The following is a 144,179-nucleotide window of genomic DNA, read 5'->3' as shown; positions in this document are numbered from 1 at the left end:
CCTCTTCCCTCCATATAATGCCCAATGCAGGATTTCACCTCTACCCCCAATATAAAGGACCATGCAAGATGTCCCCCCCATATAATGCCACATACAGGATGTCACCTCTTCTTCCCATATAATTCCCCATGCAGGATGTCACCACTCCCCCCATAAAATGAACCATGCACGATGTCATCACCACCTCCATATAATGCCCCATGCCGGATGTCATCACACCCCATATATTGCCCCATGCAGGATGTCACCTCTTCCCCCAATATAATGCCACATGCAGGATCTCACCTCTCCAACCCATATAATGCCCCATGCAGGATGTCATCACCCCCCATATAATACCCCATGTAGAATATCACCTCTCCCCCCTTATAATGCCCCATGCAGTATGTCACCTCTCTGCCGCATATAATGCCCCATGCAGGATGTCACCTCTCCCCCCATATAATGTCCCATGCAGGATGTCATCACCTCTCCCATATAAAGGCCCATGCAGGATGTTATCACCCCCCCATATAATGCCCCATGCAGGATGTCACCTCTCCCCCTATATAATGCCCCATGCAGCATGTCAACTCTCCCCCATATAATGCCCCATGCAGATTGTCACCTCTCCCCCCTATAAATGCCCCATCCAGGATGTCACCTCTCCCCCCAAATAATCCCCATGTAGGATGTCACCTCTTCCCGTCATACAATGCCCAATGCAGGATATCATCACCCCCCATATAATGCCCCATGCAGTATGCCATCACGCCCCCATATAATGCTCCTTGCAGGATGTCACCTCCTCCCCATATAATACCTCATGCAGGGTGTCATCATAACACCCCATATAATGCCCCATGCAGGATTTCATCTCTCCCCCCATAAAATGCCCCATGCAGCAGGTCACCTCTCCCCCCCATATAATGCCCCATGCCGGATGTCACCTCTCCCCCCATATAATGCCCCATGCAGGATGTCACCTCTTCCCCCCATATAATGCCCATGCAGGATGTCACCTCTCCCCCCCATATAATGCCCCAGGCAGGATGTCCCTGTCTCCCCCATATAATTCCCCATGCAGGATGGCTCCACTCCATATAATACCACATGCAGGAGGATGTCATCACCCCCCCATATAATGCCCCATGCAGGATGTCATCACCCCATATAATACCCCATGCAGGATGTCATCACCCCCCATATAATGCTCCATGCAGGATGTCACCCACCCATATAATGCCCCATGGAGGATGTCACCTCTCACCCCCATATAATGCCCCATGCAGGATGTCACCTCTCCCCCTATATAATACCCCTTGCAGCTTGTCATCACCCCCCCATATAATGCCCCATGCAGGATGTCATCACCCCCCATATAATGCCTCATGCAGGATGTCACCTCTCCCCCCCGTATAATGCCCCATGTAAGATGTCACCTCTCCCCATATAATGCCCCATGCAGTATGTCATCACCACCATATAATGCCCCATGCAGGATGTCATCACCCCCCATATAATGCCCCATGCAGGATGTCATCACTCCCTCCATATAATGCCCCTTGCAGGATGTCATCACACCCCCATATAATGCCCTTTGCCGGATGTCATCACCCCCCATATAATGCCCCATGCCGGATGTCATCACACCCCATATATTGCCCCATGCAGGATGTCACCTCTTCCCCCAATATAATGCCACATGCAGGATCTCACCTCTCCAACCCATATAATGCCCCATGCAGGATGTCATCACCCCCCATATAATACCCCATGTAGAATATCACCTCTCCCCCCTTATAATGCCCCATGCAGTATGTCACCTCTCTGCCGCATATAATGCCCCATGCAGGATGTCACCTCTCCCCCCATATAATGTCCCATGCAGGATGTCATCACCTCTCCCATATAAAGGCCCATGCAGGATGTTATCACCCCCCCATATAATGCCCCATGCAGGATGTCACCTCTCCCCCTATATAATGCCCCATGCAGCATGTCAACTCTCCCCCATATAATGCCCCATGCAGATTGTCACCTCTCCCCCCTATAAATGCCCCATCCAGGATGTCACCTCTCCCCCCAAATAATCCCCATGTAGGATGTCACCTCTTCCCGTCATACAATGCCCAATGCAGGATATCATCACCCCCCATATAATGCCCCATGCAGTATGCCATCACGCCCCCATATAATGCTCCTTGCAGGATGTCACCTCCTCCCCATATAATACCTCATGCAGGGTGTCATCATAACACCCCATATAATGCCCCATGCAGGATTTCATCTCTCCCCCCATATAATGCCCCATGCAGCAGGTCACCTCTCCCCCCCATATAATGCCCCATGCCGGATGTCACCTCTCCCCCCATATAATGCCCCATGCAGGATGTCAACTCTTCCCCCCATATAATGCCCATGCAGGATGTCACCTCTCCCCCCCATATAATGCCCCAGGCAGGATGTCCCTGTCTCCCCCATATAATTCCCCATGCAGGATGGCTCCACTCCATATAATACCACATGCAGGAGGATGTCATCACCCCCCCATATAATGCCCCATGCAGGATGTCATCACCCCATATAATACCCCATGCAGGATGTCATCACCCCCCATATAATGCTCCATGCAGGATGTCACCCACCCATATAATGCCCCATGGAGGATGTCACCTCTCACCCCCATATAATGCCCCATGCAGGATGTCACTTCTCCCCCTATATAATACCCCTTGCAGCTTGTCATCACCCCCCATATAATGCCCCATGCAGGATGTCATCACCCCCCATATAATGCCTCATGCAGGATGTCACCTCTCCCCCCCGTATAATGCCCCATGTAAGATGTCACCTCTCCCCATATAATGCCCCATGCAGTATGTCATCACCACCATATAATGCCCCATGCAGGATGTCATCACTCCCTCCATATAATGCCCCTTGCAGGATGTCATCACACCCCCATATAATGCCCTTTGCCGGATGTCATCACCCCCCATATAATGCCCCATTCAAGATGTCCCCCCATATAATGCTCCATGCAGGATGTCACCTCTTCTCCTCATATAATACCCCATGCACTATGTCACCTCCCCCCATATAATGCAGGATGTCACCTCTCCCCCCCATATAATGCCCCAGGCAGGATGTCCCTCTCTCCCCCATATAATTCCCCATGCAGGATGGCTCCACTCCATATAATACCACATGCAGGAGGATGTCATCACCCCCCCATATAATGCCCCATGCAGGATGTCATCACCCCCCATATAATGCTCCATGCAGGATGTCACCCACCCATATAATGCCCCATGGAGGATGTCACCTCTCACCCCCATATAATGCCCCATGCAGGATGTCATCCCTCCCGCCATATAATACCCCTTGCAGCTTGTCATCACCCCCCCATATAATGCCCCATGCAGGATGTCATCACCCCCCATATAATGCCTCATGCAGGATGTCACCTCTCCCCCCCGTATAATGCCCCATGCAGGATGTCACCTCTCCTCCATATAATGCCCCATGTAGGATTTCACCTTTCCCCCACATATAATTCCCTATGCAGGATGTCACCTCTCCCTCCCATATAAAGCCCCATGCAAGATGTCATCAACCCCCCCATGTAATACCCCATGCAGAATGTCATCACCTCCCATATAATGCCCCATGCAGGATGTCACCTCCCCCCCATATAATGCCCCATGTAAGATGTCACCTCTCCCCATATAATGCCCCATGCAGGATGTCATCACCACCATATAATGCCCCATGCAGGATGTCATCACCCCCCATATAATGCCCCATGCAGGAAGTCATCACTCCCCATATAATGCCCCATGCAGGATGTCACCTCCGCCCCATATAATTCCCAATGCAGGATTTCATCCCTCCCTCCATATAATGCCCCTTGCAGGATGTCATCACACCCCCATATAATGCCCTTTGCCGGATGTCATCACCCCCCATATAATGCCCCATGCAAGATGTCCCCCCCCAATATAATGCCCCATGCAGGATGTCACCTCTTCTCCCCATATAATGCCCCATGAAGGATGTCACTCCCCCCATAGATTGCCCCATGCAGGAAGTGACCTCTCCCCTTATATAATGCCCCATGCAGGATGTCACCTTTCCCCCACATATAATGCCCCATGCATGATATCACCTCTCCCCCCTATATAATGCCCCATGCAGGATGTCACCTCTCCCCCCCATATAATTCCCCATACAGGATGTCTAACCCCATATAATACCCCATGCAGGATGTCATCACCCCCCATATAATGTCCCATGCAGCATGTCATCGCCTCCCCCATATAATGCCCCATGCAGGATGTCATCACCCTCCCATATAATGCCCCATGCAGGATGTCACCACTTTCCTTCATATAATGCCCCATGAAAGATTTCACCTCTCCCCCCATATAATGCCCCATGCAGGATGTCACCTATCCTCCCATATAATGTCCCATGATGGATGTCACCTCTCCCCCCTATATAATGCCCCACGCAGGATGTCACCTCTCCGCCACATATAATTCCCCATGCAGGTTTTCATCACCCCCCATATAATACCCCATGTAGAATGTCACCTCTCCTCCACATATAATGCCCCGTGCAGGATGTCACCTTTCCCCCCCATATTATGCCCCATGTAGGATGTCACCTCTCCTCCCCATATAATGCCCCATGCAGGATGTCATCACCCCCCCATATAATGCCCCATGCAGGACGTCACCTCTCCTCCCCATATAATGACCCAAGCAGGATGCCATCACCCCCCCATTAAATGCCCCATTCAAGATGTCCCCCATATAATGCTCCATGCAGGATGTCACCTCTTCTCCTCATATAATACCCCATGCAGGATGTCACCTCCCCCCATATAATGCCCCATGCAGGATGTCACCTCTCCCCCCATATAATGCCCCATGCAGCATGTCATCACCTCCCACATATAATGCCCCATGCAGGATGTCATCACACCCCCAATATAATGCCCCATGCAGGATGTCACCTTTTCCCTCCATATAATGCCCCATGCAGGATTTCACCTCTCCCCCCATATAATACCCCATGCAGGATGTCACCTCTCCCCTTATATAATGACCCATGTAGAATGTCACCTCTCCCCCCCATATTATGCCCCATGCAGGATGTCACCTCTCCTCCCCATATAATGCCCAATGCAGGATGTCATCACCCCCCCATATGATGCCCCATGCAGGATGTCATCACCTACCCGTATAATACCCCACGTACAATGGTACCTCTCCCCCCATATAATGCCCCATGCAGGATGTCACCACTCCCCAGCATATATTACCTCATGCAGGATGTCACCTTTCCCCCCCATATAATGCCCCATGCAGGATGTCACCTCTCCTCCCCATATATTGCCCCATGCAGGATGTCACTCCCCCCACATATAATGCCCCATGCAGGACGTCACCTCTCCTCCCAATATAATGCCCCATGCAGGATGTCACCTCTTCCCTCCATATAATGCCCAATGCAGGATTTCACCTCTACCCCCAATATAATGGACCATGCAAGATGTCCCCCCCATATAATGCCACATACAGGATTTCACTCTTCTCCCCATAAAATGGCCCATGCAGGATGTCACCACTCCCCCCATTATAATGAACCATGCACGATGTCATCACCACCTCCATATAATGCCCCATGCCGGATGTCATCACAACCCATATAATGCCCCATGCAGGATGTCACCTCTCCCCCCATTTAATGCCCCATGCAGGATGTCACCACTCCTCCCCATATAATGCCCCATGCAAGATGACACCTCTCCCCCCATATAATGCCCCATTCAGGATGTCACCTCCCCCCAAATAATGCCCCATGCAGGATGTCACTTACACCGATATAATGCCCCATGCAGGATATCACCTCTCTCCCCATAAATTGCCCAATGTAGGATGTCACCTCTCCCCGTCATATAATGCCCAATGCAGGATGTAATCACCCCCCTATATAATGCCCCATGTAGGATGCCATCACTACCCCATATAATGCTGCATGCAGGATGTCATCACACTCCATATAATGCCCCTTGCTGGATATGACCTCCCCCCTATATAATGCCCCATGCAGGATGTCATCAACCCCCCCATATAATGCCCCATGCACGATGTCATTTCCCCCATATAATGCCCCATGCAGGATATCACCTCCCCCCATATAATGCCCCATGCAGGATGTCACCTCTCCACCCATATAATGCCCCATGCAGAATGTCACCTCTCCTTCATCATTTAATGCCCAATGCAGGATATCATAAACCCCATATGTAATGCCCCATACAGGATGGCATCACCCCCCCATATAATGCCCCATGCAGGATTTCACCCCCCCCCATATAATGCCCCATGCAGGATGTCACCTCCCCCCCATATAATGCCCCATGCAGGATGTCATCCCTCCCCCCAATATAATGCCCCATGCAGGATGTCATCCCTCCCTCCATATAATGCCCCATGTAGGATGTCATCACCCCCCCATATAATGCCCCATGCAGGATGTCATTACCCCCCCATATAATGCCCCATGCAGGATGTCATAACCCCCCCATATAATGCCCCATGCAGGATGTCCTTACCCCCCATATAATTCCCATGCAGGATGTCATTACCCCCCCATATTATGCCCCATGCAGGATGTCACCTCTCCTCCCCATATAATGCCCCATGCAGGATGTCATCACCCCCCATATAATGCCCCATGCAGGATGTCATCACCCACCCGTATAATACCCCACGTACAATGGTACCTCTCCCCCTATATAATGCCCAATGCAGGATGTCACCACGCCCCCGCATATATTGCCCCATGCAGAATGTCACCTCTCCCCCCCATATAATGCCCCATGCAGGATGTCACCTCTCCTCCCCATATATTGCCCCATGTAGGATGTCACTCCCCCCCACATATAATGCCCCATGCAGGACGTCACCTCTCCTCCCAATATAATGCCCCATGCAGGATGTCACCTCTTCCCTCCATATAATGCCCAATGCAGGATTTCACCTCTACCCCCAATATAATGCCCCATGCAAGATGTCCCCCCCTATATAATGCCACATACAGGATGTCACCTCTTCTCCCCATATAATGCCCCATGCAGGATGTCACCACTCCCCCCATATAATGAACCATGCAGGATGTCATCACCACCTCCCTATAATACCCCATGCCGGATGTCATCACAACCCATATAATGCCCCATGCAGGATGTCACCTCTTCCCCCAATATAATGCCCCATGCAGGATCTCACCTCTCCCACCCATATAATGCCCCATGCAGGATGTCATCACTCCCCATATAATACCCCATGTAGAATATAACCTCTCCCCCCCATATAATGCCCCATGCAGGATGTCACCTCTCTGCCGCATATAATGCCCCATGCAGGATGACACCTCTCCCCCCATATAATGCCCCGTGCAGGATGTCATCACCCCCCCATATAATACCCCATGTAGAATGTCACCTCACCCACCCATAAAATGCCCCATACAGGATGTCACCACTCCCACGCAAATATTGCCCAAATACAGGATGTCACCTCTCCCCCCATATAATGCCCCATGCAGGATGTCACCTCTCCTCCCCATATAATGCCCCATTCAGGATGTCACTTCTCCCATATAATGCCCCATGCAGGGTGTCACCTCCCCCATATAAAGCCTCATGCAGTTTGTCACCTCTTCCCCCATATAATGCCCCATGCAGGATGTCACCTCTCCCCCATATAATGCCCCATGCAGAATTTCACCTCTCCCCCACATAAAATGCCCCATTCAGGATGTCACATCTCCCTCCCACATAATGCCCCATGCAGGATGTCATCAACCCCCCCATATAATACCCCATGCCGGATGTCTTCACCCCCCCATATAATCCACAATGCAGGATGTCATCACCCCCCATATAATGCCCCATGCAGGATGTCCTCTCCCCCATATAATTTCCCATGCAGGATGTCATCCCTCCACACATATAGTGCCCCATGCAGGATATCCCCTCCACCCACATAATGCCCCATGCAAGATGTCATCCCTCCACCCCCATATAATGCCCCATGCAGGATGTCATCCCTCCCTCCATATAATGCCCCATGCAGAATGTCACTCCCCCCCCCATATAATGACTCATGCAGGATGTCACCTCTTCTCCCCATATAATGCCCTATGCAGGATGTCTTTCCCCCCATATAATGCCCCATGTACGATGTCACCCCCCCCATATAATGACCCATGCAGGATGTTACCCCCCCCCTATATAATGCCCCATGCAGGATTTCTTTACCTCCTCCATATAATGCCTCATGCAGGATGTCATCACCCCCCATATAATGTCCCATGCAGGATGTCACCTCCCCCCCATATAATGCCCCATGCAGGATGCCACCTCTACCCCTATTTAATGCCCCATGCAGGATGTCACCTCTCCTCCTCATATAATGCCCCATGCAGGATGACACCTCTCCCCCCATATAATGCCCCATTCAGGATGTCACCTCCCCCCCATATAATGCCCCATGCAGGATGTCACTTACACTGATATAATGCCCCATGCAGGATATCACCTCTCTCCCCAAATATTGCCCAATGTAGAATGTCACCTCTCCCCGTCATATAATTCCCAATGCAGGATGTAATCACCCCCCTATATAATGCCCCATTCAGGATGTCATCACACTCCATATAATGCCCCATGCTGGATATGACCTCCCCCCCATATAATGCCCCATGCAGGATGTCATCAACCCCCCATATAATGCCCCATGCACGATGTCATTCCCCCCATATAATGCCCCATGCAGGATATCACCTCGCCCCATATAATGCCCCATGCAGTTTGTCACCTCTCCACCCATATAATGCCCCATGCAGGATGTCACCTCTCCTTCATCATTTAATGCCCAATGCAGGATGTCATAACTAGAGATGAGCGTTGTTCTACTCGAACTGTTCGCCAATCTCAAATTCGAGCTGTTTTGGGCGGTGTTCGAGCCGTTCGGCGAACACGAACAATTTGAGAAAAATTCGGCTGTTCGAGGTTATGTTCGATAACTGTTCGTGCACCAAAATCATAACTGGATTTTTTCTCAGTAATGATGAAAATTAATGTTAATACGCAGTTTGAGTGTACAGCGGGGTGGGGGGAGGGGCAGGGGATGGATCTCTGCAGGAACAATGAAGATCTCCATTTTTTTTTCTCTTTCCCGCATTTGCAGTGGGGAGGTGCAATCTGTCAGCCTATCAGAAGCGCACACACGGAGCGAAGTGCTTTTTTTCACACAAGCAAGGGCATGTGTCATTGGCAGTGTATGTCACATGTCCTTGCCCTATAAGACCAAGCCATTTTCCCCGTCGCCACCATTTTCTCACTGCTGCAGCTGCGTGTTAGACGGCACCGCTGTTGCTGTGTGCGCTATACCTTGTTAATTTCAAGCCAATTTTCGCACAAATATACAGATAGCTTGGGAGTAGGGAATAGTTGTGATTGCAGTCCTTTTAAGGACTAGGTTACAGCATTTCCTACGACTTTTATCAGGGAGGTCTGTGCTCTTAAATAGATAGGTTGTGGGAGTAAAGACTAATTGTAATTGGAGTCCTTTTCAGGACTAGGTTACATGAGTTCCTATCAGTTTTTTGCCAGGCAGGTCTGTGCCAGTGCTGTGCAAGTTTTTTTCACAGCATTTGGCTGAATCTAGCAAAGCTAATCCTTTTTGGCCTATTGCAGAGTGTGTTAGTCAGTGGAGTAGCCTATCTGTGTTGCAAGATATAACACCTGTGTATAGAATACCAATTTTTTTACTGCACCTAGTGAAGTAAAATCTTTTGGGCAAGGCATCATTCTATTAGTCCATCTATACTGACCTCCATCAGGTTGCAAACTGAATATAATTTTTTTCTGCATCTAGCTCTGAAAAAATAGTTGGGCTTCTAGCGGTGTGTGGGACTTGGTCTATTAGTCCATCTATACTGACCTCCATCAGGTTGCAAATTAAAAATAATTTTTTTATGCATCTAGCTCTGAAAAAATATTTGGCCTTCTAGCAGTGTGTGGGACTTGGTCTATTAGTCCATCTATACTGACCTCCATCAGGTTGCAAATTAAAAATAATTTTTTTCTGCATCTAGCTCTGAAAAAATATTTGGGCTTCTAGCAGTGTGTGGGACTTGGTCTATTAGTCCATCTATACTGACCTCCATCAGGTTGCAAATTAAAAATAATTTTTTTCTGCATCTAGCTCTGAAAAAATATTTGGGCTTCTAGCAGTGTGTGGGACTTGGTCTATTAGTCCATCTATACTGACCTCCATCAGGTTGCAAATTAAAAATAATTTTTTTCTTCATTTAGCTCTGAAAAAATATTTGGGCTTCTAGCAGTGTGTGGTACTTGTTCTATTAGTCCTTCTATACTGACCTCCAGCAGGTTGCAAATTGAATATAATTTTTTTCTGCATCTAGCTCTGAAAAAATATTTGGGCTTCTAGCGGTGTGTGGGACTTGGTCTATTAGTCCATCTATACTGACCTCCATCAGGTTGCAAATTAAAAATATTTTTTTTCTGCATCTAGCTCTGAAAAAATATTTGGGCTTCTAGCAGTGTGTGGGACTTGGTCTATTAGTCCATCTATACTGACCTCCATCAGGTTGCAAATTAAAAATAATTTTTTTCTTCATTTAGCTCTGAAAAAATATTTGGGCTTCTAGCAGTGTGTGGGACTTGTTCTATTAGTCCTTCTATACTGACCTCCAGCAGGTTGCAAATTGAATATAATTTTTTTCTGCATCTAGCTCTGAAAAAATAGTTGGGCTTCTAGCGGTGTGTGGGACTTGGTCTATTAGTCCATCTATACTGACCTCCATCAGGTTGCAAATTAAAAATAATTTTTTTCTGCATCTAGCTCTGAAAAAATATTTGGGCTTCTAGCAGTGTGTGGGACTTGATCTATTAGTCCATCTATACTGACCTCCATCAGGTTGCAAATTAAAAATAATTTTTATCTGCATCTACAGTACCTCTGAAAAAATATTTGGGCTTCTAGCAGTGTGTGGGACTATTTGTATTAGTCCATCTATACTGACCTCCATCAGGTTGCAAATTCAAAATAATTTTTTTCTGCATCTAACCCAGCCAATAGTTTTGGCCTAATACCACAGTTTGGCCACTCAGCTCTGCTCGGTTACCATCCATTGTTTTTTTGTGCAAACAACTCCAGAGTTGTGAATTAGTTAACCACCAAAATGAGTGGAAAAAGGCCTGCTGCTGGTGGAAAGGGGAATAGGCGTGTTGGGAAGGGGAAAAAAGGTTGTGTCCGTGGGGTAGGTGTTAAAGCAACAGTAACAACTGCAGAAGAAAGACCATCTTCCAGCCAAACTAAAATGTCTACTTCTTTTAGCGGACAATGTGATAAGATCCCTTTCTTACGGCCACGCCAATCGCTACAAATTCCAGATGAGGCACAAAAACAGCAGGTGCTTCAACGGATATCAAGTGCTCCTTTAAGTGGGCTCTCCTCCACATCAACTTCAACATCACAAATACTCCAGTCCTCAAAGGAGTCACCCAAATCGCACTTGCTTCCTCACAGCTCCCAAATCTCCAGCTGCCCGTCTGAGTATGAGGTAGAACAGATGGTTGAGTCTGCAGAGCTGTTTACTCATACTATAGCCTGGGAATCAGAGGTCGACTCCAGCGCTTCTGTGAATCCAGACGAGGAAATGATCTGCACTGATGCCCAGAATCTTTATGAGTCGGATCCAGGACCAGACGCAGAAGGTTCTGACCATAATGTAGACCCTCATTCCCAAACTGTAACTCCTGTTGGTGGAGACAATGAGGAAGACGATGATAAGACTCAAATACCTGATTGGAGCGACAACTTTAGTTTTTTGTCAGGGCAGGAACAGGTTGGCTCTGAGGACGACGGGTGTGATAACGCACAGGGTGATGATGATGAGGTCGGAGATCCCACTTACTGTCAACCCACAGTCAGCCAAGAGATGAGGTCAGCAGAGGAGGTGGAGGAAGATGCTAGTGACGACGAGGTCAGGTTGCGCCTTCCTGGACAGAGACGTAGTACTGGAAGCACGTCAACAACTGCATCCTCAAACACAACTCTGCCTCTCACCACAAGTCGTGGTGGCTCTTCAGGTCGCATGGGTGCTAAGCCTTGCATAGCCTGGGCATTTTTTCAGATCGATAAAGATGACCCAACTCGTGTTATCTGTAACATTTGTCAGCAAAAGCTAAGTAGAGGCCAAAAAATACATAGTTTGAGTACTTCATGCATGAACCGGCACATGGACATGAAGCATAAGTTGCAGTGGGAAGCTCAGTGTGCTACAATGCGGCCTAGGCGGCCGGGCCAATCACCGTCTGCCATATCTTGTGCATCCGCGGCCTCTTCATCCTCTGTGACTGGGGGGACAGCAGTCACACCTGTTTTGGGGCGCAGACCTGCCACCTCTTTACCCGCAACAGCCAGCGTGATTGGCAGGTCATCATTTTCTTTGGAGGTGGTAACACCAGCTGGTGTTGAGCGCTGTCCGACATCGATAGCACCACCTTTGGATCAAGGCAACCTAACATGTCCGCCTGCATCTTCCTCACAGACCGGCAGTTTGCCGGGGACACCCTTATCAACCCCGTCTAAGCACAATAGCCAGCCCTCGGTCCCTCAGATGTGGACAAGTAAAAGACCATTTCCTCCTAGCCATGAGAAAGCTAAGAGGTTGAATTTCACCATCTGCAAGCTCTTGGCTACAGAAATGCTGCCTTTCCGCCTGGTGGACACAGAGGATTTTCGAGACCTTATGTCCGTCGCAGTGCCCCAGTACCAGATGCCCAGTCGGCACTACTTCTCAAAGAAAGGTGTGCCTGCGCTCCACCAGCATGTCGCACACAACATCACCGCTTCTTTGAGAAACTCTGTGTGTGACAGGGTGCATTTCACCACAGACACTTGGACGAGTAGGCATGGACAGGGGCGTTACATGTCGCTGACTGGGCACTGGGTAACTATGGTGACAGCAGGACAAGGGGCTGCTGTCCAAGTCTTGCCGTCCCCACGAGTTGTGCGTCAATCCTCTTTATGTCATTTTTCCTCCACTGCTTCTGCCTCCTCAACCTCCTCTCGGTCTTCCACCTGCACCCAAAGCCTGTCTGGTCATGCCACAAGCTTTCTAACTGCGCAGAAGGGATCCTGCACACCTCCTTACTATGCTGGCAGTAGGGCTCAACGTCATCAGGCGGTTTTTACATTGAAATGTCTGGGAAATGTGAGTCACACAGCTGAGGAGTTGTGGTCAGCTCTGGAGAACCAATTTCATGAATGGTTGTCTCCACTGGACCTGAAACCAGGGAAGGCCGTGTGCGACAATGCTGCAAACCTGGGTGCGGCCCTTCGCAGGGGCAATGTCACACACGTGCCTTGTATGGCTCACGTGTTGAACCTGGTTGTCCAGCAATTTTTAGCCCACTATCCCAGACTAGATGGCCTTCTGCAGAGGGCACGGTCGCTGTGTGCTCACTTCCGCCGTTCGCATCCCGCAGCTCAGCGACTTACATCTCTACAGAAGTCGTTGGGCCTGCCACTTCACCGGCTAAAATGCGATGTGCCTACCCGGTGGAATTCAACTCTGCACATGTTGCAGCGACTGTGGCAGCACCGACAAGCCCTGGTGCAATACGTTCTGACGTATAGCCTGGGCCAACGAGATTCAGAGGTGGGGCAAATCACGCTGGAGGAGTGGTCTCAGATCAGGGACCTATGCACCCTTCTGCACAGTTTTGAAATGGCGACGAAGATGTTTAGTGCTGACGATGCCATTATCAGCATGACTATTCCGGTGATTTACATGCTGGAGCACATGTTAAACAGAATTCGGAGTCAGGTGGTGGCACAAGAGGAGGTGGAGGAAGTAGAGGAGGAGGAGTTGTATGCGGAAGGGCTAACATCTGCAAGGTCCAGACGGTCGGCAGCACCAAGGCGGCAGGCATGTGAGGGTGGGGGAGATGGTTTTACCAGGGCGCATGGTAGCAGCCAAACTAGTGAGGAAGGTGCAGGAGCCCAGGAAGAAGTGGAGGACGAACTGATGGAAGACTCATCAGATGAGGGAGACCTTGATCACATTTCTGTTGTGCGAGGTTGGGGGGAGAGGACAGAGGAAGGAAGCATGATTGTTACCTCGCCACCAACACAACAGGGACTTGGTGCTCCTGGATGCGCAACACACATGAGTGCCTTCTTGCTGCACTACCTGAAACATGACCCTCGAATTGTGAGAATTAGAAATAATCCTGACTACTGGGTTGCCACACTGTTAGATCCCCGGTACAAAAGTAAATTTGCAGAAATTATTCCTGCCATAGAAAGGGATGCACGCATGCAGGAGTATCAGCAGAGACTGTTGCAGAATCTTACATGTGCTTTTCCACAAAATACCAGTGGTGCACGTAGTGAATCTCACAGTTCCAACTTGCCAACCGTGGGACCGTCAAGTGTTCAGCACTCAAACCGTAACAGAACCACAGTATCTGCTGGTAACATCAATTTTGCGGAATCATTTCACCACTTTTTTAGCCCATCCTTTGCAAGGCCACAGGAGACAAGAAGTCTGACACATAGTCAACGCCTAGAGACGATGGTACAGGAGTATCTCCAAGTAAACATTGAAGCCACGACTGTGTCACTGGACCCTTGCTCTTTTTGGGCTTCCAATCTGGATAAATGGCCGGAGCTAGCCACTTACGCCTTGGAGATCTTGTCATGCCCCGCAGCCAGCGTTCTGTCTGAACGTGTGTTCAGCGCTGCTGGTGGTGTGCTGACAGATAAGCGCACGCGGCTCTCCACTGATAATGTAGACAGACTCACGTTCATAAAGATGAACAAATCATGGATCCGAAACGACTTTTCTACCCCTGTGTCATCCTGGGGAGAGTAAAAGCTTGATGATTGGTTAAAATCACCCTACCAACCGTTTTAAGCTTTCAAATTACTAATCATGTTTATCTGTATCTTGACTGGAAAATAATTTGGGCTTTGTAGCAGTGTGCAGCACTGATCCTATTAGGCCATCTATACTAAAGCTTCACCAGATTTAAAATTAAAAATAATTTTTAGCTGCATCTAGCCCGGAAAATAATTTTGGGGCTCCGAGATGCGCAAGGCACATAAGTGCCTTCTTGCTGCACTACCTGCAGCATGACCCTCATATTGTCAGAATTCGAAGTAATCATGACTACTGGGTTGCCACACTCTTAGATCCCCCAAACTTTTCGATCAACCTTTTCATTTTAATAAAGACCAAAAAAATGGTCATTTTTGAAATTATAAGCATTAGCAGGTTGTTAGAAACTGAAATCAAACAGTTTTCAACTCAAAACTTTATTCTAGGTGATGTTACATTTTCACATAGGACCCCTTGTTCGAAAGGAGCTTCTGAACTCTCTCGTCCATTGAATTTGTCAGGTTTTGGATGGTTTCTGCTTCAACTGTTTTGCATGAGGACAGAATACCCTCCCAGAGCTGTTGCTTAGATGTGAACTGCCTCCCGCCATCATAGACACTCCTTTTAATGATGCTCCAAAGGTTCTGAATGGGGTAGAGGTCAGGGGAGCATGGGGGTCACACCATAAGTTTGTCCCCTTTTATGCCCATATCAGCCAGAGATGCAGATGTTTTATGTGCAGCATGAGATGGTGCATTATCATGCAAATGATCTTGCTGTGAAATACACGGTTCTTCTTCTTGAACCATGGCAGGAAGTGCTGTTTGAGAAATTCCACATACATTATGGAGTTCATCTTTAGCGCCTTCAGGGATCCTAAAGGGGCCGACAATCTCTCTCCCCATGATTCCAGCCCAAAACATTACTCCACCTCCTCCTTGTTGGCGCTGTAGCCGTGTTTGCGTGGGGTGTCCATCAACCAGCCATCCTCCACTCCATCCATCTGGACCATCGAGCGCTGCACGGCACTCATCCGTGAACAAAACAGTTTTGAAATCAGTCTTCATGTAATGTTTGGCCCACTGGAGCCGTTTCTGCTTGTGTGAAGTGGATAGAGGAGGTCGACAGGATGGCGCATGCACAGCTGCAAACCTCTGAAGGACCCTGCATCTTGTTGTTCGGGGGACGTTGGAGGCACAAGCAGCTTCAAAAACTTGTCTGCTGCTATGACAAGGCTTTTTTGCCGCTGCTCTTTCAACCTGACGTAATTGCCTGTAGGAAAGAGTCCTCAATTTGCCCTTATCAGCACGCACACGTGTGTACTGTGAATCAGCTACATACTTCTTGATTGCCAAGACACTTCATCCTGATCATCGCACAATGTTGATTGTAGTCATGCCTTGACCTAAACACTCCACAATTTGTTGCTTCTCAGCAGCCGACACATCCTTTTTCTTTCCCATTTTGGCAGAAAATGTAGGCTGCTTAATAATGTGAGAGAGCCTTCTTAAGTAGTCTTGCCTTTCATTGGACACACCTGCCAAACTAATTAGCACAGGTGTCTGCAATTGCTTACAGTGATACAAAGAGCCCTGACACACATCACCATCAATGAGTTTAACGGACAAACAAACAAATTCTTCCCTTATCACTCCTAAACACTTTTTGTATAATAATTTGGAACGCAGTGTACATGTGCTTTTCCACAAAACACCAGTGGTTCACGTAGTGAATCTTACAGTTCTAACTTGCCAACCGTGGTCTGTATGGAGTTGTTCAATAAAGGGCCCAAAATTAAGATAACATAGATGGGAGAGGTCTCTATGAATAGGAATTCCTAAGTATTTGATACCCTGTGAGGGCCAGGCAAAGGGAAAGTTGGACTGGATGGAATCCTATATGGATTTGGGGAGGGAGACATCGAGGGCCTCAGACTTCGCTGCATTGATTTTAAAATTTTACCATGTAACAAAGTGATCTATTTCAGCCATAACAGCATGGATGGATATATGTGATTGAGTGATATATACTAGGACATCATCAGCAAATAGAGAGCACTTGTACTCGGTGCCTCCCACCTCAATCCACCTAATATTGGGGTTATGGCGAATTGATGAGAGCAGGTGCTCCGTCACTAGGATGTATAAGAGAGGGGACAGAGGACATCACTGCCTTGTCCCATTGGTGATTGTGAAAGGTGATGAAAATGTTCTGACGCACCCCCTGGGCCTTGGGACACCCGGAGCCGGACCCTTTTTGGTGGATGCTGGTGGTTGTAGTCTTCGTGGCGGCGACCCAGTTCCGTGGCTCAGGGCGGTCAAACCAGTGGCGGAACTATTTATGTGGTTTTCATGTTTAAATGTCCGACTACGCCACCCGTGGATTGCGGTCAGAGTGAACCGCCGCTACAGGGCAGACCACTGAGGCTGGTGTTGTGGGTGCAGCAGAGCGTAGCATAACTCCCCACGGGAGGAGTATAGCCTCAGGGCAGTGTATGCGGAGGATGGGGGTGATGGTGCAGGGCAGCAGCAGTAACGACACGGAGTCAGTGATGCAGTTCAGGGCCTTTACTCACAGTTCTTATTATCCAGACCACGTCTGCAGGTAACGGCTGCCCACGTCGTACTGTGCTCACCAGGTGAGGGGCTCAGACAACTCCCAGATAACTTTGGAGCACTTCACAGGACCCCCTTTGTGTGTCCTTTGTCTGGCCTTTCTTACCAACACTTCTGTCCGGCTGCCTCGGGCCTCCTCTTGGTAAACTTGGCGCCAGTTTCCCTGACCCTATGTGGTGCCTTCCTAGCGGGTGTAGCGAGGGGCTGCGCCACATAAAATGTCAGAGCCTCCGGTTTCTAGCTGAGGGTCGTTTCCTGCCTCCACTAGTTCGGGGACCGGTCTCCCCCTTTGGCCTGACCCCTCCACGCAGGTGGATTCGGGCGTGCGGTGGCGACTCGCCCGTCCGCACCCCTGGGATCCCTTCATTCCTCGTTCCTGGAGCCTTCTCCGCTCCTCTTCCTTCCTTCTCCCTCTTCCAGGCCTGGGCCTCTGTTACTAGGCCCGCCTCCGGAGCAGAGCTCATGCAGAGCCCCTGCTCCCTGCCACTTCTGCTCAGACTTCTCTGCACTGAACTAAGATGGTGCCCACCTTTTATACTCCCTTCTCAATGCACCCAGGAACTGCTTCCTCCCTGCTCCTGCACTACAGGGTTCCCCTTCCTCAGTGTTCCCTCCCCCCACTCCAGCCAGGGACAGGGACTGTCGTGCCCATCTCAGGGGCATATTGGTCGCCCTGCCCCACGGCAATGTGGTGTAATGCATGCAGGTGTCGGGTCCTGATCCACACTCCATCCTTACCTGAGAGTGAGATATCACACCTCTGGGTGAGGTGCAATACGTCTGTAGCAACCGAGCCCTCAGGGTGCTACAGTTCCATTTATCTTCAGCCTAGGTGACGTATTGCGATACAGGGCCGTGATTTTGGCTATAAAAGGGTCCCCTAGACCCCTACCCCAAGCTTTTTAAGAGAATCATATATGGCGTGCCAGGAGACTCTATGGAATGCTTTCTCAGCATCCAACGAGAGTATCTAATTACAAATTTTTAACTGCATCTAACCCAGGAAATACTTTGTGCCTAGTAGCAGTGTCTGCTAGTGAGCGGATTATCCCGGCTGTTAAGCAAGCTGCACCACCTGTAGTTTAGACACTTAATTTTTTCAAAGGAAATGCTTCGGGACCATGGGATACTTAGTGAAGAGCATCAGGAGGCACCCCAAGGCATAGGGGCTGGGACTGGCAGTAGGATGCCTTGCGGTGGACAGCCGAGCTCGATCCTTATAAAAGCTTTTTAACTGCAGCAGCTTTAGTGGACGCTACTGGAGCTGGAATTACCGCGGCTGCTGGCATGAGACTTGCCCTCCAATAGATCCTTGTAAATGGATTTAAAGTGTATTCATTCAAATTAGAGAGACAATTTAAATTAAAAAGCTTAGAGCTGCCTCCACCACAGGGGGGCTCGCTCGACCCACCAGCGGACAGGCACCAGTATTGGGAGAGGGGGGCTGGCCGTCAGGGTTCACCGCGGCTCTGGCACAAACCCGGCGACACGGAGGTGGCACGGGCAGGAGCGGACTGGCCGTGTCGGCTTCTCACTTTTTGGATTTTAGAAGGGCATGACATGCCTATATCTGTGTCTCCCCCTCCTTTTACTCCTCCACCTCTTTTATTTTCGCATGACTATATGTACTTGTCACTTTTCCATGTGTTAGTTATGTCTTCTGAGCAGTTTGTCAGCTTTTGGACACCTTTGAAGGTGTTTTCTATGTGTTTCTATGTGTTTTTGTTTGCCTGCCATTGGTTTTAACGGTGTTCGAAGGTGTTCGACGAACAGTTCGACGAACAGTTCGGCGAACACACGGGTGTTCGACGAACCGAACCGAACTCGAACACGACGGGGGTGGCTCAACACTAGTCATAACCCCCCATATAATGCCCTATACAGGATGGCATCACCCCCCCATATAATGCCGCATGCAGGATTTCACCACCCCCCATATAATGCCCCATGCAGGATGTCATGTCCCCCCCATATAATGCCCCATGCAGGATGTCATCCCTCCCCCCAATATAATGCCCCATGCAGGATGTTATCCCTCCCTCCATATAATGCCCCATGCAGGATGTCATCTCCCCCCATATAATGCCCCATGCAGGATGTCATTACCCCCCCATATAATGCCCCATGCAGGATGTCATCACCCCCCATATAATGCCCCATGCAAGATTTCCCCCCCATATAATAGCCCATGCAGGATGTCACCTCTTCTCCACATATAATGCCCCATGCAGGATGTTATCACCTCCCCCATATAATGCCCCATGCAGGATGTGATCACACCCCCATATAATGCCCTATGCAGGATGTCATCACCCCCCATATAATACCCCATGTAGAATGTCACCTCTTCTCCCCATATAATGCCCCATGCAGGATGTCATCAACCCCCCCCATATAATACCCCATGCCGGATGTTATCACCCCCCCATATAATCCTCAATGCAGGATGTCATCACCCCACATGTAATGCCCCATGCAGGATGTCCTCACCCCCTATATAATTTCCCATGCAGGATGTCATCCCTCCACCCCATATAATGCCCCATGCAAGATGTCATCCCTCCACCCCCATACAATGCACAATGCAGGATGTCATCCCTCCCTCCATATAATGCCCCATGCAGGATGCCACCTCTCACTCCATAAAATGCCCCATGCAGGATGCCATCACTCCCTCATATATCGCTCCATGCAGGATGTCATCACACCCCATATAATGCCCCATGCAGGATGTCACTTCCCCCCCATATAATGCCCCATGCAAGATGTCACCTCCCCCCATATAATGCCCCATGCAGGATGTCACCTCTCTACCCATATAATGCCCCATGCAGGATGTCACCTCTCCCCGTCATATAATGCCCAATGCAGGATTTCATAACCCCATATGTAATGCCACATATAGGATGTCATCAGCCCCCATATAATGCCCCATGCAGGATTTCATCACCCCCCATATAATGCCCCATGCAGGATGTCACCTCCCCCCCATATAATGCCCCATGCAGGATGTCATCCCTCCCCCCCAATATAATTCCCCATACAGGATGTCATCCCTCCCTCCATATAATGCCCCATGCAGGATGCCATCACCCCCCCATATAATGCCCCATGCAGGATGTCATCACCCCCAAAATATAATGCCCCATGCAAGATGTCCCCCCCCATAAAATGCCCAATGCTGATGTCACCTCTTCTCCACATATAATGCCCTATGCAGGATGTCACCAATCCCCCACATATAATGCCCCATGCACGATGTCATCACCTCCTGCTTATAATGCACCATGCAGGATGTCACCTCTTCCCCCCATATAATGCCCCATGCAGGATGTCACCTCTCACCCCAATATAATGCCCCATGCAGGATGTCATCACCCCACATGTAATGCCCCATGCAGGATGTCCTCACCCCCTATATAATTTCCCATGCAGGATGTCATCCCTCCACCCCATATAATGCCCCATGCAAGATGTCATCCCTCCACCCCCATACAATGCACAATGCAGGATGTCATCCCTCCCTCCATATAATGCCCCATGCAGGATGCCACCTCTCACTCCATAAAATGCCCCATGCAGGATGCCATCACTCCCTCATATATCGCTCCATGCAGGATGTCATCACACCCCATATAATGCCCCATGCAGGATGTCACTTCCCCCCCATATAATGCCCCATGCAAGATGTCACCTCCCCCCATATAATGCCCCATGCAGGATGTCACCTCTCTACCCATATAATGCCCCATGCAGGATGTCACCTCTCCCCGTCATATAATGCCCAATGCAGGATTTCATAACCCCATATGTAATGCCACATATAGGATGTCATCAGCCCCCATATAATGCCCCATGCAGGATTTCATCACCCCCCATATAATGCCCCATGCAGGATGTCACCTCCCCCCCATATAATGCCCCATGCAGGATGTCATCCCTCCCCCCCAATATAATTCCCCATGCAGGATGTCATCCCTCCCTCCATATAATGCCCCATGCAGGATGCCATCACCCCCCCATATAATGCCCCATGCAGGATGTCATCACCCCCAAAATATAATGCCCCATGCAAGATGTCCCCCCCCATAAAATGCCCAATGCTGATGTCACCTCTTCTCCACATATAATGCCCTATGCAGGATGTTACCAATCCCCCACATATAATGCCCCATGCACGATGTCATCACCTCCTGCTTATAATGCACCATGCAGGATGTCACCTCTTCCCCCCATATAATGCCCCATGCAGGATGTCACCTCTCACCCCAATATAATGCCCCATGCAGGATGTCATCACCCCCCATATAATACCCCATGCACGATGTCATTACCTCCCCCTTATAATGCCCCCTGCAGGATGTCACCTCTTCCCCCCATATAATGCCCCATGCAGGATGTCACCTCTCCTTCAAAATTTAATGCCCAATGCAGGATGTCACCCCCCCCATATAATGCCCCATGCAGGATGTCATCCCTCCCCCCAATATAATGCCCCATGCAGGATGTCATTCCTCCCTCCATATAATGCCCCATGCAGGATGTCATCACCATCCCATATAATGCCCCATGCAGGATGTCATCACCCCCCATATAATACCCCATGCAAGATGTCCCCCCCCATATAATGGCCCATGCAGGAAGTCACCTCTCCTCCCCATATAATGCCCCATGCAGGATGTCATCACACACCCATATAATGCCCCATGCAGGATGTCATCACCCCCCATATAATATGCCATGTAGAATGTCACCTCTACCCCCCATAAAATGCCCCATGCAGGATGTCATCACCCCCCATTTAATACCCCATGCACGATGTCAGTACCTCCCCCTTATAATGCCCCCTGCAGGATGTCACCTCTTCCCCCCATATAATGCCCCATGCAGGATGTCACCACTCACTCCCATAGAGTGCCCCATGCAGGATGTCATCACCCTCCATTTAATGCCCCATGCACGATGTCATTACCTCCCCCTTATAATGCCCCCTGCAGGATGTCACCTCTACCCCCATATAATGCCCCATGCAGTATGTCACCTCTCCTTCATCATTTAATGCCCAATGCAGGATGTCATAACCCCCCATATAATGCCCCATACAGGATGGCATCACCCCCCAATATAATGCCCCATGCAGGATTTCACCACCCCTCATATAATGCCCCATGCAGGATGTCACCTCCCCCCCATATAATGCCCCATGCAGGATGTCATCCCTCCCCCCAATATAATGCCCCATGCAGAATGTCATCCCTCCCTCCATATAATGCCCCATGCAGGATGTCATCACCCTCCCATATAATGCCCCATGCAGGATGTTATCACCCCCCCATATAATGCCCCATGCAAGATGCCCCCCCATATAATGGCCCATGCTGGATGTCACCTCTTCTCCCCATATAATGCCCCATGCTGGATGTCATCACCTCCCCCATATAATGCCTCATGCAGGATGTCATCACACCCCCATATAATGCCCCATGCAGGATGTCATCACCCCCATATAATATCCCATGTAGAATGTCACCTCTACCCCCCATAAAATGCCCCATGCAGGATGTCACCTCTCCCCCGCATATATTGCCCCATGCAGGATGTCACCTCTCCCCCCATATATTGCCCCATGCAGGATGTCACCTCTCCTCCCCATATAATGCCCCATGCAGGATGTCATCACCCGCCGTATAATACCCCATGTAGAATGTCACCTCTCCCCCCATATAATGCCCCATGCAGGATGTCATCACCCCCCATATAATGCCCCATGCAGGATGTCACCGCCCCATATAATGCCCCATGCAGGATGTTACCTGTCCCCCATATAATGCCGCATGCAGGATGTTTCCTCTCCTCCCCATGTCATGCCCCATGCAGGATGACACCTCTCCCTCCATATCATGCCCCATTCAGGATGACACCTCTCCCTCCATAAAATGCCCCATGCAGGATGCCATCACTCCCCCATATATCGCTCCATGCGGGATGTCATCATGCCCCATGTAATGCCCATGCAGGATGTCACTTCCCCCCCACATAATGCCCCATGCAAGATGTCACCTCCCCCCATGTAATGCCCCATGCAGGATGTCACCTCTCCACCCATATAATGTCCCATGCAGGATGTCACCTCTCCCCGTCATATAATGCCCAATGCCGGATTTCATGAAACCATATATAATGCCCCATATAGGATGTCATCAGCCCTCATATAATGCCCCATGCAGGATTTCATCACCCCCCATATAATGCCCCATGCAGGATGTCACCTCCCCCCCATATAATGCCCCATGCAGGATGTCATCCCTCCCCCCCAATATAATGCCCCATGCAGGATGTCATCCCTCCCTCCATATAATGCCCCATGCAGGATGTAATCACCCCCCCATATAATGCCCCATGCAGGATAGTAACATAGTAACATAGTTTGCAAAGCCGAATAAAGACTTGCGTCCATCAAGTTCGACCTGTTAGTTCTGTAATTGCTAAAGTTGATCCAGAGGAGGGCAAAAACCCCAAATGATTTAGCCAATCTTCACCTGAGGAAAAATTCCCTCCCGACTCTGAAACCAGCAGTCAGAATAAATCCCTGTATCAACCTACTATTTTATTTAATTTTTAAGTATATGCTGAAATCTGCCTGGTATCTAGAAATGCATCCAGTCCCCGCTTGAACTGGTGTAGTGAATCTGACATTACCGTCTCCTCACTCAGTGAATTCCATATTCTCACTGCTCTTACCGTAAAGAACCCCTTCCTATGCTGGTGCTGAAACCTTTTCTCTTCCAGTCTTAGTAAATGCCCTCTTGTTACCGTAATATCCCTCCTTTTGAACAAATCCCGGGCAAGATCTCTATACTGTCCCCTAACATATTTGTACACATTTATTATGTCCCCCCTCAACCTTCTCTTTTCCAGGCTGAATAGTGCTAGTTTTGCCAACCTCTCTGGGTATTGCAGTCCCTCCATTCCCTTTATTAATTTTGTTGCCCTCCTTTGTACCTTTTCAAGCTCATTAATATCCTTTCTATTTATTGGGGCCCATAACTGAGCACAGTATTCCAAGTGTGGTCTGACCAGTGCTTTGTACAGTGGAAGAACAATGTTCTCATCCTTTGCAGCTATACCTCTTCTGATACATCCCATTACCCTGTTTGCCCTTACAGCAGCGGCCTGACTTTGGGCACTCCAATTTAGTTTGCTATCAATCAAGATGCCCAAGTCCTTCTCCATCTCTGAATTCCCCAATGATTTCCCATTCAGTGAGTACTGGTGACTTCCATTTTTCCTTCCCATATGTATGACCTTACATTTCTCCTCGTTAAACCTCATTTGCCATTTAATGCTCCACCTACCCAGTTTATCCAAATCCCTCTGTAGGTCTGCACTGTCCTCTTTTGTATTAATTGTTTTACATAACTTTGTGTCATCTGCAAATATTGATATTTTACTATTTATCCCGTTGACTATGTCGTTAATAAAGATATTAAATAACATTGGGCCTAGTACAGACCCCTGTGGTACCCCACTAGTGACGCTTACCCAATCTGAGAATATTCCATTTATAACCACCCTCTGCCTTCTATCCTTTAGCCAGTTAGCTACCCACTTGCAGACATTTTCCCCCAGCCCCATCATTCTCATTTTGTATACCAACCTATTATGTGGCACGCTATCGAACGCTTTTGAGAAGTCGAGATGCACGACATCCACTGGTTCCCCCTGATCTAATCGAGCGCTAACCTCCTCGTAGAAGTCAATCAGGTTTGTTTGGCAGGAGCGATTCCTCATGAATCCATGTTGGTTCGGGATTAAAAGATTATTAGCATCAAGATGCTCCGTAATTGCCTCTTTAATGAAGCTTTCAAAAATTTTGCCCACAACGGACGTCAGACTCACCGGCCGATAGTTTCCGGCGTCACTTTTCGCTCCCTTTTTGAATATTGGCACTACATTCGCCTGTCGCCAATCAAGTGGTACAGACCCAGTCTCAACAGAGTCCTTAAATATAAGATATAACGGTCTGTCTATCACATTACTTAGTTCCCTTAGTACCCGTGGGTGTATGCCATCAGGTCCTGGTGATTTGTTTATTTTAATGTTACTGAGGCGTTTCTGTACCTCAACTTGGGTTAGATTAGTCATACTTAGTGGAGGATTAAGCTTGTCACTTCTCATTTCTCCTGTTAGTTCTATTTCCTTTGTGAAAGTTGTCGAAAAAAAATTATTTAATAGATTAGCTTTATCCTCATGTTTCTCTATGATTTTGCCTTCCTCACTTTTTATTGGTCCAATATTATCCGATTTAATCCTTTTACTATTTATATACGTAAAGAACAGTTTGGGATTTGATCTACTTTCCCTAGCAATACGTTTCTCTGTTTCTTCCTTCGCTATTTTTATTTGTTTTTTGCAGGTTCTCGTTTTTTCCTTGTAACATATTAGTGCCTCCTTACTGTTTTCCTGTTTTAATCTCTTGAATGCCTCTTTTTTGCTATTTAACGCCCCTTTTACGTTCTTGTTCAACCATATTGGTTTCCTCTTATTTCTGGCCCTTTCATTCCCATACGGTATATACCTCTCGCACTGAGTATTCAGAATTCTTTTGAAGGTTTCCCATTTACTATTCGTATTCCATTGATTAAGTACTTTGTCCCAGTCAATAAGTTGAAGGTTTTCTATCAGCTGATCAAACTTCGCCCTCCTAAAGTTTAATGTTTTTGTTGTTCCCTTATTGATAACCCTACTGAAGGGCATTTTGAAGTCGATAATATTATGATTGCTATTACCTAGGTGCCCCCCTATCTGTACCTCAGTTATTCTATCAGGCCTATTAGTCAATATTAAGTCCAACACGGCCTTCCCTCTCGTTGGTTCCTGCACTAGTTGGGAGAGATAATTATCCTTAATATTTGTCAAGAACCTTTTTCCTTTCTGAGATCTACAGGTTTCTGTTTCCCAGTCAATAGGTTTCTGTTTCCCAGTCAATGTCATCACCCCCCAATATACTACCCCATGCAAGATGTCCCCCCCCATAAAATGCCCAATGCTGATGTCACCTCTTCTCCCCATATAATGCCCCTTGTAGGATGTCACTTATCCCCCCCATATAATGCCCCATGCACGATGTCATCACCTCCCCCTTATAATGCCCCATGAAGGATGTCACCTCTTCCCCCCATATAATGCCCCATGCAGGATGTCACCTCTCATCCCCATATAATGCCCCACGCAGGATGTCATCACCCCCCATATAATACCCCATGTAGAATGTCACCTCTCCCCCCCATTTAATTCCCCATGCAGGATGTCACCTCTCCCCCCTATATAATGCCCCGTGCAGGATATCACCTCTTCTTCCCATATAATGCCCCATGCAGGATGTCAGTCCCCCCCATATAATGCCCCATGCAGGATGTCATCACCCCCTCATATAATGCCCCATGCAGAATGTCATCACCCCCCCATATAATACCCCATGTAGAATGTCACCTCTACCCCCCATAAAATGCCCCATGCAGGATGTCACCTCTCCACCGCATATATTGCCCCATGCAGGATGTCACCTCTCCCCCCATATTATGACCCATGCAGGATGTCACCTTTCCTCCCCATATAATGCCCCATGCAGGATGTCACTTCCCCCCATATAATGCCACATGCAGGAAGTCACTCCCCCCCATATAATGCCCCATGCAGGATGTCACCTCCTCCCATATAATTCCCCATGCAGGATGTCACCTCTCCCCCCCATATAATGCCTCATGCAGGATGTCACCTCTCCCCCCCATATAATGCCCCATGCAGGATGTCACTCCCCCCCATATAATGCCCCATGCAGGATGTCACCTCCTCCCATATAATGCCCCATGCAGGATATCACCTCTTCCCCCCATACAATGCCCCATGCAGGATGTCAACTCTCCCCCCCATATAATGCCCCATTCAGGATGTCACTTGTTTCCCCCCCATATAATGCCCCATGCAGGATGTCACCCCACCCCCATATAATGCCCCATGCCTCCATACATATAAAAAAATAATCATATACTTACCTCATTTCTCACCTGCTGCCGCTGCTCTGGGCTCCAGCATTGCCGGCGTCTTCCCGCTCTGCGCTGCCTGTAACGGCTCAGGAGAGCCGTAAAGACGTCACCACACCCTCTGACCTGAGACGTCACAGTGCAGCAGCCGCGGAAGAGACCGGAGCTGCTTCCGAGGCACTGGGAGAGGTAAGTATTGTGCGGCCGGCTGCCGGGTCCCTGAGCAAGCAGTGGTGGTGGTAGCAAGCGATGTCACTGGCCCTGCGCCGCTCACGGGTCCCATAGCACGCTTGGGAGTCCAACGGTGAGTGGGCCCCCCTGCCTTCTCAGGGCCCCTGCACTTGACGCCGGCCATGTCTTGGAGTCCTTCATGTGTTTTTGAGACAACTCTATGAGGGCTTTCATATGTCTTGCACTGAGGAGAGGCTTCCGTCGGGCCACTCTGCCATAAAGGCCCGACTGGTGGAGGGCTGCAGTGATAGTTGACTTTGTGGAACTTTCTCTCATCTCCCTACTGTATCTCTTTAGCTCAACCACAGTAATCTTGGGGTTCTTCTTTTCCTCTCTCACAAAGGCTCTTCTCCCACGATTGCTCAGTTTGGCTGGACAGCCAGGTCTAGGAAGACTTCTGGTGGTACCAAACTTCTCCATTTAAGGATTATGGAACACTGAGTAATGCAGAAATTCTTTTGTAACCTTGGCCAGATCTGTGCCTTGCCACAATTCTGTCTCTGAGCACCTTGGGCAGTTCCTTTGAGCTCATAATTCTCATTTGGTCTGACATGCACTATGAGCTGTGAGGTTTTATATAGACAGGTGTGTGTGTTTCCAAATCAAGTCCTATCAGCTTAATTAAACACAGCTGGACTCCAATGAAGGAGTAGAACTATCTCAAGGAGTATCACAAGGAAATGGACAGCATGTGACTTAAATATGAGTGTCTGAGCAAATGGTCTGAATACTTATGACCATGTGATTTTTCAGTTTTTGTTTTTTAATAAATTTGCAAAAATTTCTACATTTCTGTTTTTTTTTCAGTCAAGATGGGGTGCAGAGTGTACTGTACGTTAATGAGAAAAAAATGAACTTTTTAGAATTTACCAAATGGCTGCAATGAAACAAAGAGTGAAAAATTTAAAGGGGTCTGAATACTTTCCGTACCACTGTATGTGCCCTCTTCCCCCAATCCTTTTATTTATACCCCAATCCCGGTATGCATGGCCTCCCTCATCCCCCAATCCTGGTATGCGTGGCCCCCTCATCCCCCAATCCTGGTATGTGAGGCCCCCTCATCCCCCAATCCTGGTATGTGTGGCCCCCTCATCCTCCAATCCTGGTATGTGTGGCCCCCTCATCCCCCAATCCTGGTATGTGTGGCCCCCTCATCCCCCAATCCTGGTATGTATCTGGTATGTATGGGCTCTCTTCCCCCAATCCTGGTATGTATGGCACCCTCATCTCCAATCCTGGTATGTATGGCCTCCTCATACCCCAATCCTGGTATGCATGGCACCCCTCATCCCCCAATCCTGGTATGTGTGGCCTCTTCATACCCCAATCCTGGTATGCCTGGCCCCATCACTGCACACACAAAAAAATAAACACTTATGCTCACCTTCCTTCCTCCCCTCTGCTCTGCTCCAGCTCTGAATCCTGTCTGCCAGCAGCTCATGTCGGCATCTGAGCAGCATGCGCTTTCAGACGCTGATGTGAGCTGCCGGCATATTCACTCCTCTCCACGCTGGGAATATGTGCGTGGAGAAGAGTGAATATGCATTCTCTTTAGTAGCAAGCACTGTCAGCAGGAGCCGTGGCTCAGTGCTCCTCTGTGCCCACTACTAAAGAGAATGAATATTAATTTTTCTCCACACCCATGGGAGTGGAGAAGAGGGAATATTCATTTCCCTTTAGCAGTGGGCACACATGGTAGCTGCAGCAGCTGGCTACTGGGTGTGCCCCACTCCGCTGCCGTCGCTGCTACCTCCCCCCCGGTAAATACAATACTCACCTATCTTCCTTGTTCCCCCGCTGCTTCGGGCCCCATAGCAGAGGCGTGGCCTGCCGCCATTGGCGGTACACCACTGTTTACAGGATCTGCAGTCTGCCTGCCAGCATGTGGAACATGCCACCTCCAGATACAGGTAGGGACAAGGGCAAAGGAAGAGTGGAGATGGTAGACAGCAGAGTATTAGACATGATAGACGCCAGTCACACAAGCAAGAGGTAGAGACCAGGATCATGACCATGTGACTCTATTTGAGACTGGCTCACAAAGACATTTCAGTTACACACAGTATGTTAGTAAAGCCACGGCCCCACTATCAGTATTTGGTCAGTATTCGGTCAATATTTTTTCTCAGGAGTGGGAGCCAAAACCAGGTGAGGAACAATCAGAATAAAGGTATAATAGAAACACGTCACTAATTCTGTATTTATCACCCACTCCTGGTTTTGACTTCAACCCCTGAGAAAAATTACTGACCGAATACTGATCGAATACTGATAGTGGGGCTTTGGCCTTAGTGATAAACCCTACTGCATTTAAAATATAAACATAATGTTTTAAGATTGCAAATTTAATGTAGTGGAATACAAGATTAACTATTGAAAACTTATGAATATAAGGCCCGATTCATCAAATCTGGCATTGTTCATGTTGATCTCGATGAGGGGAGTCAGACATTCCAATTCATGAAAAGGTGCACGTCTCTTCATGAACGACGAGTGTCTGATAAGTGGTGTGCGCCACACTGAAAACATCACAACAGTCAGGGACTGGAGTGACATCTCTAGCGTAGGGAATGGCACAGCTCATCATGAATTAGACGAGCTGTTGCAACCTGCTGCACTCCCATTCCACAGCAGCTCCACCCCTTTTTTGATAGAGCTTGGAGAAAGTCGCCAAATTTTGGTGCAATTCTGAGTTGAGACAAAATTTTGCAACTTTTTAAACCTTTTACGACAGAATTTTGGTATGAAAGCTTTGATAAATCAGGCCCATGTTTTTTTAAACAAAGACAAAAGAAAATAATGGAGATAGTGTAGTAAACAACTTTGTTCTTATGTAAATTGAAAGCAAGGTATAAATAATCTTCAATTATATAAAACTATAACTGTAGTATACATTTTGTTACAAAGAAAAACCCAGAAATAACTTTTTAGGAAGCTGAAGATGCATGTTAGGAAGTTGTACAGCTAGAACAAGGCTTTCCGTAAATGCATATTTTCACTATTCCTAATTGCAGAAGACCAGGCTTTTCCTAATATGCTGTAGGTACTTACCCACCTTTCTGACGCCCCCTCTTCTCTCTCACACATTGAGAGATGAATACTGTAGCTACATTCCCTCTATGTTCTCTATACGTTTTTAAACTAGATGAATTTATTGATAGCTGCAATCTATGAACATTTACAATGATTCTTAAGAATGGAAGGAGGGGAAGAAGTTATTTTTCTCTTAAAAGGAACCATGTTTATTTATTATATTAATTATTATTATTATTATATAATAAAATAAAAACAATAATATATATATATACAGTACAGACCAAAAGTTTGGACACACCTTCTCATTTAAAGATTTTTCTGTATTTTCATGACTATGAAAATTGTACATTCACACTGAAGGCATCAAAACTATGAATTAACACATGTGGAATTATATACTTAACAAAAAAGTGTGAAACAACTGAAAATATGTCTTATATTCTAGGTTCTTCAAAGTAGCCACCTTTTGCTTTGATGACTGCTTTTCACACTCTTGGCATTCTCTTGATGAGCTTCAAGAGGTAGTCACCGGAAATGGTTTTCACTTCACAGGTGTGCCCTATCAGGTTTAATAAGTGGGATTTCTTGCCTTATAAATGGGGTTGGGACCATCAGTTGTGTTGTGCAGAAGTCTGGTGGATACACAGCTGATAGTCCTACTGAATAGACTGTTAGCTGTTTTTTCTTGCCATAATAGAAATTCTAAGTAAAGAAAAATGAGTGGCCATCATTACTTTAAGAAATGAAGGTCAGTCAGTCCGAAAAATTGGGCTAACTTTGAAAGTGTCCCCAGGTGCAGTTGCAAAAACCATCAAGTGCTACAAAGAAACTGGCTCACATGAGGACCGCCCCAGGAAAGGAAGACCAAGAGTCACCTCTGCTTCTGAGGATAAGATTATCCGAGTCACCAGCCTCAGAAATCGCAGGTTAACAGCAGCTCAGATTAGAGACCAGGTCAATGCCACACAGAGTTCTAGCAGCAGACACATCTCTACAACAACTGTTAAGAGGAGACTTTGTGCAGCAGGCCTTCATGGTAAAGTAGCTGCTAGGAAACCACTGCTAAGGACAGGCAACAAGCAGAAGAGACTTGTTTGGGCTAAAGAACACAAGGAATGGACATTAGACCAGTGGAAATCTGTGCTTTGGTCTGATGAGTCCAAATTTGAGATCTTTGGTTCCAACCACCGTGTCTTTGTGCGACGCAGAAAAGGTGAACGGATGGACTCTACATGCCTGGTTCCCACCATGAAGCATGGAGGAGGAGGTGTGATGGTGTGGGGGTGCTTTGCTGGTGACACTGTTGGGGATTTATTCAAAATTGAAGGCATACTGAACCAGCATGGCTACCACAGCATCTTGCAGCGGCATGCTATTCCATCCAGGCTGCATTTAGTTGGACCATCATTTATTTTTCAACAGGACAATGACCCCAAACACACCTCCAAGCTGTGTAAGGGCTATTTGACCAAGAAGAAGAGTGATGGGATGCTACGCCAGATGACCTGGCCTCCACAGTCACCAGACCTGAACCCAATCGAGATGGTTTGGGGTGAGCTGGACCGCAGAGTGAAGGCAAAAGGGCCAACAAGTGCTAAGCATCTCTGGGAACTCCTTCAAGATTGTTGGAACACCATTTCTGGTGACTACCTCTTGAAGCTCATCAAGAGAATGCTAAGAGTGTGCAAAGCAAAAGGTGGCTACTTTGAAGAACCTAGAATATAAGACATATTTTCAGTTGTTTCACACTATTTTGTTAAGTATATAATTCCACATGTGTTAATTCATAGTTTTGATGCCTTCAGTGTGAATGTACAATTTTCATAGACATGAAAATACAGAAAAATCTTTAAATGAGAAGGTGTGTCCAAACTTTTGGTCTGTACTGTATATATATATATATATATATATATATATATATATTCATACATTATCATTCACATGTTCTACTAATTTGTGTAAAAAGTATCATAAAAATGCTAACATTAATTTGACATAGTATCTGTCTGTAAACAATCTGAAAGGCATTGGAATCTTGTATGCTCCCCGTCATACTTGATTGTTTGATTTTTATGTTGGGAAAATAGAAGTGTGATTTTTAATATGAAGAGTGCTGGAATGCATATTCACAACCACTACATTTTTGCTGTTACCTGCCTGACCAACAGGATCCTTTGCACTCTCTCCAAGGTGGTGAAGATGAAGGGGATATTTTAAACATTTCTCTTATCTCTGTAAATCTGACTTATCCTCGTTAATGTTTTTTTTAGTATGGGTTTTCTTTAAAATTCTTTTCATTAGGAGATTTTTACAGTATAGGGAACAAGGGGTCAGGAAAGGGATGAAGGGAAAGGAAAGGCAACCAAATACAGGAAAAGAGAAAATGGGGTAGGGAGGAAGAGTAGAGAAGAAGAGAAAGAAAAAAAAAAGGAAATGAAGAAGATCATCTTAACATAATTGTACCACAACGTTAACATACCAAGTGTTAAAACAACATAGAATGAAGTATAGATTAAAAGAATTCTGGCAAAGTAATAAAACATCATATAAAGAGGCTTCTCTTGCTTGGAGGAAAAACTGCGTTCCAAGAGGACCATTTGGAATTATATTTAGGTAGAGACTTATTCCTTAAAGCTAAGGAGATTTCAAAGGTGTTATGGGAGAACATAATATCAATTATGTTGGAAATAGAGGGAATATCCATCGATTTCCATTTTTACGCAATACAAGTTTTTATAACAGAAAAAATATGTAAAGAAACTTGTCTAATTTTTTGAGGGAGGTCATCTGCTTCCAGAAAAAGGAGAACCAATTTGGGAGAAATTTTTACAGGAGATTCATTGATTTTATTCAATAGTAAAGAGACATCTTTCCTAAGTATCGAAAGTTTTGGACATTCCCAGAATATGTGAAGAAGATTGCCTCTTTGACCACAATTTCTCCAGCACAAATCAGATTGATCAGGAAAAACGTTTTTAAGTCTAGCGGGAGTGTAGAACTACCTAGATAAAATTATAAAATAATTTTCATGTAGGTTTGCGCTAATAGAAGATTTGTACGCTAGTTCCACCGCTTTTTTCCATTTATCTAGGAGGAAATGATTATTTAGATCTTTTTCCCATCTCCGCATATAATTCAGTTTTTCAAATGAGACATCAGAATAAAAAAATTGAGTAGATATTCTTCATATTCCAAATTGAGTTATTCATAGGATTCTCTAAAAGAGTAACAAGTTCTCTTGAAAGGGTCAAAGGTAAAGAGAATTTATTTCTAATATACTTCCTTAAGTCTAGAAAATTATAGAATTCTTCATCAGGAAGATTGTATAAGGATTTTAATGACTGAAAGTTTATAATTAGTGTTGAGCCACCCCCGTAGTGTTCGAGTTCGGTTCGGTTCGTCGAACACCCGTGTGTTCGCCGAACTGTTCGTCGAACTGTTCGTCGAACACCTTCGAACACCGTTAAAACCAATGGCAGGCAAACAAAAACACATAGAAACACATAGAAAACACCTTCAAAGGTGTCCAAAAGCTGACAAACGGCTCAGAAGACACAACTAACACATGGAAAAGTGACAAGTACATATAGTCATGCGAAAAGAAAAGAGGTGGAGGAGTAAAAGGAGGGGGAGACACAGATATAGGCATGTCATGCCCTTCTAAAATCCAAAAAGTGAGAAGCCGAGACGGCCAGTCCGCTCCTGCCCGTGCCACCTCCGTGTCGCCGGGTTTGTGCCAGAGCCGCGGTGAACCCTGACGGCCAGCCCCCCTCTCCCAATACTGGTGCCTGTCCGCTGGTGGGTCGAGAGAGCCCCCCTGTGGTGGAGGCAGCTCTAAGCTTTTTAATTTAAATTGTCCCTCTAATTTGAATGAATACACTTTAAATCCATTTACAAGGATCTATTGGAGGGCAAGTCTCATGCCAGCAGCCGCGTAATTCCAGCTCCAGTAGCGTCCACTAAAGCTGCTGCAGTTAAAAAGCTTTCATAAGGATCGAGCTCGGCTGTCCACCGCAAGGCATCCTAGTGCCAGTCCCAGCCCCTATGCCTTGGGGTGCCTCCTGATGCTCTTCACTAAGTATCCCGTGGTCCCGAAGCATTTCCTTTGAAAAAATTAAGTGTCCAAACTACAGGTGGTGTAGCTTGCTTAACAGCCGGGATAATCCGCTGACTAGCAGACACTGCTACTAGGCACAAAGTATTTCCTGGGCTAGATGCAGTTAAAAATTTGTAAGTAGATACTCTCGTTGGATGCTGAGAAAGCATTCCATAGAGTCTCCTGGCACGCCATATATGATTCTCTTAAAAAGCTTGGGGTAGGGGTCTAGGGGACCCTTTTATAGCCAAAATCACGGCCCTGTATCACAATACGTCACCTAGGCTGAAGATAAATGGAACTGTAGCACCGAGGGCTCGGTTGCTACAGACGTATTGCACCTCACCCAGAGGTGTGATATCTCACTCTCAGATAAGGATGGAGTGTGGATCAGGACCCGACACCTGCATGCATTACACCACATTGCCGTGGGGCAGGGCGACCAATATGCCCCTGAGATGGGCACGACAGTCCCTGTCCCTGGCTGGAGTGGGGGGAGGGAACACTGAGGAAGGGGAACCCTGCAGTGCAGGAGCAGGGAGGAAGCAGTTCCTGGGTGCATTGAGAAGGGAGTATAAAAGGTGGGCACCATCTTAGTTCAGTGCAGAGAAGTCTGAGCAGAAGTGGCAGGGAGCAGGGGCTCTGCATGAGCTCTGCTCCGGAGGCGGGCCTAGTAACAGAGGCCCAGGCCTGCAAGAGGGAGAAGGAAGGAAGAGGAGCGGAGAAGGCTCCAGGAACGAGGAATGAAGGGATCCCAGGGGTGCGGACGGGCGAGTCGCCACCGCACGCCCGAATCCACCTGCGTGGAGGGGTCAGGCCAAAGGGGGAGACCGGTCCCCGAACTAGTGGAGGCAGGAAACGACCCTCAGCTAGAAACCGGAGGCTCTGCCATTTTATGTGGCGCAGCCCCTTGCTCCACCCGCTAGGAAGGCACCACATAGGGTCAGGGAAACTGGCGCCAAGTTTACCAAGAGGAGGCCCGAGGCAGCCGGACAGAAGTGTTGGTAAGAAAGGCCAGACAAAGGACACACAAAGGGGGTCCTGTGAAGCGCTCCAAAGTTATCTGGGAGTTGTCTGAGCCCCTCACCTGGTGAGCACAGTACGACGTGGGCAGCCGTTACCTGCAGACGTGGTCTGGATAATAAGAACTGTGAGTAAAGGCCCTGAACTGCATCACTGACTCCGTGTCGTTACTGCTGCTGCCCTGCACCATCACCCCCATCCTCCGCATACACTGCCCTGAGGCTATACTCCTCCCGTGGGGAGTTATGCTACGCTCTGCTGCACCCACAACACCAGCCTTAGCGGTCTGCCCTGTAGCGGCGGTTCACTCTGACCGCAATCCACGGGTGGCGTAGTCGGACATTTAAACATCAAAACCACATAAATAGTTCCGCCACTGGTTTGACCGCCCTGAGCCACGGAACCGGATCGCCGCCACGAAGACTACAACCACCAGCATCCACCAAAAAGGGTCCGGCTCCGGGTGTCCCAAGGCCCAGGGGGTGCGTCAGAACATTTTCATCACCTTTCACAATCACCAATGGGACAAGGCAGGGATGTCCTCTGTCCCCTCTCTTATACATCCTAGTGACGGAGCACCTGCTCTCATCAATTCGCCATAACCCCAATATTAGGTGGATTGAGGTGGGAGGCACCGAGTACAAGTGCTCTCTATTTGCTGATGATGTCCTAGTATATATCACTCAATCACATATATCCATCCCTGCTGTTATGGCTGAAATAGATCACTTTGTTACATGGTAAAATTTTAAAATCAATGCAGCGAAGTCTGAGGCCCTCGATGTCTCCCTCCCTAAATCCATATAGGATTCCATCCAGTCCAACTTTCCCTTTGCCTGGCCCTCACAGGGTATCAAATACTTAGGAATTCCTATTCATAGAGACCTCTCCCATCTATGTTATCTTAATTTTGGGCCCTTTATTGAACAATTCCATACAGACCACGGTTGGCAAGTTAGAACTGTAAGATTCACTACGTGAACCACTGGTGTTTTGTGGAAAAGCACATGTACACCGCGTTCCAAATTATTATGCAAAAAGTGTTTAGGAGTGATAAGGGAAGAATTTGTTTGTTTGTCAGTTAAACTCATTGATGGTGATGTGTGTCAGGGCTCTTTATATCACTGTAAGCAATTGCAGACACCTGTGCTAATTAGTTTGGCAGGTGTGTCCAATGAAAGGCAAGACTACTTAAGAAGGCTCTCTCACATTATTAAGCAGCCTACATTTTCTGCCAAAATGGGAAAGAAAAAGGATGTGTCGGCTGCTGAGAAGCAACAAATTGTGGAGTGTTTAGGTCAAGGCATGACTACAATCAACATTGTGCGATGATCAGGATGAAGTGTCTTGGCAATCAAGAAGTATGTAGCTGATTCACAGTACACACGTGTGCGTGCTGATAAGGGCAAATTGAGGACTCTTTCCTACAGGCAATTACGTCAGGTTGAAAGAGCGCGGCAAAAAAGCCTTGTCATAGCAGCAGACAAGTTTTTGAAGCTGCTTGTGCCTCCAACGTCCCCCGAACAACAAGATGCAGGGTCCTTCAGAGGTTTGCAGCTGTGCATACGCCATCCTGTCGACCTCCTCTATCCACTTTACACAAGCAGAAACGGCTCCAGTGGGCCAAACATTACATGAAGACTGATTTCAAAACTGTTTTGTTCACGGATGAGTGCCGTGCAGTGCTCGACGGTCCAGATGAATGGAGTGGAGGATGGCTGGTTGATGGACACCCCACGCAAACACGGCTACAGCGCCAACAAGGAGGAGGTGGAGTAATGTTTTGGGCTGGAATCATGGGGAGAGAGATTGTCGGCCCCTTTAGGATCCCTGAAGGCGCTAAAGATGAACTCCATAATGTATGTGGATTTTCTCAAACAGCACTTCCTGCCATGGTTCAAGAAGAAGAACCGTGTATTTCACAGCAAGATCATTTTTCTGCATGATAATGCACCATCTCATGCTGCACATAAAACATCTGCATCTCTGGCTGATATGGGCATAAAAGGGGACAAACTTATGGTGTGACCCCCATGCTCCCCTGACCTCTACCCCATTCAGAACCTTTGGAGCATCATTAAAAGGAGTGTCTATGATGGCGGGAGGCAGTTCACATCTAAGCAACAGCTCTGGGAGGGTATTCTGTCCTCATGCAAAACAATTGAAGCAGAAACCATCCAAAACCTGACAAATTCAATGGACGAGAGAGTTCAGAAGCTCCTTTCGAACAAGGGGTCCTATGTGAAAATGTAACATCACCTAGAATAAAGTTTTGAGTTGAAAACTGTTTGATTTCAGTTTCTAACAACCTGCTAATGCTTATAATTTCAAAAATGACCATTTTTTTGGTCTTTATTAAAATGAAAAGGTTGATCGAAAAGTTTGGGGGATCTAAGAGTGTGGCAACCCAGTAGTCATGATTACTTCGAATTCTGACAATATGAGGGTCATGCTGCAGGTAGTGCAGCAAGAAGGCACTTATGTGTCTTGCGCATCTCGGAGCCCCAAAATTATTTTCCGGGCTAGATGCAGCTAAAAATTATTTTTAATTTTAAATCTGGTGAAGCTTATTATAGATGGCCTAATAGGATCAGTGCTGCACACTGCTACAAAGCCCAAATTATTTTCCAGTCAAGATACAGATAAACATGATTAGTAATTTGAAAGCTTAAAACGGTTGGTAGGGTGATTTTAACCAATCATCAAGCTTTTACTCTCCCCAGGATGACACAGGGGTAGAAAAGTCGTTTCGGATCCATGATTTGTTCATCTTTATGAACGTGAGTCTGTCTACATTATCAGTGGAGAGCCGCGTGCGCTTATCTGTCAGCACACCACCAGCAGCGCTGAACACACGTTCAGACAGAACGCTGGCTGCGGGGCATGACAAGATCTCCAAGGCGTAAGTGGCTAGCTCCGGCCATTTATCCAGATTGGAAGCCCAAAAAGAGCAAGGGTCCAGTGACACAGTCGTGGCTTCAATGTTTACTTGGAGATACTCCTGTACCATCGTCTCTAGGCGTTGACTATGTGTCAGACTTCTTGTCTCCTGTGGCCTTGCAAAGGATGGGCTAAAAAAGTGGTGAAATGATTCCGCAAAATTGATGTTACCAGCAGATACTGTGGTTCTGTTACGGTTTGAGTGCTGAACACTTGACGGTCCCACGGTTGGCAAGTTGGAACTGTGAGATTCACTACATGCACCACTGGTATTTTGTGGAAAAGCACATGTAAGATTCTGCAACAGTCTCTGCTGATACTCCTGCATGCGTGCATCCCTTTCTATGGCAGGAATAATTTCTGCAAATTTACTTTTGTACCGGGGATCTAACAGTGTGGCAACCCAGTAGTCAGGATTATTTCTAATTCTCACAATTCGAGGGTCATGTTGCAGGTAGTGCAGCAAGAAGGCACTCATGTGTGTTGCGCATCCAGGAGCACCAAGTCCCTGTTGTGTTGGTGGCGAGGTAACAATCATGCTTCCTTCCTCTGTCCTCTCCCCCCAACCTCGCACAACAGAAATGTGATCAAGGTCTCCCTCATCTGATGAGTCTTCCATCAGTTCGTCCTCCACTTCTTCCTGGGCTCCTGCACCTTCCTCACTAGTTTGGCTGCTACCATGCGCCCTGGTAAAATCATCTCCCCCACCCTCACATGCCTGCCGCCCTGGTGCTGCCGACCGTCTGGACCTTGCAGATGTTAGCCCTTCCGCATACAACTCCTCCTCCTCTACTTCCTCCACCTCCTCTGCTGACCTCATCTCTTGGCTGACTGTGGGTTGACAGTAAGTGGGATCTCCGACCTCATCATCATCACCCTGTGCGTTATCACACCCGTCGTCCTCAGAGCCAACCTGTTCCTGCCCTGACAAAAAACTAAAGTTGTCGCTCCAATCAGGTATTTGAGTCTTATCATCGTCTTCCTCATTGTCTCCACCAACAGGAGTTACAGTTTGGGAATGAGGGTCTACATTATGGTCAGAACCTTCTGCGTCTGGTCCTGGATCCGACTCATAAAGATTCTGGGCATCAGTGCAGATCATTTCCTCGTCTGGATTCACAGAAGCGCTGGAGTCGACCTCTGATTCCCAGGCTATAGTATGAGTAAACAGCTCTGCAGACTCAACCATCTGTTCTACCTCATACTCAGACGGGCAGCTGGAGATTTGGGAGCTGTGAGGAAGCAAGTGCGATTTGGGTGACACCTTTGAGGACTGGAGTATTTGTGATGTTGAAGTTGATGTGGAGGAGAGCCCACTTAAAGGAGCACTTGATATCCGTTGAAGCACCTGCTGTTTTTGTGCCTCATCTGGAATTTGTAGCGATTGGCGTGGCCGTAAGAAAGGGATCTTATCACATTGTCCGCTAAAAGAAGTAGACATTTTAGTTTGGCTGGAAGATGGTCTTTCATCTGCACCTACCCCACGGACACAACCTTTTTTCCCCTTCCCAACACGCCTATTCCCCTTTCCACCAGCAGCAGGCCTTTTTCCACTCATTTTGGTGGTTAACTAATTCACAACTCTGGAGTTGTTTGCACAAAAAAACAATGGATGGTAACCGAGCAGAGCTGAGTGGCCAAACTGTGGTATTAGGCCAAAACTATTGGCTGGGTTAGATGCAGAAAAAAATTATTTTTAATTTGCAACCTGATGGAGGTCAGTATAGATGGACTAATAGACCAAGTCCCACACACCGCTAGAAGCCCAAATATTTTTTCAGAGCTAGATGCAGAAATTTTTTTTATTCAATTTGCAACCTGATGGAGGTCAGTATAGATGGACTAATAGACCAAGTCCCACACACTGCTAGAAGCCCAAATATTTTTTCAGAGCTAGATGCAGAAAAAAATTATATTTAATTTGCAACCTGATGGAGGTCAGTATAGATGGACTAATAGACCAAGTCCCACACACCGCTAGAAGCCCAAATATTTTTTCAGAGCTAGATGCAGAAAAAAATTATTTTTAATTTGCAACCTGATGGAGGTCAGTATAGATGGACTAATAGACCAAGTCCCACACACCGCTAGAAGCCCAAATATTTTTTCAGAGCTAGATGCAGAAAAAAATTATATTCAATTTGCAACCTGCTGGAGGTCAGTATAGAAGGACTAATAGAACAAGTCCCACACACTGCTAGAAGCCCAAATATTTTTTCAGAGCTAAATGAAGAAAAAAATTATTTTTAATTTGCAACCTGATGGAGGTCAGTATAGATGGACTAATAGACCAAGTCCCACACACTGCTAGAAGCCCAAATATTTTTTCAGAGCTAGATGCAGAAAAAAATTATTTTTAATTTGCAACCTGATGGAGGTCAGTATAGATGGACTAATAGACCAAGTCCCACACACCGCTAGAAGCCCAAATATTTTTTCAGAGCTAGATGCAGAAATTTTTTTTATTCAATTTGCAACCTGATGGAGGTCAGTGTAGATGGACTAATAGAATGATGCTATGCCCAAAAGATTTTACTTCACTAGGTGCAGTAAAAAAATTGGTATTCTATACACAGGTGGTATATCTTGCAACACAGATAGGCTACTCCACTGACTAACACACTCTGCAATAGGCCAAAAAGGATTAGCTTTGCTAGATTCAGCCAAATGCTGTGAAAAAAACTTGCACAGCACTGGCACAGACCTGCCTGGCAAAAACTGATAGGAACTGATGTAACCTAGTCCTGAAAAGGACTCCAATTACAATTAGTCTTTACTCCCACAATCTATCTATTTAAGAGCACAGACCTGCCTGATAAAAGTCGTAGGAAATGCTGTAACCTAGTCCTTAAAAGGACTGCAATCACAACTATTCCCTACTCCCAAGCTATCTGTATATTTGTGCGAAAATTGGCTTGAAATTAACAAGGTATAGCGCACACAGCAACAGCGGTGCCGTCTAACACGCAGCTGCAGCAGTGAGAAAATGGTGGCGACGGGGAAAATGGCTTGGTCTTATAGGGCAAGGACATGTGACATACACTGCCAATCACACATGCCCTTGCTTGTGTGAAAAAAAGCACTTCGCTCCGTGTGTGCGCTGCTGATAGGCTGACAGATTGCACCTCCCCACTGCAAATGCGGGAAAGAGAAAAAAAAATGGAGATCTTCATTGTTCCTGCAGAGATCCATCCCCTGCCCCTCCCCCCGCCCCGCTGTACACTCAAACTGCGTATTAACATTAATTTTCATCATTACTGAGAAAAAATCCAGTTATGATTTTGGTGCACGAACAGTTATCGAACATAACCTCGAACAGCCGAATTTTTCTCAAATTGTTCGTGTTCGCCGACCGGCTCGAACACCGCCCAAAACAGCTCGAATTTGAGATTGGCGAACAGTTCGAGTAGAACAACGCTCATCTCTATTTATAATGGAGTCTAATTTAGGCCCCGTTATAAGTGAAGAACAGTCTAGAATTCCAAATTTTTCCCATTTTTTACATGGAAAATTTGGTAGAGCTATATGAAAAATTGAGATAGGAAGTTTGTTGGGATTATTGTTACATTTATTAGTTTTTGAGATACTATATAGCTTTTTCCAAAGTGAGATAGTGGATTTAATCAAAGAGTGATTAGGCAAAGGAAGAGATGGATCCAATAAATGGGATATTATCAATGATGATAAAGAGGAATTATTATTAGAAGCTTTTTCAAGTTCCGTCCAGGCAGATTTGTCGGACTCAAGGAACCAGTATCTACTTTGAAGAATGATATTAGAAGCATGGTAGGCATGGATATTGGGTAGGCCAATTCTACCATTTTTCTTATGTTTAAACAGTGAAAGCTTTGAGATCCTAGTGTCTTTAAATTTCCATATAAAATTGTATAATTGTTTATGCAGTCTATTAATCCAATGGTCAGGGATTTGGATAGGGATAGTACTAAATATATATTGAAGTTTAGGAAGGATCATCATCTTAAAAAGAACAATCCTGCCTAACCAAGATGTATCGGATTCATCATAGTTGTCAAGGTTATCTTGTATGGATTTCTGAATATTACGTAGATTTTCATCTAAGATTTTGTAGCTTGGATTAGTAATTTTTATCTCCAAATAAGGAATACTAAATTTGAGTAAGGAAATTCATTTTTTAGGGATTTCCTTAGGCTGGAATCTATGAAAAAACAAAAACCCAGTATTTTGGATTTCTTTATATTCACTTTATAATGAGAAACCAAGGAAAAGGACTCAATCACTGAGAAAACTGCTCCTAATGAATTTATAGGATCTGAAATTGTAATTAGTGTATCATCTGCAAAGAGCCCTATTTTATGCTGTCTTGAATTTGCAACAATACCCCTTATTAAATTATTACACCTAATAGATTCAGCAAAAGGCTCCATTATCAAGGTGAAGAGTAATGGGGATAATGGACACCCCTGGCGAGTACCATTGGATATGGAGAATTAATTAGAAAAATTATTATTAACAGAGACTTTTGCTGAAGGGAAGGAGTATAAAGCAGAAATAGCTCTTAGAATTTGCCCTTTAAATCCAAATTTTTCAAGTATGGCAAACGTGTCGTTCCAGTTTATGCGGTCAAATGTCTTTTCGGCATCTAGTGATAATAGAATTGAGGGGGGTCTCCTTTCCTCTATGGATGATAACAAATTTAAAATTCTTCTCGTTCGATCCGAAGCCTGCCTTCCCTTAACAAAGCCAACCTGGTCCGAATGTATAAGTCCCGGCAGAACTTTGAGCAGTCTCTGAGCAATCGTTTTAGCATAGATCTTTAAATCTGAATTTAGCAATGAGATAGGCCTATAGCTCGATACTTCTGAGGGATCGCTGCCTTGTTTGGGAATCACTACTATAGTTGCTTGGAGAGATTCTTTGGGAAAATAAGTCTCGTTGACTGCATGGTTGAACATGGAAGTTAATGAAAAAGAGAGATGTTGACTAAATATCTTATAATATTCATTAGGTAAGCTGTCTGGGCCAGGTGACTTATTTTCCTTTAATTTTTGGATTGTTGAACTAATTTCATCTGCGGTAAAAGGAGAGTTTAGCTGATTAATTTGTTCTAAATTAAGTTGGGGAAGACTAATATTAGTGAGGAATTGGTTAATTTCATTACATTTGGGTTGTGGAGTAGAAGAGTCATCCTTTAGATTGTATAGAGAGGAGTAGAATAATGCAAATTGTCCTGCTATATCTTGAGGATGAAGATGGGAACTACCAGCATTTTTGATAGATAAAACTCTAGATTTCAAGCATTGTTGCTTAACTTTATTGGCCATGAGCCTAGTCATTTTATTATATGAGAAGTAGTGGTTTAGTTTGATCGCATTAATTACTTTGTCCTCCAACAGCAAAGTTTTCAATTCTGCTCTTAGGCTTAAAATTTTAGAATGTGTTTCGTCAAAGGGATTTATGTGTTGTTTTTTCTCCTCTTCTGTTATTTTTTTGTGAGATATTTTGAATATTTTCCCTAGTTTGTTTTTGAATTGAGCATTTACTGAATAAGAACACCTCTAATAACTGCCTTGTGGGCGTTTCAAATAGAAAAAGGGGAAACATTTTGAGTAGAATTCTCCTGGAAATAAAAAATATTGCTTTTTCTATTTTCTCCTTGAATGCTGGGCATCGAAGAAGAAAAGAGTTACATCTCCACCTCCTAGAGTTGTTCCCATTAACAACTGATTTAATCGAAAAATTTATTTGTGCTTGATCAGACCATGAAATGTTCCCTATGTTGATGTCCTTAAATCTCTGAAGAGAATTGATATTGGTTAAAACCAAATCGATCCTTGAAAAAGTTTGATGACTGTCGGAATAATATGTAAATTCCTTAGATGAAGAATTCAGACATCTAAAGACATCAAATAGTTGCTGTTTGATGATCCAGTTTTTTAAGGTGAACATTTTACCTCTGGGTGTGGCTGTTGTATCCATTGCTTGGTCAGGAATAATATTAAAATCCCCCAAAATAATTAAATCCCCTTTCTGATGTTTTTGGACTTTTTTCATTAGTTTGTTTAGAAATGTGATTTGCCCACAATTAGGAGCGTACAAATTAACTAGAGTATAAGTGATCATATTGATTACACAGATAAGAATGTGGAATCGGCCTTTAATATCAGTAATTTCCCCTAATAATTGAAAAGAGACAGTATCTCTGATAGCTTTAATCACTCCTGCCTTTTTTGTCTAAGGAGGATCCAAAAATATAGGGGAAATTCTTATGGGAAAATTTTGGTGGATTAATAGATGATAGTTTTGTTTCTTGGAAAGCGATTACGTCACAATTTGCACAATTTGAGATTTTAGCTTCTTTCCAAGCAGAGTACCTCTTAATGGGACTTTTAAGTCCCTTTACATTTAGAGATTAGATTTTTACTGCCATTTATAATACAGAATGAGACTGCATGGGAAAGTCATAAGTTCTTATTCATGAATATTAACTCTCTTCGAGCGAGAAAATCAATTGTGCAAGCAATATCATATAACAAATATAAGGATAAAAACACTGTAAAGCAACATCTCAAAAACCACAACCAAAAAACAACCAGACACAGATTCTTCTCAGATGATCCGTTAACAAAGTCTGGGAACAAATGAGACAAAATTTCCATGGACCTCATCTTAGAGGGGGGGGGGGGGGGGAGTTCAGCTAACTCTACATTTGAGTCCTGTAAAATAACCTATAAGATAAAAGTAAGTCATCAATAATAAACAAAAGATATCATAACAATCTTCTTAGAAGCCCATTAAATTCTGTGATCCAGGGTTACATCTCGTCTTAATGCTCGTTCGATGCAGGTTTCTTTTCTGTCCCTGAAATTTTATGCTCCTTTAGAAATTTCTTGCTTTCTGCTGGATCGTGAATGACATTTGGTTTTCCGTTGACGAAAACGATTAATTTTGTAGGAAAACCCCATTGATATGGGATGTTCTTATGTCTTAGGATTGTAGGGAGTTCCACAAAGGATTTCCTAGCAGCCCTTAGGCTGTGTGCCCACGATGCGTTTTTTAAGCGTTTCCGCAGCCGCAATTCCGCTGCAGAAGCTCTTAGAAAACGCTTGGTAGTAGGTCTGCCATGTTCCCCAATGATAATTCGCATGTTCTGTGCAAATGCCGCGGAAATTTCCGCTGCGGATTATCATTGCGGAAAAATACGCAGCACTACCAATTATTTTTCGGAAGCGCTGCGTTTTCGGAGCCATTGACTTGCATTGGAACGCATGGAATCTGCATCACTGCATCTGTACATGCGGAATCCATGCGTTTCAATGTGCAGATAGTACCCAGGTTTGGAGAAGAGGAGACTCTCCTCTGGACCCGGGTACCATAGTACCTGTAAAAAAAAGAATAAAATAAAAAATAAACATTATACTTACCTTCTGATGGCCCCGGTGTCTTTGTCTTGGCTTGCCGGCAGATCGCGGTGGATTCAAGGACCTGCCATGACGTCATTTAGTCATGTGACGGGTCACGCGACCGCTGACATCGGCAGGTCCTTTAGTGTACCGCGAGCTGCCGGAAAGCCGAGACGCATCGGATAAAGACTCCGGGGGCCATCAGAAGGTAAGTCTAATATTTATTTTTTATTTTTTACTATTGTTTCGGTCACGCTATATAAATCCATGCCGTTTGCATGGATTTATATAGTGTGACCAAGTTGTCAAGCACTTTCCAAGTGATGCTAAAATCGCTTGGAAAGCACTTGTCAACTCGCATGCGGAAATGCATGTGAAGAACGCTTCACATCCGCTTGTCCCTGGCAGGAAAAACGCATGTACAATCCGCATGCATTTTTTCTGCCAGGGAGATGCAGAAACGCTCAGGAAAAAATCCGGAGCATTTCCGCATCGTGGGCACATAGTCTTAATGTCTCCCTTGAAAAGTCTGCAAACACATTAATGGCTTCAAGCCAGATTTTTTTATTTCCTGAGATAATTAAGCAAATGATCTTTAGTATGGAAAAAGTGGAGTCTTATGATGACTTCTCTAGGGATTTCTTTTGGTAGGAACTTGGGTTTCTGGAGCCTGTGGGCTCTGTCGATTGTCAAGTCCAAATTGTTAGACGTAGGGAGGGTTTTGTGTAGATCCTTAACATACAGGATAAGATTCGAAGGGGAGACACTCTCTGGTATTCCTCTAAATTTTAAGTTATTGCGGCTGTTGCGATCTTCTTGATCAGTAAGTTTAGCTCTTAGAAATTTTACATCGTCTTTAAAAGTTGTATAGTCTTTTTCCAGAGCGTTTTGTTTTAAGGAAACAGCTTCCACTTTCTTATCAGTAGCAATTATTTTTTGGTTCATTTCTTCAAATGAAATTTGCAGGTTATCAGATCTTTTGTTAATATTAAAGTCCAATTGTTGGATTGAAGGAGGTGAATAATTCAGATAAATATTTCACAGATGCTGTCAGATTTCCTTTAAGCCAAGCTGAATTAGCATGAGATATGTCTTTATTAGTGTTGAGCGAGCATGCTCGACACTGCTCGGTACTCGCCCGAGTATCACGCTAATCGGGATGTTCGGCGATCACCGAGCATTTTCGGGTTACTCGGGCGGGAGCTCGGGTCTCCGCCCTGCATGTTTGGCGCTCTTTACAGAGCCAATGAACATGCAGGGATTGCCAGCCAGTCAATGTAATGCCGCAGCCATGTTGGTTGTGGGCATTACATTGATTGGCTGGCCGCACAGCGTCACCTCGAGTATTTAAAACCGGGCGCCGCCATCTTGGACACAGACGGCAGGGATCAGCTAGTGTAGGGAAAGTGCTGCTGAGCTAGGGAGAGATTTATAGTGCGAAATAGGTAGTGTAGGGTATCTAAAGCCTGCCAAATCAAACAAACAGTCCTTCTCAGGACTAATATCTATCCCAGATTTCAGGCAGGCAGGCTGTATAGGAGACACAGTGGTTATACCAGCAAACACTGCATTACAGTCCTGTGTGGTGCTGCTCAAATTGCTAGAATTAGCTCCAGGTCTCGGGGGACAGGAAAAATCCTTTTTTTTTCATCTAAATCCTCCTTTTTTTTTTTTTCTCCTGCACACTGTACAAATACCCATCTTATTAACCTTTTGGTGTCCCCCCCCTCCCCCCCCCCAAAAAAGTGTGTCTGTGACAGTTCAGACACAAGTATATCTGTTTAAAAGAGTCTGGTGTAGGCCAGAGAAATAGAAGTGTGGTTTTGCAGTTCCACGGTTCAAACCTCTGTATTATCCACTTTTGGGCCATTTTTACCTAAAAAAAACACTTTGAGTGTGTCGCTCACTGTTCAGCCGCAAATATATCTATTTAAAAAAATCTGGCATACACCAGTAAATTATAATTGTGGTTTTGCTGTTCCACGGGAAAAAATCTCTATTATGCTGCTTTTGGCATTTTTTGCCGTAAAAAAAAAACTGTAATAGTGTCTCCCTGATTGTTCAGACACAAATATATCTGTTTAAAATAGTCTGGTGTAGGCCAGAGAAATAGAAGTGTGGTTTTGCAGTTCCACAGGTCAAATCTCTGTATTATCCTGCATTTGGCATTTTTTGCCATAAAGAAAAACAGTAATAGTGTCTCCTGATTGTTCAGACACAAATATATCTGTTTAAAATAGTCTGGTGTAGGCCCGAGAAATAGAAGTGTGGTTTTGCAGTTCCACGGTTCAAACCTCTGTATTATCCACTTTTGGGCCATTTTTACCTAAAAAAAACACTTTGAGTGTGTCGCTCACTGTTCAGCCGCAAATATATCTATTTAAAAAAATCTGGCATACACCAGTAAATTATAATTGTGGTTTTGCTGTTCCACGGGAAAAAATCTCTATTATGCTGCTTTTGGCATTTTTTGCCGTAAAAAAAAAACTGTAATAGTGTCTCCCTGATTGTTCAGACACAAATATATCTGTTTAAAATAGTCTGGTGTAGGCCAGAGAAATAGAAGTGTGGTTTTGCAGTTCCACAGGTCAAATCTCTGTATTATCCTGCATTTGGCATTTTTTGCCATAAAGAAAAACAGTAATAGTGTCTCCTGATTGTTCAGACACAAATATATCTGTTTAAAATAGTCTGGTGTAGGCCCGAGAAATAGAAGTGTGGTTTTGCAGTTCCACGGTTCAAACCTCTGTATTATCCACTTTTGGGCCATTTTTACCTAAAAAAAACACTTTGAGTGTGTCGCTCACTGTTCAGCCGCAAATATATCTATTTAAAAAAATCTGGCATACACCAGTAAATTATAATTGTGGTTTTGCTGTTCCACGGGAAAAAATCTCTATTATGCTGCTTTTGGCATTTTTTGCCGTAAAAAAAAACTGTAATAGTGTCTCCCTGATTGTTCAGACACAAATATATCTGTTTGAAATAGTCTGGTGTAGGCCAGAGAAATAGAAGTGTGGTTTTGCAGTTCCACAGGTCAAATATCTGTATTATCCTGCATTTGGCATTTTTTGCCATAAAGAAAAACAGTAATAGTGTCTCCTGATTGTTCAGACACAAATATATCTGTTTAAAATAGTCTGGTGTAGGCCCGAGAAATAGAAGTGTGGTTTTGCAGTTCCACAGGTCAAATCTCTGTATTATCCTGCTTTTGGCATTTTTTGCCATAAAGAAAAACAGTAATAGTGTCTCCTGATTGTTCAGACACAAATATATCTGTTTAAAAGAGTCTGGTATACACCAGTAATTTATAACCGTTGTTTTGCTGTTCCACGGTAAAAAATCTCTATTATCCTGCTTTTGGTATTTTTTCAGTAAAGAAAAACAGTAATAGTGTCTCCTGATTGTTCAGACACAAATATATCTGTTTAAAAGAGTGTGGTGTAGGCCCGAGAAATAGAAGTGTGGTTTTGCAGTTCCACAGGTCAAATCTCTGTATTATCCTGCTTTTGGCATTTTTTGCCGTAAAGAAAAACAGTAATAGTGTCTCCTGATTGTTCAGACACAAATATATCTGTTTAAAAGAGTCTGGTGTAGGCCAGAAAAATAGAAGTGTGGTTTTGCAGTTCCACGGGTCAAATCTCTGTATTATCCTGCTTTTGGCATTTTTTGCCGTAAAGAAAAACAGTAATAGTGCCTCCTGATTGTTCAGACACAAATATGTCTGTTTAAAAGAGTTTGGTATACACCAGTAAATTATAACTGTGGTTTTGCCGTTCCACGGTAAAAAATCTCTATTATCCAGCTTTTGGTATTTTTTCCATAAAGAAAAACAGTAATAGTTTCTCCCTGATTGTTCAGATTGTTTAAAAGAGTCGGGTGTAGGCAAGAGAAATAGAACTGTGTTTTTTCTCTTCCACGGTTCTAATCTCCTTTTTATTACCCTTTTTCCTTTGATAGTGCGAGTGTAAGCTATTTTACTTCATTTACAATGGGCAAGGCACATGGCAAGTGACGTGGAACTGGACGTTCTGGTGATGGTGCGTGCAGAGGACGGGGCCGTGGCCAAGGTGAAAATGTGCCACAACCAACATCCACATCTTCTCACTCCCAGTTCTTGACCGAATTACTATGGAAGCACAGAGCAACACCAGTATTGCGAACTGATCAGTGTGAACAGGTTATTAATTGGATAGCAGAAAATGCTTCCAGTTACCTGGGCACCACCACCTCCGGTCTGTCTTCCACACGGTCAAATCTTAGTAGCCGTGAGTCTCGACCGCATACTCCTCCTCACCCTGATGCTCCTTCCTCCCACCATGCCGAGTGTCGTCAGACAGCAACTGATCCCACACTTGGACACTCTAAATAGCTGTTCACTGGTCCATTTCCAGATTTGTGCCCATCGCCTGCTCCACTTGAAGTGGTGGAAGAGGAGATCCCATGTAGCGATGCCCAAATATTTGACAAGCCACGGCCACAGGAAGTCGATGCTGGCAATTTGTCACAAGAGGTGGACGATGACGAGACACAATTGCCAGGAAGTGAGGAAGAGGATCGTGGTGCGCAAGTGGAAGAGGAGGAGGTGGTGGATGATCTAGTAATTGACCCAACGTGGCAGGAGGACATGCAGAGCGAGGCCAGCAGCACACAGGGTGAGGGAGGCAGAGTAACCCAACAGGCAGGAAGAAGCAGTGTGGTGGCAGCACAGAGAAGGCAGCCAACAGTTCCCCGTAACACCAACACGAGGGACGTTGCCAGTACAACCTGTAGGTCTTCCAGAGTCTGGAATTTTTTGAAAGACTCTGCTGATAACCCCAAAAAGGCCATTTGTACCACCTGCCATGCCAGCATCAGCAGGGGTGACAAAACTACCAGCCTGACCATCACCAGCATGATCAGGCACATGGCAGCAAAGCACCCGACTTTGTGGGGTGATCCCCAGGGTCCACGACCAGTGTCAGCGGGTGTCACCACTGCTTCTTCCGCTGTTGTGCGTGCAATAGAACCCCCTGTTGTGTGTTCAAGGCAATCCCCTGTCCATACTGCATGCAAAGATGCCCCCTCCTCTTAGTCTTCACTTGTTATGGCAGATTCTCAAGAAACAGCATTAAAGTCCACGTCCACGTCCCACCGCAGCGTTCAATTGTCCATATCCCAGACCTTTGAACGAAAGCGGAAATTCGCAGCCAACGCCCCACAGGCCACAGTCCTAAATTCGCACATTTCATGACTACTTGCGTTGGAAATGCTGCCTTTTAGGCTGGTGGAGACGAAATCCTTCCGCAACCTTATGGCGGTGGCCGTCCCTCGGTACTCGGTCCCCAGCCGACACTATTTTGCCCGGTGTGCCATCCCCGCACTACACAAGCACGTGTCCCAAAGCATCTGCCGTGCCCTCAACAACGCAGTTACTGGGAGAGTCCACCTGACAACGGACATGTGGACAAGTGCTTGTGGCCCGGGACGGTACATCTCCCTGACGGCACACTGGGTAAACATAGTGGAAGCCGGGACCCAGTCGGACCTTGGGACGGAAGACATCCTCCCCACACCGAGGATTGCGGGCCCTATGTCAGTCAGAGTTGCCCCCACAGTGTACAGCTCCTGCGCATCATCCTCCTCCTCCTCCTCCTCATGTTCAGCCTCCATCTCAGATATCTCCACATCAGTTACAAGCTGGAAGCATTGCAGTACTGCCTCCGCCAAGCGGCAACAGGCTGTGCTGAAACTCATAAGCTTAGGTGATAAACCTCACTGCTTGTGAGTTGTGGACAGCTGTGAAAGAGCAGGCAGATCTGTGGCTGAGACCGCTGAACCTACATCCAGGCATGGTCGTGTGTGACAATGGCCGTAACCTGGTGGCGGCTCTGTGGCGAGGCGAGATCACACACGTACCATGCCTGTCTCATGTGCTTAACCTCGTGGTTCAGCGGTTTCTTAAATCGTACCCCGAGTTGCCAGATCTGCTTGTCAAAGTACGCCGCCTGTCAGCTCATTTTCGCAAGTCGGCTACAGCTTCCGCCGTCCTTGCAGTGTTGCAGCAGCGTTTGCAGCTTCCGTCACACCGACTGGTGTGTGATGTCCCCACACGTTGGAACTCTACCCTCCACATGTTGCAAAGGATTTGTGAGCAGAAGAGAGCAGTACAAGCTGCAACAAGGCCATCGATATTCAGGTCAGACTCCACACATAAGACCTCAGGTGTGGACCTGGATGTCTGACATATGTACCATCTTGACAAACTTTGAGGAGTCCACCAAGATGGTAAGTGGCGATGATGCCATCATTAGCGTCAGCATTCCACTTGTCTGTCTTTTGCAACGCTCTCTGCACAGAATTAAAGAGGAGGCATTGCAGCCAGAGTATGATGAGATGGATCAAGAAGCCATAGCGGTCGATTACACACAGCCCAGCCTCATCTCATCCCAACGTGCATTGGGGGACAATGAGGGAGAGGAGGAGGAGGAGGAGGAGGAAGAACAGGAGCTGTTATTATGCACTGTAGACGGTAGTACCTGTACAACTGTCATACCGTCGGTTCAGCGTGGGTGGCCTGAGGACAGGGGGGAGGAGGAGGAGGAGAGCATGGTCAGTCGTCATCTTGGTGAGGACACGGAAGTCTTGCCCGTTACCAGTCTGGCACGCATGGCTGACTTTATGTTACGCTGCCTTAACCATGACCCTCGCATTGTAAAAATGTTGTGTGACTGTCATAACTGGTTGGTGACACTTTTAGACCCCCGCTACAAGGAGAACTTTCACTCTCTTATTCCTGAGGTGGAGAGGTCTAGAAAAATGGGGCAGTACCAGAAGGCCCTTGCTGCAGAACTGTTAAAAAAATTCCCATCTGAACACGCTAGCGGCAGAGGTCACAGTTCGTTGCCCAACCAAGGCGTACATGCGAGAGAGACACAACTCCAATCCAGCAGAGGCAGGGGAACACTGTCAACTAGAGATGAGCGTTGTTCTACTCGAACTGTTCGCCAATCTCAAATTCGAGCTGTTTTGGGCGGTGTTCGAGCCAGTCGGCGAACACGAACAATTTGAGAAAAATTTGGCTGTTCGAGGTTATGTTCGATAACTGTTCGTGCACCAAAATCATAACTGGATTTTTTCTCAGTAATGATGAAAATTAATGTTAATACGCAGTTTGAGTGTACAGCGGGGCGGGGGGAGGGGCAGGGGATGGATCTCTGCAGGAACAATGAAGATCTCCATTTTTTTTTCTCTTTCCCGCATTTGCAGTGGGGAGGTGCAATCTGTCAGCCTATCAGCAGGGCACACACGGAGCGAAGTGCATTTTTTCACACAAGCAAGGGCATGTGTGATTGGCAGTGTATGTCACATGTCCTTGCCCTATAAGACCAAGCCATTTTCCCCGTCGCCACCATTTTCTCACTGCTGCAGCTGCGTGTTAGACGGCACCGCTGTTGCTGTGTGCGCTATACCTTGTTAATTTCAAGCCAATTTTCGCACAAATATACAGATAGCTTGGGAGTAGGGAATAGTTGTGATTGCAGTCCTTTTAAGGACTAGGTTACAGCATTTCCTACGACTTTTATCAGGCAGGTCTGTGCTCTTAAATAGATAGATTGTGGGAGTAAAGACTAATTGTAATTGGAGTCCTTTTCAGGACTAGGTTACATCAGTTCCTATCAGTTTTTGCCAGGCAGGTCTGTGCCAGTGCTGTGCAAGTTTTTTTCACAGCATTTGGCTGAATCTAGCAAAGCTAATCCTTTTTGGCCTATTGCAGAGTGTGTTAGTCAGTGGAGTAGCCTATCTGTGTTGCAAGATATACCACCTGTGTATAGAATACCAATTTTTTTACTGCACCTAGTGAAGTAAAATCTTTTGGGCATAGCATCATTCTATTAGTCCATCTATACTGACCTCCATCAGGTTGCAAACTGAACATAATTTTTTTCTGCATCTAGCTCTGAAAAAATATTTGGGCTTCTAGCAGTGTGTGGGACTTGGTCTATTAGTCCATCTATACTGACCTCCATCAGGTTGCAAATTAAAAATAATTTTTTTCTGCATCTAGCTCTGAAAAAATATTTGGGCTTCTAGCAGTGTGTGGGACTTGGTCTATTAGTCCATCTATACTGACCTCCATCAGGTTGCAAATTAAAAATAATTTTTTTCTTCATTTATCTCTGAAAAAATATTTGGGCTTCTAGCAGCGTGTGGGACTTGTTCTATTAGTCCATCTATACTGACCTCCATCAGGTTGCAAATTAAAAATAATTTTTTTCTGCATCTAGCTCTGAAAAAATATTTGGGCTTCTAGCAGTGTGTGGGACTTGGTCTATTAGTCCATCTATACTGACCTCCATCAGGTTGCAAATTAAAAATAATTTTTTTCTTCATTTAGCTCTGAAAAAATATTTGGGCTTCTAGCAGTGTGTGGGACTTGTTCTATTAGTCCTTCTATACTGACGTCCAGCAGGTTGCAAATTGAATATAATTTTTTTCTGCATCTAGCTCTGAAAAAATATTTGGGCTTCTAGCGGTGTGTGGGACTTGGTCTATTAGTCCATCTATACTGACCTCCATCAGGTTGCAAATTAAAAATAATTTTTTTCTGCATCTAGCTCTGAAAAAATATTTGGGCTTCTAGCAGTGTGTGGGACTTGGTCTATTAGTCCATCTATACTGACCTCCATCAGGTTGCAAATTAAAAATAATTTTTTTCTGCATCTAGCTCTGAAAAAATATTTGGGCTTCTAGCAGTGTGTGGGACTTGGTCTATTAGTCCATCTATACTGACCTCCATCAGGTTGCAAATTAAAAATAATTTTTTTCTTCATTTAGCTCTGAAAAAATATTTGGGCTTCTAGCAGTGTGTGGGACTTGTTCTATTAGTCCTTCTATACTGACGTCCAGCAGGTTGCAAATTGAATATAATTTTTTTCTGCATCTAGCTCTGAAAAAATATTTGGGCTTCTAGCGGTGTGTGGGACTTGGTCTATTAGTCCATCTATACTGACCTCCATCAGGTTGCAAATTAAAAATAATTTTTTTCTGCATCTAGCTCTGAAAAAATATTTGGGCTTCTAGCAGTGTGTGGGACTTGGTCTATTAGTCCATCTATACTGACCTCCATCAGGTTGCAAATTAAAAATAATTTTTTTCTGCATCTAGCTCTGAAAAAATATTTGGGCTTCTAGCAGTGTGTGGGACTTGGTCTATTAGTCCATCTATACTGACCTCCATCAGGTTGCAAATTAAAAATAATTTTTTTCTTCATTTAGCTCTGAAAAAATATTTGGGCTTCTAGCAGTGTGTGGGACTTGTTCTATTAGTCCTTCTATACTGACCTCCAGCAGGTTGCAAATTGAATATAATTTTTTTCTGCATCTAGCTCTGAAAAAATATTTGGGCTTCTAGCGGTGTGTGGGACTTGGTCTATTAGTCCATCTATACTGACCTCCATCAGGTTGCAAATTAAAAATCATTTTTTTCTGCATCTAGCTCTGAAAAAATATTTGGGCTTCTAGCGGTGTGTGGGACTTGGTCTATTAGTCCATCTATACTGACCTCCATCAGGTTGCAAATTAAAAATAATTTTTTTCTGCATCTAGCTCTGAAAAAATATTTGGGCTTCTAGCAGTGTGTGGGACTTGGTCTATTAGTCCATCTATACTGACCTCCATCAGGTTGCAAAGTGAATAAAAAAATTTTCTGCATCTAGCTCTGAAAAAATATTTGGGCTTCTAGCGGTGTGTGGGACTTGGTCTATTAGTCCATCTATACTGACCTCCATCAGGTTGCAAATTAAAAATAATTTTTTTCTGCATCTAACCCAGCCAATAGTTTTGGCCTAATACCACAGTTTGGCCTCTCAGCTCTGCTCGGTTACCATCCATTGTTTTTTTGTGCAAACAACTCCAGAGTTGTGAATTAGTTAACCACCAAAATGAGTGGAAAAAGGCCTGCTGGTGGAAAGGGGAATAGGCGTGTTGGGAAGGGGAAAAAAGGTTGTGTCCGTGGGGTAGGTGCAGAAGAAAGACCATCTTCCAGCCAAACTAAAATGTCTACTTCTTTTAGCGGACAATGTGATAAGATCCCTTTCTTACGGCCACGCCAATCGCTACAAATTCCAGATGAGGCACAAAAACAGCAGGTGCTTCAACGGATATCAAGTGCTCCTTTAAGTGGGCTCTCCTCCACATCAACTTCAACATCACAAATACTCCAGTCCTCAAAGGTGTCACCCAAATCGCACTTGCTTCCTCACAGCTCCCAAATCTCCAGCTGCCCGTCTGAGTATGAGGTAGAACAGATGGTTGAGTCTGCAGAGCTGTTTACTCATACTATAGCCTGGGAATCAGAGGTCGACTCCAGCGCTTCTGTGAATCCAGACGAGGAAATGATCTGCACTGATGCCCAGAATCTTTATGAGTCGGATCCAGGACCAGACGCAGAAGGTTCTGACCATAATGTAGACCCTCATTCCCAAACTGTAACTCCTGTTGGTGGAGACAATGAGGAAGACGATGATAAGACTCAAATACCTGATTGGAGCGACAACTTTAGTTTTTTGTCAGGGCAGGAACAGGTTGGCTCTGAGGACGACGGGTGTGATAACGCACAGGGTGATGATGATGAGGTCGGAGATCCCACTTACTGTCAACCCACAGTCAGCCAAGAGATGAGGTCAGCAGAGGAGGTGGAGGAAGATGCTAGTGACGACGAGGTCAGGTTGCGCCTTCCTGGACAGAGACGTAGTACTGGAAGCACGTCAACAACTGCATCCTCAAACACAACTCTGCCTCTCACCACAAGTCGTGGTGGCTCTTCAGGTCGCATGGGTGCTAAGCCTTGCATAGCCTGGGCATTTTTTCAGATCGATAAAGATGACCCAACTCGTGTTATCTGTAACATTTGTCAGCAAAAGCTAAGTAGAGGCCAAAAAATACATAGTTTGAGTACTTCATGCATGAACCGGCACATGGACATGAAGCATCAGTTGCAGTGGGAAGCTCAGTGTGCTACAATGCGGTCTAGCCGGCCGGGCCAACCACCGTCTGCCATATCTTGTGCATCCGCGGCCTCTTCATCCTCTGTGACTGGGGGGACAGCAGTCACACCTGTTTTGGGGCGCAGACCTGCCACCTCTTTACCCGCAACAGCCAGCGTGATTGGCAGGTCATCATTTTCTTTGGAGGTGGTAACACCAGCTGGTCTTGAGCGCTGTCCGACATCGATAGCACCACCTTTGGATCAAGGCAACCTAACATGTCCGCCTGCATCTTCCTCACAGACCGGCAGTTTGCCGGGGACACCCTTATCAACCCCGTCTAAGCACAATAGCCAGCCCTCGGTCCCTCAGATGTGGACAAGTAAAAGACCATTTCCTCCTAGCCATGAGAAAGCTAAGAGGTTGAATTTCACCATCTGCAAGCTCTTGGCTACAGAAATGCTGCCTTTCCGCCTGGTGGACACAGAGGATTTTCGAGACCTTATGTCCGTCGCAGTGCCCCAGTACCAGATGCCCAGTCGGCACTACTTCTCAAAGAAAGGTGTGCCTGCGCTCCACCAGCATGTCGCACACAACATCACCGCTTCTTTGAGAAACTCTGTGTGTGACAGGGTGCATTTCACCACAGACACTTGGACGAGTAGGCATGGACAGGGGCGTTACATGTCGCTGACTGGGCACTGGGTAACTATGGTGACAGCAGGACAAGGGGCTGCTGTCCAAGTCTTGCCGTCCCCACGAGTTGTGCGTCAATCCTCTTTATGTCATTTTTCCTCCACTGCTTCTGCCTCCTCAACCTCCTCTCGGTCTTCCACCTGCACCCAAAGCCTGTCTGGTCATGCCACAAGCTTTCTAACTGCGCAGAAGGGATCCTGCACACCTCCTTACTATGCTGGCAGTAGGGCTCAACGTCATCAGGCGGTTTTTACATTGAAATGTCTGGGAAATGTGAGTCACACAGCTGAGGAGTTGTGGTCAGCTCTGGAGAACCAATTTCATGAATGGTTGTCTCCACTGGACCTGAAACCAGGGAAGGCCGTGTGCGACAATGCTGCAAACCTGGGTGCGGCCCTTCACCGGGGCAATGTCACACACGTGCCTTGTATGGCTCACGTGTTGAACCTGGTTGTCCAGCAATTTTTAGCCCACTATCCCAGACTAGATGGCCTTCTGCAGAGGGCACGGTCGCTGTGTGCTCACTTCCGCCGTTCGCATCCCGCAGCTCAGCGTCTTACATCTCTACAGAAGTCGTTGGGCCTGCCACTTCACCGGCTAAAATGCGATGTGCCTACCCGGTGGAATTCAACTCTGCACATGTTGCAGCGACTGTGGCAGCACCGACAAGCCCTGGTGCAATACGTTCTGACGTATAGCCTGGGCCAACGAGATTCAGAGGTGGGGCAAATCACGCTGGAGGAGTGGTCTCAGATCAGGGACCTATGCACCCTTCTGCACAGTTTTGAAATGGCGACGAAGATGTTTAGTGCTGACGATGCCATTATCAGCATGACTATTCCGGTGATTTACATGCTGGAGCACATGTTAAACAGAATTCGGAGTCAGGTGGTGGCACAAGAGGAGGTGGAGGAAGTAGAGGAGGAGGAGTTGTATGCGGAAGGGCTAACATCTGCAAGGTCCAGACGGTCGGCAGCACCAAGGCGGCAGGCATGTGAGGGTGGGGGAGATGGTTTTACCAGGGCGCATGGTAGCAGCCAAACTAGTGAGGAAGGTGCAGGAGCCCAGGAAGAAGTGGAGGACGAACTGATGGAAGACTCATCAGATGAGGGAGACCTTGATCACATTTCTGTTGTGCGAGGTTGGGGGGAGAGGACAGAGGAAGGAAGCATGATTGTTACCTCGCCACCAACACAACAGGGACTTGGTGCTCCTGGATGCGCAACACACATGAGTGCCTTCTTGCTGCACTACCTGCAACATGACCCTCGAATTGTGAGAATTAGAAATAATCCTGACTACTGGGTTGCCACACTGTTAGATCCCCGGTACAAAAGTAAATTTGCAGAAATTATTCCTGCCATAGAAAGGGATGCACGCATGCAGGAGTATCAGCAGAGACTGTTGCAGAATCTTACATGTGCTTTTCCACAAAATACCAGTGGTGCACGTAGTGAATCTCACAGTTCCAACTTGCCAACCGTGGGACCGTCAAGTGTTCAGCACTCAAACCGTAACAGAATCACAGTATCTGCTGGTAACATCAATTTTGCGGAATCATTTCACCACTTTTTTAGCCCATCCTTTGCAAGGCCACAGGAGACAAGAAGTCTGACACATAGTCAACGCCTAGAGACGATGGTACAGGAGTATCTCCAAGTAAACATTGAAGCCACGACTGTGTCACTGGACCCTTGCTCTTTTTGGGCTTCCAATCTGGATAAATGGCCGGAGCTAGCCACTTACGCCTTGGAGATCTTGTCATGCCCCGCAGCCAGCGTTCTGTCTGAACGTGTGTTCAGCGCTGCTGGTGGTGTGCTGACAGATAAGCGCACGCGGCTCTCCACTGATAATGTAGACAGACTCACGTTCATAAAGATGAACAAATCATGGATCCGAAACGACTTTTCTACCCCTGTGTCATCCTGGGGAGAGTAAAAGCTTGATGATTGTTTAAAATCACCCTACCAACCGTTTTAAGCTTTCAAATTACTAATCATGTTTATCTGTATCTTGACTGGAAAATAATTTGGGCTTTGTAGCAGTGTGCAGCACTGATCCTATTAGGCCATCTATAATAAGCTCCACCAGATTTAAAATTAAAAATAATTTTTAGCTGCATCTAGCCCGGAAAATAATTTTTGGGGCTCCGAGATGCGCAAGACACATAAGTGCCTTCTTGCTGCACTACCTGCAGCATGACCCTCATATTGTCAGAATTCGAAGTAATCATGACTACTGGGTTGCCACACTCTTAGATCCCCCAAACTTTTCGATCAACCTTTTCATTTTAATAAAGACCAAAAAAATGGTCATTTTTGAAATTATAAGCATTAGCAGGTTGTTAGAAACTGAAATCAAACAGTTTTCAACTCAAAACTTTATTCTAGGTGATGTTACATTTTCACATAGGACCCCTTGTTCGAAAGGAGCTTCTGAACTCTCTCGTCCATTGAATTTGTCAGGTTTTGGATGGTTTCTGCTTCAATTGTTTTGCATGAGGACAGAATACCCTCCCAGAGCTGTTGCTTAGATGTGAACTGCCTCCCGCCATCATAGACACTCCTTTTAATGATGCTCCAAAGGTTCTGAATGGGGTAGAGGTCAGGGGAGCATGGGGGTCACACTATAAGTTTGTCCCCTTTTATGCCCATATCAGCCAGAGATGCAGATGTTTTATGTGCAGCATGAGATGGTGCATTATCATGCAGAAAAATGATCTTGCTGTGAAATACACGGTTCTTCTTCTTGAACCATGGCAGGAAGTGCTGTTTGAGAAAATCCACATACATTATGGAGTTCATCTTTAGCGCCTTCAGGGATCCTAAAGGGGCCGACAATCTCTCTCCCCATGATTCCAGCCCAAAACATTACTCCACCTCCTCCTTGTTGGCGCTGTAGCCGTGTTTGCGCGGGGTGTCCATCAACCAGCCATCCTCCACTCCATCCATCTGGACCATCGAGCGCTGCACGGCACTCATCCGTGAACAAAACAGTTTTGAAATCAGTCTTCATGTAATGTTTGGCCCACTGGAGCCGTTTCTGCTTGTGTGAAGTGGATAGAGGAGGTCGACAGGATGGCGTATGCACAGCTGCAAACCTCTGAAGGACCCTGCATCTTGTTGTTCGGGGGACGTTGGAGGCACAAGCAGCTTCAAAAACTTGTCTGCTGCTATGACAAGGCTTTTTTGCCGCTGCTCTTTCAACCTGACGTAATTGCCTGTAGGAAAGAGTCCTCAATTTGCCCTTATCAGCACGCACACGTGTGTACTGTGAATCAGCTACATACTTCTTGATTGCCAAGACACTTCATCCTGATCATCGCACAATGTTGATTGTAGTCATGCCTTGACCTAAACACTCCACAATTTGTTGCTTCTCAGCAGCCGACACATCCTTTTTCTTTCCCATTTTGGCAGAAAATGTAGGCTGCTGAATAATGTGAGAGAGCCTTCTTAAGTAGTCTTGCCTTTCATTGGACACACCTGACAAACTAATTAGCACTGGTGTCTGCAATTGCTTACAGTGATATAAAGAGCCCTGACACACATCACCATCAATGAGTTTAACTGACAAACAAACAAATTCTTCCCTTATCACTCCTAAACACTTTTTGCATAATAATTTGGAACACAGTGTACATGTGCTTTTCCACAAAACACCAGTGGTTCACGTAGTGAATCTTACAGTTCTAACTTGCCAACCGTGGTCTGTATGGAGTTGTTCAATAAAGGGCCCAAAATTAAGATAACATAGATGGGAGAGGTCTCTATGAATAGGAATTCCTAAGTATTTGATACCCTGTGAGGGCCAGGCAAAGGGAAAGTTGGACTGGATGGAATCCTATATGGATTTGGGGAGGGAGACATCGAGGGCCTCAGACTTCGCTGCATTGATTTTAAAATTTGACCATGTAACAAAGTGATCTATTTCAGCCATAACAGCATGGATGGATATATGTGATTGAGTGATATATACTAGGACATCATCAGCAAATAGAGAGCACTTGTACTCGGTGCCTCCCACCTCAATCCACCTAATATTGGGGTTATGGCGAATTGATGAGAGCAGGTGCTCCGTCACTAGGATGTATAAGAGAGGGGACAGAGAACATCCCTGCCTTGTCCCATTGGTGATTGTGAAAGGTGATGAAAATGTTCTGACGCGCCCCCTGGGCCTTGGGACACCCGGAGCCGGACCCTTTTTGGTGGATGCTGGTGGTTGTAGTCTTCGTGGCGGCGATCCGGTTCCGTGGCTCAGGGCGGTCAAACCAGTGGCGGAACTATTTATGTGGTTTTGATGTTTAAATGTCCGACTACGCCACCCGTGGATTGCGGTCAGAGTGAACCGCCGCTACAGGGCAGACCGCTAAGGCTGGTGTTGTGGGTGCAGCAGAGCGTAGCATAACTCCCCACGGGAGGAGTATAGCCTCAGGGCAGTGTATGCGGAGGATGGGGGTGATGGTGCAGGGCAGCAGCAGTAACGACACGGAGTCAGTGATGCAGTTCAGGGCCTTTACTCACAGTTCTTATTATCCAGACCACGTCTGCAGGTAACGGCTGCCCACGTCGTACTGTGCTCACCAGGTGAGGGGCTCAGACAACTCCCAGATAACTTTGGAGCGCTTCACAGGACCCCCTTTGTGTGTCCTTTGTCTGGCCTTTCTTACCAACACTTCTGTCCGGCTGCCTCGGGCCTCCTCTTGGTAAACTTGGCGCCAGTTTCCCTGACCCTATGTGGTGCCTTCCTAGCGGGTGGAGCAAGGGGCTGCGCCACATAAAATGTCAGAGCCTCCGGTTTCTAGCTGAGGGTCGTTTCCTGCCTCCACTAGTTCGGGGACCGGTCTCCCCCTTTGGCCTGACCCCTCCACGCAGGTGGATTCGGGCGTGCGGTGGCGACTCGCCCGTCCGCACCCCTGGGATCCCTTCATTCCTCGTTCCTGGAGCCTTCTCCGCTCCTCTTCCTTCCTTCTCCCTCTTGCAGGCCTGGGCCTCTGTTACTAGGCCCGCCTCCGGAGCAGAGCTCATGCAGAGCCCCTGCTCCCTGCCACTTCTGCTCAGACTTCTCTGCACTGAACTAAGATGGTGCCCACCTTTTATACTCCCTTCTCAATGCACCCAGGAACTGCTTCCTCCCTGCTCCTGCACTGCAGGGTTCCCCTTCCTCAGTGTTCCCTCCCCCCACTCCAGCCAGGGACAGGGACTGTCGTGCCCATCTCAGGGGCATATTGGTCGCCCTGCCCCACGGCAATGTGGTGTAATGCATGCAGGTGTCGGGTCCTGATCCACACTCCATCCTTATCTGAGAGTGAGATATCACACCTCTGGGTGAGGTGCAATACGTCTGTAGCAACCGAGCCCTCGGTGCTACAGTTCCATTTATCTTCAGCCTAGGTGACGTATTGTGATACAGGGCCGTGATTTTGGCTATAAAAGGGTCCCCTAGACCCCTACCCCAAGCTTTTTAAGAGAATCATATATGGCGTGCCAGGAGACTCTATGGAATGCTTTCTCAGCATCCAACGAGAGTATCTACTTACAAATTTTTAACTGCATCTAGCCTAGGAAATACTTTGTGCCTAGTAGCAGTGTCTGCTAGTCAGCGGATTATCCCGGCTGTTAAGCAAGCTACACCACCTGTAGTTTGGACACTTAATTTTTTCAAAGGAAATGCTTCGGGACCACGGGATACTTAGTGAAGAGCATCAGGAGGCACCCCAAGGCATAGGGGCTGGGACTGGCACTAGGATGCCTTGCGGTGGACAGCCGAGCTCGATCCTTATAAAAGCTTTTTAACTGCAGCAGCTTTAGTGGACGCTACTGGAGCTGGAATTACGCGGCTGCTGGCATGAGACTTGCCCTCCAATAGATCCTTGTAAATGGATTTAAAGTGTATTCATTCAAATTAGAGGGACAATTTAAATTAAAAAGCTTAGAGCTGCCTCCACCACAGGGGGGCTCTCTCGACCCACCAGCGGACAGGCACCAGTATTGGGAGAGGGGGGCTGGCCGTCAGGGTTCACCGCGGCTCTGGCACAAACCCGGCGACACGGAGGTGGCACGGGCAGGAGCGGACTGGCCGTCTCGGCTTCTCACTTTTTGGATTTTAGAAGGGCATGACATGCCTATATCTGTGTCTCCCCCTCCTTTTACTCCTCCACCTCTTTTCTTTTCGCATGACTATATGTACTTGTCACTTTTCCATGTGTTAGTTGTGTCTTCTGAGCAGTTTGTCAGCTTTTGGACACCTTTGAAGGTGTTTTCTATGTGTTTCTATGTGTTTTTGTTTGCCTGCCATTGGTTTTAACGGTGTTCGAAGGTGTTCGACGAACAGTTCGACGAACAGTTCGGCGAACACACGGGTGTTCGACGAACCGAACCGAACTCGAACACTACGGGGGTGGCTCAACACTACTGTCAACGTTCTGGGACAGTTTTCTGAGACCCGCCCAGCTTACAGGCCCTGAGGCGCGGGGTACTCTCACAAGGAGTGGAAAGTTTCAAAAGATAGTGAGGGAGTACCTTGCCGACCGTACCAGCGTCCCCCGTGATTCCTCTGAGCCTTTTAATTTTTGGGCATCCAAGCTGGACACTTGGAATGAACGCGCTCTGTACGCCTTTGAGGTCCTGGCCTGCCCTGCCGCTAGCGTGTTATCGGAGCGTGTTTTTAGTGCCGCTGGGGGAATTATAACTGATAAGCGCACTCGCCTGTCAATTGACATAGCTGAAAAGCTGACCCTTATCAAAATGAACAAGGGCTGGATTGGGCCAGACTTCTCATCACCACCAAATGACAGCAGAGTAACATAAAGTCAAATCCACTGTGTTATTTCGGGAGGTGTATTCACATGCACCGCTTCACACCCACACATGGGTATACGCTTCCTCATTTCGGCTGTTTTATGCTCTTCTCCTTATCCTCAACCTCCACCACCACTATACCACCAGGGTGACCATGGTCCGTGTTGCCATTATTGCATGTTACTCAGTCCTTATTTTTGGCAGTTTTTGCTTGGAAGGCATAAGCAAAGACTATGGGAGACCCACTCCCCAATAATGGGAATAATGTTTTCAAGATGCTGTACTGTATGGCTCTTGTAAGGGTCATTAAAACAGTCTTGTTGTAGCTTCGGCGTCCCTGCCTCCTGCTAGGCAGGGACGCTGTTCCCCTCACCTCTCCACTCCGTGCCCGGCGTCCTCCTCCCGCTCTGCTGGCAGCGCGCTGCTTCCCGGCCACTGTGCTCCTCTCTTAAAGGGGCCAAGCGCGCCGTCCTAAGGAGTCCCCGGCCAATGGCCGGAGGACCTCACCATATATAAGGCACCTCCTCAAAAATGGAGGTGCCCGAGCAATGTTGTTGCAAAGCCTTCACTCTGCTTCAGCCCTCAGGTCCCGTTACCAGTTACCTGCCAGTCACCTGCCAGATTCCTGCCTGTTACCTGCCAGTCACCTGCCAGTTTCCTGCTTGATACCTGCCTGATATCCGCTTACCTGCTTGCAATCCTGCGGTCCGACGGTCTGCCTTCCGACACCTGTCAGTCTGTCTATGGACCCGCCTGCCCGCTCACCTGGGAGCGCTCATCTGCTACCTGCCTGCTTGCCTACCTGGAGGCTCCGCCGTCACTTGCCGTGACCACCTGCCTGTCCAGAGACTCTTGCCTGCTCACCTGGGAGCGCTTACCTGCTACCTGTCTGCTAGCCTACCTGGAGGATCTGCCGTCACTTGCCGTGACCACCTGCCCGTCCAGAGACTCTTGCCCACTCACCTGGGAGCGCTCACCTGCTACCTGCCTGCTAGCCTACCTGGAGGCTCTGCCGTCACTTGCCGTGACCACCTGCCTGTCCAGAGACTCTTGCCTGCTCACCTGGGAGCGCTCACCTACTACCTGTCTGCTAGCCTACCTGGAGGCTCTGCGTCACTTGTCGTGACCACCTGCCCGTCCAGAGACTCTTGCCCTCTCACCTGGGAGTGCTCACCTGCTACCTGCCTGTTAGCCTACCTGGAGGCTCTGTCGTCACTTGCCGTGACCACCTGCCTGTCCAAAGACTCTCGCCCGCTCACCTGAGAGTGCTCACCAGCCGCCTGCCTGCTGTCCTTCTACCCAGAGACTGTCCCTGTCACTTGCCGTGAGTACCCGTCCTTCTACTCAGAGACTGTCCCTGTCACTTGCTGTGACTACCTGCCCTTCTACCCAGAGACTGTCCCTGTCACTTGCCGTGACTACCTGCCCTTCTACCCAGAGACTGTCCCTGTCACTTGCCGTGACTACCTGCCCGTCTTCCCTGGGAGCCACCCGCTTCCTTACAAGGACCGCCCCCTTGTATAGTTGCTCAGAGGTTCCGCCTCCCAGACCCGTTACACTTGTTAAGCTACTGTGACCTGCACGTCTCTTCCAAGGGGCATTAAAACCGTCTTGTTAAGCTACTGCAACCTCCACGTCTCTTCCAATGGGTATTAAAACCACCTTGCTAAGCTACTGTGACCTCCACGTCTCCTCCAAGGGGGATTAAAACCGTCTTGTTAAGCTACTGCGACCTCCACCACTTTTCCAAGGGGCATTAAAACCATCTTGTTAAGCTACTGCGACCTCCACCACTTTTCCAAGGGGCATTAAAACCTTCTTGTTAAGCTACTGCGACCTCCACGTCTCTTCCAATGGGTATTAAAACCATCTTGCTAAGCTACTGTGACCTCCACGTCTCTTCCAAGGGGGATTAAAACCGTCTTGTTAAGCTACTGCGACCTCCACCACTTTTCCAAGGGGCATTAAAACCATCTTGTTAAGCTACTGCGACCTCCACCACTTTTCCAAGGGGCATTAAAACCTTCTTGTTAAGCTACTGCGACCTCCACGTCTCTTCCGAGGGGCATTAAAACCGTCTTGTTAAGCTACTGCGACCTCCACCACTTTTCCAAGGGGCATTAAAACCGTCTCGTTAAGCTACTGCGACCTCCACCACTTTTCCAAGGGGCATTAAAACTGTCTTGTTAAGCAACTGTGACCTCCAAGTCTCTTCCAAGGGGCATTAAAACCGTCTTGTTAAGCTACTGCGACCTCCACGTCTCTTCCAAGGGGCATTAAAACCGTCTTGTTAAGCTACTGCGACCTCCAAGTCTCTTCCAAGGGGCATTAAAACCGTCTTGTTAAGCTACTGCGACCTCCACGTCTCTTCCGAGGGGCATTTAAACCATCTTGTTAAGCTACTGTGACCTTCACGTCTCTTCCAAGGGGCATTAAAACCATCTTGTTAAGCTACTGTGACCTCCACGTCTCTTCCAAGGGGCATTAAAACTGTCTTGTTAAGCTACTGTGACCTCCATGTCTCTTCCGAGGGGCATTAAAACCATCTTGTTAAGCTACTGCGACCTCCACGTCTCTTCCAAGGGGCATTAAAAGCGTCTTGTTAAACCACTCTGAACTCCACAGCTCTTCTAAGGGGCATTGAAATGTTGTTTTTAATTAACTCTAACCTCCACGACTCTTCCAACGGGCATTGCATTTCCTCCTAATTTTTGGCAGCTTTTGCTTTGGAGGCATAAGCAAAGACTATGGGAGACCCACTCCCCAATAATGGGAATAATGTTTGTAATATGCTGTACTGCATGGCTCTTTTAAGGAGCATTGCAATCTCCTCCATCCTAATTTTTGGCAGCTTTTGCTTGGAAGGCATAAGCAAAGTCTATGGGAGACCCACTCCCCAATAATGGGAATAATGTTTGTAATATGCTGTACTGCATGGCTCTTGTAAGGGGCATTGCAAATTCCTCCGTCCTAATTTTTGGCAGCTTTTGCTTGGAAGGCATAAGCAAAGACTATGGGAGACCCACTCCCCAATAATGGGAATAATGTTTGTAATATGCTGTACTGCATGGCTCTTGTAAGGGGCATTGCAAGTACCTCCGTCCTAATTTTTGGCAGCTTTTGCTTGGAAGGCAAAAGCAAAGACTATGGGAGACCCACTCCCCAATAATGGAAATAATGTTTTTAAGATGGCTCTTGTAAGGGTCATTAAAACCATCTTGTTAAGCTACTGTGACCTCCACGTCTCTTCCAAGGGGCATTAAAACCGTCTTGTTAAGCTACTGTGACCTCCACGTCCGTTCGAAGGAGCATTAAAACCGTCTTGTTAAGCTACTGTGACCTCCACGTCTCTTCCAAGGGGCATTAAAACCGTCTTGCTAAGCTACTGCGACCTCCACGTCTCTTCCGAGGGGCATTAAAACAGTCTTGTTAAGCTGCTGTGACTTCCACCACTTTCCAAGGGGCATTAAAACCGTCTTGTTAAGCTACTGTGACCTCCACCACTTTTCCAAGGGGCATTAATACCGTCTTGTTAAGCTACTGCGACCTCCACCACTTTTCCAAGGGGCATTAAAACCATCTTGTTAAGCTACTGTGACCTCCACATCTCTTCAAAGGGGCATTAAAACCGTCTTATTAAACCACTCTGAACTCCACAGCAATTCCAAGGGGCATTGAAATGTTGTTTTTATTTACCTCTAACCTCCACGACTCTTCCAACGGGCATTGCATTTCCTCCTAATTTTAGTCAGCTTTTGCTTTTCAATGCAAAGGCGAAAACTAAGGGAGACCCACTCCCCATTCACTGCTTAGGCCAACAGTGTACAGGAGACCCAGTTGCTATAAATGGAAAAAACGGTTTAGTTAAGGCCCTCTGACCTCCATGTCACTTCCAAGGGGCATTGGAGTGCCTCAAAATTTTTGGTAGGCATTGCACTCACTGTATGCCCTATAACTGTGTAGCCAAACTGCTCCTTTTGGTACAGAAACATATCGTACAAGACATGTGTGGTTGACTGGCTTGATATTGATGTGAATGGTCCCTCCCTGTTCCTCCTGCTCTTTCTCCTTTGCCACCACCTCATCCATCATTTATCACCTGAAGCTTTGCTTTAACGGGAGTCATAGAACTGGGATAGTAGCAGGAAAACATCCAGCAATCCTCGGACGAGGTAGGATATGCGCCAAAACGCTTACCACCTCAGGCCTAGCCACTACTACATACATGCGCTTGCATTCCAAGAAAACAAAGCAGATGCTAACTTCTATCATCATCATCATGCTCCTCACCTTGGCACTCTCAACTCCCCTGATGGAGAAGCCAGGGCCCACCAGAGGAGTCTGGTTCTCTGGTGGGCTCGTCCAATGCGGCCCTAAAGCAGGCCAGGCTAAGAAAAGTGTGGGGGAAGGTCACTGGAGAAATAGGGGCAGCTGGGGACCGTTTATGGACACCCGGCCACCCCCAGGCAGCTGGGGACCGTGTGTGGACACCCGGCCGCGGGGTGGCTGGGGACCGAGTATGGACACCCGGCCGCCCCCTGGCGGTTGGGGACCGAGCGTGGACATCCGGCCGCCGGACGGCTGGGGACTGAGTATGGATACCTCCCTGCCAAAGCAGCCATGAGGTAATGGCCAGCTTCGTCCTCCTCCAAACTAAAAGGCCCCATTTCAAGTGCAAGCTAGCATTATGGCATTGCAGCCTGCTGGTGGGTGGGTGGCAGGCTGCACACTTACGCTTGCATTCCAAGAAAACAAAGCAGATGCTAACTTCTATCATCATCATCATGCTCCTCACCTTGGCACTCTCAACTCACCTGATGGAGAAGCCAGGGCCCACCGGAGGAGTTTGGTTCTCTGGTGGGCTCGTCCAATGCAGCCCTAAAGCAGGCCAGGCTAAGAAAAGTGTGGGGGAAGTTCCCAGGAGAAATAGGGGCGGCTGGGGACCGTTTATGGACACCCGGCCGCCCCCAGGCGGCTGGGGACCATGTGTGGTCACCCGGCCGCAGGGCGGCTGGGGACCGTGTGTGGTCACCCGGCCGCGGGGCGGCTGGGGACTGAGTATGGACACCCGGCCGCCCCCTGGCGGCTGGGGACCGAGCGTGGACACCCGGCCGCCGGGCGGCTGGGAACCAGGAGGTAGTGGCCAGCTTCGGCCTCCTCCAAACTAAAAGGCCCCATTACAAGTGCAAGCTAGCAGTATGGTATTGCAGCCTGCGGGTGGGTGGGTAATTGGCTCCATATTTGCGCTTGCATTGCAAGGAATGGGGTAGGTACAATTGAACACTGCCCTGGGATAAGGACTTGCACGGGGATAGTTGCAAGTCTGCATCTTCTGATGCGGCAAGGATCACTTCTGATGGGCACACTTTTAGGCAGTGACCTGGGAGTCAGAGATGCTTCCAGGGGTCTTCCCCATGCTGTTCCCATGTCTTTTCAGCACTATATGCATGTGTCACACAGCACATGGCCAGATAAGGTTGTAAAATGTTAAAATGACATTTCTCGGTGAATGCATTTGTCACAGTTGAAAGCAATGCAAAAGTGCAAAAAAGCATAAAAAATGCGACTTGTGAACATAGCCCAAGGTGTAGAGGAGTATTTTTGTTTTTGGTTATTTATTTTACCTTATACACAAGTCTTTACCCTGGAAAGGAAATTCCTTAACATATTTCACAGGAAAAACATTTCAGTTTCGTTTTTGAACGTTTTATTGTGAGCACGTAAAAGTGGCTTAATACCTCTGCCCACGTTGTTGACAGCAGTGACTTGGGGGTCAGAAATGCTTCCTGGGGCGATCCCCATGCTGTCCCCATGTCTTTTGAGCCCTGTCACTATCGTTTTGGGCACTTTTTAGGCATTCTACAGACTGCCGGGGGTGCCGCCACAAAAATGCTCGGGTCTCCCATAGACTAACATTGGGCTCGTTGCTCGGGTCGAGCACCCGAGTATCACGGTGAGCTCAGCCCGAGCTTCGAGCACCCGAGCATTTTAGTGCTCGTTCAACACTAGTCTTTATCCATTAGATTTGGTGTCTGTAAGGGAGGACTACTAAAGTCCAGTCTGGGGCATTGTTTGTGAGGGGTTAATTAGGTGAATAGTAGTGATGAGCGAGCACTAAAATGCTCGGGTACTCATTGCTCTGGTCGAGCACATTGGAATACTTGGGTGCTTGACCCGATCAACGAGCCCAATGTAAGTCTATGGAGCATTTTTCAGACGGCTCCCCCCGGCGGTCTGCAGAGGGCCTAAAAATTGCCCAAATCGATGGGAACAGTGCTCAAATGACATGGGAACAGCATGGGGAAGACCCCTGGAAGCATCTCTGACTCCCAGATCACTTCTGTCAACAACGTTGTCAGAGTATTACGCCACTTTTACGGACTCACAATAAAACATACAAAAACTAAACCAAAATGGATTTTCCTGGGAAATATGTTAAGGACCATCCTTTTCAGGGTAATGACTTGTATATAAGGCAAAATAAATAACCAAAAACAAAAATACTCCTCCACACCTTGAGCTATGTTCACACGCAGCCTTTTTGATGCGTTTTTGCACTTTTGCATTGCTTTCAACCAAGACAAATGCATTCACCAGAAAATGTCATTTTAACATTTTACAATCTTATCTGGCCATGTGGTGTATGACACATCATCAGACACATGCATATAGTGCTGAAAAGACATGGGAACAGCATGGGGAAGACCTCTGGAAGCATCTCTGACTCCCAGGTCACAGCCTAAAAGTGTGCCCATCATAAGTGATCCTTCGCGCATGCGAAGATGCCTCCCGCCATGCACCTGTCATTGCAGACTTGCAACAATCACCGTCCATGTCCTTGTCCCAGTGCAGCGTTCAGTTGTCCCTACCCCATTCCTTGGAATGCAAGCGAAAGTATGCAGCCAGCCACCTACCAACCCACATGCTCCAAAACTATACTGCCAAATTTTTGACAGCAGCTTGCACTTGAAATGTGGCCTTTTAGGCTCATGGAGGCGGAAGCTGTCCACAATCTTATGGCGGCGGCGACCGAGTATCCATACTCGGTCCCCAGCCGCCACTATTTGTCCCCGTGTTGTCTCCGCCTTCCACAAGCACGGGTTCCACAACACTACCCGTGCCCTCACCAGTGCACTTACTGGGAAGGACCACCTAACCACAAACACGTGGACAGGTGAATGTGGCTAGGGACGGTACGGAGCCAGTCCACAGCTTTTTTTGCTGAGTTGTATTTCACCACAGCCATATTCTTTAGCTTGGTGAAAGGACTTGGGAAACCATATCTACCCAGCTGTCACTTCTCCCAGGAAGTCCTATAAAGCTGCTTTCACTTGAAATATGGCGTTTTAGGCTCGTGGAGGCGGAAGCTTTTCATAACCTCATGCCGGCAGCGGCCGGGTGTCCATACTCAGTCCCCAGCCGCCACTGTTTCTCCCGGTATCGTCTCCGCCTTCCACAAGCACGGGTCCCACAACATTACCTGTGCCCTCTCCAGTGCACTTACTGGGAAGGATAGCCTAACCACAAACACGTGGACAGGTGAATGTGGCTAGGGACGGTACGGAGCCAGTCCACAGCCTTTTTTGCTGAGTTGTATTTCACCACATCCATATTCTTTAGCTCGGTGAAAGGACTGGCATAGAGGGAAACCGTATCTACTCTGGGTGTCATTTCTCCCAGGAAGCCCTCTAAAGCAGCTTGTTGCAGAAGCAATGGCAGCCCGTCCAACATCAACTCGCACTTCTCGGTGGTGCTTTGACACACAAACATCTTTCTTTGCATATTTAATTTCATGACTACAGAGTTGGGGAATGGCCTGATCTGCAATCGGGTTTGAGAAATATCATGCATAAGCACGTCCGATCCACATTAAAAAGCAGCCATAGAGTGTCCGGGAATCTTCCCCCACACTTTTCTCAGCCAGGGCTGCTTCTCGGCAGGGCTGGACGGACCCACCATTAAACCGAAGACTCCTCCGGTGGGCCCTGGCTTCTCCTTCAGGAGAGTTCATAGTGCCGAGGTGAGGCCATGATGATGATAGAGGCCACCATCTGCTTAGTTTTCTGTTACTTGGAATGCAAGCGCAAGTATGCAGCCAGCCACCCACCCACCTGCTGAAATACTAAACTGCCAGATTTCTGGGCACCTGCTTGCACTTGAAATGTGGCCTTTTAAGCTTGTGGAGGCGGAAGCTTTTCACAACTTCATGCCTCATGCCTCGTGTCCATACTCGGTCCCCAGCCGTCATTATTTCTCCCGGTGTTGTCTCCGCCTTCTAAAAGAGCGGGTCCCTGAACATTACTGCTGGCACTTTTCTGTGGGAATTTGCTTGCCTCCTACCAGCCTGGAATATTTCCAGAAAACTATGGTACGGCACCATGGTATTAGCACTGCAACCGGTAACAGTAGCGAAGCCATCCCCAATTTCCTTCTCAGGAATTTTATATGGTAGACTGAGTGGCTGCCCAAATACATTAGTTTCTCACAAAGGAGCTGAAGATAGAGTGGCAGTAGGTGCAAGTTTCTCCAGCCTGTTAAGTATTAGAGGGTTAACGGCAGCACATTGGATCAGTGGTTAGCACTGAAGCCTTGCAGCACTGGGATCCTGGGTTCAAATCCCAGCAAGGACAACATCTGCAAGGACTTTGTATATTCTCCCCATGTTTGCGAGGGTTTCCACCTTAGTATAAAAGCAGCCATAGAGTGTCCGGGAACCTTCCCAAACACTTTTCTTAGCCTGGACTGCTTCTTGGCAGGGTTGGACGGTCCCACCAGAGAATCCTCTGGTGTGCCCTGGCTTCTACATCAGTAGAGTTCATGATAGCGCTAACTTTGCAGCTGTTACGGGGCTCTTGAGCGGGGGGAGAAAGGTGAGCCCTCAGAATCGAATCCTCTGGTGGGCACAATGTTTTTCAATCTGAAACAGCTTCTCAGTGGGAGTTGTATTTTACCACAGCCACAGTCTTTAGTTTGGTGAAAGGACTGGCATAGAGGGAAACCGTATCTACTCAGGCTGTCATTTCTTCGTCACCAGGTTCCGCCCATTGTCACACACGACCATGCTTGGCTGTATGTTCAGCGGTGAGAGCCACAGATCAAGCTGCTGTGTTACAGCTTTCAACGACTCTGCAGCGCTGGGTGGTTTGTCACCTAAGCATTAAGCATGTTATCTTCAGCACAGCCTGTTGCCGCTTAGCCAAGGCAGTGCTGCCGTGCTTTCAGCTTGTGACTGATGTGATCATTTCGGAGATGGAGGAGGAGGTGCAGGAGCTGAACAATGTGATTAAATTGAGGTTACATTGGCGACTCTGTTTTTATACTAAAGAAAGATCCTACTTTTTTTTACGTTATTTTTTAAGGCAAATGCATTCACCGGGAAATTTCATTTTAACATTTTACAACCTTATCTGGCAATGTGGTGTGTGACACATCATCAGACACATCCTGTTTCATTGATGATGGAGGGACTCTGAAAGAGACATAGAGCAGGGCCACAGTAACGACTATGACATGTTCCCATTAGAAAGGAGAGAGTCTGCTATACAGTTATAGGGCATGCAGTGAGTCCAACGGCTGACCAAATTTAGGAAAAACCCCACTAAGAATTTAAAGACACATAGAGCAGGGCCACAGTAACAAGTACGTTATTTTCCCATTAGAAAGGAGAGGGTCTGCTATACAGTTATAGGGTATGCAGTGAGTCCAACGGCTGACCAAATTTAGGAAAAACCCCACTAACAATTTAAAGAGTCATAGAGCAGGGCCACAGTAACGACAAATTCCCATTAGAAAGGAGAGTCTCCCATAGTGTTGGCCTATGCAGTGAATGCAAGGGCTGCCAAAAATTTGGAGGCACTTTAATGCCCCTTGGAAGAGACATGGAGGTCAGAGGGCCTCCTCAAAACAATGTTCCCATTATTAGGAAGTTGGTCTCCCATAGTGTTGGCCTATGCAGTGAATGCAAGGGTTGCCAAAAATTCGGAGGCACTCCAATGCCCCTTGGAAGAGACGTGGAGGAGGGCCTCATAATAAAATGATCCCATTAGAAAGGAGCAGGCCTCCAATACTTGTAATGCCCATGTACTAAGTGTATGGGCTGACAAACATTTACCCCTGGGGGGTATACATGAACATACTGTATAAATATTTTTTTTTTACTGGCATCATAAACACCCTTTATAAAAATTATGTGGGTGTTGCATCACGGACCATGGTCACCCTGGTGATATGGTCATGGATGAGGAGAAGGAGGAGCACAAGAGAAAATAGCCAAAATCAGGAAGCGTATACCCATATCTGGGTGTGAAAAGGTGTATGGGAATACACCTCCGAAGAAAATACACTGGATTTGAGTTTATGTTATGCTGCTATCATTCGGTGGTGTTGAGAAGTCTGGCCCAATCCAGCCCTTGTTCATTTTTATAAGAGTCAGCCTGTCAGCATTTTCAGTTGACAGGCGGATGCGCTTATCAGTTATAATTCCACCAGCGGCACTAAAAACCTGCTCTGATAAAATGCTGGCGTCAGGGCAGGCCAGGACCTCCAAGGCATAGAGAGCCAGTTCATTCCATGTATCCAGCTTGGATACCCAATAATTATAAGGCACAGAGGAATCACGGAGGACGATGGTACGGTCGACAAGGCACTCCCTCAGCATCTTCCCAAACTTTGCACTCCTTGTGAGAGTACCCCGCGCCTCAGGGCCTGTGCAATGGGAGGGTCTGAGAAAACTCTCCCATAACTTTGACAGTTTTCCCCTGCCTCTGCTGGATTGAAGTTGTGTCTCTCTCGCCTGTACTCCTTGGTTGTCCAATGAAGTGTGCCCTCTGCCGCCAGCATTTTCAGATGGGAATTTTTTTAATAGTTCCGCAACAAGGGCCTTCTGGTCAGCCCCATTTTTGTAGACCTGTCCGCCTCAGGAATAAGAGATATAAAGTTCTCCTTGTAGCATGGGTTTAGAAGTGTCAGTAATGACTGTCACCCAAAATGTTGAGAACGCGAGGGTCATGGGAAAGGCAGCGTAACATAAACTCTGCCATGCGTGCCAGACTACTAACAGGCAAGACTTCCGTGTCCTCACCAAGAGGATGACTGACCATGCTCTCCTCCTCCTCCTCCTCTCTGTCCTCTGGCAATCCATGCTGAACAGACGGTATGACAGCTGTTCAGGTAGTATCGTCTATAGCGCATGAAACTAGCTCCTGTCCTTCCTCCTCCTCTTCCTCATTGTCACCCAATCCACGTTGGGATGAGATGAGGCTGGGCTGTGTGTAATCACCCTGTATGGTTCCTTGCTCCATCTCATCGTGCTCCGCCTGCAATGCATCCTCTTTGATTGTGAGCAGAGAGCGTTTCAGAAGAAAGAGAAGCGGGATGGTGATGATAATTATGGCGTCATCGCCGCTCACCATCTTGGTGGAGTCCTCAAAGTTTTGGAGGATGGTACATATGTCTGACATCCATGTCTACTCCTGAGGTCTTATGTGTAGAGTCTGAACTGAATACCGATGGCCTTGTCGATGCTGGTACTCAACAACTGCCGTCTTCTGCTCACAAATCCTTCCCAACATCTGCAGTGTAGAGTTCCAACGCATTGGGACATCACACACCAGTCTGTGAGCCGGAAGCTGCAAACACTGCTGAAACACGGCAAGGGCGGCGAAAGCTGTAGCTGACTTTCTAAAATGGGCACACAGGCGGCGTACTTTAACAAGCAGATCCGGCAGCTCCGGGTAGGATTTGAGAAACCGCTGAACGACGAGGTTAAGCACATGGGCCAGGCATAGTACGTGTGTGAGCGTGCCTCGCCTCAGACCTGCCACCAGGTTCCGGCCATTGTCACACATGACCATGCCTGGCTGTAGATTCAGCGGTGTGAGTCACAGATCTGCCTGCTCTTTCAGAGCTGTCCACAACTCTTCAGCATTATGCGGTTTGTCACCTAAGCATATTAGCTTCAGTACAGCCTGCTGCGGCTAGGCCGAGGCAATGCTGCAGTGCTTCCAGCTTGTGACTGATGTGGTCATTTCGGAGATGGAGGCTGAAGAGAAGGAGGAGGCTGAGGAGGATGAGGTGCAGAAGCTGTAGACCATGGGGGCAACCCTGATTGACTTAGGGCCCGCAATCCTCGGCGTCGGAAGGACGTGTTTGGTCCCAATGTCCGACTGGGTCCCGGCTTCCACTATGTTAACCCAGTGTGCCATCAGCGAGATGTACCGTCCCTACCCACAAGCACTTGTCCACGTGTCCGTGGTTAGGTGGACTTTCCCGGTAACTGCATTGCTAAGGACACGGCTAATGTTTTGGGACACGTGCTTGTGTAATGCGGGGACGGCACACCGGGAGAAGTAGTGGCGGCTGGGGACCAAGTACTGAGGGACGGCCGCCACCATCAGGTTGCGGAATGCTTCCGTCTTCACGAGCCTAAAAGGCATCATTTTGAGCGAAAGCAGTTGTGAAATGTAAGAATTTAGTAGTGTGGCCTGTGGGGCGTTGGCTGCATATTTACGCTAGCGTTCCAAGGACTGGGGAATGGACAACTGAACGCTGCGCTGGGACAAGGACATGGACGTGCTTCCTGATGCTGCTACTTGAGAGTGCGCAACAACAGGTGCAGGGCAGGAGGCATCTTCGCATGCACCATGGACAGGGGATTGGCTTGAATGTACAACAGCGGAAGAAGAAATGGTGCCACCTGCAGACACTGTTCCTGGACCCTGGGGTTCGGTCCACAAAGTCGGGTGCTTTGCTTCGTGTGACTGTGGCTGCTCAAGTATTTGGGCATCGCTACATGCGATCTCCTCTTGCCCTGCTTCAAGTGGATAGGGAGAGATGCCCGAATCTATAAATGGAAAAGTGAACAGCTCTTCAGAGTGTCCAAGTGTGGGATCATTTGTCTCCAGGCGCTCGGCATGGTGGGAGGAAGGAGGATCAGGGTGAGGAATATGCGGTCCAGACTCACGGCTACTGAGACTTGACCGTGTGGAAGACAGGGTTGTGGTGGTGGTGGTGGCTAAGTGACTGGAAGCATGATCCGCTATCCAACCAATAACCTTTTCACACTGCTCTTGGTTCAATAGTGGTGTGCTGCGCTCCCCTGGGAATTGGGACAGGAAGGTCGGGCGAGAAGATGTCGGTGTTTGTTGTGGCACAATTTGAGCTTGCCCACGGCCTTGTCCTTGGCCTCTGCATGCACCATCACCATCACATCCAGTTCCCCGTCCTTTGCCACGTGCCTTGCCCATTTTAAATGGAGGACAGTATCTTCCACGCTCACTACAAATGACTGAGTTTGGAGCGAACTTATATGTGACCCGTGTGATGGAGAAAATAGTTTTAAATACCTGGCCTGTAGGCAACTAGTTTGAACAGCAAACTGGTGTGAATTGCTTCACTGAAAGAAATTTTTAATGGAGGCCAGAAATGGCAGTATTTTCTGAAAACTTATATGTGATCCGTGTGACGGAGAAAACAGAGTTTTAAATACCTGGCCTGTAGGTATCTAGTTTGAACAGCAAACCGGTGTCGAAAACTTCGCTGACACAGTGAAAAAAAATTGGAATGGAGGCCAAAAATGGCAGTTTTTTCTGAAAATGTATATGTGATCCGTGTGTTGGAGAAAACACACTTTTAAATAGCTGGATTTCTAGCGCTGTAATTTGGAAAGGACCTGGCTGTACTCTGCAGTGCCAACAAGCAAATGGCGCAGAAAAACAGTGTTTTCTGGATTGCTTTTTAAGCAAATAATGAGGATTAAGATCCAAAAAAAAGTATTCCTGGCCCCTGAGACCTGGGCCTTTATATAGATATAACAGCAGCAGCAGGCAGAACTGGAATGGAGCCTCTTGTGCTATATGCACTGCAGTCTGCTATGTACACTGTCTGCCTATACACCCTGCCTCCCTGATATCTCTGCAGATGGATTAGTTAGTCCTCAAAAGGACTGTTTGTTAAGATGGATATGTGTAATGTACGGTTTTTCTCCCTACACTACCTAATACACAATCAAATCTCTCCCTGACACAGCAGCACCTCTCCATACTCTGCCTGATTCCGGAGTGACTGTGACGAGCACAGCGGCGCCAGGTCTGATATAAACCTGATGACGCTGTGCGGCCATCCAATCACTGTAATGCCACAACCACCATGGCTGCGGTATTACAATGAGTGGCAGGCAATCCCTGCATGTTGATTGGTGCTCTAAAGAGCGTCAAACATGCAGGGATGGGACCCAAGCTCCCACCGAGCAACCCCGGAAATACTCGGCGAGCGCCAAGCATCTCGAGCAGTGAGATGCTCGGGCGAGCACCGAGCAGTAGCGAGCATGCTCGCTCATCACTAGTGAATAGTCCTGTGAGTCTTCATCTGACTCAGGCTGAAAAGATGCTGCTGTCCCTTTAACATTGCTGTTGTCAGTAGCCAGACTCTTCCTTTTGTTTCTCATAATGGGTTCTTCATGTAAAATGAAGGCTTTATTGGCATCCATATCTTTAGGTGCCTGTTTAGCAGCCTTCTTATTATATGAAGGCTCCTTTATTTTGGGCCTGTTAACAGCCTCTGTATCACCGCTCTGGGATCTGCCCAGTCTGTGTCAGTGTGAGGGATAGAAATTGTGACTCACTGAATCCTTTCTGCTTGAGGGAATTTCCCAGAAAAGGAGACTCCTTCAAACACTGAGGGGACGACTCCTTGTGAGAGACAGCACAGCCGCCCGTGCGAAGATTAGAACATCGCTCTGTGTCACTCCCAGTGCGAGTGGAGCTGTGCTGAGGTAAAGGAATTTTACTTCCATTTGCATCATTTTCAGCTCCTCCTGCAGTGACAGGATTTTCCTTCTGAGGTAATGGCTCCTTCTTACAGACAGCTGATGGAGGACCCATTGGGTCTTGGGTAGGTGGCACTGCATCATCCTGGCTATCAGTACAGCTCTTTGAAGGCGTGTCAGACTTGAGAGGATAGAGTTTCCTGTGTAACTGCGTTCCTTCAGCGGCGATGTCTGACAGGAGCCAGGCTCCTCTTTTGTTTTCCTATTATTCGGCATTATTTTAATCCAAATGGCTCAAAAATGATCCTAAGTAATCCAGGGAAGTTCTTGAAGGCTTCCAAAAGGAAAGTTTGCTTCCAGGTCTTCGTTTTCTGCTTTAAATCTTCATTACAGACTCAAGCAGGCAGAGCTTCAGAAGGATGCGACCATCACACTGCTCCTTCAGGCCACACCCCCCCTTTAGTATGGGTTTTCAGTACAGTTTCATGGCACATTCATGGATAATCATGGATAAGAGATAATACAGCCTTAATAATCTTATTTTTGTATCTAAATTTATTGACTCCTCGACAATAAAAAGGCTCTACCATGAAAATCTGTTGGAAAGGTCATTGTATACCTATATAGTTTTCATTAATTGTGTATATAGTTTTATTACTGTTTATGCATTATTAATGTATTACCACATTGTTTTGCATATTCTAGTGATATTAATTTAACATCTAGGAAAACTTGCTGAACATAGTGTTTATGGATCAGGTTTTTATTAGTTCTTTCTTTATTGTGGCATATACATTTATTGTGGTGCAAATATGATTCCACATGTTCAAATATGTATTTGTATGAACAAAAATAAACATAATTAGGAATATTTTATAGATTTATTTTCTTAATGCTAACAGAATTTAGCTAAATAATCTGTAAATCTGCAAGAAAAAAATATAATTACATCAGAGAACTTGTTCCTGGCAGCTCTCTGCTTTCCCTTCTCTTCTCTCAGTGTTAGAGATAGCAGTGAAGGGAAAAGAAAGTATTCATATTTGGCTGTAACAGAAGGCAGTTTGCTTGCCAAAGCACTGGAGAGCTATACAATAATAGTTCCACAGGCAACAGTGATGCATGATGGAGGTTCTTTGCAAGTTTGGGACTGCATTTCAGCAAATGGAGTTGGGTATTTGGTTAACATTAAGGGTGTCCTCAATGCTGAGCAATTTAGGCAGATACTTACCAATCATGGAATATTAAGGAGGCATCAGACTGGCTCCAAAGGTACAGCAGAACAATGACCAAGACATACAGCCAATGTCATTAAGAACTATCTTCATCATAAATAAGAACGAGGAAACCAGGAAACAATGATATTGCCTCCTCAGAGCACTGATCTTAACATCTTTGGATCTGCCTGGTATTATAGCAAGTGACAAGAAATTGTACAAGTCTAGATCTACAGAAGATCTGTAGTTAGTTCTCCAAGATGTTTGGAACAACCTCCTTACAGACTTCCTTCAAAAACTGTGTGCAAATGTACCTAGAAAAATTGATGCTTTGCTGTTGTTTTAACCCCTTCATGACCTTGGACATAGCCATACGTCCAGGTCGGTAAGTGCTCATCGACCTTGGACGTATGGATACGTCCAGGCGATTTTGCAAGCACGGAGACTGTTCACATGCAATTGCCACCAGTTGTCAGCTGACTCTGACAGCTGACACCCGGCACTCAGTGCCAGGAATGGTCCTGCACCGCTCCTGACACTTTACCCCCCTAAATGCTGTGGTCAAAGTCGTCACAGCATTTAGAGAGCCAGGCAGAGGGAGGAAACCCCTCTGCCCTTGGATCAGAGTCCCCGCGATGTCATCCCAGGGGCCAATTGTTGCTATAGTGACCCGATGTCATCATGAGGACATCTGGGTCATCAGAGCTAACAAAGTTGCAAGATCATGCTCAATGCATAATCTAGCAAGTTTGCCTGTCAGTGCTGCCCTGCCAGTTTGTTTACTATAGGAATGCTCCTGCATTCCTATGCTATGCAAGCGATCAGGCTGAAAAAAGTGAAAGTCCTATAGTTGGACAAAGTAAAAAAAAGTGAAAAAAATTGCAAAATATATATATACATATATATATATATATATATATATATAAATCAACACCATGTAGAGCCTGATATAATTGGCTCAACAAATAAGAAGAGAATGCAACAATCTAAAAACATTCGTTTTTATTGAAACATTTTTTAAAAAGATCACAAATAACAATCAGAACAGGGAATCAAAAAATAAAAACCATCAGCGAGACAGATCCATAGCAGATAGATATTCAGATCTAATTTGTGGCAGTGAGCAATCTAAATTCCTATTGAAAAGACCCCTAATTGTGGGTCTATGAAAATACAGGCACCATATTTTACCTATCTCAAGTGTAATACAAAAAAGTAATATATATAAGAGCCTATGAATGCCCCAGTCCCTAACAGGCCACAGATTCAAATGGGATCAACTGCAAAAATAAATATATAGAGGTCTGTAAGTACGATGTATCCCCAATTGAACACTGGTGTATACCACTTTAAGGAACATATGATGCCCAATAAGTAAAAGCCTATATTAGCCAGGATATTTAATCTATATGACCATATATAAGCTCCTTCCAATGATGAAAATCCAAAAATAGACCCACAAGATATATAGATGAGGGGACGGATAGTTAATAAGGAAGCTACTCACTGCTGATATGAGGTCTGGCCGCACGTGAACCCCGACGCCGCCGTTTCGCCTATTGCTTCTTCCAAGGGGCGTTAACAATAAGGGAAGGGGGTGTTCCTTAAATACCTAGTGGTCTAAATTAGACCAATCAGGGGAGTCTTGTCCAGACCAGGGGGTGGCGCATGAAGCATCTTACGGCCGCCCAAATGAAGTATGACCTCCGTCTGCGGCGCTGTGGAACGCATGGTGGAACGCATGCTGTTCCTGTAGCGTCGGACCGGAAATCAATGGGCGCCGCACGTGCGCATGCACACTAGTCGGGGCAAGGAAACTGGCAGAGAATGCGGCATGCATATACCGCTAGAGGTACAAAAGGGGGGGGACTTAGAAAAACCCAAACGGTGATGTCCGGGAAACATGACAACTGACAAGGGCGAGATCCGGGGAAAAGGAAAAAACATGGGCAGGATGAAAATGAAAAAATCAAATGAAAATAAGTAACCAAAAAATATATAAATAGAAAAATAAATAAAAAGACTCCCTCCACCTCCCCCCATCCATAGCTAAACCAAGTCTATGCTTCTAAACCAATCTCCCAACGACTAGCCTCAACCAATAGTGGTACAGAAATGTTATCAATTAACCCTATATAATGGATAGTCAACTTGAACAAATTACAGATAGATACAAAGACCTCTGGGTTAAATAACCCAAGATAACTTTATGGATGTAAAAGTTCATAATATACAATAAATTATACTTGACATATAGCACTTAAGATCATAATATACAGTAAATTTTACTTAATATATAGCACTTGATAACATGTTTTGATGACATCAGTAGTCCAAGGTGTTAGTATTCGGATGCCAATATGGATGCCAGATGGTTGGATGGACTCGAAAAAGATACCCATTCTAGGTACAGATCGCCAGTAGATGAAGGAATAAACAGGATAAACCTCGCCAGATCTCCCAGAATCACTATGGTAAATGGATCAGAATAAAATAAAAATATAAACGCGAAACATTAAAAACGGAATAAAACAGAAAGGTACCAGAACATTTTCTGAGACCAAATAAAGAAATAGAAGAAAGACAAGAATCGATTTCAAAAAGCAAGGTGGAGAACAGAGTCAGGAAAGAAAAAAAAAAAAAGAAGGGAATGATAGATGGAAAGGGTGAAGGGAGGATGGTAAGCCTACATCATGATCTGCCAAGAAGTATAATTAGAATCTAGTCTAACTGCATCCACACAAGAAAGCAGCCAAAGTAGAAAAGAACCACTTGGGCAGATCGTAACAATCATAGAAAAGAGCCGAAGCCCAATGTCTCATACAGTCCTTGGGGTGCCAATGTCCCCAGTCTGAAGATCCAGCGACTCTCTGTTTGGGCCAACACCCTCCCCAGATCACCCCCTCGTGGACCTAAAGTTACTTGGTCAATGGCTTTGATTTTTAAGCCATCTGCTTTACAATTATGCCACAGTTTAAAGTGCCTGGGAAGGGTTTTTAACATATTTGGGTCTTCGATTGTAGATGCTTTTTCTATGTCTCGGACATGTTCCCTTGTCCTGACCCGAATCTCCCTGGTCGTTAGGCCGATGTTGATCTTGTCGCAAGGGCAAGTGGCATGATATATTATACCCTTAGAGGTACAGTTCAGATATTTTCTAATAGAAAACTGACGAGAACCATCCTGGTTACAAAATATCTGTCCTTTGTCAAATTTTTACAACCTTTGCATAACCCACATGGGAAGAAACCAATTATGGAATTAGTCTTGTTCCTTAAATTCGTGGATGGAGAATAATGACTATGGACCAAGGTGTCTTTAAGATTCTTCGATCTCCGAGCAACAAGTGATGGTCTTGACGGTAGAATTCTATTCAAGATAGGATCTGTCAATAAAATATTCCAATGTTTACGAAGAATATGGGTAAGTTCCCCCCACTGCTTGTTAAAGGTAGTGACCATACGAATGGTTTCCTTTTTAGGTGCACTGGGATTGCGCTTTTCCCTTGTGCCATAAAGTAATTCTTCCCTCGAAGTTTTTATCGCTCTGTCGAAACCCCTTTTTATATTTCGTGAACTATACCCCCTATCCTTCAATCTACGTGTCAGATCCATTGATTGTTGTAAAAATGTCTCATCAGTAGTACAAATTCTTCTTATTCGCAAGAATTGGCCAACAGGGATTCCATTAATTGTATTAGGCATATGGGAGGATGTAGCATGCAGCAAGGAATTGGTGGAGGTCGGTTTTCGGTATACATCGGTGATAATGTGGCCACCTGGGAGGGTTGAAATCAGCAAATCAAGGAATTCAAGTTTGCGTCCATATTTATATGTTAATTTAATGTTAATGTCGTTGTTGTTAAGCCGACCCATGAGATCATGGAGTTGGTCATTTGAACCCTCCCAGATGAACCACACATCATCAATGAACCTCATCCAGGCCTGAATCTTCTCCACTCCGGTGATATAACTGTTTTGAAAGATGTCACGTTCCCATGCTCCCATAAACAAATTAGCGTATGAGGCGGCACAAGCTGCCCACAACGCATTTCCCTGCAATTGCAAGAATATTTCATTCTTAAAAATAAAAATGTTATGTTCTAATACAAATTGCCACAATTCCAAAATCAGAAGTCTAAGAGGTCGTTCCAAATTGCTGAATTCTAGGAATAGTAAGACTGCTCTTAGGCCATCCTCATGCCTAATAGAGGAATAGAGGGCCTCCACATCCACTGTAACCATGGTCATCCCTTCATCTAATTGTAGATTGTTAATTCTTTGCAGTGCCGCCGTGGTGTCTTTGATATACAACGGCAGGGTTTGAACCAATGGCTTCAGAAAATAGTCTAATACCAAGCAAACAGTTTCACATAATCCTCCATTCCCGGAGACTATAGGTCTCCCGGGAGGGTCTGTGGAATGTTTATGCAGTTTTGGCAATAGATAAAAAGTTGGCAATCTTGGATGTGTTTTTTTCACAGTTTCAACCATTCTTTTGGGAATAATATCTGACTCATAAGCTATTTCAAGAATTGTGATCAGTTGCTCTTGAAAACGTAAAGAAGGATCCTGACTGAGTTTTTTGTAACAATTGGGATTATTCAGAATCTTGTATGCCTGTTTCTCATATAAGCAATTTGGCCAGAGGACCACATTCCCTCCTTTGTCTGCAGGTTTGATGCAGACATTCGGCAATGACTGTAGTTCTTGCAGCTCATTTCTCTCCTGAGTAGATAGATTAGATATCTATTTCGGACTATTCGGAAGTGTTTCAATATCTGAACTTACCATTTTTACACTAAACTCCACAGCAGAGCAGGTGCTCAATGCCGGGAAAGTTTTAGCTTTATGGGTGAGTTGTATAGGGAACTTACCTGTGGCTTGTACAGAATTTTCTTCCGCAAGTTCTTCCAAGTCCTGAAGTGCAGCTCTTTCTTTTTCAGTAGGGAAGAGGGCGTCAATCTCACTTTTGCAATGTAATTTTTTATAAATAATTTTTCTCGCAAAAAGGTTTAGGTCTTTTACCACCGTGAACTTATCTAGATAATGTGAAGGAGAAAACATTAACCCCTTTTCCAATATTTTAATATGCCACTCAGTTAACACATGGTTCGAAAGGTTCACTACCTTCATCCTATCTTTGTTCATGGTGTTTTCTCTCTTATTAAATATTTCAGGGAACTTCCTTGTTCCTTTGGCAACAGCTCTCGTCTGAGGATATGAGACAGATGCATTTTCTGATTCATTACATGAACTATTACTATCAGACGTGGAAATTGTCCGGGCAGAAGTATCATGGCCCCTCGCATTTCTTGTTGGCAATCTTCTTTTTGGGTTCTGCCACTTGAAAATATGGTCACTCTCATAATCCTTCTGATCACGTTGAAATATATATATATTGTACCCATAAACAAATATTTTAATGAAAAAAAAGCTGGCCCATTACTTAACCCATTTAGTAAACAACGTAAAAAAAACAAGGCAATAAAACAATGCTTTATCATCATACCGTCAAACAAAAAGTGGAATAAAATGCGATCAAAAAGACGAATATAAATGGTGCCACTGAAAATGTCATCTTGTCCCACAAGAAACAAGCTGCCATACAGCTCCATGAGCGGAAAAATAAAAAAGTTATAGCTCTCATAATAAAGCGATGCAAAAATAATTATTTTTTCTTTAAAATAGTTTTTATTGTGTAAATGAGAAAAAACATAAAAAAAATAAATGTGGTATCACTATAATCATACTGACCCGAAAAATAAAGCTGCCTTATCAATTTTACCACAAGCGTAACGACATAAAAAACAAACAAACAAAAAAACAATTTCCAAATTGCTGTTTTTTGTTCATTCTGCCTCCAAAAAATAGAATAGAAAGCGATTAAAAAAATGTCATGTGCCCAAAAATGGTACCAATAAAAACATGAATTCTTCCCGCAAAAAACAAGCCCTCACATAACTCTGTCAGCTGAAATATGAAAAAATGACAGCTCCCAAAATATGGTGATGCAAGTTTTGCAATAAAAAGCGTCTTTTAGTTTGTGACAGCAGCCAAACAAAAATCTGATAGAAATCTGGTATCTCTGTAATCGCACTGAACGAAGAATAAAGTCATCTACTCACTTATGCCATGCGAGGAACAGCGTAAAAAATAAATAAAAACAATTTTTCACCTGCTGTTGATTTGTTCATTCTGCCTCCCAAAGATCGCAGTATGGCTCGGCGCACATTTATCCTGCACTTTACGCTGAATGTTTACACCAGGGTTTCCGTGTAAATCTCAGAAATACGTGATTCAGACGAAACCCCCGGCGGAACATTCCCTATAATGAGGCCGATGGAGGCACTGTGGACGCTGTCTGGCCTTTGATCCGGCAGTGTCCGTCTTTTTAGGTGTGCATGAAAATGCCATCGGCCACTGTTTTATGCACTTCTGAAAAGAATAACAAGGCTGAACAGAGGCCAGATGGAGACCAGAGTAACTCTGCTGCCTCATTCTAGTGATTGGATCTCTCGGGAGTTTCATCTGAATCACGTCACTCAGAGATTTAGATGGAAACCCTGATGTAAGTGCTCAGCATAGAACGCAGGATAAATGTGATCCCAAACATTATCTAAAATGTTTCTAGCAAAAGCTTCAAATTAATCCACAAAAATGCTCCCAGTCAGTTCCATCATCTGTTATCAGAAATATAGGGAGCTTCCACGTTACTGGTAGCACAAAGATTCTGGAAAAGCAAAATGGCTCTTCGCCCCCCAAAAGAAATCCAGGGAATTCTGCGCTCCCAAATTCAAGTGCCACCCCTCCCTTCTGAGCCTCAGTGTGCCTAAACTGCAGTTAGCGTCCACATGTTTGAAATTTTTGTAGTGATGAGAGACCGCCTAATTTACGGGTGCATGTCTCCAGAAGCATGAACTAGGCATAATGTACTGGTCACTAAAAAGTTTGCAATTTTCACTCATCAATATCCAAAGTTACTTGTTTCTGGAAAACTCCCATGGAGTCCAAATCATCACTACACCTGTAGATACATTCCCAAAGGGGTATAATTTCCAAAATGAGGTAACTTGAGGGGGCATTCTTCTCTTCTAGCACTTAGAGGCTCTGTATATGGAGTCTGCAAACTATTCTAGAAAAATCTGTGCTCCAGGAGGCAAATAGCGCTCTGTCCCTCTCGAGTCTTGCTGTATGACTAAGCATTACTGTACAGCCTGTACAGGGGCTCTGCCAATGTGACATGGACTCTTCAAACCAGTCCAGCAAAATCTAAACTCCAATATGGCGCTCCTTCTCTACTGAGCTTTGCACTGTGCCTCTAAAGTAGTTTTTGACCACATACACTACCATTCAAAAGTTTGAGTTCATTTAGAAATTTCATTATTTTGGAAAGAAAAGCACTTTTTTTTCAATGAAGCTAACATTAAATGAATCAGAAATACACTCTATACATTGTTAATGTGGTAAATGACTATTCTAGCTGCAAACGTCTTGTTTTTATTGCAATATCTACATAGGTGTATAAAGGCCCATTTCCAAAAACCACCATTCCAGTGTTTTAATGGTACATTTTGTTTGCTGTGTAAGAAGGCTAATGGATGTTTAGAAAACCCTAGAAAACTCTTGCACAAGTATGTTAGCCCAGCTGAAAATGGTTTGGCTGATTTGAGATCTATAAAATTGACCTTCCTTTGAGCTAGTTGAGAATCTGGAGCATTACATTTGTTTTTTCTATGAAACTCTTAAAATGGCCAGAAAAAGAGAACTTTCATGTGAAACTCGACATATTATTCTTGCTCTTAGAAATGAAGGCTATTCCATGCGAGAAATTGCCAAGAGACTGAAGATTTCCTACAACGGTGTGTACTACTGCTTTCAGAGGAGAGCACAAACAGGCTCTAACCAGAGTAGAAAGAGAAGTGGGAGGCCCCGCTGCACAACTGAGCAACAAGACAAGTACATTAGAGTCTCTAGTTTGAGAAATCGACGCCTCACAGCTCCTCAACTGGCAGCTTCATCAAGTAGTATACGCAAAACACCAGTGTCAACGTCTACAGTGAAGAAGCGACTCCGGGATGCTGGCCTTCAGGGAAAAGTGGCAAAGAAAAAGTCATATCTGAGACTGGCTAATAAAAGGAAAAGATTAATATGGGCAAAAGAACACAGACATTGGACAGAAGAAGATTGGAAAAAAGTTTTATGGACAGACGAATCAAAGTTTGAGGTGTTTGGATCACACAGAAGAACATTTGTGAGACGCAGAACAACTGAAAAGATGCTGGAAGGGTGCCTGACGCCATCTGTCAAGCATGGTGGAGGTAATGTGATGGTCTGGGGTTGCTTTGGTGCTGGTAAAGTGGGAGATTTGTACAAGGTAAATGGGATTTTGAATAAGGAAAGCTATCACTCCATTTTGCAACGCCATGCCATACCCTGTGGACAGCGCTTGATTGGAGCCAATTTCATCCTACAACAGGACAATGACCTAAAGCACACCTCCAAATTATGCATGAACTATTTAGGGAAGAAGCAGGCAGCTGGTATTCTATCTGTAATGGAGTGGCCAGCGCAGTCACCAGATCTCAACCCCATTGAGCTGTTGTGGGAGCAGCTTGACCGCATGGTACGCAAAAAGTGCCCATGAAGCCAATCCAACTTGTGGGAGGGGCTTCAGGAAGCATGGAGTGAAATTTCTCAAGATTACCTCAGCAAATTAACAGCTAGAATGCCAGAGGTCTGCAATGCTGTAATTGCTGCAAAGGGAGCATTCTTTGACGAAAGCAAAGTTTGAAGGAGAAAATTATTCTTTCAAATAAAAATCATTATTTCTAACCTTGTCAATGTCTGGACTATATTTTCTATTCATTTTGCAACTCATTTGATAAATAAAAGTATGAGTTTTCATGGAAAACACAAAATTGTCTCGGTGACCTCAAACTTTTGTACGGTAGTGTATGTGGTATCAGCGTACTCGGGAGAAATTGCACAACAAATTTTGGGGTCCATTTTTCCTGCTATCCTCAAGAAAATGAAATTTAGGACTAAAACAACTTTTTTGTTTGAAAAATTATATTTTTTTCATTTTCACAGATCAACGTTGTAAAATTCTGTGAAGCATCTGTGGGGTTAAGGTACTCATCACCCATCTAGATAAGTTCCCTGTGGGGTCTAGTTTCCAGAATGGTGTCACTTATGGAGGGTTTCCACTGTTTAGAGACATCAGGGGCTATTCGAACACGACATGGCGTCCGCTAATTATTCCAAAAAATTTTACATTCAAAAAGTCAAATGGCTCTCCTTCCCTTCCGAGCCTGGCCGTGTGCCAAAATAGTGGTTTTCCCCCACATATGTGGTATTGGCATACTCAGGAGAAATTGCACAACAAATTTTGGGTTTCATTTTCTCCTGTTACCATTGTGAAAGTAAAAAAAATTGGGTCTAAAGTAGCATTTTTGTGACAAAAGTTAAATGTTTATTTTTACCTTCCACATTCCATTTATTCCTGTGAAACATCTGAAGGGTTAATAAACTTCTTGAATATGGTTTTGAGCACCTTTAGGGGTGCAGTTTTTAAAATGCTGTCACTTTTGGGTATTTTCTGTCTTATAGACCCTTCAAAGTCACTTCAAATGTTATGTGGCCCTAAAAAAATGTTTTTGTAAATTTTGTTGGAAAAATGAGAAATTGCTAGTCAACTTTTAACCCTTATAGCTCCCTAACAAAAAAAATTGTGCTTCAAAAATTGTGCTGATGCAAAGTAAACATGTGGGAAATGTTATTTATGAATTATTTTGTGTGACATGATTCTCTGATGTAAGGGCATAAAAATTAAAAGTTTGAAAATTTCCATATTTTCTCCAAATTTCAGTTTTTTTTTCACAAATAAACCCAAGTCATATCAAAGAAATTTTGCCACTATCATGAAGTACAATATATCACAAAAAAACATTCTCAGAATCAGGGGGATCCATTGAAGCGTTCCAGAGTAATTACCTCATAAAGTGACAGTGGTCAAAATTGTAAAATTTGGCCTGGTCATGAAAGTGCATACAGGCATGGGGGGTGAAGGGGTTAAAGACAAAGAGTGGTCACACCAAATATGGATTTGATTTACATTTATCTTTTGTTCATTGACTTTGTATTTTGGAAATTTATGAAAATATACTATTAACACTTCTATATTTGAATGCATTCTTCTTATTTTGTATAATTTTTTTGCAGGTGTCTGCAACAAACTACATAATAACAATCTTCTCTGAATATTGCTGCATTTTTATGGCTGTTCCGCATTATTTGATGAGTTTATGGTACAGTTATGAAGCAGTGTTTTTAGGCCACGGCCCCACTATCAGTATTTGGTCAGTATTCGGTCAGTATTTGGTCAATATTCGGTCAGTATTTTTTCTCAGGAGTGGGAGCCAAAACCAGGTGAGGAACAATCAGAGAAAAGGTATAATAGAAACACGTCACCAATTCTGCATTTATCACCCACTCCTGGTTTTAGCTCCCACTCCTGAGAAAAAATACTGACCAAATACTGGTAGTGGGGCTGTGGCCTAAATGTGTTTTTTTATAGTACAGAAAAGCTTTGATTCTGCACTTAAAAGAGCAACTGCAGTTTTTTACATGCGTTTTTTTAGACTTCACATTGAACATAAGAAAGAAGAAAAAGCACCAAAACCGCACAGGTCAGCAGCGTCTTTAGACGCACAGGGGGTGAAGTTCTTATGAAATCACATCCACTTTGCTTGGACAGTTAAACATAGTAGAATTTCTGTGCAAAAATCAGCAGATAAAAAAGGCAAAATTTACACTACATGTGAACACGGTCTAAATGTCTAAGCAAAGTGGATCTGATTTCATGAACTCTTTGCCCTCTGTGTGTCTAAACACGCTGTTGAACTCTGCAGTTTTGGTGCATTTTTTCTCTATAGACTTCTTCTGAAACAAACACGTGGAAAAAAATGCTGTTGCATTTTTAAGCGCAGAATCAAAGCTTTTCTGTAGTATTAAAAAAGCATTAAAACGCAGATTCCTATCTGCACCAAAAACGTATCAAATAAGGGGGGAAATGCATAAAAGAAACACAGCAAACATGCAATAATTGGAGAAGATTGTTATTGCGTCGTGTGGTGCGGACACCTGCAGAAAACATGCTGAAAAAAAAGCAGTAGAAAAACCGCAGCATTTACACTACGTGTGAACACAGCCTCAGCATTACATTTTTAAAACATTTTTATGGGTTTAATATATAAAAAATATCAATCACGCCATTTTTTACTCCATTTACAGATCCTGGTAAATAATCTGATCACTGTGTTGTGCGGGTCATTACAATGACAGGAACACCAAATGTCTGTTTTATTTGCTGACTTGTGATGTATTTTTAGTAATTTTGTAGGAAAAAAATCTCTTTTATTCTCCCTCTAGAATACAGGGACATTAAAATACTCTGCTGTGTACAATGTATCAGTACAATCTGCCTGTGGAGTAGTGCTTCTCATTACATCACCAATGCTCAATATGTAAAGCTCCTGCCTGTGTTGGTGAAGGTTGTAGGTTCGATACCTGGGGGAGGCTCTCACAAAAGAAATAAATTTTCGTACTTGCTTATAATTTTTATTAGTTTTATAGGAACAAAAGAAATCAGACGTTCTTCACCTCAGTATGCAAGTGCAAAGAAATAAGCTGCTGTATACAATGTACATGTGACGTACCCCCCCTGGGGCTGTGGGGTACTCGGTGCCGGGCCGGTCGGTGCTGCGGATGTCATGGTGGCGTGGCTTGGTCCGTGGCCCCAAGGCGGTCAATAAACAGTGAAATAACGTTTTGGGGATAAAGTTCGTGGCGCCACCCATGGTACGCGGCTATAGGTGGCCGCCGACGCTCTTCAGATCCACTGGGGCTGTTGGTGACGCAGCAAAGATGGTTCAGCTCTCCACGGGTAGAGCTAGGCCTCAGGACAGTTAAATAAGGAATTTAAGATGTTGGTGTTGTAGTGCAAGGCAAGTGACGCAGCAATAAATCCAGAACACAGTGGGGTGCAGTCTTCAGGCTTTACTCACAGTTTTAAGGCAGTTCCAGGTTACCGCTGCAGCCGGTTATAACCGCCCCAGTGGTCCTGTGTTCTCCAAGGAAGGGATCCAGCCAACTCCCAGGCAGTTCAGGTACACTTAGTCGCGACCCCCTTCTTATGTGCCTCTCTGGTCGTCTCCCTTCGCTGGCTCTCGCCCTCCTGCCTGCGCCTCACAATCAGTGTCCCAAGCCAGTGGCCTCGGGCCTTGTCGAGCGACTTACTCTCAGTCCCCTGGACACTATGTGGCCACCTTTTCGGCGATGTAATTGTGGATTTCGGCTGCAACACCTTGAAAATGTTGCGGCCTCCAGTTGGCTAGCTGAGCCTGGTTGTTCTCTACTAGTCTGGGGCCGGTCCCCTTCTGTCTGCCTGGTCCCTCCACTCGATGGCGGTCGGGTGGATGCGGGTCCCATGGAGAGCGTCCATGCTCCCGTGCCCCTGAGACCCCCTCTGTCTCTTCTTCCTTCTTCTGGGCCCCTTACTCTGGGCCCCCTCCTGTCTGGACCTGTCACAAGCAGGTCCTCCCTCCTGGGCTTACAGCCCTGACTGAACCCCTTCTAGAAGGTTCCCCTTCTTCTTATACCCTCAGTTAGGGTGCTTCTCTTTGCTGCTTGCTCCACCCACACCCACTACATGGTTCCCTCTCCTGTGGTTCCCCCCCTTCAGCCAGGAACAGGGCTCAGCCGAGATTAAGTGCATCTTGCCCCGTCTGCTGGTCTGGAGTGGTGTAGTTCTGGATGCAGGTGTGTGCCGGGTAGTGTTCCTTCCTTACCTGGGAGTAGGGTACCACACCTCTGGATGAGATGCAGTACCTCTGTGGCAACTCGACTTGCAGGGGCGCCACACATGTATAATCTCCTTCTGCATTCACTGCCTGGATTGCATTTCAAGATTACCAAAATCTCTTATGTTTATCATTACGAGCTGTAGCTCATAGATAAAGATGCTGCCTGCAAACATAGAAAAGCAAATTAGTGAGTGATGAAGATGTCAGAGAGGTGAGTATAGAAGCTGGGACAAAAAAGCAATGATATGCCAGGATGTGGGACTGAGCCCTCAAAGCAGGATAGTCTTACTGAAGCTGGGACTGTTGGGAGCCATGCAAACATCTGCACTCAGAGCCAGACACACCTGCAATTTGTGTATATGACTGGCCTGCAAAGTTCAGCCCTGATCTGAATGTAGCCTAACATCAGTAGGAGTTCATCTACCATTCTGGGATTGCCTGGTCTAGAATGACAAGTCTGCAGTCACACAGAGAGACTGCAGACTTGTTATTCTAGACCAGACAACCCCTTTAAAGTTTAAAGAAATAAGAATCTTTGCTCTACTGGCAATCAGGGGCAAAACTTTAAACTCTTAGGTCCTAATGCAAAATCATCAACAAAGATAAATAATAATAATACATTTTATTTCTATAGCTCCAACATATTCCGCAGCACGTTACAATTCAAAGGGGACTTATACAAACATAAAAAATAAAGACAATACAGGGTGTGACAGAGTCACTGGTATGATATATGAGGGGAGGTATGTGTCACACAGGTTGCTAGCCTGTGTGAACTGAAACCTATAAACTTTTTGCCAGCATGTTATATGCTGGGGGTTAACTCACTTAAAGGGTGTGGTTTGATGTGAATGGCAGAGGGTGGGAGGCCATTCCCCTACCTCTTCTCAGGATATGGCTGAGCAAGGTTTAAATGCTCAGTCACCATTTTTTTTCTGTTGTTGAGTTTGGAGTGGCAAAGACTCCAGACTGGAAGCTCACAGCTCAGAGAGGAGCTGAAACCTGGGACTACAACCTGTGTGTGGGAGAACCCCACACTGCTATGGATTGTGCTATCATTTATCTTTTGTTTTGTTGTTTTGTCAGTAACACTGTGTTTATTGTGCTGGAGTTGCAGGGCTTTATGCCATATAATAAAGCCTGCAGAGAAAACCTGGGTTCTTGAGTCTACTTCCGGAAGCGGCCTAGTGAGTCGTCTTGCCACAAGGGTAACACATAATTCAACAGATACCAAGAGGAGTGAGGGCCCTGCTTGCAAGCTTACAATCTATGAGGAAATAAGGGGGAGATAATGTTCTACTATCATTCATCATTTATAATACTCATATGGGGAGGGGGACATTTCATTTTTGACCTCTTCAGGCTCCTCTTGAGTGTGAACTCACCCTCTTAAAACCTTATAGTTTTTTTTTTTATATATGATGCAATGGCTAATTAAATTTCTACCTCCTAAACGCCAACCCCACTTGTAAGCTCCTGTTAGGGCTATTTTTTAATTGTGTATTCATAGTAGATTTGCTTAAAGAGGAGCTTTAAACAAATGTTTCATGTTGAACTGGACACACAATGTAATAATGGCTGCAGAGTGGAGTAAACCGTCTACCTATTTATTCTTTTTTATTTTGCTTCACCATTGCAAAGATAATAGCAATCAAATTATTTGGCACCTAAGGAGTTAACTTTCTTAAATCCAAGTGGGTGTTATCAGGGGTGTTCTCCCTGAATGAATGATGCTAACCGATCATAATCAGACAGTAACACTCAAAGGAAAGAAGAACACACTCCCACTATAGCTTAGGTTTCTCACTGTGTGAGATGTAACAATGCAGCTCTAATTTCCTGGTATAACCTCCAGTGTGGTCAGTGTGGGATGAGGGGCAGTACAGCTATGTTTAAATGAAATCTGTCAGTAGGTTTTTGCTATGTAATCTGAGGACAGCATGAGGTAGGGGTTAAAACACAGAATTCAATGATGTGTCACAAATAAGGCTGTGTTTGTTAGAACCCTCCTGTTAGTTTTTTCTATCTTGTGTTTTGCAGTGATGTGACCATCTGCCTATATATTCCAGCTCTGCCCTTCTGGCCTTGCTGGACTTCAGTGTTGTTTGACTGTCTCTCTTGCCAGGTGCTTCGGTGCCTATCTCTGTCTAGTTCACTTGGTCCTCTGGGACCTCTAGTCCTTTTTTTCAGTTTGTCTTTTGTGTTCTGCAGCAACTTCTGTTAGGAGGTGTCCCATTTTTGTCCCAGACCTTAGTTCTTTTAGGGACCCCTCCCTTATTTCTATAGGTCTTCATTCAGACTAGCCGAGGACAAAGGCGGGTCTGTTCACAAGGAACAGGCAGCCCGCTACATCGTAGGGATTCAGCTTAGTCTTACTGTAGTGACAGCTTTCCCCTTTCTTTCCTTAGTTTCTGTTGCAGATCATAACAGTAAGTCCAGCCCAAAAAAACTAAAAGGAAAGAAATTCGGAGATCAGTATGGTTTCCATCCAGGAGTTGGCTCAATGCCTGCAGGGATTGTCTCTGGAGGTGGCCGAGCTTCAGCAACACGTGAGTAGCTGGCCTGGAGCGCATTTTGTCGAACCCAAGGTAGGACTGCCTGATGTTTTTTATGGTAAAGAGCAAGATTTTTTTTCCTTTAAAAATGCTTGTTTGTTATATTTTCGCTTGAGACCAAGATCCTCTGGAAATGAATCACAGCGCATTGGTTTTATTATGTCACTTTTGCGCAAAGAACCACAGGGTTGGGCCTTTTCTCTCCAGCCTAATGATCCGTGTTTAAGTTCTGTTGAAGAATATTTTTCTGCTATGGGGCTATTATATGACGATCCTGATCGAATCTCATCTGCTGAATCAGAACTTAGACGTTTGAATCAGGGGTCAGATGATGTTGAAAATTATTGCACACATTTCAGGAGATGGGCCTCAGAAGTTAAATGGAATGATTCTGCGCTGAAATGTTTATTTCTTGCTGGTCTGAGTGAAAGGGTTAAGGATTTACTAATTGCATTCCCTGCACCTGAGGCTCTGCAGGAAGCTATGCAGCTAGCTGTTCGTGTGGACAGGAGACTGAGGTCCGGGGTGATTGATGTAAAAACTCCTGTAACGGCAGGTCCTAGTTCTCAGAAAATCTGCTCTGACAGCGGAGAACCAATGGAGGTGGGGGCAATGTCACTCCGCTCTCAGGAAAGAGACTGGAGATTCGCACAGGGTTTATGTCTTTATTGTGGTAAGGCTGATTATTTGATTAAGTATTGTGAGCGTCGTTTAAGTAAAGAAAAAAAAAAGGTCAGTTACGCCCGTATAGCTTGTTTGCGCTCTGCAGGAGTATTTCTTTTTGGGAGTACTACTCTGCAGGGAGATTTGATTGAATTTCAGGTATTCGTGGATTGTGGTTCAATACTTAATGTGATTGATAAAGGGTTTTTGGAAAACCTTAAATTGAAATCCAAACCTTTGTCATCACCTATTTCTGTGGTTGCAATTGATAACACTCCTTTGAAATGTATTACTCACAAGACTGCTGCATTTTCCCTCACTATCAATGGAGTTCACCAAGAAATTTTGGACTTGGCTGTTTTGGATAATTTGCCCTCTCCAGTTGTTCTAAGATTGCCTTGGTTAAAATTGCACAATCCTTTGCTGGACTGGTCTACTAATGTGATTAAGTCTTGGAGTCCGAAGTGCTATCATAAATGTTGTAATGGTTGCATTGCGGCTGTGGAAAAAGGGGAATTACCTGTACCTATTCAAGATTTTTGGAGGGTTTTTTCGGAGGAGGAGTCGCAAGTTTTACCTCCTCATAGGGATTATGATTGCGCCACTGAGTTTGTTCCGGGTGCCACTCTTCCCAAAAGTCGCTTGTTTAATCTGACTATCCCTGAAAGAAAGGCTTTGGAGGAGTACATAGAGACTAGCCTGGCTGCTGGTCACATTAGACCTTCTAAGTCGCCGGTGGCAGTTGGATTCTTCTTTGTTAAAAAAAAGGACGGCGGTTTACGTCCATGTCTGGATTTTCGTGAAATTAATAAGATTACCGTATGCAATTCCTACCCATTACCGTTAATTCCTGACTTGTTTAACGAGTTAGTGGGAGCCAAGTGGTTCTCAAAAATTGATCTCCGGGGGGCATACAATTTGTTACGTGTGAAGGAGGATGATGAATGGAAAACTGCTTTTAACACTCCGGTAGGTCATTTTGAGAATCTGGTGATGCCTTTTGGTCTTACCAATGCACCTGCATTTTTTCAGAACCTTATTAATGACATCCTGAGACCTCTGATTGGTAAGAATGTGGTTGTGTATTTGGATGAGATTTTGATTTACTCACCAGATCTAGAGTCCCATTGGCAGAGTGTACGTGAAGTTTTGCAGTTATTGAGTGATAATTCACTTTGTCTCAGGAGAACAAGGGTGGAGTACATCCTTGTGCCTTCTTTTCGAAAAAATTTCGGAAACCGAACTGAATTATGATGTTGGAAATCGGGAGTTGCTGGCTATTAAACTCGCGTTTGAACATTGGCATCATTTTTTGGAAGGCGCCAGATTTCCTATTCAGGTTTTCACAGATCATAAGAATCTGATCTATCTGGATGCTGCCAAGCGCTTGAATGCCCGTCAAGCTAGGTGGGCACTTTTTTTTTCTCGGTTTCATTTTTCTGTTACCTATATCCCTGGTACTAAGAATGTTAAAGCCGATGCTTTATCTCGCAGTTTCTCTCCTACGGTCGGTGCCGAAGAGGAGGAGAGTATTTCACAGAAAGGAGTTGTGGTGGCGGCTTTGGACTCCGTTTTGGAGAATGGTATTCTGAAAACTCAAGATGATGCTCCATCTAACACTCCCCATGGGAAGTTGCTCGTGCCTAGAGCCTTTAGGAGAGATTTGTTTGTGGAGTGTCATGCGTCTCTGTTGGCAGGTCATCCAGGAATTTCGGAGACTAAGAGACTGATCAGTCGTAGTTTTTGGTGGCCTGGATGGCAGAAGGAAGTCATCAAGTGGGTGCGTTAGTGTACTGTGTGCGCTAGGTCAAAGGCTTCACATACTCCTGCTGCGGGGTTTCTTTGCCCTCTGGAGGTTCCTAGTGCACCTTGGACGCATCTCACTATGGATTTTATTACTGATCTTCCTGTGTCCGAGGGTTTTGCTGTCATCTGGGTGGTCGTGGACTGTTTTAGTAAGATGTGTCATTTGGTTCCATTCATTAAGTTGCCCTGCGCCAAGACACTCGCTAAGGCGTTTGTTAAGGAGATTGTCAAGCTCCATGGCATTCCCACGGATATTGTTTTTGATAGAGGACCTCAGTTTGTGGCTTGCTTTTGGCGTGCTTTTTGTGACAGGTTGGGAGTCCATTTGTCATTTTCGTCTGGTTATCATCCTGAGTCCAATGGACAGACTGAAAGAAAGAACCAGGATGTTGAACAGTTTTTGCGTTGTTTTGTGGCGGACAATCAAGAGGTGTGGTCGGAGTTTCTGCCTCTCGCAGAATTTGCTCTTAACAATCATACATCCTCCTCTACTGGGTGTTCTCCTTTTTTTTGTTGTACTGGGAGACATCCGTCTTTTGGTTCGTTTTCCAAATTGGGGTCGGCGGTGCCGGAGGAGGAGAATTTTTCCGGTGATTTGGAGAGAGTTTGGACTAATGTAGGTTGTAACCTTCAAGAGGCTAACAAAAAGTCCAAGAAGTATTTTGACAGGAAACGTAAAGTTTACTGTGGGTGACATGGTTTGGTTGTCCTCGAAGAACCTGCGGTTGAGGATTCCCTCTAAAAACTGGGTCCTAAGTTTGTGGGTCCATTTAAAGTGCTTCAGGTTGTTAACCCATCTGCGGTTAGGTTGGATGTCCCTACTTCCTGGAAGATTAATCCTGTGTTTCATGTTTCCTTGTTGAAAAAGGCTGATGTATCTGATAGGGACGCCACTGTCACAGTTCCTCCTGTGGTGGAAGACGGCGAATATGAAATTTCACGTATCTTGAATTCTAGATGGCATAGAGGGAGATTACAGTATGTTGTCTCCTGGAAGGGTTTCAGTCTCGAAGACAACTCCTGGGTAAGGATGGATGATGTCTCTGCTCCTAGGCTTGTTAAAGCTTTCCACAGGAGGTTTCCGGATAGGCCTGGTCCTGGAGGATCCGGAGGATCCTCATAAAAGAGTGGGTACTGTTAGAACCCTCCTGTTAGTTTTTTCTATCTTGTGTTTTGCGGTCACGTGACCATCTGCCTATATATTCCAGCTCCGCCCTTCTGGCCTTGCTGGACTTCAGTGTTGTTTGACTGTCTCTCTAGCCAGGTGCTTTGGTGCCTATCTCTGTCAAGTTCGCTTGGTCCTCTGGGACCTCTAGTACTTTTTTTCAGTTTGTCTTTTGTGTTCTGCAGCAACTTCTGTTAGGAGGTGTCCCATTTTTGTCCCAGTCCTTAGTACTTTTAGGGACCCCTCCCTTATTTCTATAGGTCTTCGTTCAGACTAGCCGAGGACAAAGGCGGGTCTGTTCACAAGGAACAGGCAGCCCGCTACATCGTAGGGATTCAGCTTAGTCTTACTGTAGGGACAGCTTTCCCCTTTCTTTCCTTAGTTTATGTTGCAGATCATAACAGTGTGCTGTTGTTTACTTACAGTGAAGGTTTTATCACTAGGAGACGATTATTGTTAGATCTGATGTTCAGATCTAATCTGATACTAGTCCAACTCTGCCCAGTCCTACCATAAGCAGTTCTCTGTCAATAGACAATGTTCATACAGAGCTTAGTGTGGGTGGGGCTAGCTTTCTCAGCTCTGCTGCATTCTAAAGTTAAAAACGCTGATTGTGTCAGAACCGCTGCGCCCACTATTCTAAGTGATACATAGTTGGATTCAGAGTCTTTTTGCCTATATCATGCTGTTCTCAGATGAGGTAGCAAACACCTGCTGACAGATTCCCGTAAACTGTGTCATATTACTACCCCTTCTATCAACTTTCCTTATTACTGAGTGTGCCTGCACACATGTCTGTGCCCTCACACATGTCTGTTCTGCTCAAACAACTTGTAAATGCTCTGCAGTGACATCAGGACTGTCATTACATCTTCCATAGGAGAAGCCTTGCCTGTTCTGGACCACTCCTGTGTGAGATGTAATGAATGCAGAGCGATTACAAGTGAAGCATAACAGACATAAGGCTAAGTGCCCACAATGCAGAAATGCTCCGGATTTTTCCTGAGCGTTTCTGCATCTCTCTGGCAAAAAAAAATCGATGCGGATTTTACATGCGTTTTTCCTGCCAGGGACAAGCGTAAGTGAAGCATTTTTGCATTCATTTCCGCATGCAGGTTGTCAAGCGCTTTCCAAGCGATTTTAGCATTACTTGGAAAGTGCTTGACAACTTAGTCACACTATATAAATCCATGCAACCGGCCTGAATTTATATAGTGTGACCGTAAAAGAATGGTAAAAAATAAAAAATAAATATTATACTCACCTTCCGATGGCCCCTGGTGTCCTTATCTGATCCGTCTGGTGTCCCCGGTGTCTAGCGGTAGTCTAAAAGAACCTTCCATGACCTCATTTAGTCGTGTGACGGGTCACGTGACCGCCGACGTCAGCGGTCGCATGACCCATCATATGACTAAATGACGTCATGGCAGGTCCTTTTAGACCATCGTGAGCTGCCAGGTGAGTATAAGTATATTTTTTGTTTTATTCTTTTTTTTACAGGTACTATGGTACCCAGGTCTGGAGGATAGTCTCCTCTTCTCCAGACCCGGGTACCATCCGCACATTGAATCACTTAATATCCGCATGTGCACATGTAGTCATGCGGATATTAAGCGATTCAATGCAAGTCAATGGCGTCGAAAACGCCGCGATTACGCAAAATAATTGGTAGTGCTGCAGATTTTTCCGCAATGATAATCCACAGCAGACCTTCTACCAAGCGTTTTTTAAGCGTTTCTGCAGTGTAATTGCCGCTGCGGAAACGCTTAAAAAACGCATAGTGGGCTCACAGCCTTAGTGTGATTCTGACACATCTCCGAACAGGCAGCATGGCAGAGGGTAAGTACATCAGAGCTGATAGTACTATGCGAGGAGGAGAGCTAATAGGATATGTAGTGTGACACAGCTAAACTCAGCTGTACTGCCCCACCTCGGAAAAACACTGTATCCAAAGGTATGAGTGATCTGTGTTCCAATCTCCCAGCACTTTCTAATCATGCTGGAGGTTAAACCATAAGATCAGAACTGTATAATTACATCTCACACACTGAGAAATCTAATCTATGGTAGGGGTATGTACTGTACTTCTTTCCATTTAGGCTATGTTCACACTTTGCATATTTGCTGCATTTTTTTCCGCAGGCAAAACCTGCTCTCTTGGCAATAAAGAAGCAGCATGAAAAGCAGGTTTTCCTGCGTATTTGCTTTGTTTTTTCACTTTGTTTTTATGGTCTCTTGAGCATGCTGATAAAGTTTAATGCACCCCAAAAAAAGATGATGCAAATTCCTTACGTTTTTGCACCAAAAAAGCAGCAAAACCTGACACCCACTTTTTTATGCTGCATTTTTGCTGCGTTTTTGCACGTATTCATTGCTTTTTATCGGTGAAAAAACACTGAAAAAACGTTGAAAGAAGTGACAGTTTTCCAAATCAGTCAGGAAAAAAAAATAATGTGTGTGCAAGAGATTTCTGAAATCTCATAGCTTTTGCTGGTACTGTAAAACACAGCTTAAAATTTGCATAAAAAAAGCAGCAAAAAAACTCAGCAAAAACGAAACATGTGAACATAGCCTTAGTGTTTCTGGCTGCTTTTCATTGGTCAGAATCATAAAGGAAGAAGAAGTAAATGGCAACACTGAAAACTGTCTGATAACACCCACTAGAACTTAAAAAAGTTAACCCATTTGGTGCCACGTACTTCGATTGTTAATATCTCCGCAATGGAGAGGCCAAACGTAAAATAAAAAAATGATTTATTCTGCAGACACTTTTGCATTGTGTATCCAGTTCAAAATGAAAACTTTGGGGAAATGCCCTTTTTAATTGACTGTTGTATGAATAACTTCTTCAAATTTGTATTAATAACCATCTACCTCATATATATGGCACCCTGAAAATTTATTATCCTAAATAAATTATTACGTAATCAAAGTGCATATAAATAAATTATCCACATCAATTTTTTTATTCTTTTTATAATACTTTGACACATTTCTGGATCCTTTTATACCAATAAGGACTGGTGGACTTTGTTGGCTTATAATGTGGTTTATTGAGGTTCTGTTGTATTCACCTTCATTGTGATGCAAAGGCTAGCGCCATTCTAATAGTCAAATGTGAGGGATTTTGGGTCTCACATGTTTTCTCAAAATATTTAGAAGCATTGCTAAGTAAAAATAATTGCTTTTATCTGAATATACTTTATAGACTATGACATTCTTCTTTTTACCTAGTGAAATACCTCAATATAGCAGAGGGACAGCAGAGCTTTCACGTTTTAAACAATCACATTATTACAAATGTATTTAGAAAACTGACATGAAATGATCCTATTACTGTGCATGGATAAGTGAGGACATATGCTAACTAACCTATGCAGAAAAGACATTAACTTTCTTAAATATTATAAATGTTGTTTGCGCTATATAACTTTATACAAACATCTATAGCCATTTAGAAAACTAGATATGATTTGATTCTTTCTAACCACATAACATGATTTTCATTGAAGGGTAATTGTTATTATAACAATTATTTTCCCTGACATTTCATTTTAAGACAGAGTATTTTTCATTCTAGGAAATTGATATTGTAGTCCTTGCTGACTCTAGATTAGGTTAATGTCATGAAACATGCCTTTACAGTGTTAAGTTCCACTTACACGGGCATATTTCCTCTCTGAACATGTGTCAATCTGTATGGGTGTGACAGAGACTGTCGTATATCTAACCCTGAAGACAACAATTAATGTGTGAATATTGACTTGGGTTTTAGTGCGTGTTATTGTATGATGTAAACTGTAATGTAAAATGCATAGAGTGTTATAGGCAGGGCTGCTACCAGGAATTCCAGGGCCCCATGCTGGCAAAATTTTCGGGCCCCTTTGAGACTCTGCCCAGGCTCCACCCCAGCTCCGCCTCCACCACTCAAACCTTCCACAATCCCACCACCCACTCTTGGAAAAACGTCACTTCTGCACCACGTCCTCACAAATCACACATTAACAGTTCCCATCGAACACAATATCACATGCACAGCGCTCAGCTTTTGTTGTTGCTTTTTGTTAAAAAGATTTTTTAAGCCTGCCAACATGACCAGGTAGATTCTTTTGGCTGGGCCCTACTCTACCATAACCTATTAAACATTTCTTAAAATACCCAATATTTTTTTAGGTATATTTTCATTTATCTTTCTTTAAGGGAATGTGTCACATAATTTTTTTAAAATGACCAATAATACCACATACAAGGGACAGATCGTATTCTATCATACCATGGTCGGACCACATATTACCACCACATAGTGACCTAATAATACCACATACAAAGAATAAATACAACCACACCATGACCAGATCATATATTGTCAGCGTAGTGTTCAGAGGCTGGAGACGCTACCAAGAGACAGGCCAGTACACCAGGAGATGTGGAGGGGGCCGTAGGAGGGCAACAACCCAGCAGCAGGACCTGCTCTGCCTTTGTGCAAGGAGGAACAGGAGGAGCACTGCCAGAACCCTGCAAAATGCCCTCCAGCAGGCCACAAATGTGCATGTGTCTGCACAAACGGTTAGAAACTGACACCATGAGGGTGGTATGAGGGCTGGACGTCCACAGATGGGGGTTGTGCTCACAGCCCAACACCGTGCAGGACGCTTGGCATTTGCCACAGAACACCAGGATTGGCAAAGTCGCCACTGGTGCCCTGTGCTCTTCACAGATGAAAGCAAGTTCACAATGAGCACATGTGACAGACGAGACAGAGTCTGGAGACGCTGTGGAGAGCGATCTGCTGCCTGCAACATCCTTCAGCATGACCGGTTTGGCAGTGGGTCAGTAATGGTGTGGGGTGGCATTTCTTTGGAGGGCCGCACAGCCCTCCATGTGCTCGCCAGAGGTAGCCTGACTGCCATTAGGTACCGAGATGAGATCCTCAGACCCCTTGTGAGACCATATGCTGGTGCGTTTGGCCCTGGGTTCCTCCTAATGCAGGACAATGCCAGACCTCATGTGGTTGGAGTGTGTCAGCAGTTCCTGCAAGATGAAAGCATTGAAGCTATGGACTGGCCCGCCCGTTTCCCATATCTGAATCCGATTGAGCACATCTGGGACATCATGTCTCGCTCCATCCACCAACGTCACGTTGCACCAGACTGTCCAGGAGTTGGCGGATGCTTTAGTCCAGGTCTGGGAGGAGATCCCACAGGAGACCATCTGCAACCTCATCAGGAGCATGTCCAGGCGCTGTACGGAGGTCATACAGGCACGTGGAGGCCACACACAATACTGAGCCTCATTTTGACGTGTTTAAAGGACATTACATCAAAGTTGGATCAGCCTGAAGTGTGTTTTTCCACTTTAATTTTGGAGGTGACTCCAAATCCAGGCCTCCATTGGTTAATAAATTTGATTTCCATTGATGATTTTTGTGTGATTTTGTTGTCAGCACATTCAACTTTGTACAGAACAAAGGATTCAATGAGAATATTTCATTCATTCAGATCTAGGATGTGTTATTTGAGTGTTCCCTTTATTTTTTTGTGCAGTATATATATATATATATATATATATATATATATATATATATACACATACTGTACAGACCAAAAATTGGACACACCTCATTTAAAGATTTTTCTGTATTTTCATGACTATGAAAATTGTACATTCACACTGAAGGCATCAAACCTATGAATTAACACATGTAGAATTATATACTTAACAAAAAAGTGTGAAACAACTGAAAATATGTCTTATATTCTAGATTCTTCAAAGTAGCCACCTTTTGCTTTGATGACTGCTTTGCACACTCTTGGCATTCTCTTGATGAGCTTCAAGAGGTAGTCACCAGAAATGGTCCTCCAACAATCTTGAAAGAGTTCCCAGAGATGCTTAGCTCTTGTTGGCCCTTTTGCCTTCACTCTGCGGTCCAGCTCACCCCAAACCATCTCGATTGGTTTCAGGTCTGGTGACTGTGAAGGCCAGGTCATCTGGTTTAGCACCCCATCACTCTCCTGCTTGGTCAAATAGCCCTTACACAGCCTGGGGGTGTGTTTGGGGTCATTTTCCTGTTGAAAAATAAATGATGATCCAACTAAACGCAAACCGGATGGAATAGCATGCCGCTGCAAGATGCTGTGGTAGCCATGCTGGTTCAGTATGCCTTCAATTTTGAATAAATCCCCAACAGTGTCACCAGCAAAGCACCCCCACACCATCACACCTCCTCCTCCATGCTTTACGGTGGGAACCAGGCATGTAGAGTCCATCCGTTCACCTTTTCTGCGTCGCACAAAGACACGGTGGTTGGAACCAAAGATCTCAAATTTGGACTCATGAGACCAAAGCACAGATTTCCACTGGTCTAATGTCCATTCCTTGTGTTCTTTAGCCCAAACAAGTCTCTTCTGCTTGCTGCCTATCCTTAGCAGTGGTTTCCTAGCCCCTATTTTACCATGAAGGCCTGCTGCACAAAGTCTCCTCTTAACAGTTGTTGAAGAGATGTGTCTGCTGCTAGAACTTTGTATGGCATTGACCTGGTCTCTAATCTGAGCTGCTGTTAACCTGCGATTTCTGAGGCTGGTGACTCGAATAAACTTATCCTCAGAAGCAGAGGTGACTCTTGGTCTTCCTTTCCCGGGGCGGTCCTCATGTGAGCCAGTTTCTTTGTAGCGCTTGATGGTTTTTGCAACTGCACTTGGGGACACTTTCAAAGTTTTCCCAATTTTTCGGACTGACTGACCTTCATTTCTTAAGTAATGACGGCCACTCGTTTTCCTTTACTTAGCTGCTTTTTTCTTGCCATAATACAAATTCTAACAGTCTATTCAGTAGGACTATCAGCTGTGTATCCACCTGACTTCTGCACAACACAACTGATGGTCCCAACCCCATTTATAAGGCAAGAAATCCCACTTGTTAAACCTGACAGGGTACACCTGTGAAATGAAAACCATTTCCGGTGACTACCTCTTGAAGCTCATCAAGAGAATGCCAAGAGTGTGCAAAGCAGTCATCAAAGCAAAAGGTGGCTACTTTGAAGAACCTAGAATATAAGACATATTTTCAGTTGTTTCACACTTTTTTGTTAAGTATATAATTCCACATGTGTTAATTCATAGTTTTGATGCCTTCAGTGTGAATGTACAATTTTCATAGTCAGGAAAATACAGAAAAATCTTTAAATGAGAAGGTGTGTCCAAACTTTTCATCTGTATTGTGTGTATATATATATACAGTACAGACCAAAAGTTTGGACACACCTTCTCATTAAAAGATTTTTCTGTATTTTCATGACTATGAAAATTGTACTTTCACACTGAAGGCATCAAAACTGTGAATTAACACATGTGGAATTATATAGTTAACAAAAATTGTGAAATAACTGAAAATATGTCTTATATTCTAGGTTCTTCAAAGTAGCCACCTTTTGCTTTGATGACTGCTTTGCACACTCTTGGCATTCTCTTGATGAGCTTCAAGAGGTAGTCACCGGAAATGGTTTTCACTTCACAGGTGTGCCCTGTCAGGTTTAATAAGTGGGATTTCTTGCCTTATAAATGGGGTTGGGACCATCAGTTATGTTGTGCAGAAGTCAGGTGGATACACAGCTTATAGTCCTACTGAATAGACTGTTAGAATTTGCATTATGGCAAGAAAAAAGCAGCTAAGTAAAGAAAAATGAGTGGCCATCATTACTTTAAGAAATGAAGGTCTGTCAGTTCGAAAAATTGGGCAAACTTTGAAAGTGTCCCCAAGTGCAGTTGCAAAAACCACCAAGCGCTACAAAGAAACTGGCTCACATGAGGACCGCCCCAGGAAAGGAAGACCAAGAGTCACCTCTGCTTCTGAGGTTATCCAAGTCACCAGCCTCAGAAATCGCAGGTTAACAGCAGCTCAGATTAGAGACCAGGTCAATGCCACACAGAGTTCTAGCAGCAGACACATCTCTACAACAACTGTTAAGAGGAGACTTTGTGCAGCAGGCCTTCATGGTAAAATAGCTGCTAGGAAACCGCTGCTAAGGACAGGCAACATGCAGAAGAGACTTGTTTGGGCTAAAGAACACAAGGAATGGACATTAGACCAGTGGAAATCTGTGCTTTGGTCTGATGAGTCCAAATTTGAGATCTTTGGTTCCAACCACCGTGTCTTTGTGCGACGCAGAAAAGGTGAACGGATGGACTCTACATGCCTGGTTCCCACCGTGAAGCATGGAGGAGGAGGTGTGATGGTGTGGGGGTGCTTTGCTGCTGACACTGTTGAGGATTTATTCAAAATTGAAGGCATACTGAACCAACATGGCTACCACAGCATCTTGCAGTGGCATGCTATTCCATCTGGTTTGCGTTTAGTTGACCATCATTTATTTTTCAACAGGACTATGACCCCAAACACACCTCCAGGCTGTGTAAGGACTATTTGACCAAGAGGGAGAGTGATGGGGTGCTACGCCAGATGAGCTGGCCTCCACAGTCACCAGACCTGAACCCAATCGAGATGGTTTGGGGTGAGCTGGACCGCAGAGTGAAGGCAAAAGGGCCAACAAGTGCTAAGCATCTCTGGGAACTCCTTCAAGATTATTGGGAGACCATTTCCGGTGACTACCTCTTGAAGCTCCTCAAGAGAATGCCGAGAGTGTGCAAAGCAGTCATCAAAGCAAAAGGTGGCTACTTTGAAGAACCTAGAATATAAGACATATTTTCAATTGTTTCACACTTTTTTGTTAAGTATATAATTCCACATGTGTTAATTCATAGTTTTGCTGCATTCAGTGTGAATGTACAATTTTCAAAGTCATGAAAATACAGAAAAATCTTTAAATGAGAAGGTGTGTCCAAACTTTTGGTCTGTACTGTATGTATTCTGGTAAAGCGACAAGCTCAGCTGTAAGCGGAGGTAGACACAGGACACTGACTCTTTAAATTTTGGGTTAGTTTATTTAGATTCATAGACTACCCTGGAGTCCATAAAGAAAAAAACACAGCCCATTCAGCTAAAGTGGCAAAACAAAATACAAAATTGCAGCACATTCCGTATATCAGCCAAGGTCTGGCCATTCAGGACATGCAAGCCTCTCTCTGGAGCAGGTTTCCCCAGATACTGACCACACCTGAGTGTAAAGGTTGGCTACTTTAAGTCCAGATCACTCCCTGGATTAGAGATATGATGGAATACGTCCCACCCAGCACTTGGCCATCCACTAAAAAATTCCCTTGTAAATGTGGTCCGTTAACCCTCTCTACACCTAATGTGCAGGAGAAACTTCCATGTTTCACATCACTGAAGCTAATCGCCTCCAGTGAAACATATCTCCCTTCCGCCACACGGCCAGTGACTGTCACAATACATATATACATACATAAATATTGTTACGCACAGCGGGTTCACACAGCAAAATCAAACAAACAGTCCTTCTTAGGACTAATATCCATCCCAGATTTCAGGCAGGCAGGCAGGCTGTATAGGAGATGCAGTGGTTAAATGAACAAACACTGCATTACAGTCCTGTGTGCTGCTGCTCAAATTGCTAGACTTAGCCCCAGGTCTCAGGGGCCAGGAAAAATTCTTTTTTTTTCATCCAAAGCCTATTTTTTTTTCCTCAGTCAGACTGTACAAATACCCGTCTTATTAACCTTTTGGTATCCCCCCCCCCCCCCAAAAAAAAAATTGAGTGTGTCTGTGAGTGTTCAGGCACAAATATATCTGTTTAAAAGAGTCTGGTTTCGGCCAGATAACTAGAACTGTGGTTTTGCAGTTCCAGGGTTCAAATCTCTGTATTATCTACTTTTTTGCCCTTTTTACATAAAAAAAAACAGTTTAAGTGTCTCGCTGACTGTTCAGACACAAACATATCTGTTTAAAAGATTCTGGTGTAGGCCAGAGAACTAGAACTGTGATTTTCCTCCTCCACGGTTCAAATCTGGGTGTAATTACAACTTTTTGCCTTTTTTACATTAATAAAACTAGTTTCAGTGTCTGGCTGACTGTTCAGACACAAACAAATCTGTTTAAAAGATTCTGGTGTAAGCCAGAGAACTAGAACTGTGGTTTTCCTCTTCCACGGTTCAAATCTGGATGTAATCCACCCTTTTGCCTTTTCTACATAAAAAAAGCAGTTTGAGTGTCTCGCTGACTGTTCAGACACAAATATATCTGTTTAAAAGATTCTGGTGTAGGCCAGAGAACTAGAACTGTGGTTTTCCTCTTCCACGGTTCAAATCTGGGTGTAATCCACCTTTTTGCCTTTTTTACATAAAAAAAGCAGTTTGAGTGTCTCGCTGACTGTTCAGACACAAATATATCTGTTTAAAAGATTCTGGTGTAGGCCAGAGAACTAGAACTGTGGTTTTCCTCTTCCACGGTTCAAATCTGGATGTAATCCACCTTTTTGCCTTTTTTACATAAAAAAAACAGTTTGAGTGTCTCGCTGACTGTTCAGACACAAATATATCTGTTTAAAAGATTCTGGTGTAGGCCAGAGAACTAGAACTGTGGTTTTCCTCTTCCACGGTTCAAATCTGGATGTAATCCACCTTTGTGCCTTTTTTACATAAAAAAAGCAGTTTGAGTGTCTCGCTGACTGTTCAGACACAAATATATCTGTTTAAAAGATTCTGGGAATCTTTCAGAGAAATTCAGAGAAATAGAACTGTGGTTTTCCTCTTCCACGGTTCTAATCTCCTTTTTATTACCCTTTTGCCATTGATAGTGAGAGTGTAAGCTATTTTACTTCATTTACAATGGGCAAGGCTCGTGGCAAGGGACGTGGAACTGGATGTTCTGGTGATGGTGCGTGGAGAGGACGTGGCCGTGGCCAAGGTGAAAATGTGCCACAACCAACAGCCACATCTTCTCGCTTCCAGTTCTTGACCGAATTACTAGGGAAGCACACAACAACACCACTATTGCCAACTGATCAGTGTGAACAGGTCATTAATTGGATAGCAGATAATACTTCCAGTCACCTGGGCACCACCACCTCCAGTCTGTCTTCCACACGGTCAAGTCTTAGTAGCCATGAGTCTCGACCGCATACTCCTCCTCACCCTGATGCTCTTTCCTCCCACCATGCCGAGTGTCATCAGACAGCAACTGATCCCACACTTGGACACTCTGAAGAGCTGTTCACTGGTCCATTTCCATATTTGGGCCCCTCGCCTGCTCTGCTTGAAGTGGTGGAAGAGGAGATCCCATGTAGCGATGGCCAAATATTTGAACAGCCACGGCCACAGGAAGGCGACACTGGCAATTTGGCACAAGAGGTGGACGATGACGAGAAACAATTGCCACGAAGTGAGGAGGAGGACCGTGGTGCAGAAGTGGAAGAGGAGGAGGTGGTGGATGATCTAGTAACTGACCCAATGTGGCAGGAGGACACGCAGAGCGAGGCCAGCAGCACACAGGGGGAGGGAGGCAGAGTACCCCAACAGGCAGGAAGAAGCAGTGTGGTGGCTGCAGACAGAAGGCGGGCAACCATTCCCCGTAACACCAACACAAGGGACGTTGCCAGTACAACCGGTAGGTCTTCCAGAGTCTGGAATTTTTTGAAAGACTCTGCTGATAACCCCAAAAAGGCCATTTGTACCACCTGCCAGGCCAGCATCAGCAGGGGTGACAAAACTACCAGCCTGACCACCACCAGCATGATCAGGCACATGTCAGCAAAGCACCCGACTTTGTGGGGCGAACTCCAGGGTCCACGACCAGTGTCAGCGGGTGTCACCACTGCTTCTTCCGCTGTTGTGCGTGTAAGAGAACCCCCTGTTGTGCGTGTAAGGCAATCCCCTGTCCATACTGCATGCAAAGATGCCCCCTCCGCTCAGTCTTCACTTGTTATGGCAGTTTCTCAAGAAACAGCATCAACGTCCACATCCCCGTCCCACCGCAGCGTTCAATTGTCCATATCCCAGACCTTTGAACCAAAGCGCAAATTCGCAGCCAACGCCCCACAGGCCACAGTCCTAAATTCGCACATTTTACGACTGCTTGCGTTGGAAATGCTGCCTTTTAGGCTGGTGGAGACGGAATCCTTCCGCAACCTTATGGCGGTGGCCGTCCCTCGGTACTCAGTCCCCAGCTGACGCTATTTTGCCCGGTGTGCCATCCCCGCACTACACAAGCACGTGTCCCAAATCATCTGCCGTGCCCTCAACAACGCAGTTACTTGGAGAGTCCACCTGACAATGGACACGTGGACAAGTGCTTGTGGCCAGAGACGGTACATCTCCCTGACGGCACACTGTGTAAACATAGTGGAAGCCGGGACCCAGTCAGACCTTGGGATGGAACACATCCTCCCAAACAGAGGATTGCGGGCCCTATGTCAGTCAGAGTTGCACCCACAGTGTACAGCTCCTGCGCATCATCCTCCTCCTCCTCATGTTCAGCCTCCATCTCAGATATCACCACATAAGTTACAAGCTGGAAGCACTGCAGTACTGCCTCCGCCAAGCGGCAACAGGCTGTGCTGAAACTCATAAGCTTAGGTGATAAATCTCACACTGCTTGTGAGTTGTGGACAGCTGTGAAAGAGCAGGCAGGTCTGTGGCTGAGACCGCTGAACCTACATCCCGGCATGGTCGTGTGTGATAATGGCCGTAACCTGGTGGCGGCTCTGAGGCGAGGCGAGATCACACACATACCATGCCTGGCTCATGTGCTTAACCTCGTGGTTCAGTGGTTTCTTAAATCGTACCCCGAGATGCCAGATCTGCTCGTCAAAGTACGCCCCCTGTTAGCTCATTTTCGGAAGTCAGCTACAGCTTAAGCCGCCCTTGCTGTGTTGCAGCAGCGTTTGCAGCTTCCCGCACACCGACTGGTGTGTGATGTCCCCACACGTTGGAACTCTACCCTCCACATGTTGCAAAGGATTTATGAGCAGAAGAGAGAAGTTGTGGAGTACCAGCTACAACAAGGCCGTCGATATTCAGGTCAGACTCCACACATAAGACCTCAGGAGTGGACCTGGGTGTCTGACATATGTACCATCCTGACAAACTTTGAGGAGTCCACCAAGATGGTGAGTGGCGATGACGCCATCGTTAGCATCAGCATCCCACTTGTCTGTCTTTTTCAACGCTCTCTGCAGAGAATTAAAGAGGAGGCATTGCAGCCAGAGCTTGATGAGATGGATCAAGAAGCCGTAGCGGGCGATTACACACAGCCCAGCCTCAACGCTCATTTGGGGGACAATGAGAGAGAGGAGGAGAAGGAGGAGGAGGAAGAACAGGAGCTGGTATCATGCGCTGTAGACGGTAGTACCTGTACAACTGTCATACCGTCAGTTCAGCGTGGCTGGTCTGAGGACAGGGGGGAGGAGGAGGAGGAGAGCATGGTCAGTCGTCATCTTGGTGAGGACACGGAAGTCTTGCCTGTTACCAGTCTGGCACGCATGGCTGACTTTATGTTACGCTGCCTTAACCGTGACCCTCGCGTTGTCAAAATGTTGGGTGACAGTCATTACTGGTTGGTGACACTTTTAGACCCCCGGTACAAGGAGAACTTTCACTCTCTTATTCCTGAGGTAGAGAGGTCTACAAAAATGGGGCAGTACCAGAAGGCCCTTGCTGCAGAACTGTTAAAAAAATTCTCATCTGAACACGCTAGCGGTAGAGGTCACAGTTCGTTGCCCAAACAAGGCGTACAGGCGAGAGAGACGCAACTCCAATGCAGCAGAGGCAGGGGAGCACTGTCAACGTTCTGGGACAGTTTTCTGAGACCCGCCCAGCTTACAGGCCCTGAGGCGCGGGGTACTCTCACAAGGAGACGAAAGTTTCAAAAGATGGTGAGGGAGTACCTTGCCGACCGTACCAGCGTCCTCCGTGATTCCTCGGTGCATTTTAATTATTGGGTATCCACGCTGGACACTTGGAATGAACTCGCTCTCTACGCCTTGGAGGTCCTCGCCTGCCCTGCCGCTAGAATGTTATCGGAGCGTGTTTTTAGTGCCGCTGGGGGAATTATAACTGATAAGCGCACTCGCCTGTCAACTGACAATGCTGACAAGCTGACCCTTATCAAAATGAAAAAGGGCTGGATTGGGCCAGACTTCTCATCACCACCAAATGGCAGCAGAGTAACATAAAGTCAAATCCACTGTGTTATTTCAGGAGGTGTATTCCCATGCACCTTTTCACACCCACACATGGGTATACGCTTCCTCATTTCGGCTGTTTTTTGCTCTTCTCCTCCTTATCCTCAGCCTCCACCACCACTATACCAACAGGGTGACTGTGGTCCGTGTTGCCAGCATTGCAAGTTCTTCCGTCCTAATTTTTGGCAGCTTTTGCTTGGAAGTCATAGGCAAAGACTATGGGAGACCCACCCCCCAATAATGGGAATAATGTTTTAATATGCTGTACTGCACGGCTCTTGTAAGGGGCATTGCAAGTTCCTCCGTCCTAATTTTTGGCAGCTTTTGCTTTGAAGGCATAGGTAGGCAAAGACTATGGGAAACCTACTCCCCAATAATGGGAATAATGTTTTTAATATGCTGTACTGCATGGCTCTTGTAAGGGGCATTAAAATCATCTTGTTAAGCTACTGTGACCTCCACGTCTCTTCCAAGGGTCATTGATATTGTCTTTTTATTCCACTGAGACCTCTACGTCTCTTCCAAGGGGCATTGATATTGTCTTTTTATTCAACTGTGACCTCCACGTCTCTTCCAAGGGGCATTAAACCATCTTGTTAAACCACTCTGAACTCCACATCTCTTCCAAGGGGCATTAAAATCGACTTGTTAAGCTACTGTGACCTCCATGTCTCTTCCAAGGGGCATTTAAACCATCTTGTTAAACTACTCTGAACGCCACGTCTCTTCCAAGGGGCATTAAAACCATCTTGTTAAGCTACTGTGACCTCCACGTCTCTTCCAAGGGGCATTAAAACCATCTTGTTAAACTACTCTGAACTCCACGTCTCTTCCAAGGGGCATTAAAACCATCTTGTTAAACCACTCTGAACTCCACATCTCTTCCAAGGGGCATTAAAAACGTCTTGTTAAGCTACTGTGACCTCCACGTCTCTTCCAAGGGGCATTAAAACCGTCTTGTTAAACCACTATAAACTTCACAGCTCTTCCAAGTGGCATTGAAATGTTGTTTTTAATTACCTCTAACCTCCACGTCTCTTCCAACGGGCATTGCATTTCCTCCTAATTTTAGTCAGCTTTTGCTTTTCAATGCATAGGCGAAAACTAAGGGAGACCCACTCCCCAATAATGGGTAGAAGGTTTTTAGTACGCTGTAATCCACGTCTGTTTCAAGGGGCATTGCAGTTCCTCATAATTTTTGGAAAGCCTTCCATTCACTGCTTAGGCCAACAGTGTACAGGAGACCCAGTTGCTATAAATGGAAAAAACGGTTTAGTTAAGGCCCTCTGACCTCCATGTCACTTCCAAGGGGCATTGGAGTGCCTCAAAATTTTTGGTAGGCATTGCACTCACTGTATGCCCTACAACTGTGTAGCCGAACCGCTCCTTTTGGTACAGAAACATATCCTACAAGACATGTGTGGTTGACTGGCCTGATATTGATGTGAATGGTCCCTGTTCCTCCTGCTCTTTCTCCTTTGCGACCACCTCATCCATCATTCATCACCTGAAGCTTTGGTTTAACGGGAGTCATAGAACTAGGATAGTAGCAGGAAAACATCCAGCAATCCTCGGAGGAGGTAGGATATGCGCCAAAACGCTGACCACCTCAGGCCTAGCCGCTACTACATACATGCGTTTGCATTCCGAGGAACAGAAAGCTAAGGAGATGGATGGCCTCATGATCATGAATAATTTATTCATTGTGTAGGAGGCCGACCACTGCTGCTGTCTAACTTCTGAACTTTGTGTTGAAGCCTGATTGACCCAGGACCCGCAATCCTCTATGTCTGGAGGACGTGTTGCATCCCAGTGTCCAACTGTGTCCCGGCTTCCACAATTGTAACCCAGTGTGAAGGCGTCAGTGAGATGGACCATCCCTGGCCACATTCACTTGTCCACGTGTTTGTGGTTAGGCTGTCCTTCCCACTAAATGCACTGGGGAGGGCACAAGTAATGTTTTGGTATGCGCGCTTGTGTATAAGGCGCACCGGGACAAATAGGGGCGGCTGGGGACCGAGTATGGACACCCGGCCGCCCCCTGGTGGCTGGAGACCAAGTGTGGACACCCGGCCGCCGGACGGCTGGGGACTGAGTATGGATACCAGGCCGCCGACGCAGCCATGACATGGTGGCCGGCGTCTGCCTCCACAAGCCAAAAAGGCCTCATTTCAAGTGCAAGCAAGCTAGCAGTATGGTATTGCACCCTGGGGGTGGATGGGTGGCAGGATGCACACTTATGCTTGCATTCCAAGAAAACAAAGCAGATGCTAACTTCTATCATCATCATCATGCTCCTCACCTTGGCACTCTCAACTCCCCTGATGGAGAAGCCATGGCCCACCGGAGGAGTCTGGTTGTCTGGTGAGCTCGTCCAATGCTGCCCTAAAGCAGACCAGGCTAAGAAAAGTGTGGGGAAGGTTCCCGGGACAAATAGTGGCGACTGGGGACTGAGTATGGAGACCTCGCTGCCGACGCAGCCATGAGGTAGTGGCCAGTAGAGATGAGCGGTGTTCGACTAGAACTGTTCGCCAATCTCAAATTCGAGCTGTTTTGGGCGGTGTTCGAGTTGTTCGACGAACCCGAACGATTTGCAAAAAATTCGGCTGTTCGAGGTTATGTTCGATAACTGTTCGTGCACCAAAAGCGTGTCCTGCATGTCTGGCGCTATTTAGAGCACCAATCATGCAGGGATTGTCTGCCACTCACTGTAATGCCACAGCCATGGTGGTTGTGGCATTACAGTGATTGCCCAAATCGATGGGAACAGTGCCAACAGTGAAACATGAAAAGCCGGCAATTCAGCAGCGGCATACACCGGTACCCGACAATTTAGAACCGAAAGAATAGAGCTTCACACATAGATTAGATAGATATAAACATGTCAGTCACATATATATGAAGTACAGTGACAGTGTTGCTTACTGTACTTGTCATTTAGCGTAAAGGATTTATCAAAAAAAATAATAGTGTTTTCATGCACCGTCTCTTTAAAAAAGCCGGCGGCAATTCAGCAGCGGTACCCGACAATTTAGAATAGAAGGAATAGAGAATCACACATAGATTAGATAGATAGAAACATGTCAGTCACATATATATGAAGTACAGTGAGTGTTGATTACTGTACTTGTCATTTAGTGTAAAGGATTTATCAAAAAAAATAATAGTGTTTTCATGCACCGTCTCTTTAAGAAAGCCGGCCGGCAATTCAGCATCTGTACCCGACAATTTATAACAGACAGAATAGAGCTTCACACATAGATTAGATAGATAGAAACATGTCAGTCACATATATATGAAGTACAGTGATAGTGTTGGTTACTGTACTTGTCATTTAGTATTAAAATAAAGGATTTATTATTAAAAAAATTAGCGTGGGGTTCCCCTTAATTTTAGTCTCTAGCGGAGGTTAAGCAGACAGCTGGGGCAGATGTTTGAAGCCTGGGAAGGGGGTAATACCCACGGAGCTTCCCAGGCTACTAATATCAGCCCCCAGCTGAATACATAGCCTTTACTAGCTATTAAAATGGGGGACCCCCCCAAAAAAATGACGTGGTGTCCCCCCTAATTTAATAGCTAGCAAAGGCTAGGCAGACAGCTGGGGGCTGATATTAATAGCCCAGGAAGGGAGCCATGAATATTGGCCCCCTCCCAGGCTAGAAACACCAGCCGTCAGCCGCCCCAGATATGGCGCATTCATAGGATGCGCCAATTCTGGCACTTAGCCTCGCTCTTCCACGCTGCCCTGGTGCGGTGGCAGGGGGTAATAGGGCTGGGGTTGATGTCAGCTTATAATGCCAGCTGACATCAAGCCCAGGTTAGTAATGGAGAGGCGTCTATAAGACACCCCCATTACTAACCCCATAGTCAAAGTTAAAAAAAACACAAACACCCAGAATAAAGTCCTTTAATTGAAATAAAGACACAATTCTTTATTGTTCTAAATTAAACCATACTTACCATCACGCCCATTCCAGCTGAAGCCAACGATCTCCTGTAATAAAAATAAAATAATAAAGCAACATCATCCTTACCTTTCCATGGTTCCCACGACAGCTTCAGCTCTGCTACATCGAGATGACAGGCTGGACCGCAGCAGAACGCTGCCATCCAGCCTGTCATCCCGCAGACACTGAGAAGAGCAGGCTTGCTTGCGCTCCACATTGTCTCTCTGTGACGGCATAAAGATGAGCCGAGGTCATGTCCAATGAACTCGGCTCACCTCATGCACGTCACTTACAGCGTGGGAGAATTCTCACGCTGAAGCGCTGAGTGCAGGAGAATTTTCCCACGCTGTCAGTGAGGTGCATGAGGTGAGCTGAGTTCATTGGACATGAGCTCACCTCATGCACGTCACTGACAGCGTGGGAAAATTCTCCTGCACTCAGCGCTTCAGCGTGAGAATTCTCCCACGCTGTAAGTGACGTGCATGAGGTGAGCCGAGTTCATTGGACATGACCTCGGCTCATCTGGATGCCGTCACAGCGAGACACTGAGAAGCGCAAGCATGCCTGCTCTTCTCAGTGTCTGCGGGATGACAGGCTGGATAGCAGCGTTCTGCTGCTTTCCAGCCTGTCATCTCGATGTAGCAGAGCTGAAGCTGTCGTGGGAACCATGGAAAGGTAAGGATGAGGTTGGTTTATTATTTTTCTTTTATTGCAGGAGATCGTTGGCTTCAGCTGGAATGGGCGTGATGGTAAGTATAGTTTAATTTAGAACAATAAAGAATTGTGTGTTTATTTCAATTAAAGGACTTTATTCTGGGTGTTGTGTTTTTTTTAAATACTTTACTAGAAATTCATGGCGGTCATGTCTAATACTATCGTGACCCCATGAATTTTGGGCTTGGGGCCAGCTGATAATACCAAGCTGGCCCTAACCCCTTTATTACCCAGTGAGCCACCGCACCAGGGCCCTGGATGAGTTGGGTACAGCGCCAGAAGATGGCGCTTCTATGAACGCGCCATTTTCCGGGGTGGCTGCGGACTGCAATTTGCAGCGGGGGGGGGGCCCAGAAAGCTTGGGCCTCCCTGCGCTGCAGATTCCAGCCCCCAGCTGCCTAGTTGTACCTGGCTGGACACAAAAATAGGGCGAAGCCCCACGTATTTTTTTTTTAATTATTTCATGAAATTCATGAAATAATTAAGAAAAAAAGGCCTTCCCTATATTGTTGTGTCCGGCCAGGTACAAATAGTCAGGTGGTGGTTGGGGGCAGACCGTTCCTGCCTGCTGTACCTGGCTGGACACAAATATAGTGCGAAGCCCCACTTCAATTTTTTTTAATTATTTCATGAAATTCATGAAATAATTAAGAAACAAAGGCCTTCCCTATATTGTTGTGTCCGGCCAGGTACAAATAGGCAGCTGGTGGTTGGGGGCAGCCCATTCTTGCCTGCTGTACCTGGCTGGACACAAATATAGTGCGAAGCCCCACTTCAATTTTTTTAAATTATTTCAGGAAATTCATGAAATAATTAAAAAAAAATTGACGTGGGGCTTCGCACTATATTTGTGTCCAGTCAGGTGCAGCAGGCAGGAACGGGCTGCCCCCAACCACCAGCTGCCTATTTGTACCTGGCCGGACACAACAATATAGGGAAGCCCTTTTTTTCTTAATTATTTCATGAAATAATTTAAAGAAAATTGACGTGGGGCTTCGCCCTGTTTTTGTGTCCAGCCAGGTACAACTAGGCAGCTGGGGGCTGGAATCCGCAGCGCAGGGAGGCCCAAGCTTTCTGGGCCACCCCCGCTGCAAATTGCAGTCCGCAGCCACCCCGGAAAATGGCGCGTTCATAGAAGCGCCATCTTCTGGCGCTGTACCCAACTCATCCAGGGCCCTGATGCGGTGGCTCACTGGGTAATAAAGGGGTTAGGGCCAGCTTGGCATTATCAGCTGGCCCTCAGCCCAAAATTCATGGGGTCACGCCAATATTAGACATGACCACCATGAATTTCTAGTAAAGTATTTAAAAAAAACACAACACCCAGAAAAAAGTCCTTTAATTGAAATAAACACACAATCCTTTATTGTTCTAAATTAAACCATACTTACCGTCACGCCCATTCCAGCTGAAGCCAACGATCTCCTGAAATAAAAGAAAAATAATAAAGCAACATCATCCTTACCTTTCCATGGTTCCCATGACAGCTTCAGCTCTGCTACATCGAGATGACAGGCTGGACCGCAGCAGAACGCTGCCATCCAGCCTGTCATCCCGCAGACACTGAGAAGCGCAGGCTTGCTTGCGCTCCACAGTGTCTCTCTGTGAGGGCATCCAGATGAGCCGAGTTAATGTCCAATGAACTCGGCTCACCTCATGCACGTCACTGACAGCGTGGGAAAATTCTCCTGCACTCAGCGCTTCAGCGTGGGAGAATTCTCCCACTGAAGCCCTGAGTGCAGGAGAATTCTCCCACGCTGTCAGTGACGTGCAGGAGGTGAGCTGAGTTCATTGGACATGAGCTCACCTTATGCACGTCACTGACAGCGTGGGAAAATTCTCCTGCACTCAGCGCTTCAGCGTGGGAGAATTCTCACGCTGAAGCGCTGAGTGCAGGAGAATTCTCCCACGCTGTCAGTGACGTGCAGGAGGTGAGCTGAGTTCATTGGACATGAGCTCACCTTATGCACGTCACTGACAGCGTGGGAGAATTCTCCTGCACTCAGCGCTTCAGCGTGAGAATTTTCCCACGCTGTCAGTGACGTGCATGAGGTGCGCCGAGTTCATTGGACATGAACTCATCTCATCTTTATGCCGTCACAGCCAGACACTGCAGAGCGCAAGCATGCCTGCGCTTCTCAGTGTCTGCGGGATGACAGGCTGGATGGCAGCGTTCTGCTGCGGTCCAGCCTGTCATCTCGATGTAGCAGAGCTGAAGCTGTCGTGGGAACCATGGAAAGGTAAGGATGATGTTGCTTTATTATTTTTCTTTTATTGCACGAGATCGTTGGCTTCAGCTGGAATGGGCGTGATGGTAAGTATGGTTTAATTTAGAACAATAAAGGATTGTGTCTTTATTTCAATTAAAGGACTTTATTCTGGGTGTTTGTGTTTTCTTTTAACTTTGACTATGGGGTTAGTAATGGGGGTGTCTTATAGACGCCTCTCCATTACTAACCTGGGCTTGATGTCAGCTGGCATTATAAGCTGACATCAACCCCAGCCCTATTACCCCCTGCCACCGCTACAGGGCAGCGTGGAAGAGCGAGGCTAAGTGCCAGAATTGGCGCATCCTATGAATGCGCCATTTCTGGGGCGGCTGACGGCTGGTGTTTCTAGCCTGGGAGGGGGCCAATATTCATGGCTCCCTTCCAGGGCTATTAATATCAGCCCCCAGCTGTCTGCCTAGCCTTTGCTAGCTATTAAATTAGGGGGGACCCCATGTCATTTTTTTGGGGGGGTCCCCCATTTTAATAGCTAGTAAAGGCTATGTATTCAGCTGGGGGCTCATATTAGTAGCCTGGGAAGCTCCGTGGGTATTACCCCCTTCCCAGGCTTCAAACATCTGCCCCAGCTGTCTGCTTAACCTAAGCTAGAGACTAAAATTAAGGGGAACCCCACGCCAATTTTTTTTAATAATAAATCCTTTATTTTAATACTAAATGACAAGTACAGTAACCAACACTATCACTGTACTTCATATATATGTGACTGACATGTTTCTATCTATCTAATCTATGTGTGAAGCTCAATTCTGTCTGTTATAAATTGTCAGGTACAGATGCTGAATTGCCGGCCGGCTTTTTTAAAGAGACGGTGTATGAAAACACTATTATTTTTTTTAATAAATCCTTTACACTAAATGACAAGTACAGTAAGCAACATTGTCACAGTACTTCATATATATGTGACTGACATGTTTCTATCTATCTAATCTATGTGTGAAGCTCTATTCTGTCTGTTATAAATTGTCGGGTACAGATGCTGAATTGCCGGCCGGCTTTTTTAAAGAGACAGTGCATGAAAACACTATTATATTTTTTAATAAATCCTTTACACTAAATGACAAGTACAGTAAGCAACACTGTCACTGTACTTCATATATATGTGACTGACATGTTTCTATCTATCTAATCTATGTGTGAGGCTCTATTCCTTCTTGTCTAAATTGTCGGGTACCGGTGTATGCCGCTGCTGAATTGCCGGCCGGCTTTTTTAAAGAAAGCGTCTTCTGAGCAGTTTGTCAGCTTTTGGACACCTTTGAAGGTGTTTTCTATGTGTTTCTATGTGTTTTTGTTTGCCTGCCATTGGTTTTAACGGTGTTCGACGGTGTTCTAAGGTGTTCGACGAACAGTTCGACGAACAGTTCCTCGAACATCCCAGTGTTCGATGAACCGAACCGAACCCGAACACTGCGGGGGTGGCTCAACACTAGTGGCCAGCTTCGGCCTCCTCCAAACTAAAAGGCCCCATTTTAAGTGCAAGCTAGCAGTATAGTATTGCAGCCTGCGGGTGGGTGGTTGGCTGCATATTTTCACTTGCATTGCAAGGAATGGGGGAGGTACAATTGAACACTACCCTGGGACAAGGACTTGCACGGGGATAGTTGCAAGTCTGCATCTTCTGATGCGGCAAGGATCACTTCTGATGGGCACACTTTTAGGCTGTGACCTGTGTGTCAGAGATGCTTCCAGGGGTCTTCCCCATGCTGTTCCCATGTCTATTCAGCACTGTATGCATGTGTCACACAGCATATGGCCAGATAAGGTTGTAAAATGTTAAAATGACATTTCCCGGTGAATGCATTTGTCACGGTTGAAAGCAATACAAAAATGCAAAAACGCATAAAAAATGCTACTTGTGAACATAGCCCAAGGTGTGGAGGAGTATTTTTGTTTTTGGTTATTTATTTTACCTTATACACAAGTCTTTATCCTGGAAAGGATGTTCCTTAACATATTTCACAGGAAAACAGTTTCAGTTTAGTTTTTGAACGTTTTATTGTGAGCACGTAAAAGTGGTTTAATACCTCTGACCACGTTGTTGACAGCAGTGACCTGGGTGTCAGAAATGCTTCCAGGGGCGATCCCCATGCTGTCCCCATGTCATTTGAGCCCTGTCACTATCGTTTTGGGCACTTTTTAGGCTTTCTACAGACTGCAGGAGGTGCCGCCGCAAAAATGCTCGGGTCTCCCATAGACTAACATTGGGCTCGTTGCTCGGGTCGAGCACCCGAGTATCACGGTGAGCTCGGTGCGAGCTTCGAGCTCCCGAGCATTTTAATGCTCACTCAACACTAATCATGACACATGAAATACAAACTGGAAGATTAATATAGTCTTGGAAACCACAGACAGATAACGTTACTGAACAGCACTGACAAGTTGCAAAGTTACTGAAGACCTTTGACTGATAGCAGAATTACTGAATACCTTGGAGAGGTTGCAGAGTTATTAAAGACCTTGGACAGATTGCTGAGTTACTGAAGAATGTACAGTAGGTAAACAGGAGGCATCATGGAGATGCAGTCAGGTAGCAGACAAAACTCTGGATCAACAAGAAAGAACAGACTAAACTCCGGAGTGACCAGAAAGTCTAATACCTTGGAAACTGCAGGCAGATTAGTAACCATACTGGAAACCGCAGTGTAGGTCAGATCCTCCACTGACAGATAGTTTGGTTACTGGAAACTGCAGACAAGCAGGTGAAGTTCTCCATTGACAGGTAGCATGGATATTGATGTCCGCAGACTCATGGAGAGGGCAGCACAGATAGCCAGGAGATGTCCTGATGAATGTAATAAATACAAAAAATAAGGAAGAAATTAGATCCCAAATCATAATCTTATATATGGTATAACGTCATAAATAGCATACTCTAAGCAGAGAAATCAAACCTAAGCACCTAAAAACTGCTCAAAGAATTACAATCACATAATAGTGAGAAAATATTAAATTGTATTAATTAATCACAACACCAAAAAAAAATACATATATATAAAAAAATAGTAAGACAATTAAAATAATGAGCAACACGGTGTACGCAGCATGGCTAGATGGAGCGTTACCATAAGTAAGTATGTAAAAAAAACAATATATGAAGATGACCACATCTAAATTGAAAATAATATATAAGAATTGGTCACTTCAGGAGTTCAGCACATGTCCAATTTACCGTAAAAAAGGTACACCGTCACAGGTCAGTATGTATATATTTTTGAAGTGCAATGCCCATGTATAATCCCGACCTAAAGTGACATAGTGCAAAAAATAAAGGCTAATCCATGAAAAAAAAAAAATTTCCAAGGCAATCACACCATGGGCAAGTATGTTGTCACTGAATAGTATACAGTATGTATCTAAAGTGCAGTGCATATAGGAAATATAACCTAAAATGGCATAGTGCAATGATGACAGACAATTCTAAAGGTTCCACATCTAGATGGCATATATCTAAAGTGGCATAGTGCAATGATGACAGACAATTCTAAAGGTTCCACATCCAGATGGTATATACCATACCTAAATTCATGCTGCGGGCACCGTGCGCACAAAAATCCCACACTCCAACGCGCGTTTCACACGTCTGCTTCCTCAGGGAGTGAGATCCTCCACTGACAGATAGTTTGGTTACTGGAAACTGCAGACAAGCAGGTTAAGCTCTCCACTGACAGGTAGCAAGGATATTGAAATCCGCAGACAAGTAACTCATGGAGAGGGCACCACAGAAACCCAGGAGACGTCCTGATGAATGTAGACTGGAAGTGTGCACAGACAAAACTTAGAACAATACCAAGACACAGGTGTGTCTCAAGGGAGCCTTTATATAGGCCTTGGAAATACCACACATAGATCACACCAGGCAACTTGCAAAGCCCGACGTGGAGCATCCGATAATCAAACGGACCAGGACATGTGCGTATATATATTGTGGTGAACCAGTGACAGGATGAATTAAAAAAATAAAAATGCTTTAAATTGGTGGTTGTGTCTCTTCAGGAGCTCTCCCTCAGGAAGGCAAGGGCAAGTATACCCAATCCACTGATGTAAAGATGAGATAGCACTTCTGTATTGATTTTTTTACTATTTTAACATGACGATTTCTTCAAGAAAATGTGCAATAAAATTTCAAACATTTCAGGCGTAATGTAGACAAGCTTTTTGTTAAGCGTTTAACTTGTAGGGTTTAGCCCCACCTCAGTAGGGGTGAACTGAGCAGTCAGTAAATAAACAAGAGTTAAATCCAATCATTCAGAGTTGATGTCTACCCTAATTGTGATTATTCACTTTTCCATTTTTTCTATAAAAACAAGACCAGCACAAATGATATTTCTGGTCAGAGTCTATACTCAGGCTTGGACTGGCCCACCGGAGAACAGGAGAATCCTCCGATGGGCCCTTGAGCATGAGTGATCCACCACCCTCTTATATGAGCAGTACTTGGCACAATATACTTGATTCACTATGTACAGACAAAAGAAGCATCTTTTTAATTCAACAATCAACCCATTTTATATCGAAATTTATGAATGCGGATAAAGTCACACTTGCTTGTAGCTGAAAAGTGGGACCCTGGAGTTGATGTTACTGGTGGGCCCTTGGAACCCCAGTCCAACACTATGTGTACTCATAAGCTTATATACCACATAACTCTCATAACAGACATAAATTGCTCCCCTGACAGCCACAACTATCACCTATGCAAACCTCAATGCTCTCATGACAGTCAAGAATGCCCTTAAAATAGGGTATACTTTGTATGCTCCATTTCTCATAGATACTGTATGTCCAGAACGTATGTTTTTTTAGCAAATTTTATATTAAACTGTCCAGATACTCAGTTAATACAATATTAGATAGAAGTTATATATACTTTTTATTGTGATATGTCTGGATAAAGTCTAAACAAATATATATAAGACCATGAACTTGAGAAAAGGATTAGACAATGAAAAAAAAAATCAACTGCAGCAGTTTTGCACACCTAGCATTTATTTTGACCAGATCATTGTACATTTATGCATTACTACATCATGGACTTCAAATGAGTAATGTTTTTTACAGCAAATTGTACATTAAGTAGTTGCAGTTTATTCAGTTTTAGTTGGAATTATACCTAAAAATATAATTACACTCACTCTCCGGTACCCTGTCATGTCTGGGTGTATGACATTATCAGTCAGCAGCAGCTACTGTTTATCTTCCGTTGACGTTCTGCTGATTAGTTGAACATTTTAGGCGACTACCTCTGAGTAAAGCATCCCTTCTGTATAAACACATTTACTATTTGAAATGTTTTTGACTTTTTTGGTTGGCAAAATGAAATTCGGTGACCTATAACTCCTAATGATTTTTAATTTATACTAGTAAAACAAAGACAAACTTATCAAAGGAAATGTCCTCACTGCTAGAACGTGCTGTTTCCATACTTTATCTTCAGAACACAGAGAATTCCATTCAAAGAAATGCAAAGAATGGACAGCAGAAGCAGCATTCTTAAAGAATGACTGTACTGGTATTGTCTTTACAAGAAAACAAACTGATAAGCTACTGAAGAGTAGTTATTACATCATTAATGGTATTTCATGTTTATTTCCCAAAACATATTTAGAGTTATTTTACAAGTACATAGTAAGTGGAATATAATGCATGATAATACACAAAGTAACCCACATCACCTTGCTTACTTACAGTACAGACCAAAAGTTTGGACACACCTTCTCATTTAAAGATTTTTCTGTATTTTCATAACTATGAAAATTGTACATTCACACTGAAGGCATCAAAACTATGAATTAACACATGTGGAATTATATACTTAACAAAAAAGTGTAAAACAACTGAAAATATGTCTTATTTTCTAGGTTCTTCAAAGTAGCCACCTTTTGCTTTGATGACTGCTTTGCACACTCTTGGCATTCTCTTGATGAGCTTCAAGAGGTAGTCACCGGAAATGGTCTTCCAACAATCTTGAAAGAGTTGCCAGAGATGCTTAGCACTTGTTGGCCCTTTTGCCTTCACTCTACGGTCCAGCTCACCCCAAACCATCTCGATTGGATTCAGGTCTTGTGACTGTGGAGGCCAGGTCATCTTGCGTAGCACCCCATCACTCTCCTTCTTGGTCAAATAGCCCTTACACAGCCTGGAGGTGTGTTTGGGGTCATTGTCCTGTTGAAAAATAAATGATGGTCCAACTAAACGCAAACCGGATGGAATTGCATGCCGCTGCAAGATGCTGTGGTAGCCATGCTGGTTCAGTATGCCTTCAATTTTGAATAAATCCCGAACAGTGTCACCAGCAAAGCACCCCCACACCATCACACCTCCTCCTCCATGCTTCACGGTGGGAACCAGGCATGTAGAGTCCATCCGTTCACCTTTTCTGCCTCGCACAAAGACACGGTGGATGGAACCAAAGAACTCAAATTTGGACTCATCAGACCAAAGCACATATTTCCACTGGTCTAATGTCCATTCCTTGTGTTCTTTAGCCCAAACAAGTCTCTTCTGCTTGTTGCCTGTCCTTAGCAGTGGTTTCCTAGCAGCTATTTTACCATGAAGGCCTACTGCACAAAGTCTCCTCTTAACAGTTGTTGTAGAGATGTGTCTGCTGCTAGAACTCTGTGTGGCATTGACCTGGTCTCTAATCTGAGCTGCTGTTAATTTGCGATTTCTGAGGCTGGTGACTTGGATAAACTTATCCTCAGAAGCAGAGGTGACTCTTGGTCTTCCTTTCCTGGGGCGGTCCTCATGTGAGCCAGTTTCTTTGTAGCGCTTGATGGTTTTTGCAACTGCACTTGGGGACACTTTCAAAGTTTTCCCAATTTTTCGGACTGACTGACCTTCATTTCTTAAAGTAATGATGGCCACTCATTTTTCTTTACTTAGATGCTTTTTTCTTACCATAATACAAATTCTAACGGTCTATTCAGTAGGACTATCAGCTGTGTATCCACCAGACTTCTGCACAGCACAACTGATGGTCCCAACCCCATTTATAAGGCAAGAAATTCCACTTATTAAACCTGACAGGGCACACCTGTGAAGTGAAAACCATTTCCGGTGACTACCTCTTGAAGCTCATCAAGAGAATGCCAAGAATGTGCAAACCAGTCATCAAAGCAAAAGGTGGCTACTTTGAAGAACCTAGAATATAAGACATATTTTCAGTTGTTTCACACTTTTTTGTTAAGTATATAATTCCTCATGTGTTAATTCATAGTTTTGATGCCTTCAGTGTGAATGTACAATTTTCAAAGTCATGAAAATACAGAAAAATCTTTAAATGAGAAGGTGTGTCCAAACTTTTGGTCTGTACTGTATATGGGGTAAATCATAATTTAAATAGATTTAAAAACAAACTACATTAAATGTATCTTAAAGGAAATTGATCAGTAAAATTTCATATACCAAACTATTTACAGTTCGTACAGCAAGTATTCAGACCCCTTTAAATATTCCACTCTTGGTTTCATTGCAGCCATTTGGTAAATTCTAAAAAGTTCATTTTTTTTACACTCTGCACCCCATCTTGACTGAAAAAAAATCAGAAATGTAGAAATTTTTGCAAATTGATTTAAAAAGAAAAACTGAAATATCACATGGTCATAAGTATTCAGACCCTTTGCTCAGTATTGAGTAGAAGCACCCTTTTGAGCTAGTACAGCCATGAGTCTTCTTTAGAATGATGCAACAAGTTTTTCACACCTGGATTTGGGGATCCTCTGCCATTCTTCCTTGCAGATCCTCTCCAGTTCCGTCAGATTTGATGGTGAACGTTGGTGGACAGACATTTTCAGGTCTCTCCAGAGATGCTCACTTGGGTTTAGGTCAGGGCTCTGGCTGGGCCAGTCAAGAATGGTCACAGAGTTGTTCTGAAGCCACTCCTTTGTTAGTTTAGCTGCGAGCTTAGGTTCTTGTTGGAAGGTGAACCTTTGGCCAAGTCCGAGGTCCAGAGCACTCTGAAAGAGGTTTTCATGCAGTATATCTCTGTACTTGGCCACATTCATGTTTCCTTCAATTGCAACCAGTCGTCCTGTCCCTGCAGCTGAAAACACCCCCATGATGCTGCCACCACCATGTTTCACTGTTGGGATTGTATTGGGCAGGTGATGTGCAGTGCTTGGTTTTCTCCACAGATACCGCTTAGAATTACCACCAAAAAGTTCTATCTTCGTCTCATCAGACCAGAGAATCTTATTTCTCATAATCTGGGAGTCCTTCATGTGTTTTTGAGCAAACTCTATGCGGGCTTTCATATGTCTTGCACTGAGGAGAGGCTTCCGTCAGGCCACTCTGCCATAAAGGTCAACTGGTGGAGGGTTGCAGTGATAGTTGACTTTGTGGAACTTTCTCCCATCTCCCTACTGCATCTCTGGAGCTCAGGCACAGTGATCTTGGGGTTCTTCTTTACCTCTCTCACCAAGGCTCTTCTCCCACGATTGCTCAGTTTGGCTGGACCGCCAGGTCTAAGAAGACTTCTGGTGGTCCCAAACTTCTTCCATTTAAGGATTATGGAGGCCACTGTGCCTTGAGCACTGCAGAAATTCTTTTGAAACCTTGGCCAGATCTGTCCCTTGCCACAATTCTGTCTCTGAGCTCCTTGGGCAGTTCCTTTGAGCTCATGATTCTCATTTTGCACTGTGAGATGTGAGGTTTTATATAGACAGGTGTGTGCCTTTCCAAATCAAGTCTTATCAGTTTAGTTAAACAGCTGGACTCCATTGAAGGAGTAGAATCATCTCAAGGAGGATCATAAGGAAATGGACAGCATGTGACTTAAATATGAGTGTCTGAACAAAGGGTCTGAATACTTATGACCATGTGATATTTCAGTTTTGCTTTTTTAATACATTTTCAAAAATTTCTACATTTCTTTTTTTTTTAAGTCAAGATGGGGTGCAGAGTTTACATTAATGAGAAAGAAAATGAACTTTTTAGAATTTACCAAATGGCTGCAATGAAACAAAGAGTGAAAAATGTACCCACTGTATATGTGCATGTAGCTCTTTCAAACAAATAAGTCTAGCAATACATTTACATGGCTGGTCTGTTCCCTTTATTCCTGAGAAATCAGTATTTGAATTGATATGCAAATGGCTATGGTAGATTTGAAGCCTCCTTCACTCCAGCTCTATTCCCCGCCCAGCGTTGCCTCCTCCTGCTTGACTGATGACTCCTTTTCCTGAAGTCACACAGCATAGAGACTGTCAGTCAGACAGAAGGAGGCGGTGCTGGGTGGGGAATAGAGCTGGAGTGACGGAGGCTTTAGATCTACAGCCTCATTTGCATATCAATCTAAACGCTTATTTCTCATTAATGGAGGAATGAACTGGCCATGTAAAAGTATTGCTGTAATATAAATACTTTTGTTTGTGAAATCCTGCTGATACATTACCTTTAAGGCATCATGCACATTGGTTTATACTAAGGTGGACTAAAGCTGTCGATCTCAAAGCAGGCTTCTTCAGTCACCTCATGAATGAGGATATTGTGTCTAGGGGAGATTACTTAAACAAATACAGAATGTTTTGGAATTCATCTGATAAAAAGAAAATTCTCCATTGCCTTTTCATGAAATTAGAAGCATTCAGGGGTTGTATAAGGCTGTGTGCCCACTATGCGTTTTTTAAGCTTTTCCGCAGAGGCAATTCCGCTGCAGAAACACTTAAAAAACACTTGGTAGAAGGTCTGCAATGTTCCCTAATGATAATCCGCACGTGCTGTGCACATGCTGTGGAAATTTCCTCTGCGGATTATCATTGCGGAAAAATCGGCAGCACCACCAATTATTTTGCGCAATCGCGGCGTTTTCGCCGCCATTGACTTGCATTGAATCGCTTAATATCCGCATGACTACATGTGCACATGCGGATATTAAGCGATTTAATGTGCGGATGGTACCCGGGTCTGGAGAGGAGGAGACCATGGTACCTGTCAAAGAAAAAAAACTAAAATAAAAAATATACATTATACTCACCATCTGATGGCCCCCGGTCTCCATAGCAATGCGTTCTGGCTTCCCGGCAGCTTGCGATGGTCTAAAAGGACCTGCCATGACATCTTTTAGTCATGTGATGGGTCACATGGTCACGTGACCGGACACATCGGATAAGGAGACCGGGGGCCATCGGAAGGTGAGTATAATGTTTTTTTTTATTTTTTACATTTTTATTCATTTTTTTAACTAACTTGATCACACGATATAAAATCCATGCCATTTGCATGGATTTATATAGTGTGACCAAGTTGTCACCACTTCCTGACAGGAAGTGGTGGAGGCGGAGCCTGCCGTGTGCTGCAAGAGTTGTGCTGTGTGTGGAGAGAGCTCCTGGGAAGGGAGGAGAGCCAGGCGGAGGTGACCGAGCGGACCGGGAGGACCAGTAGGAGGCGACCGGAGGGACGAGCGCAAGAGAGCGCTGTGGCAGCGTGCAGTGCTGGCCGGCGGAGGGTGCCAGGTGGTGGTGACCAGGAGGTGATCAGGAGGACCGGTAAGAGGCGACCGGAGGGTCGAGCGCGCTGTGATAGCGAGCAGCGTCCCTAGAGGAGGTGAGTGAGGGGCAGGAGGCCGCGATAAGCGGCCCTACTGAACCCAAGTGTGTACTGTACTGTATTGTATTTGTATCTGTATTGTAATTGTATTGTATTCCCTAGTCCATATTTAATTGATTACCCCCCCGTCCATATTTAATTGATCACCCCGTCCATATTTAAATTGATTCCCCTGAACACCCCCGTCCATATTTAACTGATCCCTCTGACCAAATTAAATTGACCCCCCCGTCCTCATTTAATTGATCCCCGACCACCCCCGTCCATATTAAAGTGATCCCCCTGACCACATTTAAATGATTGACCCCCCCAGCCCATAATTGATTGATCCCCCTTGTCCTATTTAATAGATTCCCCTTGTCCACTTTTACTCATCCCCAGTCCCTATCTATTTGCCTTATCCCCCACCATATTTAATTAACCCCTGTCCATAATTAATTGATTGATTCCCCAGACCACAATTAATTATTTCCCCAGTCCATATTTATTGATATTATTGATACTTATTGATCCCCAGTCCTTAGTTAATTGACCCACCGTCCATACCTATTTATTTGCTTTACCCCCCATCCTATTTAATTAAACCCCCTGTCCATAATTAATTGATTGATTCCCTAGTCCACCATTAATTATTTCCCCAGTCCATACTTATTGATCCCAGTCCATAGTTAATTGACACACCGTCCATACTTAATTAATCCACCTGACCCACTCAGCTGATCCCCCGTCCATACTTAATTGATACTTAATTGATCCCCCGTCCATACTTAACGGATCCCGCGCCGATATCTAATCGATACACTTGCACATCCCTAATTGATCCCCGTCCATACACCTATATATAAATAATTGTGTTTTGTACTTGTACATATATACTGACTGTATCCCCATATTTAGAATGACGTCCATGTTGGCCGGAGCCGTGCAGTGTACATCTTGCGCAATGTATGCATTCCCTGAGCTACCGCTCAGGGATCCATACTGCTGCGAGAGATGTGAGCATATCGTGCACTTGGAAGCCCAAATCCTGGATCTAAGTGCTCAGATAGCGGTACTGAGGAGCATCGACAACATGGAACGGAGTTTGCTGCTCACCGAGCAGACACTCAATGGGTCAACACTGGGGGTGGAGCTTAGTGGGGAAGCGCAGGCTGAACAGGCAGGGAGCTGGGTAACAGTTAGAAGGGATAGAGGGAAGAAGTATAGGAAGGCTGGTTCAGAACCGGCATTATTGGAGCACGACAGATCCTCTGACCGCCGGGGGAGTGTATGCTCCAGTAATGAGGGGGAGGGGGGAAGTGTAGGGCAGGCTAGACAGGTCCTGGTAGTGGGTGACTCTATTATTAGGGGGACAGACAGGGCAATCTGTCACAAAGACCGGGATCGCCGAACGGTGTGCTGCCTCCCTGGCGCTCGAGTCCGGCACATCGCGGATCGGGTTGACAGGTTACTGGGTGGGGCTGGCGAAGACCCAGCGGTCATGGTCCACATTGGCACCAATGACAAAGTGAGTGGTAGATGGAGGGTCCTTAAAAATGATTTCAGGGATCTAGGTAGGAAGCTTAGGGCAAGGACCTCCAAGGTAGTTTTCTCAGAAATACTACCAATCCCGCGAGCCACACAGGAGCGCCAACGGGAGGTTAGGGAGGTGAATAAGTGGCTAAAGAGTTGGTGCAAGGCAGAATGGTTTGGGTTCATGGAGAACTGGGCCGACTTCGCTGTCGGCTACAGGCTCTACCGTAGGGACGGGCTGCACCTCAATGGGGAGGGTGCAGCGGTGCTGGGGAAGAAGATGGCTAATAGGTTGGAGGAGTTTTTAAACTAGAGACGGGGGGGGGGAAACCAAGGAAATAGGTGGGATGTGAGGCAAGCAAGGGGGAAGGGGAGAAGTGAATATAATGAGGGTGGAGAGGGGGGTGGGGACAGTACAGTTAGATCGTTAGAGAAGAATAGGATGCTAAATAACCCCAAAGTTTTATCTTGCATGCTGACCAACGCAAGAAGCCTGACCAATAAGGCGGATGAGCTGCGGGCGCTTATATCGGAGGAGAGGTATGACATCGTAGGTATAACAGAGACTTGGCTAGACGATAGCTACGACTGGGCGGTAAATTTAACAGATTATAGTTTATTTAGAAGGGACCGGAAACAGGGGAAGGGCGGAGGAGTCTGCTTATATGTAAAGTCACGTCTAAAGCCCAGACTAAGGGAAGATATAGGAGAGGGAGAAGAGGGGGTCGAGTCCATGTGGGTAGAGATAGAGGGGGCAAAAAATAATAATAAAATATTACTGGGGGTCTGCTATAAGCCACCCAATATAACAGAGGAGAATGAGAAACTGCTATTAGGACAAATAGACAAAGTAGCAAAACATAATGAGGTGATTGTAATGGGGGACTTCAACTACCCGGATATTGACTGGGAAACAGAAACCTGTAGATCGCAGAAAGGAAAAAGGTTCTTGACAAATATCAAGGATAATTATCTCTCCCAACTAGTGCAGGAACCAACGAGAGGGAAGGCAGTGTTGGACTTAATATTGACTAATAGGCCTGATAGAATAACTGAGGTACAGATAGGGGGGCACCTAGGTAATAGCGATCATAATATTATCAATTTCAAAATGCCCTTCAGTAGGGTTATCAATAAGGGAACAACTAAAACATTAAACTTTAGGAGGGCGAAGTTTGATCAGCTGAAAGAAAACCTTCAACTTATAGACTGGGACAAAGTTCTTAATCAAGGAAATACGAATAGTAAATGGGAAACCTTCAAAATAATTCTGAATACTCAGTGCGAGAGGTATATACCGTATGGGAATAAAAGGGCCAGAAATAAGAGGAAACCAATATGGTTGAATAAGAACGTAAAAGGGGCGTTAAATAGCAAAAAAGAGGCATTCAAGAGATTAAAACAGGAAAACAGCAAGGAGGCACTAATGTGTTACAAGGAAAAAACGAGAACCTGCAAAAAACAAATAAAAATAGCAAAGGAGGAAACAGAGAGACGTATTGCTAGGGAAAGTAGATCAAATCCCAAACTGTTCTTTACGTATATAAATAGTAAAAGGATTAAATCGAATAATATTGGACCGATAAAAAGTGATGAAGGCAAAATCATAGAGAAAGATGAGGATAAAGCTAATCTATTAAATACATTTTTTTCGTCAACTTTCACAAAGGAAATAGAACTAACAGGAGAAATGAGAAGTGACAAGCTTAATCCTCCACTAAGTATGACAAATCTAACTCAAGCTGGGGTACAGAAACGCCTCAGTAACATTAAAATAAACAAATCACCAGGACCTGATGGCATACACCCACGGGTACTAAGGGAACTAAGTAATGTGATAGACAGACCGTTATTTCTTATATTTAAGGACTCTGTTGAGACTGGGTGTGTACCACTTGATTGGCGACAGGCGAATGTAGTGCCAATATTCAAAAAGGGAGCGAAAAGTGACGCCGGAAACTATCGGCCGGTGAGTCTGACGTCCGTTGTGGGCAAAATTTTTGAAGGCTTTATTAATGAGGCAATCATGGAGCATCTTGATGCTAATAATCTATTAACCCCGAACCAACATGGATTCATGAGGAATCGCTCCTGCCAAACTAACCTGATTGACTTCTACGAGGAGGTTAGCTCTCGAGTAGATCAGGGGGAACCAGTGGATGTCGTGTATCTCGACTTCTCAAAAGCGTTCGATAGCGTGCCACATAATAGGTTGGTATACAAAATGAGAATGATGGGACTGGGGGAAATTGTTTGCAAGTGGGTAGCTAACTGGCTAAAGGATAGAAGGCAGAGGGTGGTTATAAATGGAATATACTCAGATTGGGTAAGCGTCACTAGTGGGGTACCACAGGGGTCTGTACTAGGCCCAATGTTATTTAATATCTTTATTAACGACATAGTCAACGGGATAAATAGTAAAATATCAATATTTGCAGATGACACAAAGTTATGTAAAACAATTAATACAAAAGAGGATAGTGAAGACCTACAGAGGGATTTGGATAAGCTGGGTAGGTGGAGCATTAAATGGCAAATGAGGTTTAACGAGGAGAAATGTAAGGTCATACATATGGGAAGGAAAAATGGAAGTCACCAGTACTCACTGAATGGGAAATCATTGGGGAATTCAGAGATGGAGAAGGACTTGGGCATCTTGATTGACAGCAAACTAAATTGGAGTGCCCAAAGTCAGGCCGCTGCTGTAAGGGCAAACAGGGTAATGGGATGTATCAGAAGAGGTATAGCTGCAAAGGATGAGAACATTGTTCTTCCACTGTACAAAGCTCTGGTCAGACCACACTTGGAATACTGTGCTCAGTTATGGGCCCCAATATATAGAAAGGATATAAATGAGCTTGAAAAGGTACAAAGGAGGGCAACAAAATTAATAAGGGGAATGGAGGGACTGCAATACCCAGAGAGGTTGGCAAAACTAGGACTATTCAGCCTGGAAAAGAGAAGGTTGAGGGGGGACATAATAAATGTGTACAAATATGTTAGGGGACAGTATAGAGACCTTGCCCGGGATTTGTTCAAAAGGAGGGATATTACGGTAACAAGAGGGCATTCACTAAGACTAGAAGAGAAAAGGTTTCAGCACCAGCATAGGAAGGGGTTCTTTACGGTAAGAGCAGTGAGAATATGGAATTCACTGTGTGAGGAGACGGTAATGTCGGATTCACTAAACCAGTTCAAGCGGGGACTGGATGCTTTTCTAGATACCAGGCAGATTTCAGCATATACTTAAAAATAAAATAAAATAGTAGGTTGATACAGGGATTTATTCTGACTGCTGGTTTCAGAGTCGGGAGGGAATTTTTCCTCAGGTGAAGATTGGCTAAATCATTTGGGGTTTTTGCCCTCCTCTGGATCAACTTTAGCAATTACAGAACTAACAGGTCGAACTTGATGGACGCAAGTCTTTATTCGGCTTTACTAACTATGAACTATAAGCACTTTCCAAGTGATGCTAAAATCGCTTGGAAAGCGCTTGACAACCCGCATGCGAAGTCGCATGATCAAAACACTTCACTTACGCTTGTCCCTGACAGGAAAAATGCATGTAAAATCCGCGTACGTTTTTTCTGCCAGGGAGATGCAGAAACTCTCAGGAAAAATCCAGAGCATTTCTGCATCGTGGGTAGTGTTGAGCGATACCTTCCAATATTGAGAAATATTGGATCGGATTGGATCGGACCGATACCCAAAAAATATCGGATATCGCCGATTCCGATACCGGAAACCAATGCAAGTCAATGGGACACAAATATCGGAATGAAAATAAACCCTTTCTTTCCTTGTAGGTTAATTCTACATGAAGGAAAACAATTAAGAATAATGTAGAATGTTTTGGGGGAGGTGGGGGAGACAATAAAGGCATAGAGGTTTAGCCCAATCAAATGGAATAGCAGGAATTAATATTTTTTTTAAGACGTTCTGAGTTCGAAAATATTGACTATGTTAAGTTTTTTTATATTTTGTCGGATAATTATGTTTCACTACTTCCATGCTCTTCACCTTCTTTTTTACTTCTCCCACACTTTCTCCTTAATCATCCTCAGCATCAGCATCTTTTTCATCAACTTCTTCTTCACCTTCTTCATCTTCTTCTTCTTCTTCACCTTCTTCGTATTATTCTTTTTTATACATTCTTCATATTCTTCTTATTCAACTATTATTCTTCTTCATATTCTACTTCTTCATCTTCTTCATATTCTTCTTCTTCATTATATTCTTATTTGTGACCGGCATTCCTGTAGTTGTTATCTATAAAAGTTTGAACATTACACCTTTCCTTCTGCCCATCACAAAAGATTTACAACAGGATTTGTCCGCGTTCAGTTTGGCCTGCAGCAGCAGGTCTTTTCCAGGGGCACCACGAGGAGGAACAGACTCACCCCCATACACTGCTTAGTCTTCTTCTGCTTATAATTTAGATAATATCTTTTGCTCTGAATTTTAGTCTAATGCTTAATATTCTTCCGCTTTTTGTTCTGCAGCTTCTTGTTCTTCTACTTCTTGTTTTTCTGTCTCTTGTTCTTCTGTATCTTGGTGGTTGTCTTCTTGTTCTTTGTCCTCTTGGTCATCTTCTTCAGGGTCATCTTCTTGGTCTTCTTAGGGGTGGTCTTCAGGGTCGTCGTCTTCAGGGTCGTCGTATTTGGGGTCCTCGTCTTCTTTGGGGTGGTTTTCAGGGTCCTCGTCTTCAGGGTCATCATCTTTGGGGTCCTCGTCTTCTTCGGGGTGGTCTTCAGGGTCGTCGTCTTCAGGGTCGTCATCTTCGGGGTGCGCGTCTTCTTCGGGGTGGTCTTCAGGGTCGTCGTCTTCAGGGTTGTCGTCTTCGGGGTCCTCGTCTTCTTCGGGGTGGTCTTCAGGGTCCTCGTCTTCAGGGTCCTCGTCTTCGGGGTCCTCATCTTCGGGATCGTCGTCTTCGTGGTCCTCGTCTTTTTCGGGGTGGTCTTCAGGGTCCTCGTCTTCAGGGTCGTCGTCTTCGGGGTCCTCGTCTTCATCAGGGTTGTCTTCAGGGTCCTTGTCTTCAGGGTCGTCAGGGAGATCCAGAGTGATTACCAAGAACCATTTCAAAAAGCTTGAACTTGGAAATGTAGCAGAAGGTACAAGAAGGCTGAGGAACTGCCGAGAACCAGCTGACGGTACTGGAACCCGGATGGGTAGCAGAAGGTACAAGAGCCAATGGAACTACCAAGGACCAGCTGACGGTACTGGAACTTGGTTACTAAGCAGGAGGTACCTGTGCCAGAAAGCACTACCAAGGATCAGCAGACGTTGGTGGAACTTGGATACCGAGAAGGAGGCACCTAAGCCAAAGGCAATGCTGAGAACCAGCTGACGGTACTGGACCCGGATGGGTAGCTGAAGGTACAAGAGCCAATGGAACTACCGAGGACCAGCTGATGGCACTGAAACTCGGTTACTAAGCAGGAGGTACCTGTGCCAGAAAGCACTACCAAGAACCAGCAGACATTGGTGGAACTTGGATACCGATAAGGAGGCACCTAAGCCAAAGGCACTGCCGAGAACCAGCTGACAGTACTGGAACCCGGATGGGTAGCAGAAGGTACAAGAGACAATGGAACTACCGAGGAACAGCTGACAGTACTGGAACTCGGTTACTAAGCAGGAGGTACCTGTGCCAGAAAGCACTACCAAGGACCAGCAGACGTTGGTGGAACTTGGATACCGAAAAGGAGGCACCAAAACCAAAGGCACTGCTGAGAACCAGCTGACGGTACTGGAACCAGGATGGGCAACAGAAGGTACAAGAGCCAATGGAACTACCGATGACCAGCTGACGGTACTGGAACCCGGTTACTAAGCAGGAGGTACCTGTGCCAGAAAGCACTACCAAGGACCAGCAGACGTTGGTGGAACTTGGATACCGAGAAGGAGGCACCTAAGCCAAAGGCACTGCCGAGAACCAGCTGACGGTACTGGAACTCGGATGGGTAGCAGAAGGTACCCATGAAAAAAAAAAGTTGCAAGGCCGCGAGCCGGCTACAGTTACCGAAACCCACAGTCCTACAGGGGGTGCTTGTCCTATTGGCACTATGGAACCAGCCTTTATTGCCAGATCCCGCAGCCCACATAGGAGTCACATAAACTGCAGGCACCATAGAGTCGGCTAACCCAACCACAACACGACAGGACAACGTATTGGAGGCAAAGTGACGTTGACACTATCTGGAAACAGCTGGCGTGCTGGAACCAGGCTGGGCAGGAGGGAGTACCCGTACCAAAGACACTGCCGAGAATCAGCTGACGGTACTGGAACCCAGATGGGTAGCAGAAGGTACAAGAGCCAATGGAACTACAGAGGACCAGCTGACAGTACTGGAACTTGGTTACTAAGCAGGAGGTACCTGTGCCAGAAAGCACTACCAAGGACCAGCAGACGTTGGTGGAACTCGGATACCGAGAAGGAGGCACCTAAGCCAAAGGCACTGCCGAGGATCAGCTGACGTTACTGAACCTCAATAACACTGGACCAAGTGTTAACTGTGCAGACAGCACTTCTGAGCAGCAACAGGTGGTGTTGGTGCTCAGGGTAAATACTGAAAAAAGAGTGGATCCAGAGGTGTAATTGGAGCAAGTTTTAAATCTGTAGTACAGTGGATGTGGACAGAGCAGGAGAATTTGCCGGACACACAACTGGGGATCAGCTGACGTTACTGAACCCCAATAACACTAGTCCAAGTGTTAACTGTGCAGACAGCACTTTGGAGCAGCAACTGGCGGTGTTGGAGCTCAGGGTAAATACTGAAAAAAGACTGGAGCCAGAGGTGTAATTGGAGCAAGTTTTAAATCTTTAGTACAGTGGATGTGTAGAGAGCAGGAGAATTTGCCGAACACACAGCTGGGGATCAGCTGACGTTACTGAACCCCAATAACACTGGACCAAGTGTTAACTGTGCAGACAGCACTTCTGAGCAGCAACTAGCGGTGTTGGAGCCCAGGGTAAATACTGAAAACAGTGGAGCCAGAGGTGTAATTGGAGCAACTTTAAAATCTGTAGTAGTGTGAATGTGGACAGAGCAGGAGAAATTGCCATACACACAGCAGGGGAACAGCTGACGTTACTGAACCCCAATAACACTGGAGCAAGCGTTGACTGTGCAGACGGACCTTCTGAGCAGCAACTAGCAGTGTTGGAGCTCAGGGTAAATACTGAAAACAGAGGAGCCAGAGGCCTAATTGGAGCAACTTTAAAATCTGTAGTAGTGTGAATGTGGACAGAGCAGGAGAAATTGCTGTACACACAGCAGGGGAACAGCTAACGTTACTGAACCCCAATAACACTGGAGCAAGCGTTGACTGTGCAGACGGCACTTCTGAGCAGCAACTAGCAGTGTTGGAGCTCAGGGTAAATACTGAAAACAGAGGAGCCAGAGGCCTAATTGGAGCAACTTTAAAATCTGTAGTAGTGTGAATGTGGACAGAGCAGGAGAAATTGCCGTACACACAGCAGGGGAACAGCTGACGTTACTGAACCCGAATAACACGGCAGCAATTGTTGACTGTGCAGACGGCACTTCTGAGCAGCAACTAGCAGTGTTGGAGCCCAGGGTAAATACTGAAAGCAGAGGAGCCAGAGGCCTAATTGGAGCAACTTTAAAATCTGTAGTAGTGTGAATGTGGACAGAGCAGGAGAAATTGCCGTACACACAGCAGGGGAACAGCTGACGTTACTGAACCCCAATAACACTGGAGCCAGCGTTGACTGTGCAGACGGACCTTCTGAGCAGCATCTAGCAGTGTTGGAGCTCAGGGTAAATACTGAAAACAGAGGAGCCAGAGGCCTAATTGGAGCAACTTTAAAATCTGTAGTAGTGTGAATGTGGACAGAGCAGGAGAAATTGCCGTACACACAGCAGGGGAACAGCTGACGTTACTGAACCCCAATAACACTGGAGCAAGCGTTGACTGTGCAGACAGCACTTCTGAGCAGCAACTAGCAGTGTTGGAGCTCAGGGTAAATACTGAAAACAGAGGAGCCAGAGGTCTAATTGGAGCAACTTTAAAATCTGTAGTAGTGAGAATGTGGACAGAGCAGGAGAAATTGCCGTACACACAGCAGGGGAACAGCTGACGTTACTGAACCCCAATAACACGGCAGCAAGCGTTGACTGTGCAGATGGCATTTCTGAGCAGCAACTGGCGGTGTTGGAGCTCACGGATTACAGTTCAGGTGGTAGAAACATGAACACAACAGGAGACCTGGATACTGTTGCCAACCAATTATTTATTCTGGAAGAGGATTGGCAAATTCATGCGAAATCCAGGCCTTGTTCATTTTCAGAAAAGTAAGCCGGTCAACGTTATCGGAGGATAGGCGCATGCGACGGTCTGTTAGTACACCACCTGCGGCACTAAAGACGCGTTCCGATAATACACTAGCAGCAGGGCAAGCCAGCACCTCCAATGCATACTGGTTAAGCTCTGGCTATGTATCCAGCTTAGAGACCCAAAACTTGAAGGGGGAAGAGCCGTCTGGGAGTACACTGAAAGGGCAACACATGTAGTCTGTCACCATCTGACGGAAACGTTGCCTCCTGCTGACTGGAGCCGTCTGTGTAGAGATTTGTGGCGGTGGGGACACAAAACTTTGCCACATTTGGGCCATACTAGTCTTGTCTTGTGCTGAGGCACTGCTTCTGCTCCCTCTTTGTGCAGAGCTTCCTCCACTGCCTCGACGCACTGAGCTGCTTTGTAAAGCACTAGCAGCACTGCTCTCGGTTGGAATGGAGAACATGATGGAATGCACCAGTGCGTCTTGGTACTCCCGCATTTTACGCTCCCGGTTCAATGGTGTTATGAGGCTTTGTAAGTTGTCCCGTTTGCGAGGATCTAGGAGGGTGGACACCCAATAATCAGCCATGTTGAGAATATGGGCGATGCGGCGGTCGTTTTTCAGGCACTGCAGCATGAAATCAACCATGTGCTGCACACTGCCGACTGGCCAAGAAACGCTGTCCCCTGCTTGAGGCATGATCTCTGCCTGCTCTGCATCACCCCACCCTCGCTCTAGATACTGACTACTAGAGCATTGTGTACCTCCCTCCTCTGGACAGATGTCTTCCTCCTCCATTGACTCCTCCTCATCCTCCTCACAAATTGTCCCCTGCGTAGGCCTTAGTGAGGAACCACGTTGCGCAGACTGTACAGAAGCCGATGGCATTTATGACTCCTCATCCTCCACCTCTTCCAAAACCTCCTCCCTTAGTGCTTGCAGTGTTTTTTCAAGCAGGCAGATAAGGGGGATAGTCATGCTGATTAGTGCATCATCTGCACTCACCATCCGCATGGAATAATCGAAGGCACGCAAAACGTGGCAAATGTCCTTCATAGAGGTCCACTCAGTGGTGGTGAAGTGTGAACGGCGCGCACTACGACTCGTTTGCGCCTGCTGCAGCTGGTACTCCATTACTGCTGCCTGCTGCTCACACAACCTCTCCAACATATGTAATGTTGAATTCCTCCTGGTGGGTAGGTCACATATGATGCGATGTTCCGGAAGACGTAATCAGCGCTGCAGAGCTGCAATGCGCGATCTTGCGTTGCTGGAACGCTGCAAGTGAGCGCACTCTATGCAGACCTTGTGCAGCAGTGCATCAAGATCCGGATAGTCCCTCAAAAAACTCTGCATGACCAAGTTGAGCACATGTGTCAGACATGGGATGTGAGTGAGGTTGCCTAGGCCCAGAGCGGCCACCAGATTTCGGCCATTGTCACACACTACCATACCTGGCTGGAGATTCGCTGGCACAAACCACACGTCGCTCTGCTGCTTGATGGCATTCCAGAGCTCCTGCGCTGTATGGCTTCAATTCCCCAAAGAAATTAATTTTAATACGGCCTGTTGACGTTTGACCACGGCTGTGCTCATATCGGTCATCATAACAGGTAACCGTTCACGGGTTGATGTGGAGGTAGACCGTAACGGCTCCTGCAGCGCTGATTCAGAGGAACTGGAGTATGAGGAGGAGTCAATGTGTACAGACTGGATTCCTGCAATCCTTGGAGTTGGCAGAACACGTACAGTGCCACTCTCAAGATCTGTACCCGGCTTCACAACATTTACCCAATGGGCAGTGAGGGAAAGGTATCGTCCCTGTTCATGCTTACTGGTCCACGCATCGGTGGTCAGGTGGACCTTGCTACTGACGGCGTTTTGTAGCGCATGTTTAATTTTTCCCTCAACATGCTGTTGCAGGGCAGGGACGGCTTGCCTGCTGAAATAAAAGCGGCTGGGCACGTTGTATTGTGGGACTGCCAAAGCCATAAAGTTACGGAAGGTGTCAGTCTCCACCAGCCTGAATGATAGCATTTCAAGGGCCAGTAGTTTTGCAATGCCAGCATTCAGAGCCTGTGCTCGGGTGGTTTGCCGAGTATGGGCGCCTTTTCTCCCATGCCTGTGCTAACGATGGCTGTAGACTGGCCTGGGAGTGTGAGAATGACAGGGAATGTGGTGCTGTGGGTGGAATTACACTGTGTCTCTGTACAACAGTGCCAGAGGTCCTTCTATGGCGATCCTGTGAGGAAGCCGAACCAGCTGTGTGTGAGCTGGAGGAAGAGGCTACAACACGAGCTGAAGAGGTGGTAGGTGGCGCTGTAGGCTGGCCAAGGTCTTCAGTGTGTTTTTGTAACTCCACCACATGCTTGGTCTGCAAATGTTTCCACATATTTGTGGTATTGAGGTTGCTGACACTTTTCCCTCTTTTCACCTTCTGATTACACAGCTTGCATTTGACAAAGCAAATGTCATCTGCAACTGTGTCAAAAAAGGACCAGGCACTGCAAGTCTTGGGAGCGCCCGCTTTGGATTTTGGAAGAGCCATGCTCCTAATGGGTGCCGAAGTGGAGGCTACAGGCAACCAAGTCTGCCCCCTCCCTCTCCCTCCTTTTTGGGCCGTTCGGGGAATCTCTTCCTCAGAGCTGCTCCCACCACCTTCCTGTCCCTCACGCCATGATGGGTCATGGACCTCATCATCTACACCACCCTCTTCAAATAACTGCTTCTCCTGGGTAGTCTCGACAGCACAGTACGCACCAGAAAGTGGCACCTGAGTCTCATCATCAGATGGGTATTGAGGTGTGCTGCTGACCATAGGCATTGGCCCACCCGCCTCTTCAGATTCAGAGAGACAAAACGGTTGCGCATCACTGCATACTACCTCTTCTTCAAATTCTCGAATTCTGCTTGGCTGGCCCCCTCTTTCCAAGCCAAGAGATT

Source organism: Phyllobates terribilis, unplaced genomic scaffold (genome assembly GCF_046119375.1).
Source record: "Phyllobates terribilis strain yellow unplaced genomic scaffold, ASM4611937v1 Scaffold_1__5_contigs__length_1240528914, whole genome shotgun sequence".
NCBI lineage: Eukaryota > Metazoa > Chordata > Amphibia > Anura > Dendrobatidae > Phyllobates > Phyllobates terribilis.
Note: the sequence above shows the minus strand (reverse complement) of the source record.